Source organism: Salmo trutta, chromosome 31, assembly GCF_901001165.1.
Source record: "Salmo trutta chromosome 31, fSalTru1.1, whole genome shotgun sequence".
Lineage (NCBI taxonomy): Eukaryota > Metazoa > Chordata > Actinopteri > Salmoniformes > Salmonidae > Salmo > Salmo trutta.
Window position 1 is genome coordinate 17,099,630 of NC_042987.1, and position 144,179 is coordinate 17,243,808.

At 43.4% G+C, this 144,179-nt stretch overlaps 1 protein-coding gene across 1 annotated transcript; it reads left to right on the plus strand.

Annotated features, from left to right (window-relative positions):
• Nucleotides 1–19,548: 19,548 nt before the first annotated feature.
• Nucleotides 19,549–102,775, plus strand: LOC115169649 (cadherin-2). Its single transcript, XM_029725475.1, has 16 exons — nucleotides 19,549–19,836; nucleotides 22,147–22,258; nucleotides 65,237–65,457; nucleotides 75,088–75,267; nucleotides 78,993–79,148; nucleotides 80,293–80,437; nucleotides 80,817–80,989; nucleotides 82,994–83,131; nucleotides 83,944–84,129; nucleotides 85,906–86,159; nucleotides 86,409–86,551; nucleotides 87,480–87,713; nucleotides 89,773–90,006; nucleotides 90,352–90,491; nucleotides 94,223–94,387; nucleotides 101,216–102,775. The coding sequence occupies exons 1-16, from the start codon at nucleotides 19,780–19,782 to the stop codon at nucleotides 101,420–101,422; spliced, it is 2,745 nt and encodes a 914-aa protein (XP_029581335.1). The 5' UTR covers nucleotides 19,549–19,779; the 3' UTR covers nucleotides 101,423–102,775.
• The last annotated feature ends 41,404 nt before the right edge of the window (nucleotides 102,776–144,179 follow it).

The window sequence follows — 144,179 nt, forward strand, 5'->3', positions numbered from 1 at the left end:
TACATGTAGAGTAGCATAGTGTCCTACTGTATGTACTGTAACCCACGTTTACATGTAGAGTAGCATAGTGTCCTACTGTATGTACTGTAACCCACGTTTACATGTAGAGTAGCATAGTGTCCTACTGTATGTACTGTAACCCATGTTTACATGTAGAGTAGCATAGTGTCCTACTGTATGTACTGTAACCCATGTTAACATGTAGAGTAGCATAGTGTCCTACTGTATGTACTGTAACCCATGTTTACATGTAGAGTAGCATAGTGTCCTACTGTATGTACTGTAACCCATGTTTACATGTAGAGTAGCATAGTGTCCTACTGTATGTACTGTAACCCATGTTTACATGTAGAGTAGCATAGTGTAAAACTCACTATAGAACAAGACATATTGGATAGACATCATACCTGGACGTATTGGTGCTGGAGTTCCTCGACCCGCTCACTGTTCCCTACAAAAGGAACAGTGTACAACTGTTTCATTCGAACTCTGTGTTTGGTCAGAGTCCGAGCAATGGTAGTCAGACTGATGCTTTCCACATCGTGTAAAACCAGGATGTCCTCTACAATTCTGGTCTGAATTTCTCTCTGTTTTATTGCATTCTCAGCAATGACCAATCCTACAATGGCATGCTCTTGGTTTTCACCGAGGAGCTTTCCTCTTCCCCCAGAGGGAGGAAGATGTTGCATCCTTTAGAGGAACAGAAATACAACATATGCATTGGGACTGGTGGCCTACAGTTACTGTGGGACATAGCGACAGTAATGATAGAAAAAGCCCTTGTGAAATGCATTACTTACTTTTTGGTTTGTTGAAAAATCCGGATAATGGAAGCCACGGTTGACCGTCTGAGATTAGGCTGGACTCTTTCACCAGCCTCTCTCAGTGATAGACCATGGTATTAGGCTGGACTCTCACCAGTCTCTCTCAGTGATAGACCCTGGTTTATCACATGGTCTATGATGGTGGCTCTTATTTCATCAGTGACAACAGCTCTTACTCTCCTTTGAACACCACCATGCATTCTTACTGCTCTCCCCCTACCTCTCCTTCTCTCTTGTCCTGGTCCAGCTCCCCCCTCTGCCTGGTCCAGCTACCCCTCTCCCTGGTCCAGCTACTCCTCTCCCTGGTCCAGCTTCTCCTCTGCCTGGTCCAGCTTCTCCTCTCCCTGGTCCAGCTACTCCTCTCCCTGGTCCAGCTACTCCTCTCCCAGGTCCAGCTACTCCTCTGCCTGGTCCAGCTACTCCTCTGCCTGGTCCAGCTACTCCTCTGCCTGGTCCAGCTACTCCTCTCCCTGGTCCAGCTACTCCAGCTACTCCTCTGCCTGGTCCAGCTACTCCTCTGCCTGGTCCAGCTACTCCTCTGCCTGGTCCAGCTACTCCTCTCCCTGGTCCAGCTACTCCTCTGCCTGGTACAGCTACTCCTCTCCCTGGTCCAGCTACTCCTCTGCCTGGTCCAGCTACTCATCTGCCTGCTCCAGCTACTCCTCTGCCTGGTACAGCTACTCCTCTCCATGGTCCAACTTTTCCTTTCCCTTGTCCAGACATAATTACTTCTCTTGCTGCTCCTCTGTGTTGTTCTGTATCCGCATTGAACAAAATCAATCCAAAGAGTCCCCTTTTAACTGTGTATGTCCAGGTAATTGAAAGAACTTCAACACCTGGTTATGTCTCCAATTGAGATTGGAATCAGCTGTGGTTGGTCTATTTTACACAACTTACAGTAAATCAACTATTTCTCAATGTTTCAATAATCTGTTAATTCAAAGACGCTTATCATCTGTTTCAATATAGCTTTTGAGCTGCTGTTGTTGCAGAAGTAGAGGTGTTATACTATATTTAAGGTTCTGAACATTAGGTCTTAATTTCTGGCATGCTGTGTGCAAGCATTTGTAAATAAGACAAGAAAGATACATAGTTTTGGTATTGGGTAAGCTTGTTTGTAAAGAAAATGTAAGCATTTTAGAAACGTGTTAATAGATAGCGTTGTAATGTCATGTGTGTAGGTGGCAGGGAAGTCAGGCGCATGAGAATCCAACTTGGTATAAATGGAGTAGTTTAACAGCGTTTAACAAAACTCCAAAACCAAAGTACATAATAAATAAAAGTGGGTACAAGAACCCGTCGCGCACCAATCCATAATACACGAGCATACAAACAGCACAATCACTGACAAGGACAGGAGGGGAAAAAGAGGGTTAAATACACAACATGTAATGAATAGGATTGGAACCAAGTGCGTAGGAAGACAAGACAAAACCAATGGAAAATGAAAAATGGATCAATGATGGCTAGAAGACCGGTGACGTCGACTGCCGAGCACCGCCCGAACAAGGAGAGGCATCGACTTCGGCAGAAGTCGTGACATGCGTATTCTGTGAAAACAACATGAATTGTGTTAATGGTCTGGTCCACAACAGACGGATGTTGTGCTAATTGTGTTGAGAGTTTTGAAAATGTGACTACAGATTGGACAAAAGGATGTTAGCGACTGTAAAAAAAAAACTGTAATACAAATGGCCTTGAGTGTTTTCACATTCTAAATCCTTTCCTCTTCTTTCTTTCCTTTCACGAACCACAAATGGACACACATACCTATCCCTCTCTTTATACTAAAAATAGTAGCCATAGGGAGGGGAGACAGCAGGAACAGATGCTCAGTGTTATGTTCTCACATGACTCAGTGAGAAGGCAGGCAGAGCCACCCCGACAACCTGCTGAAAAGACTCCTCTTTGCCTGAGGAGGCTGTCTCTCTCATTTGACTGTCTAACTGGCCAATGATCCCTCACATCACCTCACACCAAGCTTACATTGAGCACCGCCATACCTTTTGTATCATAACTGAAATAATCTGTTCAAAGTTGTGGTACGAGTTGAATGTGAATGATTAGCATATGTGGTTTGTCTAAACAGTGAAGTGAAGCAGGATATCCATGATGGGGTTATGGCTCTATGAACACCCCCTACAGTTGTGTAAAACAGATCCATGTAGAAAGTGAACATCCCCCTTTCTCTAGCCAAAGCCTCCCGCTGACACAGCAGCTGTGTGTGTGTGTGTGTGTGTGTGTGTGTGTGTGTGTGTGTGTGTGTGTGTGTGTGTGTGTGTGTGTGTGTCGTGCCAACGCAGGTGGTTAGAGGGGGGCTGCTATGCCTGTGAGCAGAACAACAAATCCGGTGCAGTGTACACCTGAGGAGCTGTCATTGTCATCATCAGCCATTTATAATGCATGAGAGAGAGAGAGAGAGAGAGAGAGAGAGAGAGAGAGAGAGAGAGAGAGAGAGAGAGAGAGAGAGAGAGAGAGAGAGAGAGAGACAGAGAGAGACAGAGAGAGAGACAGAGAGAGACAGAGAGACAGAGAGACAGAGAGAGAGAGAGACAGGGAGAGAGAGAGAGAGAGTGACAGAGACAGAGAGAGAGAGAGAGGGGGGGGGGCGATTTGGGGACAGAGATAGTATCAAAGTTCTAGGTGTGAATCTCCTTCAGATTATTACCCAGCTCGCTCTCAGCCCTGAAGTCACACTTGTCACGACCAGAAATCTCTCCTTCCACTCTACCCTCATACTCTCTCCCTCCCTCTTCACGCCCTGTCTGGCCCAGCGGGTGTGTGTCCGGACACCTCCTCCAGAGAGCTCAAGGTGACACACATTTTAGTCAGGCTGCTTATGACTGGTTGTGTCCTTATCCCCGGTCCTCACACAACCAGACAACCTGGCCTCACGTCCTCCACCTACACCGCCAAAGCTCTAAACAAGAGCCCCTGAACAGAAGGTAAGCTATAGTACAAACACCAACACCACCTACCAACCCCTGGAGCCCTTTGTGGTTCTCTCAGAGAGAGACAGTAATCTCCATACTGTGTTGTGTGTTATGTGTGGGGCTACTGGGAGCTAGCAAGAGCGGCAGGCAGGTTGACGAGGTTCCAGCTCTCTGACACAATCATTCATGGCTCATTGTATATGGTGTGTTTGGGGAGCAGAGCAGAGCAGAGAGAGTGCTGTTAGACGGCAGGGTTGGTATTTTTCTGCAGGGTCAGCAGAGGCTGGTGCCAAGCCAGCGTCACAGCGGATAAATCAATGAAACCCAATTAGACTCAGAGAAAAGCCAAGGTGAGAGGGAAATTGAACGGCACTAAAAAGTACAGAGTTAGACTAAAAGTGATCCTCAACCCCTCTCCATCAGTGGCAACTTTGTGAAAACGCAGAGATTAAATCAAAGTTTTTGGGGTTCACTAACACTAACACTATAAAACTATCCACAACAGAGAGCTAGCGAGGTGTTGTCAATGACCGGTAAATTGAGATAGAGCGCTATAAAAAGCCCAATGCAGCTTGTGATGTTTGAGAAGTACACTGAAACTTTCATAGAGTTCCTAGAGACAGTGTGGCTTGTGTTTTGTGTCACGTGTGGGTGTAATGGCACAGTGCAGTGAGTCTGTTGTATATGCATGCGGGAGGTATATGTTTGCAGTGTATTTGCATCATAATGGTGTGTAAAGTATCATACCTCCATGCATTTTCATGTTTTACCTCTGAGAAATCAAGGCATACACACTGAAAAGGTGGTTTAGAAAGATACATAAAACAAACACTCATTAAGAAATTAGCTAACAGAGGGATGCTGAGACTCAGATTTTAACTTTGCAATCATTGGCTTTTCTTCGACGTACATTTGAAAGTGATCAACCTCAGTCTCAGCATCGCTCTGTTACAGTGGAATTGCCCAGAGAGTACATGTGGTGCTGTGTTCACACTGAGTCCAAGAGTAAAGCAATATGATGCAATATGTTTAATGATCACCTCGTGAGCTGGCCAAATGAGGAAACCTTTGCTCCAAGCAACCTGCCACTAACATCTGCTGTGTTGGAAGCATATGCCTTTCTTCTTTATGCCAGAGTTACATCTGAAACCAGGCTGCCTCCACCTTACATTATAAACCATGTCCAAATAGACACACACACTCATGCACACAAACCCACACACTCATGCACACAAACCCACACACTCATGCACACAAACCCCCCCACACACACACACACACACACACACACACACACACACACACACACACACACACACACACACACACGCACACCAACACACAAACACACACCATGATCGTTACGAACCAAATGTGATAGTTATCCGAAGATAAGATCATAACACTACTGTAGTTGATATCCATCCTCTTTTGTGTTTGAAATGTTCAATCTTGTTGTGAGTAATGAGAGTCTGTTATACTAATTGGAGAGAGTGAAGACAAGCCAATATAGGTGTTTCTGTGAAAAGGTAATGCCTGTCCCCGGGTACACTTCAAACAAGAGCACCGCAAAGAGCAACAATTCGCTATACACACAAAGTATGATACGCAGATAATGTTCTCAGCGTACCCATAATTCAAGTGGAAAATATGGATGTGTTCTGAATTAATGAAAGAAAAACAGCATCTTAAGCATATGTGATCACCTGCTGAGTATTCATGAAGCGTTGGAAATTGTTTGAAGGTGTTATGCAGCAAATTGCAATTTCAAAGTATCTTAAAACGTAAAAAGCAACAACCCTGACATGCCATGGAAATGCCAGAATTGACTGGATATGGGGTAGATTGGCTGTTACCTAACTCCCTCATTAAGAATGGAAATATAGTATGATCAAATCAACTGAAGGTTGTGATGTAATGGAACCATTCTAATCAATAACCATGGTTTACATCCAATCTATCAATACCTTCTGGAATTTCACGTGAACTATCTATCCGTTCATCTCAACAATTGTTTGGTGTATTGGGAATGTGAGAGCTTTAATGGTTTTCATTAGCCATACTTAGAAATTCTAGTCTCAAGCTATGTCCTTTGAAAACAGGAGAAACAGGGGAAAACAAAGCCCTTTTTTAGTTTAATTTCTCATTTCTAATCCCATTACTTATGTGATTAAACTCCAGACCGTGTCTCATCAGTCCCAAAGTGTCTCCAGTCGAAAACCCTAAGCTCTGTCTCAGAGGAAGCACAGTGAGACAGATGCAGCTGGGTGGACATCTTGGATCCGCCCAGCACCCTGACTATGGTATAAATCCATCGCGGGGCTTTGTTGCTCAGACAGGCTTATGGTACCATCCTAAATCAGAGAGTCCAGACTTGCAAGGGATGACAGTCTGTCTCTTCCCAGATCAATAGCAATGAGAGGGAATGGATTTCAACCCTCAAGATTCGAGAACTGCTCAGGTTCCAGCAAGAGAGTGAGAGAGGTCCACAAGCATCATGCATATTTGAATGGCAAATGGAATATTGCACCCCTTTAAGTGATGATGATGGCTTGATCAATGTTGTTTATGCCCAATGAGACCTGTTGCAGAGAGCATCAGCGGGACTTGCAGACCATGCATCACTTTGAGAGGGGTGGCATTCCTATTGTATGCAAATAGTTTGGGAGAGGAGGTGGATATTTTATTTAGGTCCTCAAGGACTTTTCTGTGTGTGTGTGTGTGTGTGTGTGTGTGTGTGTGTGTGTGTGTGTGTGTGTGTGTGTGTGTGTGTGTGTGTGTGTGTGAGTGTGTGTGTGTGTGTTTGTCTGCGTGTGTCTGTGTGTGTGTGTGTGTGTGTGTGTGTGTGTGTGTGTGTGTGTGTGTGTGTGTGTGTGTGCGAGCATGCGCGTGCGTGTGTTTGTGCATGTGTTTGTTGTGCATGCGCGAGTGTATGTACAAATATAATTCAGTCAGAATCCCCTTCATAGGCATCATGCTGAAAGGAATAGTATATGAAAGAAGAAAAACTAATGCTCCAATAGCATTAAGACGGTTTCATTGAGTTTACTTGGCTCTTCTATTTGACCTGCTGTGTGCTGGGAGATCATACTCTGTAAAAATACATTCTTGTCTCACTCTGAGAACTCACAGCAAAATAGCAGAGGCATTTCAATTTTTTTTCATTTTGTGTTGGAGAAAGAAATAGAAAATTGTTCAAACGCTTTTCACTGCTTATGTCCTCTACTGTAGTGTAGAGCACAGTGTCACTATATTCTGTCCTCGTGGACACTTTCAGACAGAAAAGTACAAATTGAATTCCTCCCGGATAGATTGTTCATACTGAAATGTCTCCCACTGATAGAATTAGTTCAGCAGCCCTTAAAGATAAATCCTACCTTCAAACACCAAAGTGTCAATAAATGAATGGATGACTGGATGAACAGATGAATGGATTAATTAATGAATGAGCAAAGAAACAAACAAATCAATGTATGAACACCAAGCTACCGGTAAAGTGAAAACTAAAACATTAAACAGTCAACGCTTGGCTGGATTGACCTGAAGAAATGATGGTGATGGAATGAATGTATGAATGAGCAAACAAACAAGTCAACAAACACGTTTCCTGCCACATAAGCCACCATTTAAATCAATAGCCATGGCTTTCATCTCTTAAGGACAGACACTGCTCTCCCTTGGTCTCTCCTGACTGGTCCTCCCTAATCAGCCAATCAATCGCTATTCCACCCAAGTGCCACACCAGCACATAGTAGCAAGATTTGGCCCCACACTCACTCACTCACACACACACACACACACACACACACACACACACACACACACACACACACACACACACACACACACACACACACACACACACACACCAGAGCAACATCTTGACATTGTTTGTGGACAAGGCAATGGCACTGCTCTTCTGTGCTGTGATGTGCTGAACTACGATGAACACTTGCTGCTGAAGTTAGATATGATGTACAGCGGGGGAAAATATGGCCCTAAAATACTTTGTGATTTTAAAGGCAATTATTGGTTTATCTCAGGCCACACTGTAGACCATCAAAATGAGCCACAAATCCATCGTAATCGGGTGTAATCCTTCAAATATACTGCTCAAAAAATAAAGGGAACACTTAAACAACACAATGTAACTCCAAGTCAATCACACTTCCGTGAAATCAAACTGTCCACTTAGGAAGCAACACTGATTGACAATACATTTCACATGCTGTTGTGCAAATGGAATAGACAGCAGGTGGAAATTATAGGCAATTAGCAAGACACCCCCAATAAAGGAGTGGTTCTGCAGGTGGTAACCACAGACCACTTCTCAGTTCCTTTGCTTCCTGGCTGATGTTTTGGTCACTTTTGAATGCTGGCGGTGCTTTCACTCTAGTGGTAGCATGAGACGGAGTCTACAACCCACACAAGTGGCTCAGGTAGTGCAGCTCATCCAGGATGGCACATCAATGCGAGCTGTGGCAAGAAGGTTTGCTGTGTCTGTCAGCGTAGTGTCCAGAGCATGGAGGCGCTACCAGGAGACAGGCCAGTACATCAGGAGACGTGGAGGAGGCCATAGGAGGGCAACAACCCAGCAGCAGGACCGCTACCTCCGCCTTTGTGCAAGGAGGAGCAGGAGGAGCACTGCCAGAGCCCTGCAAAATGACCTCCAGCAGGCCACAAATGTGCATGTGTCTGCTCAAACGGTCAGAAACAGACTCCATGAGGGTGGTATGAGGGCCCAACGTCCACAGGTGGGGGTTGTGCTTACAGCCCAACACCGTGCAGGACGTTTGGCATTTGCCAGAGAACACCAATATTGGCAAATTCGCCACTGGCGCCCTGTGCTCTTCACAGATGAAAGCAGGTTCACACTGAGCACATGTGACAGACGTGACAGTCTGGAGACGCCGTGGAGAACGTTCTGCTGCCTGCAACATCCTCCAGCATGACCGGTTTGGCGGTGGGTCAGTCATGGTGTGGGGTGGCATTTCTTTGGGGGGCCGCACAGCCCTCCATGTGCTCACCAGAGGTAGCCTGACTGCCATTAGGTACCGAGATGAGATCCTCAGACCCCTTGTGAGACCATATGCTGGTGCGGTTGGCCCTGGGTTCCTCCTAATGCAAGACAATGCTAGACCTCGTGTGGCTGGAGTGTGTCAGCAGTTCCTGCAAAAGGAAGGCATTGATGCTATGGACTGGCCCGCCCGTTCCCCAGACCTGAATGCAATTGAGCACATCTGGGACATCATGTCTCGCTCCATCCACCAACGCCACGTTGCACCACAGACTGTCCAGGAGTTGGCGGATGCTTTAGTCCAGGTCTGGGAGGAGATCCCTCAGGAGACCATCCGCCACCTCATCAGGAGCATGCCCAGGCGCTGTAGGGAGGTCATACAGGCACGTGGAGGCCACACACACTACTGAGCCTCATTTTGACTTGTTTTAAGGACATTACATCAAAGTTGGATCAGCCTGTAGTGTGGTTTTCCACTTTAATTTTGAGTGTGACTCCAAATCCAGACCTCCATGGGTTGATAAATTGGATTTCCATTGATTATTTTTGTGTGATTTTGTTGTCAGCACATTCAACTATGTAAAGAAAAAAGTATTTAATAAGATTATTTCATTTATTCAGATCTAGGATGTGTTATTTTAGTGTTCCCTTTATTTTTTTGAGCAGTGTATATTGGCGACTGAAACATGGGGTGACCAGTAGAGGCTCCTCAGACAAGGAAGGAGAGGACCATCCTACTCAATGAATATCAGAAACATAAAAATAGTGAAACATTGAAAAAGTTATCCTTTTTAGAAAGAACTATACTAAATATATTCACATGTCACCGAATAACTCATTAAAACACACTGTTTTGCAATGAAGGTCTACAGTAGCATCAACAGCACCCTCTAGGGTAGAACTATGGTATAGCCACTTTTTTCCATCCTCCTCTGGGTACATTGACTTCAACACAAAACCCTTGAGGCTCATGGTTCTCACTGCATTCCATAGACGTACACAGTAATTATGATGACTTCCGGAAGACGTCCTCCAACCTATCAGAGCTCTTACAGTATGAACCGACATGTTCAATCAAAGGATCCAATCAAAGGATCAGAGAATGAACCTAGTACTGAAAGCATAAGCTACAGCTAGCTAGCACTGCAGTACATCAAATGTGGTGAGTAGTTGACTCAAAAGAAAGAAAGACAATAGTTAAACAGTTTGGAACAAACAATTAAGGAGAAGCAGCAGAAAGAGCGAGAGAGAGAGCTAGCTATATTTTGTTATATATTCTTTCTTTACCTTTCACTTATTTAGCTAGCTAATGCATTCAATTTTGCCTACTCAACAACCTGACTCAAACAGAGAGGAGTTATCACGATCGTCGTAATAATTGGACCAAGGCGAAGCGTGAGTAGTATTGCACATCTTTATTATAATGTGAAACTTAGCAAAATACAAAAACAATAAATGAACAAACGAAACGTGAAGACAGTGATGTGCAAATAGGCACCTACACAAAAACAAGGTCCCACAAACACAGGTGGGAAAAATAACTACTTAAATATGATACCCAATTAGAGACAACATAGAAATAATAGCCTAGAACCCCACATAGTAATAAACTAGAAGAAATAATAATGATAAACTAGAATACCCCCAGTCACGCCCTGACCTACTTCACCATAGAGAAACAATGGCTCTCTATGGTCAGGGCGTGACAGTACCCCCCCCCCCCCCCCCAAAGGTGCGGACTCCGGCCGCAAAACCTGAAACCAAATAGGGAGGGTAGGGGGGGTGATTAGTGTCGGTGGTGGCTCAGGTGCGGGACGAAGAACCCGCTCAGCTCGCGGATCCACCATCTTTGGTGGTGGCTCTGGTGCAGGCTGAAGATACCGCTCATCCTGCGGATCCAGCCATGGACCCAGGCTGAACACTATGCCTGGACTGGATCTCGATGCCGAGGAAGGCTCCTGCCATGGAGCGGGACTGGACATCGGCCCTGGCCCGGACATTGGTGCAGAGGAAGACTCCTGCCATGGAGCTGGACTGGACACCGTGCCTGGACATCGGCGCAGAGGGAGGCTCCTGCCCTGGAGCAGGACTGGACACCTTGCCTGGAAGTTCCGGACCGTTGACCCCCACTGACGGTTCCGGCCCATTGACCTTCTCTGGAGGTTCCGGACCGTGGACCATCTCTGGAGGTTCCGGACTGTGGACCGTCTCTGGAGGTTCCGGACTGTGGACCGTCGTTGGAGGTTCCGGACTGTGGACCGTCGTTGGAGGTTCCGGACTGTGAAACGTCGCCGGAAGCTCTGGACTGAGAACTGTCGCCGGAAGCTCTGGACTGGGAACCGTCGCTGGAAGCTCTGGACTGGGAACCGTCGCCGGAAGCTCTGGACTGGGAAGGCGCACTGGAGGCCTGGTGCGTGGAGCTGGCACAGGACGCACTGGGCTGTGGAGGCGCACTGGAGACCTGGTGCGTAGAACCGGCATCAATTGTACCGGTTCGATGACACACTTCGCATGGTGAGTGCGAGGAGCTGGCATAATACGTACTGGGCTGTGGAGGCGCACTGGAGACCTGGTGCGTAGAACCGGCATCAATGGTACCGGTTCGATGACACACCTCACACGGGCTGATGCGTGGGACCGGCACAAGTTGCACCGGACTGGTGACACACTCCTCCAAATGCCTGCGTTGCCACATACTCTTAGCCAACTCCATTCTCCGGTATCCCTCCTCGCACTGTTCCATTGACTCCCAGGCGGGTTCTGGTACTCTCTTTGGGTCGACCAAACCACCTCTCTATCTCCTCCCAGGTTGTCACTGGCTCATTCCTCGGCTCCGCCGACCACCCCATGTGCCCCCCCCCCCCCAAAAAAAACTAATTCAGGCTGTCTTTTGGGCTGTCTTTGTGGCCGCGAATCCTGGCGTTGTCTCTGTCCTCCCTTCTCTCCCTGCGTCTGCCGCCAATGAAGGCGATCCTGTCCTGCCAGGATTTCCTCCCAAGTCCAGGATCCCTTCCCATCCAAGATCTCCTCCCAAGTCCAGGATACCTTCTCCCCCTGGACATGCTGCTTGGTCCTGTTGTGGTGGGATCTTCTGTCATGATCGTCGTAATAATTGGACCAAGGCACAGCGTGAGTAGCTTTCCACATCTTTATTATAATGTGAAACTTAGCAAAATTCAAAAACAATAAATTAACAAACGAAACGTGAATACAGTGATGTGCAAATAGGCACTTACACAAAAACAAGATCTCACAAACACAGGTGGGAAAAATAATTTGTTAAATATGACCCCCAATTAGAGACAACGATTACCAGCTGCCTCTAATTGGGAATCATACAAATCACCAACATAGAAATAATAGCCTAGAACCCCACATAGAAATAATAAACTAGAATACCCCCCAGTCACGCCCTGACCTACTTCACCATAGAGAAACAATGGCTCTCTATGGTCAGGGCGTGACAGGAGTGCTATTTATGTTAGCTAGCTGGCTTAAGCTATCCAACACTGTGACTCTTCCAAGTCAAGGTAAGATTTCAGGTTTATTAATTTATTTCCACCAGGCCGCCGGTGTAACTGCTAAACTGCTTGCTGTACACTGTTCTGTTTTTTGACAATAACGGTAATATGATGACAACAATGTAGGCTGTGTAGCAGTTAGCAGTTATGGTATGAAGGTTTGGCTTGAGGAGGTTTTTGCTCCTGGTCACAGACAGCTGTTGTGTTGTGCACTGAAGTCCACAAGCAAAGGGAAAAAGCGAGAGGAGGAGAGCCCGTGGATGCGGGAAAGAATTATACAATGAGCAAAGTGATGACGCTGTGTCGCTGCTATGAAATTGACCTGTGTGTGCGGGTGATCAGGGGTGTTTTCATTCCTCCGATTCTGTTGCAAAACGTTTCTGAAACTGAAGCAAATGGAACGAAGGGACCTACCTGAATAAGTCCAATAGAAACTCTTGTTTTAGTTGCAAAACTGAATATTTTGCAACTGTTTGGGCTAATGATTAATCCCCAGATCAGCTAGATGCAGGCAAGAGTATGCAATACAGTATTGAATGTGTCACTGTCTGTCACCTTGATTACTCCAATTTGTATCTCGACCTACGTTATACATTAACATTTGTAGTCTAGGTTGTAGCAACCTCACAACCTCACAATTTTTCCTCCCTAATCTTAAACGCCACCGACTGCCACTGTATGCTTTAGGACAGAGATTGGGTACAGTGATAGTGGTGAAAACATTTGAAAACCACAAAATCCCACCAGTAAGACAGAACAGACAGACTATACAGCACAACTCTATTTGGCACTATTGTTCAAATGGCATAAAAGATTGAAAGAGCCGATTTGGCAGCAGAAACAAATAATCACAGTGTTACTGTGGTCCTAAGAGGGCTCTATTGAATGCATAACAATGAAGCTTGATTGGAATTGATAGCTGCTTTGAATGCTTCCATGTTCCTCTCAGCTGACTCATTTGTTATAGGGCGACCTTTGACACGTCAGGGAATGCCATTGGCTAACGAGCTATTTAGCCAAAGTTAGAGAGGGGTCAAATAATGTGTGCTTTCTATCAAAAGGACTGGCATTCTGTTGAAGAGATGGGCTATCGGAACACCATTAATGCAAAAGCGCTTTTACTGCAGTGGGCTAAATCAGGGTCACACAGTGTGTCTTGGTAGTCTTAAACAAATCTACTTTGAAACAAAAGTATTCGGTTATGAGCTTAAAAAAAGAAGACACCTGTACCATGTGAGATATAGAGTTGAAATGTATTCAATTTTGAGTTTGCATCTCAGTATTACACATAATATACATCCCAAAAGGCTGAAATATAACACAACCATTTGACATAGAAACACCAGATTTTCTACAAGTTTTTAGAAATAATGTTTATTAATTATGAAATTATGAAAAATATGAATAACATTCCACCCATGAGGCCACTAGAGAGTGATTTGGTCATTTGACTGCAGGAAAGGGGTGTTATGATAGCTATCCATTCAAAGCAGTTGTCTGTTTTTACTAGTCTCGTCCACTTTACCGTAGCAATTAGCCTGGGGAAGAGGTTCGTTAATTACCTAAGGAGGCACTCATTCATGACACATTATAATTTATATTCAATAAAATGTCAACCCTCACCGACAGAAACATCATAGAACAAACACACATGGGAAAACTACATACTACTCCTACGTACAGTTCCTAGTCTCTGTATCAACAAACATATAGTCAGCATGAAAAAATGCAGAGGTGTGTAAGTGTTATAAAGGTGCTGCTGACCTCTGCCATTTTCTCTCCCTCGGAACGATCAAGGCCACCGTGGAGAAATGGGCCTGGAGTCAAGGGCTTCCCCCCAGGCCACCAGCCCCCACCAGCCTTCCCGGCCCCAAGTCACCAGCCTCCAGACACCTGCGCTTACAGGAGTCAACAGCAGTGTCAGCAGCATGGGCCACATGCATCATACAGCAACCTTACAGCTGGCCTAAAATAAGTGCTATTTCTCTTTACCCAGACAGCTCTACATAACACAGGTCTAAGAACAATAGATACCCACATTCTCTAGACTCCATCTAAAGGATACAACTCACCTCCTCTTCTGGCCCTACCTACTCTACACACCCAAGTCTCTGCATGTATGATATTGAGAGAGCAGATTCTAATTCTGAATCAGAACAGCATATTGATAATAATATTCCACTTTAGGCTGCATGCAGTTTTATATTATTTATTAGTATTAAATGTATTTTCATAAAAGGCAACCCACAGTAGAGATATGCTGCATACACAGTTCACATAGGCACAAAGTGGCTTTATGAAATCTGAAATGTGATATAGCTTGATTGAATGCTCTGAGTCATAATTGGATTCCTCCTTTCCTCCCCCCCTCACCTCCCCTCACCCCTCTCCTCCTCATCTCCCCCCTGACAGAAGATAACTGCGGCAGCCTTAATCAAAGAGATGGAACATTTTGATCCCACTCTCGATTAGATTAGATTACATAAACTGAAGCAATTTGTACAAAATGCAAGGCGAATGATCAACAGGTCATTCAACTTGATCTCTAACCCAGTTTAGGCAGTTACACAGTAAACAATGTGAGACATTCCACTGTTCCATTTGCTTCCGTTGGAAAATCCTTTAGTTGAAATTTCTAATCAATTTTACATTTAAGTTTCTCCAATACTGTGGTAGTACATTGAATTGAGTTAAAATATGTATGTTGCAATTGTTTAATTCCATGTAAGTAAAAAGAGTAAGATAACTAATGTAAAATATACTGTGTCTGTAAAATGTATATAAGTTCAGAACATTTGTGAAACAGCACAGTTGAAAAAGACATGGCAAGTATAAATCAAAACGGAATGGTCTTCAGAGATAGAGGGATTGAGGATAGCTGAAGGATGGGACTAAAAACAAACAAAATATAACTATTGTAAAATGTACTGTGTCCGTAAATTGTATATACAGTTGAAGTCTGAAGTTTACATACACGTTAGGTTGGAGTCATTCAAACTAGTTTTTCAACTACTCCACAGATGTCTTGTTAATAAAGTATTGTTTTGGCAAGTCGGGTAGGACATCTACTTTGTGCATGAAACAAGTAATTTTTCTAACATTATTTCACTTATAATTCACTGTATCACAATTCCAGTGGGTCAGAAGTTTACATACACTAAGTTGACTGTGCCTTTAAACAGCTTGGACAATTCTGATAGCTTCTAAAAGCTTCTGATAGGCTAATTGACATAATTTGAGTCAATTGGAGGTGTACCTGTGGATGTATTTCAAGGCCTACCTTCAAACTCAGTGCCTCTTTGCTTGACATCATGGGAAAATCAAAAGAAATCAGCCAAGACCTCAGAAAAAAATTGGAGACCTCCGCAAGTCTGGTTCATCCTTGGGAGCATTTTCCATACGCCTGAAGGTCCCACGTTCATCTGTACAAACAATAGTACATAAGTATAAACACCATGGGACCACGCAGCCGTAATACCAGGAAGGAGTCGCGTTCTCCCAGAGATAAACGTACTTTGGTGAGACAAGTGCAAATCAATCCCAGAACAACAGCAAAGGACCGTGTGAAAATGCTGGAGGAAACAGGTACAAAAGTATCTACATCCACAGTAAAACGAGTCCTGTATCGACATAACCTGAAAGGCCGCTCAGCAAGGAAGAAGCCACTGCTCCAAAACTGCCATAAAAAAGCCTGACTACGGTTTGCAACTGCACATGGGGACAAAGATTTTACTTTTTGGAGAAATGTCCTGTGGTCTGATGAAACAAAAATAGAACTGTTTGGCAATAATGACCACTGTTACGTTTGGAGGATAAAAGGGGAGGCTTGCAAGCCGAAGAACACAATCCCAACCGTGAAGCACGGGGGTGGCAGCATCATGTTGTGGGGGTGCTTTGCTGCAGGAGGGACTGGTGCACGTCACAAAATAGATGGCATCATGAGGAAAGGAAAATTATGTGGATATATTGAAGCAACATCTCAAGACATCAGTCAGGAAGTTAAAACTTGGTCGCAAATGGGTCTTCCAAATGGACAATGACCCCAAGCATACTTCCAAAATGGCTTAAGGACAACAAAGTCAAGGTATTGGAGTGGCCATCACAAAGCCCTGACTTCAATCCTATAGAATGTTTGTGGGCAGAACTGAAAAGGCGTGTGCAAGCAAGGAGGCCTACAAACCTGAGTTAGTTACACCAGTTCTGTCAGGAGGAATGGGCCAAAATTAACCCAACTTATTGTGGGAAGCTAGTGGAAGGCTACCAGAAAAGTTTGACCCAAGTTAAACAATTTAAAGGCAATGCTACCAAATACTAATTGAGTGTATGTAAACTTCTGATGTTATAGCTTCGTTCTGAAGGTAGGTAAGGAGTCAAGTGCAGGAGAGCAGAGATGTCAATGTAGCGTTTCTGTTAATAGGCAAGTCCAAAAAAATGGTACAGGCACAATCACCAACAAAAGAAACGCCCAAGACAATGAGAACTCATGGAAGGAGAATAAACCAATGCTCCTTACTATAATAAACACACGTGAATAAACTGAGGAAAGCCTCCACAAGCAACATGAAGATAATCCCGCACAAACCTAAGCGGGGAAACAGGGGTAAATATACACACAGGAATAAAGCAAATGAAAACCAGGTGTGCTTGAACCAAAGACAAAACAAACGGAAAAAGAAAAATGGATTGGTGATGGCTAGTAGACTGGCGACGCCGACCGCCGAGCACCGCCCGAACAAGGAGATGAACCACCTTCGATGGAAGTCGTGACATCTGAACCACTGGGAATGTGATGAAAGAAATAAAAGCTGAAATAAATAATTCTCTCTACTCTTATTCTGACATTGCACATGCTTAAAATAAAGTGGTGATCCTAACTGACCTAAAACAGGGAATTTTTACTAGGATTAAATGTCAGGAATTGTGAAAAACTGAGTTTAAATGTATTTGGCTAAGGTATATGTAAACTTCCGACTTCAACTGTAGTATGTATAAGCTTGAATTAGAAGCCTAAGGGGCTGTTGTCTATCAGTTTACTCTAATTAGGGGAAGTGTGGTAGGGTTAGGGGATAATAATAAAGGAAAATAAATACTTTTTAAATAGATATGGGGGACTGGAAATGATGCAGACAATTAAATTCATGGAAATCACAATCTATCTGTAATATTAATGCTGATCTACCCCCCACGCCCCAAAAAAGTAGAAAATAAAAAAGGTAACAATAAATAATAAAAAACATACCTACAAAAATGTTTCCCCCCCATAAGGTGCAGGGTAGAGTACTGGGATGTAGCCGGATAGCAATATTGACTAGGGTTCAGGGCAGGGTACTGGGCAGAGACTGGCTAGTGGTGACTGTTTAACAGTCTGATGGCCTGGAGATAGAAGCTGTTTATCAGTCTCTTGGTCCCAGCTTTGATGCACCTGTACTGTCTCCTCCTTCTAGATGGTAGTGAGGTGAGCAGGCCATGGCTCGGGTGACTGAGGTACTTGATGATCTTCTTGGCCTTCCTGTGACACCGGGTGCTGTAGATGTACTGAAGGGCAGGCAATGTGCCCCCGATTATGTAGATGACCCCTCCACCCTCTGGAGAGCTCTGCAGTTGCGAACTGTGACATTTCCGTACCAGGTGGTGATACAGCCTGACAGGATGCTCTCAATGGTGCATCTGTAGAAGTGTGTGAGGGTTTTAGGGGCCAAGCTGAACTTTTTCAGCCTCCTGAGGTTGAAAAGGCACCTATTCTAGGTCGGTTGAACAAAATAACTTGAGTTCCTGTACGTTATCATAGTCACACCATTAGTAGTTAATTATATACCTTCTTCTTCCCGGAGACTTCTTTATTCCTGTCTTCGCGATGTACTGAGAACCCAGCTGGTTGTATGGACTGGGGGACAGCGCATCCGGAGAGAGCCATTATTCCATGAAACAGAGTATGTTACTGTCCCTGATGTCTCTCTGGAAGGAGATCCTCGCCCTGAGCTCGTCTACTTTATTGTCCAGGGATGGAACATTAGCGAGTAATATATCCATCTGCAATAAATGCGGCCCCAGGATATGCGGTTTCCAATTTGCACAAAGTTCATTGTACTTCCTTGAGAGCCATCTGGGGTTCGGCTTGCAGGGGAATATACACGGCAGTGAAGATAAATGTGGTCAGTGAGGTACTCCAGATTGGGAGAACAAAGGACTTGAGTTCCTGTACGTTACCACAATCACACCATGAGTTGTTAGTCATGAAACAAACCCCTCTGCTTTCTTTTTTCCAGAAAGTTCTTCCTGTCTGCTCGATGGACGGAGAACCCTGTGGGCTCAATTGACGGGGACAATATATCCAGAGAAAGCCATGATTCTGTAAAACAGAGTATCCCTGATGATTCTCTGGAAGGAGATCCTCACCCTGAGCTTGTCTACTTTATTGTCCAGGGACTGAACGTTAGTGAGCAATATACTCAGAAATGGTGGATGGTATGCGCGCCGCCTGAGTCTAACTAGGGCCCCACTTATTCTTCCTCTTCTCCAGCGTTGGCATGTTGGTGCAGCCACTGGGATGAATAGAGCTCCCTTAGGGAAGTTCAAACAAAGGATCCAGATCAGGGAAGTAGAATTTCTGGTAAGTGACTGCCATTCTAATGTCCTACAGTTATTTTTGGCTGTTGGTAATAATACTAGAAAGTTGCAAGTTGGCTAAGAGCTAGAAACAGGGTGACTGTGTCTGTCAGCGCCATCTTAAAATGTTTTGCTTGGGAAATAGAATGATGGTGCCGGACCTTTAAAGGGCCAATCAGCGGTTGAAACAATCAGGTAAAAAGCTTAGGAATGGGGCTTGAGAAATTTAACCATAATCAAACTAATAGACATGGATACAAGCACTGACCATCAATGATATCAAAATTATATTTTTAATCATCTTTTGAGCTGATATAGTGTTTGTTTACAATAACATTGTTTACATACAATGGAGTAAACCAAGCTTTTGGGGGAGTTATAATGGGGTACAACAGTTAAACCAAGCTCATGAGGTATTTTAAAGTTATATTCTTCATGAATCAATGGGTACCTATCATTCATTAGAAGTATTTAAAAAAAAGCAATCGCAGAGATTCTATTTTTGTTTTCAGAAAGGAGTAGTATTGAGTGGAAGGAGCGAGTCTCAAGGAGCCTAAATGTGTTTAGTGAAATTGGCGAATTGACCAGTAGGGAGAGACAATGAGAGATCCTGTCCTAGCACAGCGACAGCGTCTTTTCTGTTCTGTTGGAGGGACTGCATGCATGGGAGGGAGTAGCAGCCTCAGTACCAGGCGGTGATCTCAGATCGGAGCACGGAGTGGATAGGGGAGGCTGCTAGGCTACATGCTGCTGCCGCTGCCACCTTTGTTGTAAGCAGGGAACGTTTGATTTCACCACTACATCCATACTGCAGCAGACATAGCCTACGGATATTTATCACGGATTGCAAGGGGAAATACATTACAACCGGCATACCCATGTACTTATACGAGGGCAGAGGACTGCTTCTCCTCACGCTCTTTGCCGCTTTGCAGGTAATGTGTCTGCGGAACGGTTTTGTTGAGTTGAACAGGACAGTTCTAGGACTAGTGCTTGTTTTCAGTGACGATGCTTCTGCTGTGATCTGTCGGGTAACGTGCCCGCTTGTCCATTATGGCTCGCCTCTCCACTATGGAAAAAGGCTACATGGGCATGTTTTGCATGGTTGCTAGATATAATGCATCCAGTATTGGGAACTTGCATATGTGACGCGTCAACAAATAATGACAAAATGTAGTAGATTTATATTGCATGAAGATCAACCATGGGTTATTGTAGCCCGAAACCGCTAGGGTCTATTTGAAGGATTGGATGATTTTCCATTTAAAAAGCTACCCTTCTTCAAAATATGTTTTTGTGTTGGCTACAAAGTATCAAGAGTAAATTCATTAAAATAAATCTAACCCACATAATCTATTAAACGTAGTATTATCTATTAGAGTATTCCGTCCATATGGTGATCAAACAATACAATGTTTCTTCTTAAGTATATATATTTTTAACTTGCTGAGATGATGATAGCCTATACATGCATGTTTGTTGGATACATTTGTAACCTGTTCACGAGAAAACATTATATTGTTACAAAGTTAAGGTCTAATGATGCAGGCCAGCTACTTGAATAATTTCCCCGGACCGCGGGGGTTACAAAAACGTAGCATTATTTATTCCTAACGGACACGGAATGAGCCTCGAGGCAATGGCCCATTCCGTCTTGTAAATAGGCTATCAGTGCAAACAACAGCTACATACACCGGTGCACTTATCGTATCTGGAGTTTCACTAGGTTAGTAGAATCCACAAACTCTGCCAGGGACAATGCTGAGTTAATGTTTGATTTCCGACCCACAAATCGCCTTCAAGTCAGCTGCTTATTGTGCCTAGGCAGAATTTAAAGTATCAACGTAGCCTAACCCGGTTTTCTAGGCTATTTATCATATTTTATAGCTAATTCTGCATATTCTGGTTTATTCGCAATGATTTGTTTTAATTACTAATTTAGTCCTAACTTACTTATTTGAGTTATAACATTATAATTAAATAACTTTTTATTTTAATGGCCAAAATAGTAAAATGATTAAGCTCTAATATGAGAAACAGTCTAATAATATATACAGGCCTATTTATTTTTTTCCCCAAAACGAGATATCATACTTTTAGAAGGGCTAGTGTGTGAACAATGCTGTTATATGCATCGTGGTGTGCTCTGCCTGATAATGTAGTGAGAGAAAAGCAGCCCTACACCTCCCCCTCCTGCCCCAGCATATTCCAGTCAAATTCCGCTGATTAATGGCAAGTGGCACTGATACACACAATGCTTTTTTCCCCTGCTGAACTCTTCTCCTTTCACATTCTTTTCAGGTCCGGTCTTTCTAAAGAAATAGGATTAAGTGTATTTGGGAAGATGGGGTCGACTGGTTTCCACCCAATATGTATGATCGGATTTGAACATGCTTGTACACAATCAGGGAATCTATTTAAACTCAACTCTGAATAGCTTAGGCCTACTTATTATTTTTTGGCGATGTTTATTTTAAATGTTTTATAAATGTGATTTCTGTTATGTGATATTAATACATAATGCGTTATTTTGTTATAGACTAGGCCCACTCACACTTGATGAGATAAGTGTCAAACTCTATATCTAAAACCTAATTTGTGTTCAATTGAATTTGTGTCAATGAATGTTTGTTTCTTTTTGGAAAGAAGATTGGAGATAAATAATTTCGCAGGTGATCATTTATTATTCTAACAATGGCAGAAATATAATGTATCCAAAACATCATGACTGTTTTTAAATCAGAGATAGAGCGAGGCAGGGGGAGGAGAAAATGGAAGAGATGATGATGATGATCTAGTGCTATGTTGGAGTAGACACAGGCATTCACACACAGATACGTTCACCCATACTGTTTAGTAGGAGTGTTAGGAGTTGTAGCCTAGTTTCACCGTTCCTGATTTTTAAAGCATATTGTTAAACCAGAGCAGAGTATGATAAGGGGGCCAACCATCATTCAACCATTGCCTGGGCTTGGGCCTGAGCCTGGGCCTCCCTCTCTCTCCTCACAGAGACAAATGGGGCCTGTTCTTACCTAGCCATGCTCCTTGGCTAATACTTAACCCTTTTGGCCTCATTATCCTAATTGCAGTCCCCGCTATAAAAACAACAGATGCTTTGTAGAACTGTGGTGGGGGGTTAGGAACGTGACCAAGACTTTTCGGGGGGTAGTCATTTTGGAGGGGGTGGGGGGGATTGTGACTCTGACTAATTCTCTCCCCTCCCACCCCCGTTCCTATCCCTGCAGATCGCAACTGAGGGCAGAGGCACCCTTCCTCTGTGCCGGCCGGGGTTCTCTGAAGATGTGTATGTCGCCGTGGTGCCAGAGAGTACAGAGAAGGGACAGCCCCTTTTCAATGGTAAGCTCTGGATTGGATAGATTCTTTCTATGTCGCTCTTTGCTGGCTGTTTGTAGTATGTTTGTTCACATGTGCTTCAGTGTTTCTATGTGTGCGTGTGTGCGCCTGCCCATGTCTATATATAGATATTGCTGCACTGTCGGAACTAGAAGCACAAGCCTTTCGCTACACTCGTAATAACATCTGCTAACCATGTGTATGAGACAGATAAAATTTGATTTGATTTACGGTTGTTTCGCTCAACACGTGTATGATGGTGTGGGGGTGACAACATATTTCAACAATTAGCGTTGCTGTTATGTGGGCCCAGAACCCCATGTTGTTTGACTTGTAAGCCAATTAAATCTCAGTCTGGATCAATTTAGCCCTGCTTCTAGTCATTTGCTTACACAGGCCTTTTTTGAAGAACAGAGCACAATTCAACAACAAAAAATAATCTCACTGCAGTGTTGCTGAAATTCCAATGCATTAACACTGGGGCAATCTGTTCCTGTGATGTGACTCGACTTTATTTGCCTTTAAAAATAGTTTTTTAAAGGCAATTGAAAGAATTAGAAAAATGTTCAACCATTTGGAAATTAGATTACTTTATACAGTCCCCTTTATGAAAAATGCATATTTATTTATTTTAATTTTACTTTTATTTAACTAGGCAAGCCAGTTAAGAACAAATTCTTATTTACAATGACGGCCTAGGAACAGTTGGTTAACTGCCTTGTTCAGGTGCAGAACGACAGATTTTTACCTTGTCGGCTCGGGGATTCGATCTTGCAACCCCTCGGTTACTAGTCCAACGCTCTAACCACTATATACTTGCGTAATTCACAGAAAGTTTCATTCTGAATAGGAAATGAAAAATCAAATTTCTTCGTTTTGAAATGGAACCATGGTAGTTGTAATTCTAAAAGTGGAAACATTGGATGCACTTTGCAAAGCACAGTCATGTAATGGACATGTTTCTTGTGCCTCAGCACATCTTCTATGTCTTGTTTGTATGTTTCTGTATTTTTTTTCAATTTTCTTTTACACATATGCTAACCCAAGTGGCATGCGGATCAATGGTCAAAGCTTTTATATGATGTGTGCTATTTGCTGCTTTAGGCAATAATTATTATGCGAGTAAATAAGTATGTGGTCATTATTTCTGCCATGTTACCCTTAAACATAACTTTAAGAAAATGTATAAACCTTGCAAGTACATGGTAGAAACATACATTAAAGGAAATAAGTGGTCAGTGGCCATGCTGTTTAAAACCCCAAACCCACTCAATGGCTGCCATTTCCTTTTAACACAGCTTTAGTATCAGTGTTGTGTTTTGTACATCAACTGCTCTGTTGGAAATCCAACATGGAATAGCATGGCTTGCTGGATCTAACCAGTCTTTTATCTGTTTCATTTGTATCTGTTTCATATAACTTCTAAAACATATCATTCAGAAAAACAAGGAAAATATATGTCATGTTTATTTTTTTCAATCATTATAATGCAATGGAAACTGTTATTACAATGTATAATTGAAAATATGACCAATGAATGTGTTATTTGCGAGGAATCAGTCCCAAAGTGAAAATGCTGCCACACAAACAAACATCACACAATGATTATGGTGACAGCCACCAATAGCACCTCTGAACGGTGCTGAGACAGACGATAATAAAACAGGAATATACCAGCAATGTGCTATCCAAGGGCTTGGGGCCTTGAGGTCATCTGAACCAGAAAACAGCTCCAGTGGCGTTGGATTTCACAGTGTGTGCCTAGAAGTCACAGTCAGACGAGGTTGTGAGTCAGAAAGATGGAGGGGGGGCGAGTAGGAATGAGAGAGAAGAGAAAGATAAAAAAAAGAGAGAGGGAAAAGGAGAGAGAAGGGGAAGGGAGAAAGAGACAGAAGAGAGAGAGTAAAAGAGGGGTGGATAGAAAAGAAAGAAATAGGTTTTACACAGCCCAACCTCCAGTTTGATCCTCCAAGTGATAGTTTTGCCTCTCAGTTTGTTTGTGGATGGGCCGTGACCAGAGGTAATCAGGTTCCCATTTGTCAGCCACCCTTCATCCCTTCCCTCACCTTCTCTCCTCTCCTCTCTATTTACCCTCCCTCACCTCCTCTCCTCTCCTCTTTCTTAGCCCTCCTCCCAGGCCTTCAACCTCTATGGAGAGAGAGATTCCCTGACAGGGAGAGAGACACAGCACTTCTGTGTCATTGTAATGTGCTAGCCTGGAGCTGGGGCTGCATGGGGCTCAGTAGCTCAGTGGTGTGGGATGATGCTAATGAATGCGCCAGTCGCTAATGAAAGTCTCCTGTGGCATGTTTTGAAAGACAAAGCTTCCATGGTGTGGAGGGAGTGTTAAGCCCCCCTCATGTTTTCTAACTCCACTTTCACCATGCTGCTTGTGAATATTGTTTTTACCAGGAAGCTGGGAAACAGAGGATTTTCAAGAAGCTCCTAGCCACATGAGGTGTAGTGTGGAGCCTAATGCCATGACACCTTTCTATTTTTGTCTTTCTGTGAGAATGCCTGCCTCCTGTGCATTTCATTACGTTTCTTAATTGCAACCCTTAGGCCCTAAATAATGAATGAATGGAGACAGTGAATCTTGTAGCAGTCATTCTCCTCAACCATACCTCAGTGTTAATGCTCATTGTAATAGAAAATCCTTCCTTGTTATGTCAGAAATAATCTAGCAGCCTCATTGTAATATGCATGGACCTATCCTCATTTAGAAAAGCTATTAGGGAGCGTAGATATACTAAGCTCTCTCTAGAGCTGGGACAGTTTCTTTCCTCCCAAGTTTGGCAAGAGGATAGTTGTGAGTATGACTGTCAACCTATCAGTATACAGTATTAGGTAAGAGTAATACGATCACTTTGTTCTTGCTGCAGTTGACCCCGTGGAGAGTGGAGACAGTAGGAGAAGGGGTAGGGTGTAAGACGTTTCATTCAACCTCGCTGTCTCTGAAGGTGATTCATTTGAGTAATTGATTACCAGAATACACACCCTGAGAAGATCACAGCGAACAGCAGCATTCACATGCAAATGTAATGGAATAAATGACAAAGTAAAAAGATTCTCGGCCCAAAACACATTCAGTTCTGCTTGGGTATTCTCTATAATGGCAATTCCTCCACAATACGCAGGTAATTGTTGAATTGTGAAGACGTAATGATTTGTTAGGTGATGCAGATCAGAGATTAACTATTGGTTGGCCCTAGCGAACGCTCCATCAGTTTTCAATAGAATCGTTCAGGTGTATCTGGACAGCATTGGTTAGCAGAGCAGCAGAGGGGAAAGCGAGGGTGGACAATTATTTATCTGAGGTCTCCTCTCTCCTCTCTATCCGATGATGTGGAAAGCAAGGATTTGAGCTTTTTGTTTGTGAACGTAAAGCTGCGTCAGGCTTAGGAGGTTTCCCACTGTCGGCCCCAAGGGGCCTCTCATGACCTTGTCTAAAGCAGGGAACTATTTGTTTATGACTCATACTGAGTCACTCAGTGGAGAGAAAAGAACAAACATGGCCTATATATCAATTCCCCTCACTATACTCATCACTAGTCACCACCACAGCTAAGCTAACACTGTGTCACCACCAGGGAGTGTTCCTATAGAAAGGACGGTTTAACATTCGTGTCATGTTCGTTTCCTGTTCGATGGAAATTACTTATCTTTTGAAATCAGAAGGTAAAATGGCCATTATGGCTGGCGACGGTAGTATGGCCTGGGTCTTGGAGCTGCTGCATAATGGAATACTAGCTATAGAGAGCTGACATGTACACTGAGTGTATAAAACATTAGGAACACCTTCCAAATATTACGTTGCAACCCATTTTGCCCTCAGAACAGCCTCAATTCGTTGGGGAATGGACTCTACAAGGTGTCGAAAGCGTTCCACAGGGTTGCTGGCCCATGTGAAAAACCCAGCAGCGTTGCAGTTCTTGACACACTCAAACCAGTGTGTCTGGCACCTACTACCATAACCCATTCAAAGCCACTTAAATCTTTTGTCTTGCCCATTCACCCTCTGAATGGCACATATACAACACCCATGTTTCAATTGTCTTAAGGCTTCTTTGACCTGTCTCCTCCCCTTCATCTACACTGATTGAAGTGGATCAAACAGGTGACATCAATAAGGGATCATAGCTTTCACCTGGATTCAGCTGGTCAGGCTATGTCATGGAAAAAGCAGGTGTTCCTAATGTTTTGTACACTCAGTGTATTGTCCTGCTTTTCAGATGAGGATGCTTTTTAAGCAGGAATGTAAAGTGAGTCAGTCACACCAGCATTATTCAGCAGAGGCTTTCCTCTCCACAACTGGGTTAATGAAAAAGCCCAAAAGCTTAATTGAACTTAAAACACTCTCCTCTCGCTTGCAGCCACCCTGCCTCCCCAACCCCATCACCTATGTTACCCTATTTTCAAATTAATACATTTTTACACCCCCCCCAAGCCATTTAGTTTCAGATGTTTTTTCCAATTAAGTGTGCTGGGCCGATGAAAATGCTTATAGTCTACTACTTCAACTTCTGTTCAAGTGCTTTTAACGCCAGTAGGTCGATCGTGTCCACTGAGCCGTCTGTATCTGGGTTCAAACCCCGAGCCAGCCTGGGAAGACACAGTTGGCCAATTTCATGATGTGGTTTGAACAAGCAGTACCAACATTAGCTGTGTGAGGGAGAGAGAGACTCACTTTGGATCTACAACCTCAACTCTCTTTCTTTCTGTCTAATGAAATGTAAACTGGATGGAAAGACCTCATGGGCATAAGAAATAACATCACTTTTCATTACTTTGTCTTTTAGTATAATTACCTTTCCCTGGTCTGTTTGATTAAGGCAAACATCTTAAACTAACAAAGAACCAGTCCCTTTTGACAGAAAGAAAACATTCAGAAAAATAAATGATACAACTTCTTTTGTGGCTTTTGGCGTTTTTTTAAGGGTGGAGAGTGCGTTTGCGTGGTGTTGTTTTGTTTTTCTGGTTCTCTGCACTCTTTCAAGGTTCCTGATGGCCCCTGGTATAGGGTACATTTGGGGCAGCTCTCAGAAGTGTTTGAGAGACCGTGTGTTTGGTCAGACGTGACCCTGGTCGATCCCGTCCTGTAAATTGGGGCCGGTGCTCAGCAACCGACTCAACCTCTTACGGCTCCAGGAGGGAGGGGGGTGGGGGGGGGCATGGTATTCTAGCGATCTCACACTGAAAGGAGAGCAGTGAATGGAGGTCATGACCCTCACAGTGGCGGCCCCATGTACACGACACCTCTCAGTGCATGTTGTCCTGACCTGTCTAAATGAACATCTATCACCGGGAAAAGGAGAGGCGGGGAGGCGGAGTGTTCAGACGGAGCACCATTCGGTTGGGTGGATCTCTACGGATGTTTCCACCGTACATGATAAATGGTCATGAATTAGCGTGACATTTGCAGCCTAATCAAAGGCATCTGTATTAGTTATGAGGGGCTGCTGCGGAAACACTGACGGAACATGATTCTCTTATGAAACATTAGAACAAAGATACACATTCCTTTTGTGAATAATGTGTATCTGAGGGTTAACCGGAGTCAGTGTCATCGCACGGCACATCATGGCCGTAGATAAGAGAATGTGTGTAATAGCGTAGTGCAATGAAACCTCCCCCTGAAACCTCCCCCTGGCCGCCTTGCAGCAGTTGAGGTGGTGTAGTAGACCACTGTCTGAAGCACCGATGTCTGTGACAATCCTGAATTATTCAATAGTCAAACAAGGCTTCTTTAATATTCTAATCCCCTGGTGAGACGAGATCCATAACTACAGCAGAGCCATCATCCTTCCATTCATCAGTCAGATGAGAAGAGGAGAGGAAGAGGGAATCAGCAGGAGGCATCCAACAGCTCAGCCAAGCCCTTATTTTATTTTTTTCATTACGATGATCGCTGAGTGTTACACAAGTTCCTCTTAACTCTTGTTTTTTATAGTAGGACATCAAGTGCAACCCCACGACCGCACCTCTCTCCCCATCTCATTTGATGGGGGTTCTAAATCCCAATCCCTCGCTTCCCTTGTTTTAAGTCGAAGCAGCACTTGTTCCTTCTTTCAGGGTGATCCTGTTTGCAGCACCAGTCCGTTGCTCTCTTTCTCATTCCCCCTCTTTCTCTTTTTTCCCCACCAAGCGGATCAATAGATCCAGGGTCTTTGTTTGGCATGATCAATATGTTGTAATGAAGGCTGTGCTCCAATTCCCAGCTAAAGCATTGCTGCCTGCCTACCTGCTGGGTTTTGGAGGAATCTGCTTTTTTCTTTATTGTTATGAGACCCCATACATTTTCATTGTCTGCCTGTCGGTGTTGGTTTTTCCCTGTGCCACGCTACCATGGCCTAGATAACTGCCACCTATCATGTCGGCTGATTGGATCTCAGTGGTATATGGCTTCAATACCCCTGACCTCTGATGCAATTTTGCCTACGATATAACATGGAAGTTGTGTTAGTGTTGTGTTAGTCCAGCAGTGAGAGGTGGGGGCTGAGGACACTATATACTGATCCTTTCACGTGATCCCGGGTCCATGGCGCTCCAAAGGCAGTATCATAACCATGAAACAGTAATGTTGTTAATGTATTAAAGCAAGTGCACCCATCTGCAGCTAATTTGCTCAGAGGTGGAGGAGGCTGGCGGTGCCATTTAGGGCTATGATGCTTGGTGGTATGACTGGAGAGGGCATCTTTTATTTATGGCTGACCTTTTTTCTCTCCCAGTGCCTCCTTATCGAACAGGTAGTCTGCTCAGCATCTCCGCACGTTTTGGGAGCAGACAGGGACTTGTGAAAAGCCTGAATGCAGATAAAGGGATTTTTGTGTGGAGAGTGGTTGGTGGAGGGTTGACATTGGGGTTAACTCTTTAGTCTGGCTCACGTCTCAGCGCTCCTGCTCATATCGCTCATATCAGCGGCTAGCCCTCTCTTAGAGTGTGTAACACTCTGCCTCTTGTTAGAGTGTGTAACACTGACATAGGGCAGCAGTTAAGGTGCCTCTCCATTGCGCCTGTGTGTGCATATGTGTGTGTCACAGTGAGTGTGTGTGTGTGTGGGTGTTTGTCCTTAGCATATAATTAGCCTGTTCAACCCAGATGGCCCTGAGAGCCGGTGGGGCTCCTCTCCCTCTCCACCAGTCAGAGGAGATTTCCGGAAACCACAGCTGTTGCTAAGGGCCTTGACTTGTCGGCAGTCACATGACCCACCAATCATTCAAATATCTCAGCTTACATTCAGGAGCATCCAATATGCTTTCTGTAAGGGTTAACTTCATCAGCCTAGATGGGGTTCTTTTAAGTGTCGTTTCTAACCACATTTTTCAAATAATAATTGTGTTGACTGGGTTTCCATGGGGATTGGATATGGAAACAAAGGTTTCAAACAATTGGTGCACGAGTCCGTCCTCAGTCATATGAAGGTTATGTGCTTTTATTGGTTATTTGCTTCTGAATCACACCAGGGGCCCTCCAGCCTTGAACCACTCTGGCTTGGGTTTCTGAAATTGATGTGTGTTCTTCAATCTAAAAGACTGTCAGAAGGCGAAGATTAATTTATTTTTCTAAAACAATCATTTCCTGTAAGCACTCTGTCATGAGGTGAGGTGAGACTGGGAATGGTTCTTTTCTGAATCTGGACAACCACTAATTCGGATGTGTGAGTTTTATTTGACATGAAAGACATCTGGAAAGTGCAGAACATGACCATTCCATGTAATGAGGTTGGGTATAATTAGCTGTATTGACCTCGCTTTCCACATAATATGCTTCCTTATATGTAGGCTAGTGTTATTTTTAACTAGTAAAACTCCAGACCCAGGCTTGCGCTTGGGTCTGGAGTGAACTGTTTATTTTACTAAAGGACCGACCGGCTTGTGGTTTTCACCATTTTTTTTTCTTTCTTCAGGAGGCAGGCCTCTTTAGTTTGGGCAGCAGCACAGCGAATAACTCCATATCTCTCCTGCTAGATTCTAGCTTCACAAAGAGAGCCCTGTTCACAGTGTTGGCCCAGCAGTCGATTGAGCAGTATTCAAAGAAACCTTTTTATTGTACCCTCCTCCCATTCGTTCATTCCCTCTCCCGGTGTTGTGTGCTTGTTTCTCTCATTATGCGGCTAAATAGCTGAGTGGGTGGAGGCTAGCCCTCACGTTTTCCACCACATCCCACCATTCAGGCATCACTTAAGCATAAAGGAGGAAAATAACAAATATCCCTCGTACCACAGGAGCAAACTGATATTTTTTTTTGTTCAGTTATCTTTTGTTTGCTTTAGATACATGTAAATCCTTAACTACTGTTTTGTTGGCACTGGGGTGTGGCCTTGACAGCACAAGTATCTGAACCTCTGACACTACCTATATCAAATAAAATGTATTTGTCACATGCTTTGTTAGCAACAGGTGTAGACTGACAGTGAAATGCTTACAATCACTTATCTGCGAACAAGAAGCGTCCGTAGGCAATAAAAATGGCAATGAGAAGTGCCCAGAACTATCTCGTCTTTAGGGTCATAGAGTTAAATTAATACTTGAATTAATATATTTATGAGACAACTTGACTGAACTGAGAGCATGCAGTTCTTCTATTGAAACAGGGTGTGTATTTAAAGCATTTTTCTTTTTTTCTTGTCAAATGTTAAGCTCAGCTCAGGGTTTTAAGCCCCATGCTGAGCTAGAGAGGCAACAGGAATTGACACACCATTATTTCACTGACAACAAAAGGGGAAATTTGAGGCAGGGAGACATAAATTGCCTCAGATACTATAACCATGTTCCACAAAGGCCAATATCCTGCCTGGGATGAGACCGAGACGGCAGGCAGCCTCCCTCGCTCCTCTCTCCCTCCCCCACCGCCTGTCCCAGGCCTCACCAACTATTGTGTTCCAGACAGGGCTTCTATTTCAACGTACCAGCGCTTCTTTGGACGTTACTCTTTGATAATTTGCCAGGTCCTGTCCTGTGACATCGTTCTCTGACGCGTTCTCTTCTCTTCTCCCACTCATCCCTTTCCCCTCCACCTATCCATCCCTCCTTCTACTACTCTAACACTCCCTCCCCATCCCCCTATACTTCACGTAAGCACTAAGCAGCAGTGTGATGGATGAGCCCCCATATCCTCCATAGGGTGATTGATGTGCTTTAATTGAGTAATGCATTGATCCTACTGAAGCGTTCTGTTTAGCATTATACTGCGTCAAAACCAACCCCAGGTTTTATTCCTTATGGCGACCTTGACAACCTCATGGGTGTTAGTCTTTAGCTGGGCACATAAAGCGCTGTTAAAGTTGTGCTGGTAATGTTTTTTGACGAATGCCCTGGCCCGGTGTTGTTTTGTGGAGGTTGGTGTTTTTTATATTTCCCAGAGGTCTCTCTGTTTCAACTGAAGAGGCCTCTGTGTCTGTCTGAAGTGTGCTGGAGGGAGGGAGAGAGAGAGAGGGAAGGAGAGAGAGAGAAGCAGAGGATGAGGCAGGAAATGAGTTACGATATCCACTACTCACTTATCATATCAAGCCAGGTCACCTCCGAAGGGACGGGTATTGATATGTGGTAACGAATTACGTTGATTTATATCAGTTTAATCTTGGGCATCTGGTGATTGGAAACACTGAGGCGACAGTTCCTCTTCGCTTCCCTTCGTCTGCTGTCTCCCACCAAAACTGTTTACCTCATCAGATGAGCGGATGTGTCTGTCTGTATTACTGTCCCACTCAAAGTGATATACCGTTACCGGGCCGCATTGACGCCGCCCGCCGTCGAGCTGCGGAAGTTATGAATGACCTGCGGCAAATTGTAGTTGCCATCTGAGGCGGGCGTATACGGGCTGCTGCATCACAGCGATACACTAATCAGTCAATCAATCAATCAATCAATCAATGAAATCTATTTATAATACCCTTCTTACATCAGCTGATGTCACAAAGTGCTATACAGAAACTCAGCCTAAAACCCCAAACAGCAAGCAATGCAGATGTATTTGTATTTATTAAGGGGTCTAGCAAAATTAAGGCAGTTTATACAATTTAAAAAACATACAATATATTCACAGATATATTTCACAACACACTGTGTGCCCTCAGGCCCCTACTCCACCACTACCACCTATCTACAGTACTAAATCCATGTGTGTGTGCGTGTGTGTATGTGTGTGTGTGTGTGTGTGTGTGTGTGTGTGTGTGTGTGTGTGTGTGTGTGTGTGTGTGTGTGTGTGTGTGTGTGTGTGTGTGTGCGTGTGTATACGCATGTGTCTGTGCCAATGTTTGTGTTGCTTCACAGTCCCCGCTGTTCCATAAGGTGTTTTTTAAATCAAATTTTATTTCTTGCGTCAGTTACTTGATGTGGAATAGAGTTCCATGTAGTCATGGCTCTATGTAGTACTGTGTGCCTCCCATAGTCTGTTCTGGACTTGGGGACTGTGAAGAGACCTCTGGTGGCATGTCTTGTGGGGTATGTATGGGTGTCCGAGCTGTGTGCCAGTAGTTTAGACAGACAGCTCAGTGCATTCAACATGTCAATACCTCTCATAAATAAAAGTAGTGATGAAGTCAATCTCTCCTCCACTTTCAGCCAGGATGTAGAAGCACTCCCTAGAAAGGCAGGAACCTAGGAAGAAACCTAGAAAGGAACACGCCCCTCTCCCCTTTCCCCTCCCCCGTTAGCCTGTGTTATTTCACCCTGTGTCGATATTTACTGAGGCTTTAAAAAGCGTGCAGTGTGCCGCCACATTATTTGCTGTAATACTGTGGGCTCAGCAAGATATGGGCTGGAAGGGGGTGGATGTACACTACTGGGAGCTCATAGGCCTGGGATGGTTGCTCCATGCACCATGTAGCCTATATACTGTGTGTTGGGCCTGGTCTGCAGTACAGTGTATGATTTGAGCCCTGTACATTAAATGACCCATTGAGTTGTCATTGAGAAAGGCTCAATAGACTTGATTCTCTTTTACTATGCACACAAAGCATGAGCAGTTTTTGTGGTGACCACTCAACCAGCCACCTTAGCAATGACAACAAGGAAATGTGGCGTGATTGTTTCTTGCAAACTGATCAATCAACATGAACCAACATTTTATTTCAACGAACACATGTATTATTTGTTATTCAAGCTATATGTAGGTCTATCAAGTTAGATAGGCCTAGTAAATGTATTTTACAGGGCACCAGACATTGTCTGTGTTAACTCACTTACTAACTTACTAGCATTACATTCCAGGTGAATTGATTTCCGGTAAACATTCCACCTCCCACCTCCCACTGTACCCCACTAGAAAGCAACACACTCAATCTCCTATAGAACCTGTGTCACTCCTTCACTCTCCCCACAAAGTGTTCTAAGCACTGTGACCTTTTGCCAAAGATAAGCTTCCGTCGGCTGACTTTAAGAGTTTGAAATAATAGCATCAGCCATGAATCTATGACATTGTTAACCATATGAGAGCTTTGAGCCAAGGTTATTGACCTTTCATGCCTGTCACTAGTGATAGAGGGACTTGGGCCTGGGAGGTGAATACATTGGCCTTATTAAGGACCAGGGATTGGAATCAAAGACCTAGGGGGCAACTTTATCCTCCAATTTTCCCTCTTAGTGGACATTTAAAAGTCTTTGTTGTACACTATTTGACCAATTCCCTTCTGCTAGAATAGAAAGTGATGGTGCCAGCAGTGTTTAGGCCTAGTGTGAAAGTCACACAGAATCATATGGGGCGGCAGCGTAGCCTAGTGGTTAGAGCATTGGACTAGTTACTAAAAGGTTGCAAGATTGAATCCCTGAGCTGACAATGTACAAATCTGTTGTTCTGAACAAGGCAGTTAACCCACTGTTCCTAGGCTGTCATTGAAAATAAGAATTTGTTCTTAACTGACTTCCCTAATTAAATAAAGGTTAAAACATAAACATTTTAAAATAATGCCTCGACTCAATCATAATGCATAGTGCAAGACGAGGGTTAAATGCAGGGGCTGATTGTAGGATTAACACTTGCGGTCCTGACTTACTTACCGGATCTTAATCTTGAACGGAGGTCATTATTACGGTATGTGATGAAGGATTTGCTGGGGGATTTGAAAAGCTGGTGTTTCAAGGATTTTATGCATAAGGGATTTAATGCTAGAGTTGCTGCAATGTTTTATTTTCAATCGCAATCTTTTCTCTTTCTCCCTGCTGGGTCTTTTTACTGTGTGTGATTGATTTGTTATGTTTATAGCTGGAAAACAATACAACTGAGTGGAGGGCAAGAGAGGCAGAGTTTAATGAACTATGTAAAGAATGTCGGTTGGAAGGAATGTGGGGGTCAGGGAGATGTCGGCGAGAGAGACGTGGGTTGAGGAGACTGACCACGTGTTATTAAGTATGAATGTCGTAGTGGGAGGTGAGGGAGGCATGCAGTACTGTTATTGGGTTCTTATTCCATTCTCTTCTCAATGATTCTTTATTTAATTTTTTCCCAGCTGTCTGTATCGAACCACTTCTGTGTTTGTAGTCACACGCCACCCATCTCTCATTGGGTTCAACTAAACTTTGGAATCATTTCAATGTCTAGTTTTGATTTATATTTGGTTGAGCTGTCAACTAACGTGAATTCAATGTGAAATCAACCCAAAAAATGTCCCCATGTGATTGGATTTCCCTTACGTTGATGACTTTTTGCAAATCCAATCAGTTTTCCACGTTGATTCAACATCATCACATTGAATTATTTTGTTGAAATGACGATTCAACCCGTTTTTGCTGAGTGGGTTATCTGTGAGGACACACCAAGCTTTGTTTAGTGAATCCTGGATGTACATTATTACATATACATATTAACACAGGACCGCTATCTCTCCCCATTAGAAATAAAATAAAATAAATAGATGGAAAAAATTAAATAAAATGGGTGTAGCCAGCACCATGTCTGTGTGTTTGTTATTGCAAAGTGTCCCTGGTGGGGTCCATCTGAAAGCACAATATTAATAACGCTGGAAAAGCTTATCTCTGGCTGTTAGTCTTTTGTTTAGTGATTCATAAATGTACAAATTAACCCAGGACCCTAGCTCTAGTCTGGTGTCATTCATTTGGATTAGCCTGTTGAATTCGTCAAGTTTCTAGAAAGATAGCCAAAGTATGTGGTAGAATGATGGATGCTTGAGGATGGTTTCAGTGTTTGTTTGTGTGTGTGCTCACTTCTACACGTGTTTGTAGAGTGGATTAGTTTCATACGTGGTATTTACAGACGAAACATAGCCAATCTAGAGAATATGTTAGTTTTCAGTGGGGGTATGCAGGGGAGCTCAGTTTATTTTGGGCATTCAGGGCCTCTATATCATGCAGTCCTTTCCTGGCAGGAGGTGTGGGGAAGTGGGTGCCAGTTGATGGGATAAGATAAACAAAGATAAAGTCCCCGCTCCTGGCTCTTCAAGTTCATGTATGTTGTGGATGCGGTGATTCATTTAATTGTTTGTTTTTAGAGCCGGAATGAAGAATAGTTAGGGGAAAGGGTGCACCTCTGTGTAGTCCCCAATAAAGTGGACCTTGTTGGATGAGCAGAAAAAACAAGACAACTGTTGATTGGGAGGCCATTTGAATGTGAAGGGCTTGTTTTCGCTCTACTGCGTCCCACAGAGAATGCGTTGTCTAGGAGTGCTAAGGTCACAGTGACACAAATAAGGCCATTGTGTTGGGTGAATCAGCAGTGCATTTACCAGCGCTATTCTATTCTGCTGTTGATCTCCCCCGACCACTAATGGCCATTGTTAGGGCTCTTTTATATGGTCGCTGAATGATTCTTTTGTGAATAAAGATTTGATTAATATGTTGTTGGCATTGACAACTGTTGTGTATGAGACACCATATTAGGGAGTTACTGGATAAGCGATTTGCCTTACATGTGTGTTGAATAGTACCGATATTGACGTTTATTACTTTTTTATATTCATGCACTTACTAAAAGTATGTAGAGTAGAGTTGGGATTTTAAACTGTGGATTGATTGTGTGGTTTCAAATGAAGGGTGAAGACACCAAACAGCAGAATGTGTTTGATATATTATAAAACAATGTACCATGGATTTGAATGCAGACAGGCACGCGAGCAGGCACTTTGTCATGCCTGCAGCTGTGTGTGCACACTACCTATGATTCATGAACTTGAATCATACCGACCAATGACAGCAGCAGCACAGGCTGGTACTAAAGTAGCGCTGCCTGGGAGAATAACCTGTGTGGCGTGATAACTCTACAAGAACACCTCACCACCGTGACTAGCCATGCTATCCACAAGCCCACCTGCCACACCACAGGTATCACCATAACGTCACAGCAAAACAATGTTGCCTTCTGCTTTCATAGCCAAGACAACAATAAGAGTCTGTCGTTATTCTATTGCAGCGGCAGCTCCCCCCTCTTCCTCACACCAGCCCCATCAGCGGTCCCTTCAGAGCCGGGCTAGTACAGCCGTTAAGGCTGCGTGGTGTGTGGAGTATTAGGTGCTGCCTGGCTGCTGTTGACAGCTGGAACAGAATTCCATGCCACTTGGACACAGCTGAGGCAGTGTCTAGCCTCTCCTCTCCTCGCCCAATCCCCTCCAGTCAGGGCCCTGTGATTATCCCTGGCGTTTATTTATTATTCTGCCCATCGCCGGCACAGCGCAGGACGCCTAGAAAATGTGATTGCACCACAATCGATTTGTGCCTGTTTGAAATGAGGTGGGCCAGACAGAAATACACACACTTATGTGGGAGTAAGTCCTCCCCCTTTCTCTCTCTCTCTCTCTCTCTCTCTCTCTCTCTGTCTGTCTGTCTCTCTCTCTCTCGCTCTCTCTCTCTCTCTCTCTCTCTCTCTCTCTGTCTCTGTCTCTCTCTCTCTCTCTTTCACCTCTGTGATTGTGACTACTTCCTGAGCCTGCTGTGCTGTGTGAGTGGCTGTGGCTCCTTAGTCTCTTGTTGTGCCTTGTCCGCCTGACTACTGAGGCGTCTGAGCATGTGTGTCTGTTTGGGCAGCTGTGCCCCACTGGTAAGCGCCGTTCTGTTGGGGATAAGTGGGGATAGGCATGCGCTCTGCTCTACCCGTCAGAGTTTTTCATCTGCTTGCAAAACGCGACAGCTGGACTGAGCTTTGGACAGCGCCAATGTCTCTTCTACTGCACTCCTCTACTGACTCTTTCTGATCAGAGATGGCCATCGAGAGAGAGACATCCACAGTCTTTTGGCTTTCCACAGTCTCTTTGCTTTCATCTTGTTCTGGTTGTAAGCAAACTCTACAAAGTGAGAGCATGTGTTAAGAATTAGCACCGACAAAACTGTTTTAAGAGCGGCTTAACAATTTAAAGATGTGCTGTGGCCGGCTCCTTTGGTCTCCTCCTACATTCTTGTGGTGAAAACACTGAACGGTAATACGAGGAAGGGTTTTATGTGTGGAGGAGAAGAGAAGGCCAAGATGAGCCCTCCCCTTGGGGATTAATGGAACTCTTTGTCGCTGTTCATAGGAAATATGAAAGGCTCTTTGTTAGTGGAGTGGACTCGACGGTCGCTGCAAGAAAATAACCACCCCTGTCATATCCCAAATCCCCCACAACCTCTAAATTCATTGCCTTGACTGTCTCTCATCCTTCAACCTGATTCCCCCCCCACACACACTTTAAGCCTATGTGTTTTCTGTCAAAGTCGCTCATTTATGATTCTGCTGCAGTGCACTGTGTGTGCTGGGGTAGTTTGGAGCGGCTTCGGAGACACTAAGGCTCACACTGTTAGTATTCACTGTCACTTCTATGGTTAAGGCCGTTGTCGAAGCGGAGACAGCGAGGGTGAAATAGTGGCACGCAGACCCTGATTCATGGCCTTGCCTGTGATTCCATGTTTATTATTATCTGTCTGCTCTGATCTATTTTTCTGCAGCTCAACAACTTGTGGGCCTACCTCACAGTTAAGAAGTAAGTGAATGGCTAGTTTTTTGCCCCTGCCAGCCAGTAAATAATGGTTTCTTCCCGACTGGTTGGACAGTGTTGTACAGATGTAGGATCTTAATTTGAGACAGTCTGCTAAAGCAGGAAAATAATCCTGCTGCAACAGGAAATGTGAATAATGTGGATAATAATGAATTAACATTTTTGTAGGGGTTGGTATTAATACATTTTTCTCCAAGGAAAATCAAGTCTGAAATTTCCAAGTGGAAATTACAAACTTCGTAAGTCTTTTTAAACCTCAAATACACTACACGTTTTAAATGCCCTGCATTGCAGTAAAGTTCTCCTGCAACAGGTCCTACATCTGTAATGTTTTGTTTTTTGGAGAGGCTAGACATTAAGAGATGTTAAACATACCTTCCTGGGCAAGGCCAGATAAACGATGGCCTATCTATCAGTATGGGTGGAAATGAGCATTTGGCACTTCACTGGTGTGTCTTTCATCTAGTCACACCTTGTCACATGTCACACCTGTGGTCCAGTCAGGAAGAGAAGGTGAAAGGTTGACCCGCGGTGTCAATCGAGGTGTTAGTCTGTTTGAACGACTCAGCCTAAAACAACAGTAGGATTCATACATTTTTTTTTTTAACTCCCTCTATCTTTCCTTTGCAACTGCAAGCACCCATGGTCGTCGTGAGCATAATTGTTTTACAGTGTCTGCAAGGCTGAATATATTTCCCCGTTTTTTTTGTGGTACTTTAAGCGGAGGATTAAAATGTGTCAGATGCTATTGTTTTGTTCTTCCCTGCCTGCATTGCATAGGAATCTTGGTCTGCGCTCAGTCTGTTAAGCACTTCAATACAGTACACAGATGAACTACTCCATAAGAGTTTCATTCTATCTCTACATGTCTAGCTTTTCTTTGAGACATGGAGGCTATAGGCCTTTTAGCATCCTCAACCACAGTTTATTTGGTTTGGAGGAGAGAAAGAAGGAAATGACAGCGTTCTAGGACATAAACATGTCACCTCTGACATATGGAAAAGCCGTATGTGTGAAACCACATTCACATGTTACATATGTGATGCACGCAATATCTTTACTGGTGCAAAGCAATGTACTTTAGACCTTTATGTGGCAAAGAGCCATGTCTTCTGTATCTTGAATAACCTTTGTTATACTGATTTGCAAAGCAATCCTGAAAAGCTTAGGCCGTCCACAGAACATATCACATATTTGACTAAATGTAGTTTATAAGATACAGATTTTAGGTTTCTGTTTTGAAGCAGGTTGTTGCTCACCCTCTCCCTCTGTCTGTCTAGCCTAGAGGAGTAGAACTAGTGACTCAGTGGAGGGAGACGATCTATTGGCTCCATGTTGACTTCCCCAGGCCGTCTCCAATGGATTTGACACAGGTAACACTGTGTTTGTAATGAAATGGGGAGGGGAGCTAATAAAGGAGGTGAACCCCAGCCGGAGAAAAGAACACATCAAAGGAAAAGAAGAGACAAACTCAGACGAAGAGGGACTCAAAATGTGCAAAATCTTTGGGTTGGGATTGCTTTCTGTCACCTGTTTTACTCTCCTATTTCCTCCCCCCATCCCCACCTAGTAGAGTTATAGACTGCAGGGGGAGTTCCTGGCAGAATATGAACCAGGCTTTGAAAGGCTGAAGCAAAATACACAAGGCGTACATGCATTCCATGCCATGCTAACTTCATAAATGTTTTTGAATTCAGTTGGCTCTGGCTCTGGCTCTGGCTCTGTCTGTCTGATGCATGGAATAAGGTCTTTGCTCCTATAATGAGGTTTCACAGTTTTTTCCCCGACTAATTTTTTGTTGTTGCTAGTTTAATTGTAATAGTGAGGAAGCATTCATTTGTTTAATTCACTGGACTGGGAGTTGATGTCTGGCATGGCATGGTAGGAGGGAGGCCAGTTTAATGGCCATCCTCTGGAAAGGATAAGCCTGATTAGGTCTGATGTGCCTCCTGTCTCCTATAACCTAATGTGGGAGTGATCGACGGAGCAGAGGATTCTGGGACGGGAGGCAGTGGATACAGTGGAACTATAAATCGGGACCGTGTTCCTGTTCCCTGGCCCTTGAGTTTGTAATTGGCCATTAGGCCTGGTATATATACGGTGGAGGAGGCTGGAGATGGAGGGGCCAGATGTCGTTGGTCGTCGATGTGGCTGGGTTCAACAGTGGGCCGTTAGTGAGGGGGGAGGCTGTGGCAGTAGAGAGGGGGACGTGGGCTGGACACTGTCCCTCATTAAGGGGGGGCTGGACTGGTGGGCCCCATAAAGACCCCTTTAATGATCTGACCAGGAGGAGCTCCAACAGTTTGCCCACAGTCGTAAAAACGGGCCGATATCCCCAAGATACTCCGCTGTTTGGTCATAGCTCTCGGCACCAGCTGTCCTAGCCTGTTTAAATCTAACATGTGGGCGCCGGCCCCCTCCAGTTACGGTGTATGCCATATGTACAGCAACATTGATCTGAAACTGAACTGGACAGCTCCCACTGGTCTGCTTCAAACTGTTTCTCCACGTCTCCCCCTGGATGATTGAATGGAACATATGCAAGGACAAACATTAAGGATTCCAGTATTTGGTGTAATATCATATGGCCCTGTTGGTCATATCATCGTGATTGATTTATGGCGCCATTTGGGTTTCTCACATTACCACTTTGTATGCTTTGCCCTCATTCATTCATTCCCCATTCAATGAAACCAAATATGGCCTTGCTTTTTATATTCAACTAACCTAGTCCAAGAAAATATTTCCTTTTTAAAAATAGAGATTGGATTTACACTTGATGGCCTGAAGGGGTTGAGGTGTCACAGAGCTAAGGCGTGGCAGCAGCCACAAGCACCCCTCACTCTATCTCTTGTTTATCTAGTCCTTAACTCCCCACACAGCTGTTGTGCTGGGCTGTGGGCTGGGGGTCTGTGGAATGGTGATGAGCTCCTAATGTGGATTCCAGTGAGGCAGAAAGGCAAATGTTAGTTGTCCAGGTTCCTCCTGGTATCCCGGCATCGCTGCAGCTGCCATTTCCTGCCCCCCCCCCCACACACACACACATGCACATCCACATACTGTACACACACACACACCCCGCCTTGGCGCCCACCCAGAATGCAACACAATATCCGCCAGCATCCCAGCTGCAGACACTTTAAGATATCCTCTGTTGCTAATATTCCATTCTGTTCAGCAACAGAAGCCTGCATACTTAATCATTAGGGCTTCCAGCACAATGGTCCTCTTCTTTGAGACCAAAGTCCCCAACTGGAAAAAATAACATCTGATTTGAAGATTTCGAGAACAAATCTGATTTAATGCTTGGTTTAATGTTGTATTGTCCTCCTACTGGTGTTAAGTGAACTTTGCATAAACCGAGCATCCAGATACATTTCTAATTAAAATGGTGTTTGGATAAGGTGTCCTCTCCACTCTGCTGCCTTTGGTTACGACACGCACGCACACACGCACGCACAAACACACGCACGCACGCACACATACACAAAAATCTCCCCTTGCTCTCTCTCTCTCTTTAAACACCATTGTTTCCAGTACTTTAGTAGAATGTTATGGCTCTTCTTTGGCTGTGGCTGTTTTAGAGGGTCTGTTTTGGAGGGTTTTTGGCTCTTTGCGGTGAAACTGCTCCTTGGCCAGGCAGTATAGATCACAATGGAGGGCTCTGTATCTGACAGATGAGTCACTTTTAAAGAGACATCTGAATACAGACCCATGGTTTTCCCATTGCATTGCACCGGGATGTTACTTTACAGGAAGTCTATGAACAGTGCAAAGCTTTTGCTCTTTTTACCCCCTTCTTCCTCTCTTTTGTTTTTTAAGAGGCAGTTTGTGTGTCTCAGCACTTTCGTTCCATCTATGCCTCCCTTTCTTTCCATCCCTCTCCAGCGTTTCCCCTTTATTCATTTAACAGCGGTGGGCTGCCACTGCTTAACCCTTGCTTCCATTCCCCCAAAAATATATATACAGTACCAGTCAAAATTTTGGACACACCTACTCATTCAAGGGCTTTTCTTTATTTTTACTATTTTCTACATTGTAGAAAAATTGTGAAAACATCAAAACTATAAAATCACACATCATGTACTAACCAAAAAAGTGTTAAACAAATCAAAATATATTATATATTTCAGATTCTTCAATGTAGCCACCCTTTGCCTTGATGACAGTTTTGCACACTCTTGGCATTCTCTCAACCAGCTTCATGAGGTAGTCACCTGGAATGCATTTCAGTTAACAGGTGTGCCTTGTTAAAAGTTAATTTGTCAAATTTCTTTCCATCTTAATTTGTTTTTGAGCCAATTTGTTGTCTTGTGACAAGGTAGGGGTGGTATACAGAAGATAGCCCTATTTGGTAAAATACCAAATCCATATTATGGCAAGAACAGCTAAAATAAGCATAGAGAAATGACAGTCCATCATTACTTTCAGACACGAAGGTCAGTCAATCCGGGAAAATTTCAATGTTTCTTAAAGTATTGTCGCAAAAACCATCAAGTGCTATGATGAAACTGGCTCTCATGAGGACCACCACAGGAAAGGAATACCCAGGGTTACCTCTGCTGCAGAGGAGTTCATTAGAGTTCATTAGTTACCAGCCTCAGAAATCGCAGCCCAAGAAAATGCTTCACAGAGTAACAAACACATCTCACCTTCAACTGTTCAGAGGAGACTCAGTGAATCAGGCCTTCATGGTCGAATTGCTGCAAAGAAACCACTACTAAAAGACAGCAATTAGAATAAAAGACATGCTTGGGCCAAGAATGGATATTTGACCGGTGGAAATATGTCCTTTGGTCTGATGAGTCCAAATTTGAGATTGTTGGTTCCAACCGCCTTGTCTTTGTGTGACGCAGAGTAAGTGAACGGATGATCTCCGCATGTATGGTTCCCACCGTGAAGCATGGAGGTGGAGGTGTGATGGTGTGGGGGTGCTTTGCTGGTGACACTGTTAGTGATTTATTTAGAATTCAAGGCGCTCTTAACCAGCATGGCTACAACAGCATTCTGCAACGATACGCCATCCCATCTGGTTTGCGCTTAGTGGAACTATCATTTGTTTTTCAACAGGACAATGACCCAAAACACACCTCTAGACTGTGTAAAGGCTATTTGACCAAGAAGGAGAGTGATGGAGTGCTGCATCAGATGACTTGACCTCCACAATCACCCGACCTCAACCCAATTGGGATGAGTTGGACCGCAGAGTGAACGAAAAGCAGCTAACAAGTGCTCAGCATATGTGGGAGCTCCTTCAAGACTGTTGAAAAAGCATTCCAGCTGAAGCTGGTTGAGAGAATACTAAGAGTGTGAAAAATTGTCATCAAGGCAAAGGGTGACTACTTTGAATAATCTCATATATAAAATATATTTTGTTTATTTAACACTTTTTGGGTTATTACATGATTCTATATGTGTTATTTCATAGTGACTAAACTAGATAAAAAGTATGTAGAAAAGATACTAACAATCACCAAAATAAAAACTAGACAGTCAAGGATAATCCAAAGTTTCCAAAATGTCGTGGCATGGGGCTCCCATTGATTTTGTTATAATGTTTGAGTTACTAAGATAACATAAGAACACGGCATAAGCCATGGCAAAATGTGTAGAATTGCAGGAAATTAGCTTTAAAACTGCAAAATTCTCTTATCCCCATTGCAAAATGTGTAGAATTGAATAAAATTTACTTTAAAACAGATTTTTTTTCTCTCAGCCCCATGACAAATTTGTAGAATTGCAGGAAATTGACTTGAAAACTGTAAAATATTCTTCTGCTCCATGGCAAAAACTGTAGAATTTCAGGAAATTTGCTTTAAAACAGCAGAATTTCGTCTCTGGCCCAAGAGGCGGGCAATCTATAATTTCGGTCGAAGACAGCGCCCTTGGCCACACCCACTACTCTACCCCCCCACATGCTAACTTTGACACCACTGCTGAAAATTATCCTAGCGGAAACACTGCTCTCTTTTACTTGAGAACCGATATCCAAAAGACTGCTTCAGGTTACAGTGCTGGCTCACAGATACTTTTCGAAAGGGGAACACAGTGATTTTGCAGTGGTGGGTGGGGAGCGAGGGAGAGAACACAGCCCGGTAGGAGCTACTCTCCCCTGCCAGCTATGCTGAAGGCATTCAGCTACTGCCCATTGTGAGTCGTTTCAAAGGGATTGGTTGGTGATGGGGATGACATTTGCCCTCTCACTCCCACATTATGTAAATGAGAGCACAAAGGAGAGGGATGATTCAAAAAAAATTCTACACACACACACACACACACACACACACACACACACACACACACACACACACACGTCTTTTTGGTTACGCATGTGTGTGTGTGTGTTTGTGTTTGAGATCTGCTCCATCTGTGTGTGCTTGTGTTTGTGTGTGTTATGCATTAACATTTCCGTGCCCTGAGGCACCTATTCAGCATGTTGTTTCCTGGAGAAAGACACCACCAGGCTAAACTGGTTGTCATGTAACTGAACTAGCCCACAAACCCCACCGTGCTGCCTGGTTTTGGTGGAGTAGAGAGGGTAACTAAAGATCCTCACCGGACCTCCAGGCTCTCCTCCTAAACTCTGTCATTGTCCCCAATACATAAAGGGGGGGGATATGTAACAGAATTTGGGCCAACTTGCTTTCGAGGTTCACGGACAACGGCCTTTCCCAGAGTCTCTCTTTCTTGCTCGCAGTGACCACCACCGGTTGTAGTGGTTTTAGTAGTCTCTTCTGAGAAACCTAATACTACTGAACTGCCGCCCGGCCCCCCTCCCCCCGTGAAACCACGTTTACATTCATTTATTCGATTTTCCCTTGCTGTCTCTAACCAGAGCCTAAAAAACATGTTTTCCCCTCCCTTGGTACGTATTAAATATTGGGGTTCTAGTCCTGCAGAGGAGGCTGCTGTGAGGAGCTATAGAAGGACGGGCTAATTGTAATGGCTGGAATGGAAAAAGAAGATTCAAGATTATTTTAATTTTTTTTAATTTTAGGGGTAGGTAGATAGAGAAATGTTTCGGCCTCGTCAGTTGGTCAACATATCGGTTCTGAGTGCAATGTTCACACGGACTTTCATGGAATAAATGGAGCGGTATTAAACACATTAAACATATAGAAACAACAATATTGACTCCGTTCCATTGATTCCATTCCAGCTATTACAATGAGCCCGTCCTCCTATAGCTCCTTCCACCAGCCTCCACTGTAAGTCCTGCTGGTGCTTTTTGACACATCAATAATGGAAGTTATAAGAGAAGCACAGGTGGACTTATTTGAATTTCTTTATTCACTGTTTTCTTTTGTGTTTTTCTCTCTTCCCTCTTTCCTTTTGCTTTCATGTGGTTGGCTCTGAACAGGTCAATAAGGGAATTTAAATGGATGTATACAGAGAGAAAAGCCCTTCAAAATCAATGTGACTTCAAAAAAGTTAGACTTAAATGTGTTTTTTTGTTGTTGACGATTGGTGTCTGTGTATTCCAGTTTTTAGTTCCTGGAATCTTATCACATTACACACAATTGTTTGGCAGTACAATTTCATAATATTTCTGACAAAAGACAGCAATTGTCCAATGTTCCGAATCTGTGCAAGTGTTATAGCTTGACCACTTACTTTCGCGCACAACAATCCTTTGAAGTGAGGTGAAAAATCATAGCGTTCCTATTTTATCAATTGCTCAGCATGGATTCGTACTGTAGTGTGATTTTAAAATCACAGTGCTATTGCAGTTGTCACGGGCCTCATTTCCAAAAATCACTCTGACGTCTGCTGGAAGGCAACTGTTGGGGAAATAAATATAAAATAAAACAGCTGATGGATTAATCAGTTGCTTGCTGCTGCAATCGCTGTACATGTTAGATTTTTATCCAACCTCTGTCTCCATCTGTTTTTTCAACAGAGAATAAGTCAATAACTAGGTCAATAATTCAAGATTTTCAGAGCCCATGATCTGATATGTTATTCAATTAATTTAATGGGACACTGGTTTAGTGTTTTTTTTGTTGCTCATATGTTGAGGCCCTTTTCTCATCTCCCAAAAACTCTGCATGGCTTTGGAAACAACATGATTCCAACCATCTGTTTCGAAGGGTTTAGAGGGTAGCAGTGTAACATCAACAGACCAGGCTTGGATTGTGTTCTTGTTTGACCTGCCATCACCGTGTATGTGCCATGCAAATGCTCTGTTCTAATACTGAAGCCACATTGTTGGTAGTGATGATGACTTGATGCCATTGCTTGCCGATGCCAGGTCAAGCCGTCACATGAGCAGCCAGCGCCAACCTTCACAAATGATCAATGTCATATTTTCCCGCGGAACGATTAGAGATGGTGAAGCAGACAGTGTTATGGCGTTTAGAGGGTTTTCAGGAGGCACAATGCTGACGTCATTGAATTGGTAAGACTGTAAAAGTCTCTGCTTTATGGGTTGTTTATTGCAGCTATACACCCCTATAGTGTTGAGCTGTATAATGTGAGAAATACAGTGTGGTGTGTCCGTGGCTTGCTGTGTATGGATAGTGAATTACTGCCTCTCAGGCCTTCCAGGCTTACCACTGAAGATTCTAACACACTGGGATATTAAAGTTAGTTTTCCTACCCCATTAACAACCATGGAGGGCTATGCATTTTTCAGTATCTGTCCGAGCGAGCTGTTCCTAGAAAATAGAGAAAACAGAGGGAATCATTTCCCTTTCATAACATCATGCGTTATGTTGAGGAATAGAAATGAGAACAGAAACAGAAAACACGCACACGAAAACATAATAGGATTACTTTTAGAATGCACAGCAAGAGTTATATCATCCAATTAAGACAATGATGAACTTTGACTAGTGAAATGCACGAGCTCAAGTAGTCCCCCTAAACAGAGTCAGAGGCCTGTGGACTACTATAAGACAGACAGACCTGCCCTGGAGCCCTGAGCCTGCCTCTGAAGAGGCCCTGATCAGTAATCTGGCTAACAGGACTAGCCACAGTCTAGGCTCCTGGTCGGCTGCTATTCACGTGTTCAGAAGAATAGGTTCAATCCCAGTCTCCAGAATTGCTATTCTTGTACCTGGAGGCCTGACAGGGGACTGTTGAAGAAAATGGGACGCCACCTGGCACAGTTTAATCCTCCAACTTTTTCCAACCTGGAGGCAAAGCGGCAACAGCCTTGTACCCAGTCAGTCTATGTTGTAGCTAGAGGGCCAGCCGTTGCCAAGTTTAGATTTCCCTGCCTTTAGTCTTACCCCAAGAATGAGAACAGCATACTCAGTATCAATCAGGATTTAAAGTGTCACATCCAAGGCAAGGGTATACTTGCAAGTGCAAGCGTATTTCATTCAAGTGTCTTCCCACAGAACAACAACACTAAAAGCCTATCTAGTATCACTCTTCCTTAAATGATATAAACAAATATCACTATCAACATTGTGGCAAATGAGATTAGCCATATAATATAGTCTGCATCATGTTGCGCAGTAGCATCTTTCTATCTGGGCCTGCCTCCATCTCCTGTGGTAAAAAATCAGGACAAAGCACTACCACATAAGGAACTGGCCAGTGGATTAGTCTACGACAGACCGTGTGGTTTGTTGTTTAATCACTCACGGTGTGTGAGCTGTTCAAAGGGAGAAGAAAGGGCCACTCTGTAAACACAGACAGAGGAGCTCTAATGGCAGTGGGATGTCTTCTCTTCCTGATCAAGCTCTTTTCCACGGTGCCCATGACACGCTGTGAACCCCAGTCTGTCTGTTTGCCATAGAGATAGGGACTGGTGAGGCAGGATGGAAGGATGACGAGGCTAGCCAGACCAAACATAGCACATCTCTTTCTCTTTTCACTCTCTTGCATTTCTGTCTTGTCTTCTGTCTCTATATCCTTCTGTCTCTGGTCTCCCTCCGGTCTCTCTCTCTCTCTCTCTCTCTCTCACTCTCTCACTCTCTCGCTCTCTCTCGCTTTCTGTCTCACTCACTCTCTCAGGGTCTTAAGTCTTCAAAGTGTCTCAGGTGGAGGTATCGTGCTTACCTACACTCCTGTAGCTCTATAACCCAGTTAAAGTCTGGGTAAAATGCTTCGCCATGCCTGCTCTAAAAGCATTGTCTAATTACTGAACAATTATCGTGTTCAATTATACGTAGCCCTTTACTCTAATAAGCGCCTAAATTGGAACGTAGTGGCAGTACCATAACATACTATATACATGACGTCAGAGCTTTGGCTCTTTTTTATTTTTTTTACTCCCTATTGGTAGTTACAGTCTTGTCCCATTGCTGCAACTCCCATACAGACTAGGGAGAGGCGAAGGTCGAGAGCCATGCGTCCTCCAAATCATGACCTTGCCAAGCCACATTGCTTCTTGACACACTGCTTGCTTAACCCGGAAGCCAGCCGCACCAATGTCTCGGGGGAAACATTGTACAACTGGTGACCAAAGTCAGCCACAAGGAGTCGCTAGAGCGCGATGGGACAAGGACATTCCGGCTCACCGGCCAAACCCTCCCCTAACCTGGTGACGCTAGGCCAATTGTGCACCGCCTCATGGGTCTCCCGGTCGTGGCCAGCTGCTACACAGCCTGGGTTTGGAACCCGGGTCTGTAGTGACGCCTCTAACACTGCGATGCAGTGCCTTAGACCGCTGCACCACTCGGGAGGCCCTATATGGGTTTTTTGACTGACAGACGTTCTGAACTTGAGCACTGCATGCGACAAGAAGTTGCCCACATCCCTCCCGGTAATTGGACAACTTTTTAACATTTTTTGTTGTCTGAGTGAGTAAAATGCTGTCAATTAACATGACTCGATGTATTTTGAAAAATAAGATGTTGAGGATTATAATAAATACAGCTTTGATGTCATGCAAGCAAGCCAAACCCACGTGAGTTCAAATGTACGCTTCACATCTCGAAATGATAAAACTCTTGTCATATACAGTATCAACGTTTATGATCACTATGTTTGATGTACAGTTACAGGATGACATGTCATCATACCCATGGTTGTTCTGAACCGAATGAGCCTACGTTTGTTTATTGTGAAGACATTTTGCCATGGCGCACGCACCTGAATGCACTCATCACTCCTTTCTATGCCCATAAAAATGACTATCTGTTTCCCTGAATTGCCTTGTAAAAGCCTAACACTATAATATCATATTTTATAACCTAGCTAGTCATGTTGGCAATAGAACAAGCTTTCAAATCTGACCCAGCTGACCCAGATTGCGTTTGACAATTAATCGTTTTTGGATTGCGTAAAGAAAAACTGCAATTGTGTGATGGCGAGGGTGCAGGGTTGTGTTCCAAACTTAAGAACTACAAGTGTGCTTTCTCTAGCTCCTCAACGGCACAGCTAGGAGAGCTCAAAAAAGTAATTTATAGTTGAAGACTCTTTTTTTTGTCTTAAAATTGCATTGAAATTGCTTAAGAACTCTGCACACTTTTCCTCTCACTCAAAATGTTGTTGTCTTATGTTGCACCTACCCCACATTTTCCAGGAATAGTCTTATCATGTTACTGAATGTATACAGAATATTTTCAGATTTTGTTATTAACAACTGTCAGATCGGACGGTATGCCATTGCGACTTTATTCACAACAAAAGACCCGGTCAGTACAGAAAACACAACATTGAGACAGCAGTTTTTCATCTTTAGAAACAACCTGTTTTCCATTAAGGTCATAATCAGAGAGAGAGAGGCATCAGTGATATTCTCTCTGGGGCTTATCGTGAATATTTAGTGCTTGTGCATAGCTGTGCATATACATACATCACCGCCTTGATTAGTTAGAACATGATGACTTGTTTGTAGCACCACACGGCTCCACGCGGCGTGCGGCTGTCATTGTAAACCCTTTCTCCCGGCGCAAGCGCTAACTTGCCATCAACAGCCAGGCAACAGACTGTTCCTAGGAGCCCCAGTCAGTGTAAAAGCCAGACTTGCCTGCTTGTCGTGTCTCTCCAAGTGGAGACAGATTTGTACACGGTCATGCTTGCGGTTTGGTGTTGGAGCCCGAGACAAACCAAGGACAGATGTGTTTGGAGTCATTTCCACCCCTCCATTCTCCCCAGTTCTCCCCTTCCCAGATCCCCTAATCTGGTCTTCATTGTGTCTAATAAAGCACAGCTGTAGGCCTACATATCCTGGGCTGAACCCGCTCAGTTCAGCTGATTAAACCAGGCTAAGAGGGCTCTCCATATGGAACAGAGCCAGACAGACATACATACAGCTTTACAGACATACCAATACATATGGATAGATATACAGTACCAGTCAAAAGTTTGGACACACCACCTCATCCAAAGGTTTTTCTTTATATTTTACTATTTTCTACATTGTACAATAATAGTGAAGACATCAAAACTATGAAATAACACATGGAATCAAGTAGTCACCAAAAAAGCGTTAAACAAATTTTTTGATTTAAATCAAAATATATTTACTCTTAACAAGGCACACCTGTTAATTGAAATGCATTCCAGGTGAAGCTGGTTGAGAGAATGCCAAGAGTGTGCAAAGATGTCATCAAGGCAAAGGGTGGCTACTTTGAAGAATCTCAAATCTAAAATATATTTTAATTTGTTTAACACTTTTTTTTGTTACTACATGAGACCATATGTGTTATTTCATAGTTTTGATGTCTTCACTATTATTCTACAATGTAGAACATAGTAAAAATAAAGAAAAACCTTGGAATGAGTAGGTGTGTCCAAACTTTGGACTGGTTCTGTATGTACTGCCGGTGTCACTATTAGGTCTATGACTGAGCCATACAGCCAACCAACCATACAGCCATACCCAAATATATGGAGATATACATATTTCCCATACCAGTGTTACCATATTGGTCTATTGCAGCCATACAGCCATACATACTGATATACAAATCCCCCTACAACATGACTGAGCCATCTGAACCGCTTTACATACTGAAACCAAAACCTGCAGGCTAGTCACATACAACTGTAGCCATACATTTATACCCCAATGTAGCAATGCATCTATACTCACACCATCGTAGCCATATGTAAAAGCATGGTTTTATCATATCTATCCTTGTTAGTAAAGCTATAATGTGCTCTCCTATACAATCAGGACAATCTTATACATTCACATATCTGTGGCATTTACAAATATGTATGACATTCTTATATGTATGACACATTTTATTTTCCAACAAATATCTTTGAAAGGGGATAAAATATGATCTACTTCACAGTCTGTTTGATAAGAGCCCTTTAGAAAAGGTCTTTGTGCATCCTAAATTACCAGTGTCTGGTTCTGTGTTAGGTTAAGCCATGACTCACTCTGCAACATTACAGTACGCCAATTTGTGGGTTGGAGATGCTTCTTCTGCCACGTAAAAAGGAAGTCATGCATTTGAAAGTGAGAAACAGGCCTTAATGGAAAGATGCGATGCCTTCGTCTCTCACAAATGAATGCTACATCTGCCCTTCAGAGGTTTTATGGGAGGGAGAGATGGCACCAACAAAGATCTATAACCGCCTCGTCCGGTCTGTACATGAGATAACCTCTTGTTTCATTTCCACTGACCTGCAGTGTGTTTTCCTTCCTCTTGTATATTTACATTTGAGTCATTTAGCAGACGCTCTTATCCAGAGTGACTTACAGGAGCAATTAGGGTTAAGTGCCTTGCTCAAGGGCACATCAACAGATTTTTCACCTAGTCGGCTCAGGGATTCCAACCAGCGACCTTTCGGTTACTGTCCCAACGCACTTAACCGTTAGGCTAACAGGGGCTACTGTTATAGATTACCATACATACTGTACATCACGGTCTGCACACAACACCGTGTACAGGATATCTCATATAGCTTCCTGTATATTGTATATGCGGGATTTATTTGTTTATTTACTTTAACAGCGAGGAGACCGACCATCAGTGCTATTACAGAAGTCCGTGCCATCCATTTGAAAGTGTGATTCAACCAGCCTGCAGATACAGACATTATTGCTTGCACAGATGGATGATCCCACTACCCACTACCCCCCATACTCCATCCCCTCCAGTCTCACTTCCCCCACTCCCCCGCCTCCCCCCTCTCAATTTCATTACACTCAGTTGGTTGATCTCTTTTGGGCCACTAAGTTTATGCGGTGGATGAAGGGGGGTGGGGGAGTGGAATCTACTATCTAGCAGGTTGAAGTAGGTTAGTAGTGAGATGAGATGCCATGTCTGTTATGGTGTGTTATGTATCCAAGTTATTGTAGCTTGATATCTTTAGGAAACCCACACAGCAGCACAAAGGGCTCAGTGGAGTTGACAGACACATTGAGAAGGTGTTTGGATATTCATACAGATGCATGCTTTGCTTTCCTCCCTGCTCTGCTCTCCTCTGCTTTCTTCAACTTGAGCAGGCGCATAACAAGCTGTCATGTTTCTGAAAAGCCTGTATAGGTGTTGAATTTCAGCGATTTTTGAGAGGAACATTGTGCACATCCTTTAATCTTCCCTGTGTGTATTTTTCCTTATTTTTCTTTAGCGGCACACTAATTGTGTTTCAAGCGGCATTTGACACGTATTGATTCAAATGTGTGGTGGCTGGCGAATGCACACCCAGCCTACCCTCTGTATTGGCAGCTGCACTAATACACCCAGCCTACCCTCTGTATTGGCAGCTGCACTAATACACCCAGCCTACCCTCTGTATTGGCAGCTGCACTAATACACCCAGCCTACCCTCTGTATTGGCAGCTGCACTAATACACCCAGCCTACCCTCTGTATTGGCAGCTGCACTAATACACCCAGCCTACCCTCTGTATTGGCAGCTGCACTAATACACCCAGCCTACCCTCTGTATTGGCAGCTGCACTAACACACCCAGCCTACCCTCTGTATTGGCAGCTGCACTAACACACCCAGCCTACCCTCTGTATTGGCAGCTGCACTAATACACCCAGCCTACCCTCTGTATTGGCAGCTGCACTAACACACCCAGCCTACCCTCTGTATTGGCAGCTGCACTAATCCTCCTGCCTTTTTCTTTGAAAAACCCTCAGCCTCTTTCTGTCTTTTGCCAGTGCCATTGTTTTGAGGAAGTTTTTTCCCCCCTCCTCTAAGCAGGTTTTCGTTTTTCTGGCAAGCCCCTCAGAAGACTAAGGTTTATTTTTTCACTGTTTTAAAAACAAACAAAAATAAAAAAATTTGTCCTGTGCAGTGCCTCGTTGTTTGTGGTACAGGGTTCAACGGGTCGGTGGTGTTAATGGGGGTGGGAAGCTAGGTGGAGTGAGGGAGATACTGTCTGTTTCATTTTTTGATAACGAGAAATGCTCTGGCCATCATATAGTGGTGCAAAAACTGTCTCTTTGGAAATATATGGAAATGTAAAATACAAGTCGGCTGTGTCAATATTGCATTTTTATTGATAGTGTATTTTAATTACATTCCAAGCAGCAGTCGGATATTCTTTTGGATGGGATTCAATGTTCATCTCCTGTCCCTCGTATGGTTTTATGTTGGAGAACAACTTGGATGTACATCTGTGTTATACTGATTAGACCTTTACATTTGCTGTTAACAGCAATGTTAGACAACTTAATTTACGTTCCACCAAGTATGCATTTATTTCAGGTTTCAGTTAAGACCCAAGTGCAGACTGTGTAGAAGTAACAATGTTTATTGTACCAACAGGAGCAGACAAGCGACAGGTCAAGGCAGGCAGGGGTCGATAATCCAGAGCAGTGGGGCCAAGGTACAGGATGTCAGGCAGGGTCAGGGCAGGCAGGGGTCAATAATCCAGAGGTGGGGCAAAAGTACAGGATGGCAGGCAGGCTCAGGGTCAGGCAGAGTGGTCAGGCAGGCGGGCTCGGAGTCCGGACAGGCAGGGGTCAAAACCAGGAGGGCGAGACACAAAACGCTGGTAGGCTTGTACAAACAAGACGAACTGGCACAGACAGACAGAAAGCACAGGTAAAAATACCCAGGGGATAAGTGGGAAAGATGGGAGACACCTGGAGGGGGGTGGAGACAAGCGCAAGGACAGGTGAAACCGATCAGGGCGTGACAGTTTATCTGAGTGTGTTTTCCTCAGCCTTAGTAAATCAATCAAGAGAGTGGAGCATACTATGAAGACTATTAGTTATCTTATTCTGGTCTTCTCCAGACCCACTGGGCACAGACGTCAATTCAACGTCTATTCCATGTTTGTTCAACGTAATTTCATTTAATTTCACTGTGCAGCACACAACTGTTCTTTATGCGTTGTGACATAATTGAGACTGTTCTGATGTCCTGTTCATTGCTGTATTTTTCTTCGTTTTCTTTCTTGAGCACATTGTTAAAGGTAGCCTAAATGCACTTGCCTGGCTACAAATCCACATCGCTCTGGCCAAACGCCACGCCTACTTACGTTTCTTCTCCAAGAGGAGTCTGGATTTGATTTCCTCCCCAACAACTTCTCCAATGTGAACACATTTAAACCATTTTGATTAGTCCCAGAAACCGATGGGTAAAGCAGCATTTTGGATAAAGTCATTTGGTTTTATACTCTGGTTAGAGACCATCCATTCGCAGATGACTTGTTTTGTACAACCCCCCCTAACTTCGACATCAGCAGAAACGACTTCTACGATGGCAGTCCCAGACTGAATGTATGTAGCGATAAGTAGAGCAGTGGAAATTAAATTCAGTATGTCGTCGGGCAATAATTACACCACTCTAAAGTCATTAAGCATGTTCTTTTTATTTTCTCTTACTATGGACAACTTAGGTTTAGGTGGAATCTCATTTATGACATAGAACAGAACCCAACATAGCACTGATTGGATTTATAATATTGCCTACAGGATCATAATTTGATCACTCTCTTGCATGAGAACTTGTCTGCAGTGGAGGAAATGTACATCTTGTAGTGTATTTGAGGTTTAAAAAGGCTTCTGAAGGTTCCACTTAAACATTTCAGATTGGATTTCCCTCCCCCCAACCCCTACAAAAATGTCCATTAATTATAATCCATATGATCATTCACATTTCCTGTTGCTGTAGGATCATTTTCCTGCTGTAGTAAACTCTCAAATTAAGATCCTACATCTGTAGTCTATTTGATAAATCCAAGTGTTTTTTGGGGTTATATCCAAGGGACAGACTGCCTTGACGTCTGAACACTTGTCTGCAAATGACTAGTTGAACAGATAGTGGGTACTAGTGCATGTAATTGGGAATATTCATTGTGTTCTGTCCGAGCGCCTTGATCCTCATGCTACTGTATAGGCTAACAGGGAGAGGCAGTCTGTCTGTGTCGTTACTCAACACCGAGGTCCGACTAGGGGGCTGAGATGTGCTTTTGTATATAATGAGATACTATTACAGGATTATAAGACACTTATAATAAGAATTAACACTTGTAGACAGTGCAATTCACAGGCCCACGGATTCATCTGGCTGTGTTAGGCCTGTGGTGTGTAGATATGCGCGGGCGTGTCATGTGTGTGATTCCAGGGCCACCAAACGTGTGGTCCCTCTGTCATGCGTGACGCTTATTATTTGTGGTGGATGGAGCTGGCTGGCTGGCTCCGAGACTGCGTTGTTTAATGAACTGTATGTCGAGCACAAGCGCAGGAGGTTGGACAATTTGTCGGAATTTAATCACGCCCAAATGTACAGGAGTCTTAATTTTATCCGAATTGATAACGTACAAATGGCTCCCTCTCTCTCTCTCTCTCTCTCTCTCTCTCTCTCTCTCTCTGGCTCTCTCATGGAGCTCCTGGGAAATCTCTTTTGTCTTCTTACTCTTTACTTTCGAATCGGAAGGCCTCAGTCCCTAACTAATTAAAGTTATATTGCTCTCTATGATTTGGGATCTTTATCCTGCTTTGAGCTAGCTTTTTCTCCCATTGATTTAGAACTTAGTCATGTAAATAAATAGAGGTATTCATTATTTGGTCATCACAAGCTCTCAATCACTTTATGATGACTATTCAAATGATGTAGCATTTTTCTAGTCAAGAGCTTTTCTCTCTTGTTAGCTTTGCTAAACCTCTGAAGTAGTTGGGTCTATTTTATATTCACCACTCTGTTTTATAAGTGGTGTAAATCCCACTCCAAACCACCACAGAAATTATGGCAAGTCCAGTTTGATTTAATTCAACACTCTAAAAGCCTTCAAACATAAATGACTTGACAAACAGTTAATTGCCCCCTTCCCATCCTTAACGATTTCATTGTCAAGTGAAGCTCAGTAGCTCACCCATGTCAAGCAGCTGAGAGGTGTAGTGCCTGAAACTTGGCAGAGGCGTGGCAACACTTGGGCATGGGTTTTTGGCTGGAACGAGTAAAAAGGCACATTGTTTTACATTTTTCATGCTCACTGAATGGACATTCTGAAATGCTGCTCAACGCCAGTCTGTCCGTTTCCACACCCCAACAGAATATCTCCCAACAAGCTGCTGTGCTGAGAGGTCATTTGAATTGGGTGGTGATGCAAATCGTGTGTGTTTGAGCTTGCAGATGCCTCAGCCGAACCCTAATGCTACGTTATACTTCTGCCACGGCAGTGTTAGCTATGCTTTCTGACAGCAGCTATACCATTGTCTTTCTACATGTCTCTCAGGGGGTTATTTGTGACAATGTTACCCCTCAATCAGAAGATCTGAACCTTTGAGTGTGTTCAACCTATTGATCAGTGTTGGTATCAGCCACATGCCACTCTGTTGATAGTGAATCAAAACAATTGAATTGAGCTTTGTGTGTGTCATTTTAGCTGAGGCTAGCCAGCCAGCCTGGTCCTGCTGTGAGGAACAACCCGACGACAGCCCCCTTTCCGTTGCGCTGGAGGGATAATTAAAACATAGTCTCCATGAACATGCCCACAGTGGAGACCTACCAACTCACTCTATCATTGGGTTTTTCTCTCTGACACAGAGTTTTTTCTTTATAACAAAGGCATTCTGACAGAAATGATCAAGGGGGTAAAATGAATGGCTTTGAAGCCCTCAGTTTCAGATCAAAAGCCCCGGCTAATGCCCCATTACAGGTTGCACTCAGGCACTTTAATGGTCAGCCCTCTCGTGATCCAGCCATGTAGCCAACAGAAATATGTTCCCTCTCTCTGACTGGCTCCATTTCTAGCCCTTGACCCAGCCTTCCTCACCGGGGTTCAAAATGATTGGCTGATGATGACAAGGTTGATGGCTGCCCTTCTTCTTTCAAGGTTTTCTTTATTCTCTGAATTTCGTCCAAATGGAAATGTGAGAGCACCATGTTCTGAGTGGATGATGCAGTTATAGTACTGGTACATTAAAGTAAGGTCTTATACAGGTATTTGACATGTTTGACCTGCTTTTACCATGTTGCTCAAACTGAGTGGAGTCAGTAATTGCCCTTCTACCGTGCCAGAGAGGTTTTCAAGAGGTGGTTTCAGTTATTTCAGTACAGCATTAAGAGTAAAAACATTTCACTTCCTTACATGTTTTTGAAAATTGGATGTCACTGGTGCAGTGTGTCTGTGACTATGAGAGATACAGTTGGCTCTATTTTTGCTTGTGTGAGTCTGTATGTTTGTTTTGAAAAGTTTTGTGATATAATATCATCATATTATGTTGACAGTGAATCTTAACAAGTTCATATCACATGCATTAATTTGGGCAAAACTGTATTTATATTGTATATGATGGCACAGTATTTCTTGCATTGTTCCCACCCTATCAGAAGTTCTGTAATGACACTTCAACAGTACTGCAGCCCATTTGAAATGGATGCAGAAAGCTGTGTAACATTGGGCAAATGTGTTTTCCCCCACTGTACGGTCAGTGGGAAATGGCCTCTGTTATACACGATGCTGCAGTAAGGTGCAATGAATGTCGACATGGAAAGTGGCTTATTATTCACAATCAGATTTTGAAAAGGCGTCTTAGGAGCGGACCCTCTGGCATCTAACTGCACATAGATATCTTTTCACTGCCCTCCCAGCCTAACTTCCTCCCTCATGGAAGGTGGACGGTGGCGATTGGGCAGAGTGAGCGATGTTCAGCAGTTAAAATTGAACAAGGGAAGCGCAATTAAAATTGAATGACCTTTATGAGAGGGGGAGGGCAAGGTTAAAGGACATCTATTATAGACACAAAGTTCAATGGTTTTATTTCTAATAACGTTGATTTAACGTTGTCCAGAGGTGTCTGGGCATTGTCGGCCCAGCCAGCTACAGTCAGATGCCAACGGGAGGTGGAGAGGTTGCAACAGTTTTATATGGACACACACAATGACCCTTCCGTTCGCCTCGTCAAGGTTTTACAGTTAAAACGACAGTTTTAATTCTTCAAAGAAATAGGTTTTCATTATCTCCCTTTGATCCCAGAGAAAGTGAAGGAGGCGTAAAATATGCTCGAGGTTATGTGCTGCTGCTGGTGATCTCCTTCAAAGGAGTGGGTATTTTTCCTTCAACACATGATCTGACCGTTTCACGTGGTCAGAAGAAACTCAGGACACTACTAAGCAGAGTGAAAGACAGTGTTAAGAAGTGTTAGCTCCCTAGCAGTTCAAATATCATGTTTTCATATTGATCTGAGACTCTCCATTCACCTGCATGTATTACCATGGAGTTAGCTACGAGCTAGCCATGCTAAAGTCTTTATAAAGAGCTGTAGAGAGCTATTTGACACCCTGTTAATAATGTGGTCAGTTTAATACCCTCCTTAAGCCTGAAACGCTGTATCAAGCGGCTGTCCTGATCGCTCTGCTCGCAGAACCCAAATCCCAGTAGCTATGTTGCTGATAAGTAAAGAAGGATGTAGCTTAGCCATTATCAGCTCTTGGCTCCGATGACACAGTAATCCAGCTAGACGCTAGGCTAGGCTCCTGTGACACCAAAAACACACTAGAATCATCTCATTTACCCAACAAAGACTGTTGAACATCTGAATATGTGATATCTCTTTTCACACTAACCCGTTTACTTTCAAAACATTCTCCCTCTAGCAGCAGCTAACAGGCAGCATTTCATTCAGTGACTAAAATATCTTCAAAAGCTCTTCACCCTTCGTAATAAGAGGTCCTCATATGATGATAAACCTAACAAGGAGATGACTATGGCTAATTCCTACATTCTAGCTGTAGAACGTAGCAATTAGAACACAACAGCGAACGTCCTTCTGATTCCGTACAGAAAAACAACCCCAGTCAATGAGAATGAAATGAGAATGAAGGCCCTTATTTGACGATGACAACCCAATGGAGATAGCTAAGGCTAATGTTCCAGGTTCGACCAAACAACACAGGGCCTTTGTACTTTAATGGGCTCGATCCAGAGAAGCTATCTGCATCTCCCTCTCTGTGAAGGAAATGGAGGTGACTGTTGGGCACTGGTGGGGAGTCGATCTGCTTACCTTGTTATTGTCCTCCCAATGCATTGACTGTCAGACAAGTCCGCTGGCCCCCGGGAGAGCCAATGGTCATGTGCTGACGTGAGAGAAATGCTAAGTGTAAAGAGAAAGGAGAACAGGAGAGAATCTCATTTATGGAACAAGACTGTTTTATTCCCTCAGTGCAAGGGGTCCGTTTAGCATATCCAGAGAGCCCATAGGACAGTTTATCTGAGATTGAAAAGGACCTGCATAGGATATGGCTGCTAGCTGCTATGATGATGCTGCTTGTGCTGGTTGTGTCTCCGAGTGTGTTTGTGCCAGTGTCGGCGTGCATGTTAAAGAAATGTGGTATCAATGCAATTTGGTAGTGTGTTTTCATCCTTTAACTGAAGCCTCAGTTTCAGGAGGGGGCTACGTCTTCTGCAATAACACAGAATTGTCGTGGGAGTTGGTCACCATAAGAAAGTAAGGCTGCTGCCTATAGCGTAGCCCGTGTGACTTTGATAGCCTTTTCCTTTTTTCACAAGTTTATTTTGCAGAAAGACATTAGTGGGGCAAGTTGACATTTCTCCATGTTTCTTTCTTGCGAATCCTGTACATATTTTAGGCAGAGCCTTTAACACATGGCTCTCTGTGGCATTTGAAGTTCTCTGCATTAGTAATACCGCTTCATGCAAGGCCCCAGTCTGGCAAAGCCCAGCCTTGTCATTCCAACATCCAGACATCAACTGTAAACTGTTTACTTTCCCTCAAGAGTTCCCTGCTACTCATTGCAAGGACATTGCTGTTCGAGCCTCATGTCCGCAGAATGAATGGGTTTAAGATTCTTAAGATGGTAAAAAAGGTTTGACATAAAAAGCCAAAGGCTAACCAGCTAAAATGGCATATTACCCTTGAGGATATAGAACATGTGTTCAGAGGAAAAGCTTAAACACCACCTAAATGGGAACGAAGTACACAGGCATGCATAAGTATGGGTAGTATCAAGCTATGATACTTCAAAAGCATCAGTATGGTGTTACTTTCACTTTTTATATAATAATTGGACAATTATAGGACAAAATATTGTGAAGGGTGCAATAGCTGAAAGTCCTAATTTCATGCTAAATGTTTCAGAAAATAATTTTTGTTGTGGTCTCAAACTTGAGGTAAAATTGCCGTTTATTCATTTAGCCACTATTTCATTTTCCAATAGAGTGTCTTTCGTAGCACTTTGATTTTAATTGAGGCACCGGCATGTGACCTAGCCAAGTTTCAGATTAGCCACCATCTTGTAAACAACATCTTCTTGCATTGACATTCCGCTGAGCACAGCTCATTTAGAGCCTATGTGATATATGGCATTGTCTCATCTCCAATGCAGCCATCTAGGCTCAGCGTTAGAGCATGAACTCGATTTGGTGATCTGTGTTCATGAAAATGCATTTGTATCAGTGGCGTCCTGGCATTTGCCCGCTGGTATTGTCTCTGGAGCATTCGCCGGAGTCTGCATTTCTGCCAGGCGACTGATGAAACACCTATGCTGAGTATTTTACGCCTGTCAGTGACATCACCAGCTGGAGATGAATGATGGTAATATCAGGACAAACTACATGACGTGGTGCTCAGTCTTGCCATATTACAGCACATTACAGGGACCAGCTTTTTGCTAACTTAGTACCACTATATTGGATTGGCAGACAGGCATAAAAAGGTATAGACTATGGAACATTTTATGTACTGTCTCGACGTTAGGCTACGACAGACGACCTCTTTATGTGTTTCCATTGTGAGGTAGGCTGCATGAGAATGAGATACTGTATTTTAGGTCTTAAAAAAAATGATGTCCCGTGTGACAGTTCTCTAGAAAGCTGCAAATTAAGCAAATATGTATCTCTTTCTCTCTCTCCTCTCTCTCTGTCTCTCTCCTCTCTCTATCTCTGTCTCTCTCCTCTCTCTTTCTGTCTCTCTCTCTCTCTCTCTCTCCCCCCTCTATCTGCTCTCTGTAGTTGTGCTTGTCTGTTAGCGACACCACGTGATGGAGACAGACAAAAGAGTGGCACTTTGGGGAGGTTAGCTGTTTTATTTTTTTGTGTTACTAGTCAGCTGCGGAGGTTTCTATAAGCCTGTGAATGGGTTTGTTGAGTCGGAGATAATTTTGTGCCCCGGCAAGGGGCATTAGTTGGACTGGCCTTTCTGCTGACTGGCCTGTTTTCTTCCCCCCTAACAGCAGCAGTATATACCCCTCTCTCTGCTGCATCGGCGTTTCTGTCCAAACCAAAGACCTTTATTTCCCTGGCCCTGTGGCCATGACGACATGTCTAATAGGGCGTGGTGGTAGTGGTGGTGTCAGCGAGGATCTCTTTTAGTTTCGTTATACCTCGGGGAGACGATAAATCTAGATATAGATAAACTGGAAGATCCAGGGTTAGTAAATGCTGCTCTTGTCTTCTATAGGCTATGGGAGTTTCGGGCTGATAAATGAATAGACACACGGTGGACATCCCCATTCATTATTATTGGAATTTGTGCTGCCTGCTGAGAATTTGCACAGCGATTGCCATGGCGCCTGGCTGCTGAAGGGCCTCCCAGAGGTGTTCACATGGCCAAATCTCAGACTGAGCTAGAGAACTGGAGCTCAGCATTCCAACAACAGGCCTCAGTGCCACAAAGGCTCACAGGGAAACCACTGCAATCAAATACAGGCTAACCCAGGGTTTCCAAAACTCGGTCCTCGGGGCCCCAAGGGTCCCAACATTTTTTTTGTTGCCTTAGTAATACACAGCTTATTCAAATAAGCAACTAATCATCAAGCTTTAGGGAGAAAAAATAAATGTGCACCCCTTGGGGTCCCCAGGACCGCTAATCCATGGTATTGCACACACCCAGACACACACTGTACATCCTCAAACACACAGGGAGCATCATTGTAGCCTTGTTTGTAATTAAATTGGGAGCGACCAACCAGGCTCAGCTCAGCAGCTAGCCAGGACTAGCCCCATAAATGATCTATTAAGATGAAGCAATATTAACACTAATCAGGTTCTTATCATCTCTTTGATCCTATAGGCCACAACAAACAGTGTTTCGGCCAGCCAATCAATAAACCTCATTAGCAATAGAGCGTGTGAATTAGATTGTCTCACCTCTCCCTTTAATGATACAGTCTCATCCACCCAGTAGACCTTTGAGAAGCTGTCATTGTGAGCTGAGCCGTTCTGACACTTCTCTCTGTATTCTGCCTATGTGTCTGAGCATCAGCCGGACTACTGCTGTTGAGTTGATTGCCTGAAGGCTTTGAATTTACAGACGGGTGGCTGAAAGGAAACACCTTCAGCTAACCAAGGTCACTTACCGCTCTGAAGTCTGCTTTTCCAGGTTCAAAGACAAAAAATGACTAATTGGATGAGGTTGCTTGAAAAAAATCTCTGTGCAGTGTGCAGATGGTCAATATATAGGCCTGTGGTGCGTTTGGTTCCAGTATAGATTCTCCTCCTGTTGTATCTTGTATATCTTCATTACATAGAGTGTTTACTCTTTGCTTTTTTCCCCCACAATGCCGAGCCACTCTCTGAGACACCTTTGTGTGCTTTTCATCAATATTTAGATGAATGGCAATTCCTCAGGAGCAGCAGACCAGTGTACCATGCTGTGGCTTTGTTGGCAGATGTGATGCTTTATCTGTCTAGCACAATGTAATGGGTTGCATCCAGGGCCCTTTCAACTGTTTCTCCCAACAGGGCTCAGTCCTTGTATAGTATTTATTAATTATAACCTTCTTTATTTTCTCTCTTTTCTTGACTTATCTGTAGGTCTCTCTCTCCTCTCCTCTGTTTTCAGGTTTTTGAAGATGATGTGAACATTATGTCCTTTTTTAAAAAATGCCTGTATTTCTGTGTGCTTTTGGTGAGGACATGGGGGTTAATTCGGTAAGGTACACTCCACTGGATACCTTTGTGTCCACTGTGAAAATCAACAGTCTGACTAAGCAAATGTTTTTCCCCCTCTCTTTATGCTTTGCCCAATTTTCAGAATTTCACAATACTTTGTCATTGGTAAAATTGCTCTATCTCCTGCTGTGGTGGTTTAGCCATTGTGCTTTATGTTCCGGAATAGAAAGGAATTGGTACATTTTGTGTATTATGTTGAGTGCCGGAAGCAAGCGAACACAATAGGCTTTCTCTTTAGTTCAACTAGCACAACAGTGGTAATTCTCTATGTCACAGAAAGGTTATTAGTAGGTAGTGAATTGTATTTCGGCGTGTGTATGTGTGTGTGCCTACTGTATGTGTGTGTGTGTGTGTGTTTGTGCGAGTGTGCAAAATAAAAATAGTAGCTCCTATTTTAGCTTTTTTTCACCAACATCCTTGCTCAGCACCCAGTCAATAGGGCCTGGGGTTAAACCTTAGCTCCTGTTCAGAGCCAGGGCACAGCCTCCCTCCCTCCACATATAATGCGCTACCTCACACTGCTGTGCCTTCAATATAGAGACCCTCTGAAGTCACAGCTCTCTATAGCGCTCTCTGTCCTTAAGGTAACACAAGAATGGGAGATTAGATACCCTTCTTCAAGGCTTTTTTTTAAGTCATTCCACATCTGGTTTAATAATTCAAAATGGCATCGGCGCAGCCTCCACAGAAGTGATATCTTTACGTCTGATCTCTTTAGCTTGAAGGAGTTTCAGTATTATCTGTATACTGGGTTCTGTTCTCTATCACCGCTACAGAAAACAGAGCTGTCAGGGAAATCTTTACACACAGGAGGCACTGAACAAGCATTGGAATATTGAAGTGTTTGTGTATGTGTGCATGTGCGTGTGCATAGATTTTTGTGTACCTGAGTCTGTGTGTGTGTTTGTGTGTTTGTGTGTGTGTGTGTGTGTGTGTGTGTGTGTGTGTGTGTGTGTGTGTGTGTGTGTGTGTGTGTGTGTGTGTGTGTGTGTGCAGGTGGGGTGTTTGAGATGCACTGTCACTCACTTGTAACATGAACCGATGTCAGACCACTGCCACTGAAGCGCTCTGGGACTGTGTACTAGAGCTCCCAGGAGCCATGTGTGTGTGTGTGTCACTGCAGCTGTGTGTGTACGTGTGCATCTGTACTCACTTATGAAATAAACATCACACACTTCTCACTCCCTGAGAGTTGGGATCGCTAGCCGACCACGGCGAAGCATCCGCGTTTGTCATTGGGGAGAAAGCTACTGTGCAACGACTTGAGCTAAAATCAATTATTATTATTTTATTTATTGAAGCTGATGCTTCTATTTACCCAGACCCAACATTTAATTTAGCCACAGTCTAATTAGCACATCAGTTTTAAAATGCTATGTTTTGGTATTTTAGCTTTCTTTCTTTTTTTCTCCTTTTTCTTCTGTTAATATTAAAACAAACAATCTACTTGCAGTGAATCATTACATTCAGTCATCGAACAGACTCCCATTTTAGCTTTCTTAGTTGTATTCAGCAAGTGCCCTTCAGGGGTGCACATCTCCCCTTTTGCTTTCTTTCCTTTTCTCTCTTTTCTCTCTCTTTCTTCTCTCGCTCTCTCTACCGCACCTGTTTAGAACAATACCTTTGTGGCGCAGCTTGACATAAATTATGTATGAGTTTTAGGAGGAATTGGAGAACCTTTGTGGACTATACCACACAGTCTGGGAGTGGTGTGGGAGTAGTCTGGATGTCCGTCTGTTTGTTTGAGTGTCTATTCGCTGTCTTTCTGTCTCTCACTCCCAGGTTGCCTCAGCTTCAATCTCATGTTCTGTTTCCCCTTTCCTTCTCTTACAGTGAAGTTTGTGAACTGCGGCCAAGGTGGACTGGTGCGGTTCGAGTGCAGTAACCCGTCCGACTTCCGGATAGAGGCTGATGGTGTCGTCTACGCCCTCAGGCCTTTGACCTTGTCCACCCTCCCCACAGTGCCCCTAGTTATCGTAGCCAGGGACGAGACCAATCAGCAGCAATGGCAGACCCAAGTGAGACTGACGCCCCCTGTAGGCCAGAGCCAGCAGGTATGTCCAACACCTCCACATGCATCCTCCCTCCTACCCCCTCTCTCTCTAATAGTTGTTGTTTATTTGTGACTTCGGGTAGCATTGTGGAACGTGGAATGTTCCAATTCGGATTTCGCCGTTGCATCCAATTCCGCTTATTAGCCTCGCCGGAGCATAAACAGATGATTTGTTCCCTAAATTGTAGTAGATGTTCCGTGATACTGAATGGATGCTCGCTATTTAAAACTTAATGTTTTGGTACAGTCCATACGTAGCTTGTTTTTGGTCGCAGGTTCAGGAATGGCTGAAGAATTGCAACATTTACCTGGAGTTAACTCTGCAGATAGCACTGCTGGGTGATCTGAAAAGTCATAGTCAATTGATCAATAATATAATAATGCTCTTAGCAAAAATGTTTATCTTTAATTTACAATCTGTAGAAATCAAGAGAATAGAAAGGTTCAGAACTTTTGTGAAACATCACAGCACAGTTGAAAAATATATGGCAATTAGAAATCAAAACTGGATGGTCTTCAGAGATAGATGGGAGGGGTTGAGGGTAGCTGAAGAATGGGACTAAAAACAAATAAAAGATAACTGATGTAAAATATACTGTGTCCGTAAAATGTATATAGTGTGTATAAGCTGTAAAGAGAAGCCTAAGTGTTGCTAAGTGTTGTTGTCCATTAGTTTACTCCAATTAGGGTAGGGGTAGTAGGGTTAGGGGACAATAATAAAATAATATATATATATATATATATATATATATCTTGGCAGTTTATTCGAAAAGTATTCAGACCCATTCCCTTTTCCACATTTTGTTACGTTACAGCCTTATTCTAAAATGTATTAAATTACAAAAACTGAAATATCTTATTTATAGTGCTTTGCAAAAGTATTCACCCCCTTGGCGTTTTTCCTATTTTGTTGCATTACAACCTGTAATTTAACTTGATTTTTATTTTTATTTCATGTAATGGACATACACAAAATAGTCTAAATTGGTGAAGTGAAATGAAAAAAATAACTTGTTTTAAAAAATGTGACAAATTAAAAAACGGTTAAGTGATGCGTGCATATGTATTCACCCTCTTCGTTATGAAGCCCCTAAATAAGATCTGGTGCAACCAATTACCTTCAGAAGTCACATTAGTTAAATAAAGTCCACCTGTGTGCAACCTAAGTGTCACATGATCTCAGTAAAAATACACCTGTCTGAAAGGTCCCAGAGACTGCAACACCACTAAGCAAGGGGCACCAGCAAGTAAGCGGCACCATGAAGACCAAGGAGCTCTCCAAACAGGTCAGGGACAAAGTTGTGGAGATGTACAGATCAGGGTTGGGTTATAAAAAAATATCCGAAACTTTGAACATCCCACGGAGCACCATTAAATCCATTATTAAAACATGGAAAGAAAATGGCACCACAACAAACCTGCTAAGAGAGGGCCTCCCACCAAAACTCATTAACCAGGCAAGGAGGGCATTAATCACAGAGGCAACAAAAAGACCAAACATAACCCTGAAGGAGCTGCAAAGCTCCACAGTGGAGATCGGAGTGTCTGTCCATAGGACCACTTTAAGCCGTACACTACACAGAGCTGGGCTTTACGGAAGAGTGGCCAGAAAAAAAGCCATTGCTTAAAGAAAAAAATAAGCAAACATGTTTGGTGTTCGCCAAAAGGCATGTGGGAGATTCCCCAAACATATGGAAGAAGGTACTCTGGTCAGATGAGACTAAAATTGAGCTTTTTGGCCATCAAGGAAAACGCTATGTCTGGCGCAAACCCAACACCTCTCATCACCCCGAGAACAACAGCCACACAGTGAAGCATGGTGGTGGTAGCATCATGCTGTGGAGATGTTTTTCATCGTCAGGGACTGGGAAACTGGTCAGAATTGAAGGAGTGATGTATGGTGCTAAATACAGGGAAATTCTTGAGGCAAACCTGTTTCAGTCTTCCAGAGATTTGAGACTGGGATGGAGGTTCACCTTCCAGTAGGACAATGACCCTAAGCATACTGCTAAAGCAACACCCGAGTGGTTTAAGGGGAATGATTTAAATGTCTTGGAATGGCCTAGTCAAAGCCCAGACCTCAATCCAATTGAGAATCTGTGGTATGACTTAAATGTTGCTGTACACAAGCAGAACCCATCCAACTTGAAGGAGCTGGAGCAGTTTTGCCTTGAAGTCTGGGCAAAAATCCCAGTGGCTAGATGTGCCAAGCTTATAGAGACATACCCCAAGAGACTTGCAGCTGTAATTGCTGCAAAAGGTGGCATTACAAAGTATTGACTTTGTGGGGGAGAATAGTTATGCATGCTCAAATTTTTTTGTCTTATTTCTTGTTTGTTTCACAAACAAATATATTTTGCATCTTCAAAGTGGTAGGCATGTTGTGTAAATCAAATGAAACAAACCTCCAAAAAAATCTATTTTAATTCCAGGTTGTAAGGCAACAAAACAGGAAAAATGCCAAGGGGGGTGAATACTTTCGCAATCCACTGTACATATGTATTCAGACCCTTTGCTATGACCCTCGAAATTGAGCTCAGGTGCATCATGTTTCCATTGATCATCCTTGAGATTTTTCTACAACTTGCTTGGAGTCCACCTGTGGTAAATTCAATTGATTGGACATGATTTGCAAAGGCACAAACCTGTCTATATAAGGTCCCACAGTTGACAGTGCATCTCAGCGCAAAAACCAAGGCATGAATTTGAAGGAATTGTCCATAGAGCCCCGAGACAGGATTGTGTCAAATCACAGATCTGTGGAAGGGTACCAAAAAAATGTCTGCAGCGTTGAAGGTCAACAAGAGCACAGTGCCTCCATCATTATTAAATGGAAGAAGTTTGGAACCACCAAAACTTCCAAGAGCTGGCTGCCCAGCCAAACTGAACAATCAGGGGAGAAGGGCCTTGGTCAGGCAGGTGACCAAGAACCCGATGGTCACTGACAGAGCTCCAGAGTTCCTATGTGGAGATGGGAGAACCTTCCACAAGGACTACCATCTCTGCAGCATTCAACCAATTAGGCCTTTATGGTAGAGTGGCCAGCCAGAAGCCCCTCCTCAGTAAAAGGCACATGATAGCCCGCTTGGAGTTTTCCAAAGGCACCTAAAGAAGTCTTAGAACATGACAAACAAGATTCTCTGGTCTGATGAAACCTAGATTGAACTCTTTGCCTGAATGTCAAGCATCATGTCTGGAGGAAACCTGGAACCATCCCTACGGTGGTGGTGGCAGAATCATGCTGTGGGGATGTTTTTCAACGGCAGGGACTGGGAGTCGAGTCAGGATCGAGGGAAAGATGAACGGAGCAAAGTACAGACAGATCCTTGATGAAAACATGCTCCAGAGTGCTCTGGACTTCAGACTGGATGAAGGTTCACCTTCCAACAGGACAAACACCCTAAGCACACAGCCAAGACAACGCAGGAGTTACTTCAGGACAAGTCTCTGAATGTCCTTGAGTGGCCCAGCCAGAACCCGGACTGGAACCCGATCGAACATCTATGGAGAGACCTGAAAATAGCTGTGCAGCAGCGCTAACGTAACAAAATGTGGAAAAAGTGAAGGGGTGTGAATACTTTCTGATGGCACTGTATATATATTTAAAATAATGTACACTACCGTTCAAAAGTTTTGGGTCGCATAGAAATGTCCTTGTTTTTGAAAGAAAAGCAATCAAATTGCATCAAATTGATCAGAAATACTGTGTAGACATTGATAATGTTATAAATGACAAAATGTAGCTGGAAAGGGCAGATTTTTTATGGAATATCTGCATAGGTGTACAGAGGCCCATTATCAGCAACCATCACTCCTGTGTTCCAATGACACGTTGTGTTAGCTAATCCAAGTTTATAATTTTATAAGGCTAATTGATCATTAGAAAACCCTTTTGCAACTATGTTAGTACAGCTGAAAACTGGTGTACTGATTAAAGAAGCAATAAAACCGGCCTTCTTTAGACTAGTTGAGTATCTGGAGCATCAGCTTTTGTGGGTTCAATTACAGGCTCAAAATGGCCAGAAACAAATAACTTTCTTCTGAAACTCGTCAATCTATACTTGTTCTGAGAAATGAAGGCTATTCCATGCAAGAAATTGCCAAGAAACTGAAGATCCGGTACAACGCTGTGTACTACTCCCATCACAGAACAGCGCAAACTGGCTCTATCCAGAATAGAAAGAGGAGTGGGAGGCCCCGGTGCACAACTGAGCAAGAGGACAAGTACATTGGTGTCTAGTTTGAGAAACAGACACCTCACAGGTCCTCAACTGGCAGCTTCATTAAATAGTACCCGCAAAACACCAGTTTCACCGTCAACAGACTCCGGAATGCTGGCCTTCATGCAGAGTTGCAAAGAAAAAGCCATATCTCGGACTGGCCAATAAAAATAAAAGATTAAGATGGGCAAAAGAACACAGACACTGAACAGAGGAACTCTGCCTAGAAGGCCAGAATCCCGGAGTCGCCTCTTCACTGTTGACGTTGAGACTGGTGTTTTATGGGTACCTTTAAGTGTTCATTTAATGGGGAGCACAAACATATACTCAGCCTGATCAGTGGGTAGCAGCGCTGCACACAACTGATGCAGAATAGCTCCTCATAAAGACTGATTTCAATCAGCCTTTTTGTGGCGGGTTATGGCGGTATGCTCATCATCCAACCAGAGGGGATCCCTAGTGGTGATTCAAACAACAGACAACATCTGTCTCTAGGCTTTAAAGAGCCGCCGTTCAGTCAGTGTTCCGCTGGGCTTGACAGACATCGCTAAATCTTGACCATGTGCTCATTAGTCAACATTGTGATTGGCTGTAGATGAGAGTGGCAATGTGATGTGGTGATGTAATGAAGTGTGTCACAGAGAGAGAGAGAACAGGGAAATGAGGAGAAAGGAGACTCAAACGGCTGTGTTTGTATTTCTCTCCTCATACTCAGTACTCGATTATGTGTTCCTGTTCAATTGAATGGCCATAATCTGTGACAGTCTTTCTTTCTCACTCGGTGGAATGGTGTTAATTGGCAAGACAGCACAGACTCACATTTAAGCTCTTTGGGAGGCTTTCTTTCTCTCACTCTTGCTCTCTCTCTCTCTCTCTCTTTCAGCCTTTTCTCTGTAGCTCTTTCTCAGCCCTTTCTCTCTCTTTCAACCCAATTTGCACCGGTGTGAGTGAGCTGTTTTAGGTTGAATTATTGAAGTCAGCACTGTCTGATCTTACGTTGTGGACTTTCATTGTTAATGAATGCCTCTAAGTACAGTACAATGAGCCTCTTTGTTCAACAAAGACACCGTCTGAAAATACATTGTCTCTTCCTCCAGTCATATACAGGACAAATTAGTTACCCAAGCAGTACATTTCAAAAGCACCTCTCCGCAACCACCGCATAAAAGGCAAGTGCCTTCTTTTATAAACCTCCAGATTGAAACTGTTGAGAGTTATGTCTAGTTAGTGTGAGTGCAGCAGTGGAGGTTTGAAATTCTACAGGGGATGATTTAGCGATAGTTTTGAAAACAGCATCGTTAGCTGCTGACACTCATTTACCATTGTGACTCCTGCAGGTATGTGATTCTAATGACATCATTAGTCACCCGTGTCGGTCATTTAAAGTGAATTGCACACATGTTCAGGGCAGATAAACAAGGGGCTTGGTCACAGTCGTTTTAAATATAAATAAGCAGACTCAAATGGGTAAGCACGTGCTTTTTAGGAGGGTAGGCCTAGTCTAGACTCTGATTGACAATTGATGTCAATGTCAGTGCTGTTTGTCAATGTGATTGACTGAACTGTATTGACAGTGGTGGCTTTGGACTTGATGACATGGTAGTAATCAAATCTTTGATTGACTTCAGAGCCCTCCACTATATATCTCACCAGTTTATTGGGCCGTGTGTGGTTATCTGGTTATCAGCAATGGCTGTCATGAATCATCATCATGCGATTCTTAATCACATCAGCAATTAGATGCTATATTAGCGAACGCTGCGAACGCATCGGCCCTGGGGGAATGTTTTAACGCTAGAACCGCTGGGCCTTGACGAACCCCCTTCAAGCTAACTAGCTGTAATTCTGACTGAAACATTCTAACAGTGTAATTAATACACTTCATACATATTATCACAAAAATAATTATTTGGTTGTGTTCATGAAGGTGTTAGGTAACATTAAAATAATAGTTTTTCTCTCCCATTTCAAATAAGAAAATAGCATTTTCATTAGTTTATGTTATTCTAGGCTGGAGTGCCTTTGTTACAACTATGGAACAGAAACCATTTGTTACTCGTTTCAGGAAACTAGGCGTATGTCGCGCGTCACTACTTCACAGGAGCGCCATTTGAATGTAAACGTATTTATTTTTCTCAAAATAAATTATTGAACATGTGAACGTTCATGTGCCTTAATAACAAACTTATATGCCATCTGTAAATAGAAATACAATTGTTAAATTACGAGCCTAGTTTGTTTAGCCAAGAAAAATGACAGCAACCTTCCCGCTAGCCATGATTGGTTGAGATAATGAGTGGACATGCCGAGAGATGAGTTCAGATTGGTCTGCCATGTAGCGCCTTCTGTCTATAATATGAGCTGGTCAGTATGTGTGCGTAATCCTTTCTAATGCTGCTTTTTTGAAATATATCAGGTAGTAGAACTGCATAAGTTTTGCTCCCCACTTTCTGGAGGACCGAGTTTTGAAAATCAGTGGAATTAAAGTATAATAATTAAGGAGATTGAGAAAATTCTCCCGTTTGATTGAAATATGCAGACAGAGTCGAAAAGGGAACACATAGAAGGCTGTTGTATATTACATCTTCAAACTAAGGGCAACCATGGCATTTGTGACAGAGAGGGAGAAGTGTCCATCCATATATACGGCTAAGAGAGTCTAGCTAGCTACATGTAGGCCGCCATTGTAAATAAGATTTTGTTCTTAACTGACTTGCCTACTTAAATAAAGGTTAAATGAAAAAAATAACTAAATAAACAATTATTTTCAGATATTACACATTTATAATTTTGTCATGAAGTCGTTTTCATTTAAAGTTAAAGTGTACTCTTAGCTAGCTAGCTAATGTAAGCTAGCTGGCTAGCTAGCTAACGTTACGTGTATGATCTGTGTAGTAATATTATTTGTAATCTCAGAGCCATTTGCATTGCTAGTTATAGCCGAATGTTGGGGCGGCATGTAGCCTAGTGGTTAGTGCGTTGGGCCAGTAACCGAAAGGTTGGTGGATTGAATCCCCAAGCTGACATGGTAAAAATCTGTCATTCTGCCATTGAACAAGGCAGTTAACCCACTGTTCCCCAGTAGGCCATCATTGTAAAAAATGAACATGTTTTTAACTGGCCTGCCTAGTTAAATAAAGGTAAAAAACATTTTATTTTAAATGTTAGCCAGCTAACATTGAACCTGGTTGGTTAGTTACCTGCAGATTCATGCAAGGTAGTAACGTTGGGATTATGGTTCATTGTTTAGCTGAGGTTCAGAATCAGAAGAATAATAGAGATGTCATGATTAATTTCTTCCCCACCATTTTGAGATTATAATTATAATATACCAATAGACTAGAATGGCCCACCCTGTTATTCATTCAGAATTGGTTATTATGCATTATCTGCTTCCCCTCGCTCTGCAACTCACCCATGCTCCCACTTTCTACCCCATCATACTTTATTTAATGTAGTTTAGGTATAGTTTAGGTTCAGTTTTAGAAGCAATTATCGGGGTGATTATCAACTGGCCTCTGCACCTTCCATGTCGGATGAATGAGCAGCGCAGGCCCTACAGTTGGGAGAAGGAGGGGAAAATGGGAAAAACATTCAAATAATGACATGCCCTCCTAAAAACGGCTATGACTCCAGTTCTGTTTGTGTTATTACGATTCTAACAACGGCAGTGGGTTAAATAGACTTATTTAGGAAGGGCCAAGGACGGATGGGGGCATGACTTTAAAAATCCTGCCCCCATCAGAGTAATAAAATGAATAAAGTCATGAGCAGTCAAAATGACTGCTTTACTGGTTCTAGTGTTAATCAATGAAGAAGTAACAATTGGCTCGTTAACATCAAAGTGACCTCCCCTGCCAAGACCATCAACATCAACAAAAGAGTCAGGCTAAAAACCAAGACCCACCCTAGACCTTAGAGAGAGTGATTTTGTACTTGTCTATAGCAACACAAATACACATACACACACAGTCAGAGGATGGAGGTAGACTCCAACAAGGTGCAGAGAGACATGCAGTACACTCCAGAGATAGATAGATGTGTGTTGGGGCTAAGGCTTCTAAGCAAACCCTCCACACCATTCATCATTCCAGACGCCAGGTCACAAATAATTACCGCTCTCACTTTCTCCTCCAGTTTAATAGGGTAATAGATATTTCTGAAGCATGTTCCCTGCTATCTGTCCGCTTGCCTCTCTGCATTTCAAATGTGTGAAAGCAGCATAATCGGATTTCAAACATGATTAGTGGAGACGCTTCAACAGCTCCGTAGATCGTCAGGGAGGGGTGGCATGCGTGCCGAGGCGGCGTAAGATGGGGCGCGTTTTGTAAGGCAAAACAGTCATTAATTTTGCTGTTTGCACAGAGAACTTTCTGCTAGTTTCAGTACTTGGGATACTGTGTAACGAATTGGCGATCAGTAATTACAGACGGAAGAGAGAGTAAATAAGGGACTTTCTGAGGCATGACTGTTCTGCAGCAGGGAAATTGCATCTGTCATTCACTGACTTTGACTACCTAAGTTTGCCGGCGTCTTGTTTTCATTTCACCATGGAGCGTTCAAGGTTATTGTGACTTTTCTGGCGCTGCTTCAGTCTCTCTCCCAACAGTCTCTCTCTGTGGAACAGCATAGGCAATTGGAGCCATCTGGGTATTTAGAGTCTGGCTTGCAGGTACCATCCTCCTTTGTTTCCAATCACATTCATTACAGCCATGGGAGGATGGCACATCAATTTTAAAAGCCTTTCTGTGTGTGTGTGTGTGTGTGTGTGTGTGTGTGTGTGTGTGTGTGTGTGTGTGTGTGTGTGTGTGTGTGTGTGTGTGTGTGTGTGTGTGTGTGTGTGTGTGTGTGTGTGTGTGTGTGTGTGTGTGTGTGTGTGTGTGTGTGCGTGCATGCTTTTATCAGGACATGAGAGGAGGTCTGTGATTTAAAGCTAACTGAGGGCTGCAGTACTATCCCCGACAAAGCACCTCAAACACTACTCTCATTCCCAGCCATGTTTCTCACTGAAAGCCTGGAAGAGAGGCTGTTCAAACACATCATCACATATATGGAGTATATTTTAACCTTTACCGGATTCTCAAAGACAAAATGGATCCTAAAATATAACGTGACCACAACAAGAAAAGAAAAAAAACACAAGCTCCCACATTTGGTCATCTAGTGGGTATAATTTAATGATATTAGGAAAACAGTTTTAGTTCAGGCAGGAATTTATATTCTCTTGAATTCTTTCCATCACATCATTGGTAGTTAAAGACAATTGGTCTTTTGGCTACTGTATAAACAGTCTACCTCAAGTCATTCGTTTCTAGATGTGTCCGCTTATGTTGTTTTCAATGTCTATCTGAAGTTTCCATTGTTTTTTAGATATGTCAAGTTAGTAACCTGATGTTATTTCTCTCCTTCAGGCCCAGGACATCCAAGCTCCCCCAGCTCTGTCCCAGGGTCTCCAGGAGATATGGTTCCCATCGCGGCAGACAGACAGCAGCTCCATCGGCCAGCTCAAACGCATGAAGAGAGACTGGGTCATCCCCCCAATCAACGTTCCCGAGAACTCCAGAGGAGAGTTCCCCCAGGACCTGGTCCGGGTAAGATGTCGCACACACACACACACACACACACACACACAATCTCAAAGGAAACGGTCTTACTCTGATGTGAGCTTCATGGTTCTATGAAGCAGCAGCAGATTTTGGACCGACCATTACCATTCTACCACCATTACCACAACACTCAATCCACCGCCATATTTACTACATGTCCCGAAAGGTCAAGTGCCTGTGCTATTGTATCTGATTTCCCTCTCCCAGTCAGGCAGGTCGTCAATATGAATGTAACCTGGTATGATGTAGCGTTATAGAACAGAGTGAATTTTACAAAGAGCCGTCCATTGGCCTGTTTCCCTGTTGAGATACTATCTTCACTTTATCATGGGCTCAAGGACACTCCCAGCCCATCCATTTACCTTCTACACACACACACACACACACACACACACACACACACACACACACACACACACACACACACACACACACACACACACACACACACACACACACACACACACACACACACACACTCCATAGCAGTGGGTGGGTGGATGTGAATGAAGGACTGTCAATCTTTCTCACGTCAGTTAAGAAGTAGATCCTTTCTCAATGTAAGCTTTCTGGTTCCTGACTGAGTGCTAAGTCCAATATACGATGTCTGTATGTATTATATTTAATCCAAGGGCATTAGGGGTGGGGATTTTGCTGAGTTTAATGGATGACATAAGGGTGTGGCACCAGGCACCATGCAGACACACTATGGATACCCAGGCTTATGGGTAGGGATAGATAGACCAATGAAGACACGGAGGCTCAAATATATCACACTCACATAGCCTTGCAAAAGTATTCAGACCCCTTGGATTTCTTCACCTTTTATTGTGTTACAAAGTGGGATTCAAATGTATTTACTTCTCATTTTTTGTCAACAATGTGCACAAAATATTCTGTAATGTCAAAGTGGAAGAAAAATTCTAACATTTTTTTAAAGATGAATAGAAATTGAATAACTAAAACATAGTTGTTGCATAGTATTCATCTCCCTGAGTCAATACATGTTAGAAACACATTTGGCATCGATTATAGATGTGAGTCTACTTGGGTAAGTGTATAAGAGCTTTGCACACCTGGATTGTGCAATATTTGCCCTTTTTTATTTTAAAAGTATTCAAGCTCTGTCAAAATGTTGAGGATTATGGCTAGACAGCAGTTTTTAAGTATTCCCATCAATTTTTTTTAAAGCAGATTTAAGTCAAAACTGTAACTTGGCCACTCAGGAACATGCACTTCCTTCTTGGCAAGCAACTCCAGCTTACATATGCCCTGGTTATTGACATGGTGAAAGGTGAATTCCTCCATCAGACTCCCTCCCTTTGCCTGTGCTTAGCTCTATCCCATTTCTTTTTATCCTGGAAAACTCTCCAGTATTTGCCGATGCCAAGCACACCTATAACATGATGCAGCCACCACCATGCATGAAAATAAGGAGGCAGTTACTCAGTGATATGTTGTATTGGATTTGCCTCAAACATAAGGCTTTACATTTAGGACAAAAAGTATATTCCTTTGCTGTGTTTTTGTGTTATATTTGTATTATTTTGTGTTATTCTGTCATTTAGGTCATTATTGTGAAGTCACTACAATGTTGTTGATCCATCCTCAGTTTTCTACCATCACAGACATTGAACTGTTTCAATATCACCAATGGCCTCATGATAACATCCCTGAGCAGTTTCATTCCTGTCCTGCAGCTCAGTTCAGAAAGATGACTGTATCCTTAATGTGTCTGGGTGGTTTAATATATAATCCACAGCATAATTATTAACTTGATCATGCTTAAAGAGATATACAATGTCTGATTTGATATTGTTACCCATCTCCTAATCACTGTCTTTCTTTAAGAGGTTTTTGAAAAGCTCCCTGGTCTTTGTTGTTGAATCTGTGCTTGAAATTCAATACTTAACTGAGGGACCTTACAGTTGTCTGTATGGGGACAGAGGTAGACTTAGTCATTAAAAAATAATATTGTGATATTGTCAGAATTATACAATACGATATATAATATTCATATATGTAACTAGTCATAGTAACCATCACTAGTAGACACACACACACGCAAGGGAGGAAGATCTGTTTGTACCACTCACCAACGGGACTCCAGGGCAGGGCCACACACACACCGATACATACCCCCGCCACAACATTATTCTTTTTAAGTAGAATTCTGAACATTACATACACCTTAGCCAAATACATTTAAACTCAGTTTTTCACAATTCCTGACATTTAATCCAAGAAAGAATTCCCTGTCTTAGGTCAGTTAGGATCACCACTTTATTTTAAGAGTGTGAAATGTCAGAATAATAGTAGAGAGAATGATTTCTTTCAGCTTTTATTTATTTCATCACATTCCCAGTGGGTCAGAAGTTTACATACACTCAATTAGTATTTGGTAGCATTGCCTTTAAATTGTTTCAGGTAGCCTTCCACAAGCTTCCCACAATACGTTGGGTGAATTTTGGCCCATTCCTCCTGACAGAGCTGGTGTAACTGAGTCAGGTTTCTAGGCCTCCTTGCTCGCACACACTTTTTCAGTTCTGCCCACAAATTTTCTATAGGACTGAGGTCAGGGCTTTGTGATGGCCACTCAAATACCTTGACTTTGTGGTCCATTTTGCCACAACTTTGGAAGTATGCTTGGGGTCATTGTCCATTTGGAAGTCCCATTTGCGACCAAGCTTTACTTTCCTGACTGATGTCTTGAGATGTTGCTTCAATATATCCACATCATTTTCCTGCCTCATGATGCCATCTATTTTGTGAGTGCACCAGTCCCTCCTGCAGGGAGGACCCCCAAAACATGATTCTGCCACCTCCGTGCTTCATGGTTGGGATGGTGTTCTTTGGCTTGCAAGCCTCCCCCTTTTTCCTCCAAACATAACGATGGTCATTATGGCCAAACAGTTCTATTTTTGTTTCATCAGACCAGAGGACATTTCTCCAAAAAGTATGATCTTTGTCCCCATGTGCAGTTGCAAACTGTAGTCTGGCTTTTGGAGCAGTGGCTTCTTCCTTTCTGAGCGGCCTTTCAGGTTATGTCGGTATATGACTCGTTTTACTGTGGATATAGATACTTTTGTACCCGTTTCCTCCAGCATCTTCACAAGGTCCTTTGCTGTTGTTCTGGGATTGATTTGCACTTTTCGGACCAAAGTACATTCAACTGTAGGAGACAAAATGCATCTCCTTCCTGAGTGGTATGACGGCTGCGTGGTCCCATGGTGTTTATACTTGTGTACTATTGTTTGTACAGATGAACATGGTACCTTCAGGTGTTTGGAAATTGCTAGAAAGGATGAACCAGACTCGTGGAGGTCTACAATTTATTCTACAATTTAAAAAGTCTTGGCTAATTTCTTTTGATTTTCCCATGATGTCCATCAAAGTTTGAAGGTTGGCCTTGAAATACATCCACAGGTACATGTCCAATTGACTCAAATTATGTCAATTATCCTATCAGAAGCTTCTAAAGCCATGACATAATTTTCTGGAATTTTCCAAGCTGTTTAAAGGCACAGTCAACTTAGTGTATGTAAACTTCTGACCCACTGGAATTGTGATACAGTGAATTATAAGTGATTGAAAACGAGTTTTAATGACTCCAACCTAAGTGTATGTAAACCTCCGACTTCAACTGTATATATACCCACAATTGAGTATTGATCGTCATTTAACCAACCTACTTTTGTGTTCTGAAACAGATCCGGTCGGACAATGACAAGAACCGATCCCTGAGGTACAGTGTGACTGGACCCGGCGCTGACCAGCCGCCCACCGGCATCTTCATCATCCACCCCATCTCCGGAGAGCTGTCCGTCATGAAACCCCTGGACAGAGAACACATATCCAACTTCCACGTTAGTCTCTCTCACACACACACACACACACACACACACACACACACACACACACACACGCGCGCGCGCGCGCGCACACACACGCACACACACGCATGGGCCTACGTGATAGAGAGGAGTTGACTAGGACCACTCACACTGACAAAGTCAAGATCCACTTTGGTTCAAGACATTGTTATTTTCTAGCCAAATAAACGTATGGTGGAGTAATAGTGTGTCCTATTAATCTCAAGCCTTCCTTGGCCCAGCATGACCTGTAGTGATGTGCGTTTGACTGTATTGACTTTTCTCCATGATGGAGAAAGAACCTTGGCCTTGCAACCGGTGCAGTGAATAAGAGCAACAAAGCAGATATTCCAAACGTTTACAGTAAAGGTACCAAGCATTAAGCCCTCTTTATCGAGATGTAAAGTATGTGTCCTCTTTGGCTTATACATACAGTCTGTACATTCCAGGAGGCTGGCTGGCATGTGCTCAAGGTCCCTTGGTAGTCCAAACACTCCTTAATAGTGTACACTAGAGAGGGGTGGGGGGTTTGGGAGGCATTCCGGAACTGACTTATCCGTCTGAGAATTTGAAAGAGTCAATGAATTTGTAAAAAAAAAAGCTGCTGTTTTACAAGTAATGTTAACCTCTAGCGATATCATGACCCACTCATAACTATTAATTAAATGTCAGTGGTCATTGTTTGGGAGTTGTGATATGTCTAGCAACCAATTCTATGGATTTGATTCAGGGTGAGACATGTATTAGACTGTGGGCAGACAGTAAAAGCAGTAAATGACATGTTTGTAATGAAAGATATAATGGAGAGGGCATCGCTGGAAGCGCTGCACTGTGAAGAAACAAACATTAACAGTATTGAAAGGCACATTTCTGGGCTCATTATTTTTATCTGAGAGAAATGGAAATAGCTAAGGGAGAGAGCCATCACAATGCCAAAGTTTTGCTTAGGCAAAGTGGAGTGTGTTTGCTGTATGTTTATCTTGTGGGTCCTACATTGCTATGAATTTTGTATATTTTCTGTTTTCTGGTTATGTGTATGCCTGGATGAATAAGTGTGTGCGTGCATGTGTGAGTATGTATATATGTGTGTACACCACAACCAGCTGAGTGCTGATATCTCCCTGGTGTCTCCCTACAGCTGAGAGCTCATGCTGTGGATCTGAACGGTAACCAGGTAGAGAGCCCCATTGACATTGTGATCAATGTGATTGACATGAACGACAACCGGCCAGAGTTCATTCATCAGATCTGGAACGGCTCCGTCCCTGAGGGCTCCAAACCAGGTAGGAGCCCAGACTAACCTTCCAGCCTCTGGCCCACTGTGCCACTAGACTATTACTACATCAAACGGCATTGATGAATCACAGGGGGTAATCATTTTGTTAATTTGGCTGTGGTTCGATATGAATAAGGTCTCTGCCAATAGCAAGTATTCTCTTGTGGAAGTGCTCTGTCAACATTTCAGACGAAGCCAAAGCTTTTCTTTGGGCTATGTTTCGACTGTGCTCCATGTTAGTCAACGGATCCTCGTAGTATGGAAGTAACGCTATTGTAATGACTGTCTTAGGTAGATCAAATGCAGTACTGAAATAAAACAAGGTTATACCTTTTTAAAAGTTAAATCCCCTATTTGCATCTTCTGTCTCTCTTGTCATTCCTCAGGGACCTTTGTTATGACGGTAACGTCTGTTGACAAAGACGACCCCAAAACAGCCAATGGGATGCTGCGCTACAAGATCGGATCCCAGAATCCCGAGAGCCCGACATCCAACATGTTCACCATTAACAACAAGACAGGAGACATCATTACCGTCGCAGCTGGCCTGGACAGAGAGGTATGCAATACAACAGTTTGTGTGCGCGTGCATGCGTGCTCGCGTGCTCGCTTATTAAACCCCATTGCAGTAGCTTTGAAGTTACAGTCCAATCATCACATTCATTCGTATGTGCTCCTCCTTCGCTGCTCAGCATTCCTCTAACTCGTATACATCAAGATATCTTTTCCTTTGTTTACCTAAATGAGTTTGCAGACGAACAGTTTTGAGATGTTTTTGCTGCTGATAATCTTTAGTGTGTCTCAAAACTAATGAAGTTAGCTAAGTATGCCCCATTACCATTTTGCCAACGAAGACCAGAAATTGACTCATCACCCTCTTCGGAATTATTTACTCTAACATGGAGGCAATATGCATCATTGAGCAGCTAAATGTTTTTCTCCCCGTTGCTGTTAATGGTAACACTCCTATTTAATTGCATGGCCATGGACTTGCTTTTACTGGAAGGAAGGAAAGGAAAAATAACGGAATAAATATAAAAAGTCAAAGGGAAAAAACAAAGCCAATTGCTGCAATTCTAGCCAGGGCAATCTGGATAGTTGGCCCACTCAATCAAGTTTGCCCCAGGGCTGCTGTTATATATACGGCATTTGCCACCATGAAAGTAATTTGCCCGATTCTCATTACCTAGCAACTGGTCCGTCGCCTGAGTAGCTTTTAATGTGAAGGTTGTCATTTGTTACAGTGGGATTACCCATCGTGCACCATAATGCTACACAGAGTGGAAGTGTTGCACTCCCACAGCAAGCTGACTTTTAGAGTTCCTTTCTCTCTCCACAGGGAATTGATGTAGACTTGATCATTGTGAGAATAACTAGGATTCCTCGTTGGGGTTTATGTAAGACCCAATTTCTACTGTACACAAGGCTCAAGGCTTTACCTTTATTTAACTATTTACAATGACGGCCAACCAAAATGCAAAAGGCCTCCTGCGTGTTGTATGTGGAGGAGGAGGGCTGCAGTAGGTATCTCAGATAGGGGGGAGTGAGACCTAAGAGGGTTTTATAAATAAGCATCAGCCAGTGGGTCTTGCGACGGATATACAGAGATGACCTGTTTACAGAAAAGTATAAAGTGCAGTGATATGTCCTTTAAGGAGCATTGGTGGCAAATCTGATGGCCGAATGGTAAAGAACATCTAGCCACTCGAGAGCACCCTTACCTGCCAATCTATAAATTATGTCTACGTAATCTAGCATGGGTTGGATGGTTAGTTTGGCAGCTGGGGTGAAAGAGGAGCGATTCCAATAAAGGAACCCAAGTCTAGATTTAACCTTAGCTTGCAGCTTTGATATGTCCTGAGAGAAGGACAGTGTACTGTCTAGCCATACTCCAACGTATTGTATGAGCTCAAGCTCTAAACCCTTAGAGGTAGTAATCACACTGGTGGGTAGAGGAGCATTATTCTTACCAAACCACAACATCTGTTTAGGAGGTGTTCAGAACAAGATTAAGGCCATAGGAAGCTTGTTGGACACTAAGAAAGTTTTGTTGTAGGGTATAAGACTGTGTCATATGCATATAAATGGATGAGAGAGTGTCCTACTGCCTGAGCTATGTTGTTGATGTAAATCGAGAAGAGCGTGGGGCCTAGGATCAAGCTTTGGGGTACTCCCTTGGTGACAGGCAGTGGCCGAGACAGCAGATGTTCTGACTTTATACACTGCACTCTTTGAGAGAGGTAGTTAGCGAACCTGGCCAAAGACACCCTCAGAGACACCAATACTCCTTAGCCGGCCCACAATAATGGAATGTTCTACCATATCAAAAGGTTTGGCTAAGTCCTATAAGGTTGCAGTGACACATCCATAACATGAGCGGAAATCAGATTGCATACCAGAGAGAATACTATAGACATCAAGAAAGCCAGTCAGTTGATTATTGTTTTTCCAACACTTTTGATAAACAGGGCAAAATAGAAATTGGCCTATAACAGTGTTGTCCATGATATAGAGAGTGGATTATTTTTCAACATGTCTGTTTTTCTTCTTTTTTTTCATGCAGAAAGTTCCTCAGTACACGTTGATCATCCAGGCCACAGACATGGAGGGCAACCCCATGTACGGCCTGTCCAACACTGCCACGGCCGTTATCAGGGTGACTGACATCAACGACAACCCACCAGAGTTCACCGCCGAGATGGTAAGAAAGAACATAGCTTCACATCTATGCATTACACTACACTGTGTGATTCACTCTGTTCCCAGTCATAGCACTGTAAAGAACCAGGCAGAGCCTGTTGTGTCTCAACCGATGACGGGCACAACAACAAAAACTCAGATGATGTAAAATAGGGTCTAAGCTACAACATATGCAAAATAAATAAATACATCGCAGTTTACGTGTTTTTAGATCATTTACGTTAAATTTACATCATTTTTATTCCCAATTCTTTGTCCCGAGAAATGATAAAATAGTTATACTACCCTGTGTATACGTTTTTAAAATGATATCAAACTCAACCGTTTATCTTTTCCAGTGATGAAGGACTGGATGTCTCATGATAGGGTGGGATATGCAAACCGGTTCAATCTATTGCCTAAATGTTTTGGCATTCAGTTCCAAAAAGTAACTTTCTGACCACTTCTACTATGGGCAAATATGTATAGAAAGGTTTGTTCAAATCAAAAGGGGTGCATCCAAAAAGTGATGGAAATAAATTGGACAACCCACATGTAAGTACTGAGACTGTGAGTACATCAGGCAGGCAGAGAGAGCAGAGACAGGTGCTTGATGTATTTGTTACCGATACATTGGCCCTTGTGTAATGTAATGGTATTGTTTTGCTATCAGGCCGAGCTGGTGATGATAACATGATAAATTGCTGTGGACATTTATTTACTTGAAATTGGGTGTTGGGTGTGTAGAGCTGGAGCACGGAGCCTGTGTTTTTCCCTGGCGCAGCAGTATGTGTAACTGCTCTCTGTCCCATCCTCCATCTTTTATTCATTTAGTTCTTTGGAGAGGTGCCTGAGAACCGGGTGAATGTCATCGTGGCCAACCTGACGGTGACGGACAAAGACCAGCCCAACACACTAGCGTGGAAGGCCGTCTACAAGATCACTGGAGGTGACCCCACCGGCAGGTTCTCCGTGCCAACCGACCCCACCACTAACGAGGGCCTGGTAACCGTCGTCAAGGTGAGACAGACTGCAACACCCTCAGACTTAATCCATTACCCAAATCCCCTTCCTTCCACTCCCGTATCTCCCAGGGGAGCCACTTATTTTAATAGCTAATTGTATTTTATTATTATTTATTTTTTTACCTTTATTTAACTAGGCAAGTCAGTTAAGAACAAATTCTTATTTACAATGACGACCTACCAAAAGGCCTCCTGCGGGGACAGGGGCTGGGATTAAAAATAAAATAAAAATATAGGACAAAACACGACAAGAGAGACACCACAACACTACATAGAGAGAGACCTAAGACAACAACATAGCATAGCAGCAACACATGAAAACACAGCATGGTAGCAACACAACATCAAATCAAATCAAATGTATTTATATAGCCCTTATTACATCAGCTGATATCTCAAAGTGCTGTACAGAAACCCAGCCTAAAACCCCAAACAGCAAGCAATGCAGGTGTAGAAGCACGGTGGCTAGGAAAAACTACCTAGAAAGGCCAAAACCTAGGAAGAAACCTAGAGAGGAACCAGGCTATGAGGGGTGGCCAGTCCTCTTCTGGCTGTGCCGGGTGGAGATTATAACAGCACATGGCCTAGATGTTCAAATGTTCATAAATGACCAGCATGGTCAAATAATAATAATCATAGTAGTTGTCGAGTGTGCAACAAGTCAGTAACACAAGAGTAAGTGTCAGTTGGCTTTTCATAGCCAATCTTTGAGAGTATCTCTACCGCTCCTGCTGTCTCTAGAGTTGAAAACAGCAGGTCTGGGACAGGTAGCACGTCCAGTGAATAGGTCAGGGTTCCAGCAGGTCTGGGACAGCAGGTCTGGGACAGGTAGCACGTCCGGTGAACAGGTCAGGGTTCCATAGCTGCAGGCAGAACAGTTGGAACTGGAGCAGCAGCACGGCCAGGTGAACTGGGGACAGCAAGGTGTCATCAAGCCATGTAGTCCTGAGGCATGGTCCTAGGGCTCAGGTCCTCCGAGAGAGAGAAAGAAAGAAAGAGAGAAAGAGAGAATTAGAGAGAGCATATTTAAATTCACACAGGACACCGGAAAAGACAAGAGAAATACTCCAGATGTGACAGACTGACCCTAGCCCCCCAACACATAAACTACTGCAGCATAAATACTGGAGGCTGAGACAGGAGGGGTCAGGAGACACTGTGACAACAACATGGTAGCAACACAACATGGTAGCAGCACAACATGGTAGCAGCACAAAACATGGTACAAACATTATTGGGCACAGACAACAGCACAAAGGGCAAGAAGGTAGAGGTAACAATACATCACGCAAAGCAGCCACAACTGTCAGTAAGAGTGTCCATGATTGAGTCTTTGTATGAAGAGATTGAGATAAAACTGTCCAGTTTGAGTGTTTGTTGCAGCTCGTTCCAGTCGCAGCTGCAGAGAACTGAAAAGAGGAGCGACCCAGGGATGTGTGTGCTTTGGCGACCTTTAACAGACTGTGATTGGCTAAGACTCAGCTCTTTAAAAAAAGTTTATTACGCTCTTCTGTCTTTGTATGCTGAGTGTTGTCTTTAGTTGAGAGAACAGAGGTGCATACCATGTGTTTAATTCAATTCCACCGCGTGTGTGTAAAGTCAGAGAGTAATAATTTCTCAGCAGTAGTAGTACAACTAACTACAGTAGCCCCTAGCTGACTTCTTCTGGGATCTTTGCCTCATAGCATTAGAAGAAGAAGAGTACTTTATCGATCCCTTCCCTTACTGTCCATGGAGCATACTTACGTACTTTTGCGTTTCCTCCCTCCAGCCAATCGATTACGAGATCAGCAGAACGTACATGTTGACGGTGGTAGCGGTGAACGAGGTGTCTCTCGCCCGGGGCATCTACTCCCCTCGCCAGTCCACCGCCACGGTCTCCATCAGGGTCATTGACGTCAACGAGAGCCCCTACTTCGACCCCAACCCCAAACTCATCAAACTGGAGGAGGGAATGTTAGCAGAATCCTCACTGACCACCTTCACAGCACAAGACCCTGATAGATTCATGCAGCAAAGCATTAGGTAATAATGATACTAAATAGCTGTATTCATACAGAGCTTCTCATGCAGTTTCTTCAATCACTGACTGTCAATAAAAACACTCCCATTCTCAGTGAGATATGTATCTTTCTTTTGTTGAACATTCACCACCTTTAGCCTTGAATGTATGAGTCTGCATAAAATCAAATCGTGATAAAAAAACCTAGCTTGTAAGGTTTGAATGAACGTCTTTACGTCTCTTCTTTAAATCTTCGTCCTCTGTGTTCTCAGATACACCAGGCTCTCAGACCCAGCCAACTGGTTGAGAATCGATGCTAACACCGGGCGCATCACAACCATCGCCGTCTTGGACCGCGAGTCGCCCTACGTGAAGGACAACATGTACAGCGCCACCTTCTTGGCCTCTGACAGTGGTACTTAGCCTAGACACCAGGCGCTAATATCTGCTTCCAGCTGTATAGCCAAGGGAATATTGTTTTTAGCAGGCAAAAATCTCACACACAGCTGCCTTTTTCAAGATTAAAATTGTGCCAGACACCAATGTAGCAACCGCCACCCTGTTGAAAGTTAATGTTTCAGAGCGAGCACAGACCTAGCAGCCACACTGAGGACGTGTTCACCTCTCTCCTCTCTCCTTCCCTGACTGGATTTACCTCTGTTCAGGTTTAGCCTGTTCCACAGAGCACAGCATAGGCCAATAGGCTTAGAAACTCTCTCAATAAAGAGGTTTCTCAGCATTAATAGGTCAAGATTAGATGAGTGGCTCATTTGTGCGTGGCCTGAATGGCAAAAAAGCCTCTTAGCCCCATGAATACTAGAGGGGCTGAGGCTCTGGGTCTCCCGGGCTAAGGCAGCGACAGTGTGCTCTTCTCTGTCTGTCTGCTTTAGTATTCTCACCCTGTGGCCTCCCCCTTCATCAGGAATACACACACACACACACACACACACACACACACACACACACACACACACACACACACACACGCACAGCCCCTCTGCTCCTCCCTCCTCTCCCCAAACGTTGCGATATATCCCCTACCCTCGCCCGTGGAGAGAGAGGAGCGCCGCTCCTCAGATCAGTATGCAGTCTGGAGGGGTCCTGTCCCTGCAGACTAGCTGCTGCTGCTCCTCTCTGCCTTACTTTTACACCAAGAACCAGGTTCAGGATAAGGACGTTGTGTATTACCAAACATGCATCGAGACATCATGCATTAAGATCCCTTCAATGGTATACTTCCCCTTATCGTTGTTATGTATTATGTAAAATCTATATTCTAAGATGTTTGTGAGTGTGACATTGTGTGTGCATCCTTCCCTGTCTGTGTGTGTTGTCCCGTCCAGGCGTCCCACCAGCGAGCGGTACAGGCACCCTGCAGATCTCCCTGCTGGACATCAACGACAACGCGCCCCACGTCTACCCTCAGGAGACTGAGATGTGCAAGAAACCCGAGCCTAACGGCATCAACATCACAGCGCTGGACGGAGACCTCAACCCCAACGCCGGACCATTCGCGTTCGAGCTGGCCAACAGGCCCGCAGACGTCAGAAGAAACTGGACCATCACACGGCTCAGTGGTAAGACACAACAACAACAACAACAACAATAACAAACAATCAAACAAACAAAAACACTGCAGATCAGGGCTATTCAATATATCGGGGCCTCTAGGTCGGCAATACTGCTGGTTTTCATTCTTCCAATGTAATCAGAGACTGATGTAGGCCTGGGTCACCAGGTGACCATTCTGGCCAATAGCTGACATTCATCAATCAACTGCCAGTGAGAATGGAGAACCACCAGTAGTCCTGGTCATTTGGATGGTGATAAATAACACTATAGGTTTGGCACTGGCTTAGAGGGAGTACAGTATGAGCATCATGTCCATGAGGTTTCTGGCTCTCCATAGGGCCAAGAGCAGTGACCGACACTCTTAGAAAAAGGTCCTATCTAGAACCTAAAAGGGTTCTTTCCACAGAGTACCTGGAACCAAAAAGCGTTATCCTATGGGAACAGCCGAAGAACCATTTTGGAACCCTTTTTTTCTACGAGCGTATAACAATAGACAATGCTCTCAGTGTGCGTGCCTCACTATGTTAAGACACTATATTATAAAAGAGATAAGTAACAGGCCTTTGCTCTATCAAGCAGCTCACTAATTGATTATGCTAATTATACAAACAAAATATTGGAGGAATTACTCATTTGTTGTGCGTTGATAGCGAATAGATGTGAGTGTAGACCGCAGTAAATGAATAACTATCTTAATAGGATAACAGCCATATGGATTATAGAATCTGGGGGGGGTTTAGCCTAAGCTGCATTATCAAAAAGGTCTTCAGTGGGTTTATAAGCTCAAAATCTAAATCCTGACCATATTTTGGATTAGATATGCTAACACAATTTCCAGGTATTGGAATTCATGCTGTTCAAAAGTATGTGGACACTCCTTCAAATTCGTGGATTCGGCTATTTCCGCAACACACCCATTACTGACAGGTGTATAAAATCGAGCACACAGCCATGCAATCTCTATAGACAAACATTGGCAGTAGAATGGCCCGTACTGAGGAGCTCAGTGACTTTCAACGTGGCACCATCATAGAATGCCACTTTTCCAACAAGTCAGTTTGTCAAATTCCTGCATTGCTACAGCTACCCCTGTCAACTGTAAGTGCTTTTATTGTGAAGTGGAAACGTCTAAGAGCAACACAGGCTCAGCTGCGAAGTGGTAGGCTACACTAGATCACAGAACGGGACCTCCAAGTGATGAAGCGTGTAGCGCGTAAAAATCGTCTGTCCTTGGTTGCAACGCTCACTAAAAACTTCCAAACTGCCACTGTAAGCAACGTCAGCACAAGAACTGTTCCTTCGGAGCTTCATGAAATCTGTTGTCATGGCTGAGCCGCCACACATAAGCCTAAGATAATCATGCAGAATGACAAGCGTTGGCTGGAGTGGTATAATGCTCACCACCATTGGACTCTGGAACAGTGGAAACACGTTCTGTGTAGTAATGAATCCTGCTTCACCATCTGGCAGTCCGACAGACAAATCTAGGTTTGGCGGATGCCAAGAGAACGCTACCTGCCCGAATGCATAGTGCCAACTGTAAAGTTTGGTGGAGGAGGAATAATGGTCTGGGGTTGTTCATGGTTTGGGCTAGGCACCTTAGTTCCAGTGAAGGGAAATCTTAACGCTACAGCATACAATGACATTCTAGACGATTCTGTGGTTCCAACTTTGTGGCAACAGTTTGGGGAAGGCCCTTTCCTGTTTCAGCATGATAATGCATCCGTGCACAAAGCGAGGTCCGCAGCAATGTTCCAACATCAATTAGAAAGCCTTCCCAGAAGAGTGGAGGCTGTTATAGCAGCATATGGACTAACTCCATATTAATGCCCATGATTTTGGAACTAAATGTTCGACATGCAGGTGTCCACATACTATTGGCCAGGTAGTGTATTTATTTTCCCAGTAGTTACACTCTGGAACATTTTAAGTAGAGTGTTGTTTTGTTTTATTTAGGGATTAGTAAATGAGTTGCATATTTATCTTTCTTCTTTCACTTTCCCTTCCTTTATGTCTCTTTCCCTCCTCCCTCTCCCCCCTCTCTCCCTCTCCCCCGTCTCCCAGGTGATTATGCCCAGTTGAGCCTGAAGATCGGCTTCCTGGAAAGCGGCATCTACGAGATCCCCATCATCATCACTGACTCTGGCAACCTGCCCATGTCCAACACATCCTACCTGCGGGTCAAGGTGTGCCAGTGTGACCACAACGGGGACTGCACCGACCAGCAACACATCATCGCCGCAGGGCTGGGCACGGGCGCCATCATCGCCATCCTGCTCTGCATCATCATCCTCCTCAGTGAGTGCAACCCTTCCCTCTCTCATGCTCGCGCGTGCACACACTCTCACAGTCACACACACAAACACACACACACCAGTGTCCCCACCACCCCACCCGCCACACACAGACAAGATCAAATGCCATCCCTTGCCATCCCCAAACACTGCCACAGGAATTATGGAGGGAGCTAAACATCATGCCCAAGAGACACCAGTAGATTATTTCAGGATTACCCAAAAGATAGCCCTGATCAGGCTCGAGGCAAGCTCTAAATTCTGGATTGGATTACATGTGTATGCAAAATATGTCAGTTATTATGTTTTGTAATATGGGATCACCCTCCCTCCCTCCCTCCTTCTGTAGTTCTGGTGCTGTTGTTTGTGGTATGGATGAAGCGTCGTGATAAGGAGCGTCAGGCCAAGCAGCTTCTCATTGACCCGGAGGACGACGTCAGAGACAACATCCTGAAGTACGATGAGGAGGGAGGTGGAGAGGAGGACCAGGTGGAGTAACACACATTCACATACACACAGACACACACACACACACAAGACATCCTCAGATATCCTGTACACAGAAAACCGCACTTGTTATAATGAACTTCAGTTAATACAAGGGAATCATTTTGTCTGTTAATATCTTCCACAAATGGAGTGTGTTCATGCCACGGGCCCATTCTGTGAGGGACTCCACACATTGGCCTAGGTAGTGTAGACTAGAGATGAGTGTGGGGTGGTAGCAGTTTTCAGTCCTAAATTGGCTTCTGAGGCTAGTAATTGCAGGGATAATGTAATTTGGAGACATACATCTGCTACTGTGTAATAATTAAGCTCCATCTAAAGGTAATGATATGACTGGGAAGCCATTACACATCTGCCAGTGATTGGGCAGGAGGGAGACACACACACACACACACACACACACACACACACACACACACACACACACACACACACATGCACAGTGATTTCTGAAGACACTGTGATATAACGCTCCTCAAAGACTGTAGAAGCGGGGGGGTAACTGAATTCAGATTTATCTAAAGAAAACAAGCTTCCATTTTGAGGTGAGTGGAGGAGGAGGGCTGGACGTCAGAAGGAAATGGTCTTGTCTTTGGAATCTGGAAGTCAGTCAGTCGGTGGTGTGTGTTGGGTAAAAAATGAACCAGACTGTCCCATTGATGTGGACTATATAATGCCTCACCTCTGTTCTCCCTATCTCTCCCGCTGTGGAGGAAATTGAAGTGTCAGACCATTGGCCACTCTGTGCTCTCTGAGTATTTTATTTTAGTTTCTGACTGCCATTGCCTGGGATTTTATTAGTCCGTGGGGCACTCATTCTACCAAGAGGAGACAGCTGATCAGCCCCTTTCTCACTGGCTGTGTGGGAAGTGAAGAATAATGTGGTGTGGAAAGAATATCCAATTCCAGAAACTTCTGTGTAAGTTAAAGTTTTGTAACTTGATAGAGAAACTCCATTGTAATGAGTGTTTTCTAGCCCTGCCTGTTCATCAATGCAGTCGCAAACTGAAGCACGTCTTTGCCAAGTTTTTCAAAGGGCCACAGAAGAAAACTGTATATGATATCATTTTCCAAATACAGATGGAAATGCTTATTTTTCGAGGTCACACAAACAAAATAGCTTAAAGATGCTTCCTTTCATTCAGCCCAGTTATTAAATTACCACCAGACTATTTCGTCTTGACAGAACAAACCTGTTTACGCAACCACAACAGGTGTCCTAATTCCTCATTCAGTTGTGAAAAGAAAAAAAGAGTGGAAAAAAACAACCTCTTGTTAAAGTCTCACTCTAGGAAGGAGGGCGCAGAGTCAGTCAATAGGCGCAGACCGGGGCCATCGTCAGTCAATCTTTTGCTTCAAGCAGAATATTAAATAGATATTTGAAGTGAAAATATGGCCTAACAAATTCCTCCCCTTACGTGAGGAGTTTGTGTATCCGATATTGTTTACTGTCCAGCTTCACCCGTTGTAGGATCAAGTGGAGGCCTTTGGTTTGGAATGTCCAGCCACAATGTGGGTGATTCAATGTGTTGTCCGGGCGTGGCAGGGGAAATTATATGTCAGTGTGTTGGTGCTTGGAGCTGTAATGTGTGAAGAATGGTGCCCTTGAGTGCTTAGCGTGTCGTCATTATCCAGTTCTGGCTACGTGACTGTAATGATATGCTGCAGTTCTCTGTCACTAAGCTCTGACCTCTGGGATGACCCTGTGGTAGGTCCTAGAAGGGTCACAGGGTGGTGGGCTGGGAGGAGGGAGGTGGGCTGGAGGGGACACATGGCATCCTGCTCTGGGATGTATGATGACCATTGTCCCCTTCCAGACAGACCCTTTCAGTCAACCGGAGGGGACATGGGGATTGTATTTTTACACGCACTGTCAATCTGTCTGTTTAGATTATCCATTTGTTGATTTCCAGATTAACATGATACATGTGTAGGCCTATGTTCCACAAGGAATACAAAGGCCTAAGTAAGTTAGATGTGTTTATATGAACACCGTCATTTTTTAGGAGTAGGGAGTGTCTGGACTGGAGTGTCTGGACTGGAGTGTCTGGACTGGAGTGTCTGGACTGGAGTGTCGACATGTAGTTGTGTCTGTGTTTGTGTTTCGATTCATATGTTTGTATTTTAGTCATCTACACTATGTATTTATTTGTACATCTTTAGACATGCATACTAACTCAGGATTTGTGTGTCCGCGAGTGTGTGTGAACTTAGTTATATGCATAGTTATATGTGCAAGCGAGCAGGGACAATATTGAAGGGGGATATTAGAGATGGATGGATTACTGAAAATCTGCTAAAGAGGGACAATCCATCATTCACGCTTATTAAGCACACAACTATTCTCCCATGGCATTCCCTCCATCATATCCTCTCTGATAGCATATCAGTCCACCTCCTCACTGCTGTCTTCTCATCCACATCACAATGCACCACGGCTCTCCAAATCTCTTTCTCTCTCATTCTCCTTGTTCTCTCTGTTTCTCTCTCTCTCTCTCCATTTCTTCCTCTCTCTCTCAATTTCTCTCTGCAGCTCTGTCCACTCCTTCTCTCTCCTCCTGTGACACTGCACAAACCAAACGGCGAGCCAGTCAGGTTGCCTTGGCAATGTTAATAGGATTAGTAATGGCTTATGCATATCCGCCATTCCGTGTCTGGGGCCTGATTAGAGCAGAACAGTTTCCTGCACACTCTTCCAGAAGAACACTGCTCTATTGCAAGTGGGTTGAAGACTGATGCTCGGTTCCTTAGCCTTGACCCCGAAGCTGGATATTGTTAAATGCAGCTAACTGTCCAAGTGGTAATACTTCAACCAACAGTCTAAAGTCCACCCATTGATAGGATTTGTAGCTCTGATGATACAGGGTAGCAACGGTAACAACAATATACATTTATGTAGACACTGCCACCCCACTCATATATATATTTTTATTTCAGTGTGTCCCAGTCTCGGGTAGATCATGTAGCCTATGTGTGTGTATTGGTCTAGGTAGAGAGATCTGCCCATGTGTGTATCAGTCTAGGTAGGGAATTCTGTCCATGTGTGATTAGTCTAGGTGGACCTTATTCTGTTCTGGCCATGTGTGTATTGATCTAGGTAGGAAGTTCTGCCCGTGTGTGTATTGGTCTAGGTAGGGAGTTCTGCCCGTGTGTGTATTGGTCTAGGTAGGGAGTTCTGCCCGTGTGTGTATTGGTCTAGGTAGGGAGTTCTGCCCGTGTGTGTATTGGTCTAGGTAGGGAGTTCTGCCCGTGTGTGTATTGGTCTAGGTAGGGAGTTCTACCCATGACTCCCGAATGGCGCAGTGATCTAAGGCACTGCTTCTCAGTGCTAGAGGTGTCACTGCAGACCCTGGTTTGATTCCAGGCTGTATCACAACTGGTTGTGATTGGGAGTTCCATAGGGCGGTGCACAATTGTTCCAGCATCGTCCAGATTAGGGTTAGACCGTCATTGTAAATATGAATTTATTCTTAACTGACTTAAATAAAGGTTAAATACTTGTTTATGTGCGTATTGGCATAGGTAGGGAGTTCTGGCCATATGTGTATTGGTCTAGATAGGGAGCTCTGCCCATGTGTGTATGGATCAGGGTCTAGGTCTTGGTGGGGGGTTATGTCCATGCCGAGCTCCTCTCCCCAGCTCTGTGTGGATCTCCACTTGTCTCTGGCTTCTTGCTGACTCCCATCTGTCCCTCCTCTCCCCTTCCCCTCCAGGATTATGACCTGAGCCAGCTTCAGCAGCCCGACACGATAGAGCCGGACACCATCAAGCCCGTGGGGATCCGGCGTATGGACGAGAGGCCGCTGCACCCCGAGCCCCAGTACCCCATAAGGTCAGCAGCCCCGCACCCCGGGGACATCGGAGACTTCATCAACGAGGTAAACAAATAAACAATAAACAAACACACTAATCTTCTCACCGTTAAACATCTGCATCTAGAATAATGCCACAGGAGAGGGCTTCGCCCGGCCCCGCTGTCAAAGTCCATTTTCAATGTCATTCTCTAAATCAGGAATATTTAGACAATGATTTCATAAATACTAAAGGTCATGGTTAGGGGTAGAGGTATAAATATTTAATTTAATGAAGGGAATACTACAAAATAAAGGAAAGCAGTTGAAGTAGGTGATGCAGGCTTCACATTTGAAGGTTTATTTAGCTAATCTCTCTCCCTGTACTCATGCAAGTATTGATTGAAACAGAACAGAAGCAAACTGACATAAAAGGTTAATGGGAAATTCATTTTGTGAATTAATTTTCCCTTTTTCATTTACAACTGCCTGTATAGTGTTTCCTTAGGGACAGATTGAAATTTACTGGGGGGGGGGGGGTCCAAAATAGGGGAGGGTTGTCAAACTTTTTTTTTTGCTTTTGTGTGTTTTTTTATTGGGCACAGGGGAGGGTAGTGAGTTTTTTCCCTGATTTACATTCGCTGTTCTGCTTGTATTTTCCCTATGAGTAATGGCTTTACTTACTTTTGATATTACCCTAATAAAGTTTAGAAATGTTTGTGAAGGTTTGGTATGGTGTGGCTATTATTAAGCTTTAGCTACTGCAGGTCTATGATATGAAGGCAGTGAGCCCTGGCGCTCCAACTGACTCCGACAGTTGAACAAGAGGTGAGGAAGACTGTTTCAGGCCTACCAAAGTTACTCCTATAATCTAACAATATAATGCTTATCTTTATACAAAATATTATGATAGAACATTTTAAAATTATATATATATATATATATATATATATATACACTACCGGTCAAAAGTTTTAGAACACCTACTCATTCAAGGGTTTTTCTTTATTTTCACTATTTTCTACATTGTAGGATAATATTAAAGACATCAAAACTATGAAATAACACATATGGAATTATGTAGTAACCAACAAAGTATTAAAATAATCAAAATATATTTTAGATTTTTCAAAGTAGCCACCCTTTGCCTTGATGACAGCTTTGCACACTCTTGGCATTATCTCAACTAGCTTCACTTGGAATGCTTTTCCAACAGTCTTGAAGGAGTTCCCACATATGCTGAGCACTTGTTGGCTTCTTTTCCTTTACTCTGCGGTCCAACTCATCCCAAACCATCTCAATTGGTTTGAGGTCGGGTGATTGTGGAGGCCAGGTCATCTGTTGCAGCACTCAATCACTCTCCTTAATGGTCAAATAGCCCTTACACAGCCTGGAAGTGTGTTGGGTTATTGTCATGTTGAAAAACAAATGATAGTCCCACTAAGTACAAACCAGATGAGATGGCGTATCGCTGCAGAATGTTGTGGTAGCCATGCTGGTTCAGTGTGCCTTGAATTCTAAATAAATAACAGACGGTGTTTATTTATTCCGCTGGCTGTACTAGGTTGAATCTGAATGCATATGGATGTCCATAAAATTCCTCAAATATCCCTGTCATGTTGTCCAGCACCAAATTCTCCAAAAGGAAACTCTGAAATGCCATATTGTTTTTATGGGGATATTCAAATATTTGCATGAAAATCTGTCACCAATTGGATGGAAAACCTAGCTATATACACCCTAAAGACTCAAGTGCGCAAATCCAGTGAATGTAATTCTAAATGTATTTATGCAAATAAAAAGGGACCACAATGGAAATAATTCCCCAACTTTATTGTGCAATCCTGGTCAATTTAAGTCTTTGAATATACAGTTGAAGTCGGAAGTTTACATACACCTTAGCCAAATACATTTAAACTCAGTTTTTCACAATTCCTGACATTTAATCCTAGTAAAAAATCCCTGTCTTTTAGGATCACCACTTTATTTTAAGAATGTGAAATGTCAGAATAATAGTAGAGAGAATGATTTCTTTCAGCTTTTATTTATTTCATCACATTCCCAGTGGGTCAGAAGTTTACATACACTCAATTAGTATTTGGTAGCATTGCCTTTAAATTGTTTAACTTGGGTCAAACATTTCAGGTAGCCTTCCACATGCTTCCCACAATACGTTGGGTGAATTTTGGCCCATTCCTCCTGACAGAGCGGGTGTAACTGAGTCAGGTTTGTAGACCTTGCTCGCACACACTTTTTCAAGTCTGTCCACAAATTTTCTATGGGATTGAGGTCAGGGCGTTGTGATGGTCACTCAAATACCTTGTCTTTAATGTCCTTAAGCCATTTTGTCACAACTTTGAAACTATGCTTGGGGTCATTGTCCATTTGGAAGACCCATTTGTGACAAAGCTTTAACTTCCTGACTGATGTCTTGATGTTGCTTCAATATATCCACATAATTTTCCTGCCTCATGATGCCATCTATTTTGTGAAGTGCACCAGTCCCTCCTGCAGCAAAGCACCCCCACAACATGATGTTTCCACCAACGTGCTTCACGGTTGGGATAGTGTTCTTTGGCTTGCAAGCCTCCCCCTTTTTCCTCCAAACATATCAATGGTCATTATGGCGAAACAGTTCTATTTTTGTATCATCAGACCTGATGACATTTCTCCAAGAAGTACGATCTTTGTCCCCATGTGCATTTGCAAACCGTAGTCTGGCTTTTTTATGGCGGTTTTGGAGCAGTGGCTTCTTCCTTGCTGAGTGGTTTTTCAGGTTATGTCGATAAAGGACTCGTTATACTGTGGATATAGATACTTTTGTACCTGTTTCCTCCAGCATCTTCACAGGTCCTTTGCTGTTGTTCTGGGATTGATTTGCACTTTTGTTTGATTGATTTAGTATTTCCGGGGTTTTGGTTTATGGTCTAGGTTTATGTATGTCTATGTGGAATCTAGTGAGTGTATGTCTATGGGTGATTAATTGGGGTTGGGACTCTCAATTGAAGGCAGGTGTTTTCTCTTTGCCTTTGATTGAGAGTCCCATATATTGGGGTGTGTTTGTGATTCGTGGGTGATTGTTCTGTGCTTAGCCTTGTGCCTAGTCAGACTGTTTTGTTGTTCGATCGTTCGTGTTTTTGTTATTTTTGTATGTTCATTTTGAATATAAATAAACGTCAAGATGAGCCTGCACGTACCTGCTGCGTTTTGGTCCTCCTTCACCGACGACAACCGTGACAATTATAAGTGAAATAATCTGTATGTAAACAATTGTTGGGAAAATGACTTGTGTCATACACAAAGTAGATGTCCTAACCGACTTGCCAAAACGATAGTTTGTTAACAAGAAATTTGTGGAGTGGTTGAAAAACTAGTTTTAATGACTCCAACCTAAGTGTATGTAAACTTCCGACTTCAACTGTATGTATTTTTTTCACTGACAAATAAAATCAATCAACCAATCCAAACTGTGATGAATGGAAAAAGACATTGTTACATAACACAAAAAAGTTTCATGACATTCAGAGATTGTCAAGCCTTCGATACTCGGTAAGCCTACAAGGTAGGAAGGGATGTATTTTCTGTTTGTCAAGATTGACGTTGTCTATTTATTGTGGTGTTGACAATGCAAACCATTATATTGAAGTGTCCGATGTCGGTATGCTTTGTCTATTGGTTGTGTGGTGCATTGGCACAGAAACCTTTTGGTGGAAAATTTGTTGCATATATTTTATATAATTATAAATACGGCATCAAAATGTTCAAAATCAGACATCGCCCTAGCTGATCAATGTCTGCAGCCGGCTCTGATCGTGGTATAATGAAACAGGCAGGGAGATTGAGCTTGTCTATGATGGTCGGCGAACCCTCAACCTTCTGGCCCATAGCCCTGCGTGGCATCGACTGTGCCTCAAAAACATGTTTAAGTCTATATCCACGTTTATAAACACAGGGTCGCTACAGTTATTGTTTTTTGTAGTCGTAAACATCATTTTGAGTTAATTCTATGAGGGGGGAGGGTGTTCAGTTTATTTTACAGTAAAAGGGGACGGTCATGTGAACATATTTGTTACATTGTGGAGGGGGGTGCATTTTATTTTATGACACCTTGAGTTGGACCAGCCACTCCCCCCAAGTAAATTTTGATCCGTCCCTTATGGAAATTGTCCACGAATAGGAGATAATCGCTTTTTTGGTTCTCTGACAAAAATACAGTATTTATAATGTGTCCAATTTAAGTGAACTAAATCCACACATGTAATTATAATATTATTCACTTGGAGATAATTGTGTTTCTCTTAGCTGTGCAGCAGAGTCGGATGGGGTAATAGTTTTAGACGTCTCTCTGTAGAGATCTAGTGGGATGAGACAGAGAACAGCACATTGCCTTTTCCATAGAGGTGCCCTGTTCTGTTCCTTCATGGCCTCGCTTGCCTCAGGGAACCATTGACTCCAGCGTTGAAGGGTGGATGTAAAATGAAAAGAACGGTCATGTATTTTTCACCAGCTCCAACAGACAAGAATTTCACTGTATCCAAAATGGAGTTCTCCCTTTCTCTCTCTCCCCCAGTTTTTAGATTAGAACTCCCCTACACGCACTATTTCTCTCCCTCTCCTCCTCCCTCGCTCTCTCAGAAAATTCCTGAAAACACTTAATGCTCTTGTCAGCTCAATTTATATTGAGTGAGTTTGAGTGTTTTGTCCACTGCAATACTTATTGGAGCAGAGACAGGTCTGCTGTTTTATGTATTATTTCTGTACAAGGACAGCAGGATGTTGTGGGCCAGAGCATCCTGACCCAGACATCCACATTACAGGCAGTACATGTCAGCCTGTTTCCCATCACATTCACATGCACACGCACACTCATACGCACACACACACAGACACACACACAAACACACACAGGTGGTCCTCATAGATTATATCTACTGCCCCCTGCTGGCAGCTGGTTTATGTTTTGTCATCATTGTGGTAGGAATCTGACCTGGTTGCTCTGGGAGAAGGGGTGGTGGGGGGTGGGGCTGGGGAGATGTGTCTGGGCTCAAAGTCTGGAGTGCGCACACAACCCCATGCCCACAGAGCCTTTGGCAGTTCATTCAAAAATGGGGAGGTAAGCATAGGTCTCAAATCCGCCCAAGAATTTAGCCTCTCAGAGTGGCCAAACAATAGCCTATTATCCAGCTTTCAGTCTGTTCCCACTCCGGGAGGTAATGTTTGGGAAATCAGCCTCACCTTACATAACCTTTTGTTGGCCACAGGTGCTGGACAAAAAGTTAACATAAATGATTCAAATAAAGTGTTATTGAGGGAAACGTTTTTCAAGTCAACATTTCCACACTTTGTTACACTCTGAACCCCCATATTCACAGTGACAATACTACAGTTGGTTTCTAATCAGGGGAAATAAACAGAGAAACTTACCCCGCAAATCTCTGAATAGGATGTTATTAAATTCAATACGAGACCTGTTTTGTGAGCAGTGGACCAGAGGGTGAAGTCAGGGGAGGACATGGCAGTACAATGTTTTCTTAAGATGGACGATAGTCTCTCTCACACAGTGGATGACTCAGTTTTAATGTAATTAGGAGGGTGAAGCTCTGTGATTGGCTAACCTTGTCACACTCCCAGTGGAGTGGTGGTTGTGTCGGATGGGGCTCTATCCATCAGAGCAGTGATGGCTGTAATTGTAATGAACAATCCATCTGTCATATTTCCCACCAAATTATCAGCGCCACAGCCCTGAGCAAACATTTAACAAAGGCTAAGAAGTGGAAAATAATCACTAAGCATCTGGGCACTTTGTTTCAATCTATCCTTTTTTGAGAGAGAGAGAGAGAGAACTACAAAATGGAGTTCAAATAAATATCTGACATGTTTCCAATGAGCCTAGAGGCTCGTTTGTTTCTTCGTGTTGTGCTCTGTTTCTTTTAATTCAGTTATTATTTGTTAGATGTTCTCACTCGCAATGAGAAGATGTTGAATTCGGAACTGGGCCCAATGCACTTCATGGCCAAAGCACATCTCCTGTGCTAGATTAGCAATCCATCAAGTCTCTAGAGTACCGTTAAGGAATGGGCTTGGAAATCAATAGCAATCCATAAGGACCTCTCACACTGCTACAAGAGCTTCTGGGAATGTTAAGCACAATCTTCAAAATGGAAACCCCCACCATTGCACCCCACACTCTGAAACACACACACTAATGGAACATATATATATACACACACACACACACACACACACACACACACACACACACACACACACACACACACACACACACACACAAAGACAATTGTGCTCAGCACTTCCCCAGGGCTCATTCCTAGTTTTGGGGAGCAATACTTGAACACACGAAATGGAGTGGGCATGTAGTACTGTACCAGGGTCCAGAGTGTTGTGGTGATAGCTGGCACATTGTCAGTGCCACTACAGCAATCTCCTCCTCTCAGCCCTCCAAGCCCCTCAGGCAGTGCCCGTGGACATTGGAGTGATGGAGGTTTGAGGAGGGGGAGGGCCAGGCTAAGTCATCAGTGAGCTGAGGCATTTGGTCAGGCGGTCATGCTAAATCTCAGCTTTTGATAAAGTCCTGCATAATCCTGCATGCCAAAAATATCAGGGAGAATCAAAGCCAAAACGCTTCGCTGCAGATGGACACTCAGTGGGAAATTAGAGCCGGTCTTAATCCATGAAAAGGACCTGATTTCCAAAACATGTAGAAGGGAGGAAAACATTAGGAAAATGCTAGCCTGTTGATATTAGCCTATTTAGGTGGCAGTATGGGATAAGAACATGTCTGTGAATGTGAATGGTGTCTGGTAGCTATTGTCAGACAGGGTTTGGTCATGGTGGACTGGCTGGCCTTAATCTCCTCACTCATCTGTGTTTTTTTATTTCCTCCCGTCCATCCAGGGACTTAAGGCAGCAGACAACGACCCCACAGCCCCGCCCTACGACTCCCTGCTGGTGTTCGACTATGAAGGCAGTGGCTCCACAGCCGGCTCCCTAAGCTCTCTCAACTCCTCCAGCAGCGGAGGGGACCAGGACTACGATTACCTCAACGATTGGGGCCCTCGCTTCAGAAAACTCGCGGACATGTACGGAGGGAGCGACGACTAGGACACAGGATGTGCAAGACCTAAAAAAACAAGATGACAAAGAATGGTGAACCCAGGAAAAGAGAAAATATATTTTGTTTTCCTCTCAATGGATGTGGACAGCTTCTGATTACCGATATTCCCCTGAAAGAGTGGTGACAGGAACAATGACAGAAAAGTTCAAAAAAAGTAAACATAATTCAGAAATATTTTCAAAAAACAACCAATCTAGGCTTATTGTTGTAGTCTACGCATACATATGCTTGTTGAAGGCTTAGGCATACGCTGAAGTGCAGTCCAGTTTTGGAGAAGGGGAGGGAACATTGGTGAACTGTCACTGTTTGGATCGTTGATATTGAGCGCGCTCAATTACACTTGAATTTCACAGTACAGAAGCACTGGGATATAATGTGCCTTTTTGTACATTTTTCGGATCTGAATGATTAGTTTTATGTTCAAGGCTTTAATGGTACTGACTTTTGGAGTGATTTCAAAACATAAGAAAGTATGTTAAACTATGGTATGCTTCTACATGCTTTTTTTGGTTACACAATACAGCTGTTTGTTGAACAATGATTATTTAAGTGAATTACAAAGATGAATAACTTAGATGATGAAGGATCCTTTATTAGCTTGGATGGGGAGAATCAACTGAGAACAGCACTGTACAGTACTCTAGAAATGTAGAATGTTTTCACTAAAAAATTAAACTTATTCAGCTGGTTGCAAATAAAGGGAGTCGTAAGTAATACTTTTGTAGCAGAATATGTTTGTTTTCCTTTATTTCTGAAGTGGTGTAGTATTTTATAAAAACAACAACTGTTTATTTTGTTCTAATCCATGTACACTTCATTTGCCTTAGTCATCATCTGGTACGTTCAACTTTTACTTCACGGTAAAGAAAATGTGTGTACATATATTTTTTTCTTCTTCTGTAGTCTATGAAGAAGTGCAAAAAGTTCTGAACTTGTAAATGTATAATTTGGACTACAAATTAATGTTTTTGCATGTTTTTATCTTTTCACGACAACAACAATTATGAAAAAAGTTATTTCCAAAATGTATTTACAAAGCAAAAAAAATTAAAACCGTGTGACATTAAATGTGTAGAAGTTAAGTCTTTTGTATAAAATGAAGAAAAACAGCAAAAAATAATAATAAAAAAGTTGCAATCTTGTCAGCACAACTGTTTGAATTTGTACCAAAAAGGGGGTGGGTGGGATGTTGTGGCACCATTGGCACTAATTACTGAATCAGCTTTAAGACTGGAAAAGGTTTTTGTCTGAAGCTTTGTGGATAATCGTATGTACTGGAAAACAAATTATACATCTCTGACCCACCAACCATCCAAATAAAATGCCAATTTTGGAGCTAACGACTGTCTCTTTATTTATTTGTTTATTCCTCCAACTAAGCATTGTTTCTCAGTTCTAATTGGATTATGAATTACATAAACTATTGTACAAGACAAAAACATTTTGATTGTACATTTTTTTTACCAAGAGGAGGAATATATATTTCATGCTTAATTTCATTTCAATTTGTTGTAAATGTTTGTTTGCAGTAAATACGAGTAGCCGTGCATGAGTGTGCTTGAGTGAACTTGAGTTTTCTGTTTGAAATATAGATATTTCAAAATCTAGAATAGCCAATGTGCACTCAGTGGCCAGATTATTAGTTACTCCCATCTAGTACCGGGTCGGACCCCCCTTTGCCTCCAAAAACAGCCCAAATTCTTTGGGGCATGGATTTTACAAGGTGTCGGAAACGTTGCACAGGGATATTGGTCCAAGCTGATGCGATTATTGACCTATGCTGCAGATTGACAGGCAAAACATTCATGCTGCGACCACAGCCCATTCCATCTCATTCCAAAGATGTTCTATTAGGTTTGGTCAGCAACAATGATCAGATATGCTGTGGCGTTCAATCGTTGCTCAATTGGTATTAAGAGACCTAATGTGAGCCAGGAAAACATTTCCCAGCCTGTACTGTTGACATCAGGCAGGATTGGTCTCATGCGGCTTACGCTAAATCTTGGCTCTGCCATCAGAATGACACAACAGGAACTGGGATTCGTCGGACCAGGCAATGTTTTTCCACTCCTCAATTGTTCGATGTTGGTGATCGCGTGCCCACTGGAGCCGCTTCTTCTTGTTTTTAGCTGATAGGAGTGGAACCCGGTGTGGTCGTCTGCTGCAAGAGCCCATCTATGACAAGGATCGACGAGTTGTGTGTTCCGAGATGTCGTTCTGCACACTACTGTTGCAGTGCGTCGTTATTTGTCTGTTCGTGGCCCGCCTGTTAGCTTGCACGATTGTTGCCATTCTCCTTTGACCTCTCTTATCATTAAGCTGTCTTCGCCCACAGGGCTGCCGCTGGCTGGATGTTTTTTGTTTGTCACACCATTCTCGGTAAACCCTAGACACTGTTATGTGTGAAATTCCCAGGAGGGCAATACTGAGATACTGGATCCGGCTCGCTTTACACCGACGATCAAACCATGCTCAATGTCGCTTAGGTCACTCGTTTTCCCCATTCTAATGTTCAATCGAACAGTAACTGAATGCCTCGATGCCTGTCTGCCTGCTTTATATAGCAAGCTACGTGACTCACTGTCTGTAGGAGCGTTCCATTTTCGTGGACGGGCTGGTGTACCTAATTAACTAGCCCCTGAGTGTATATTTAAATACGTATACAGTATATACTGTAGGTGCAATAGTCAGAGGGCATAAAACAGATATTCAGTATATTTCTTCTTATGTCTTTGGAGCTTTTTCAAGGTCATCAAGGCCATATCGATCAGCTACTCCCAGCTGTTTTCTGCCTGGTTCTGGAATTCACAGCAGTCCAGGGAGGATCAAGCTCTCTGACTTAGTGTTAGGAAGGACACTCAGCCGAGCAGGGCTCTCTCTCCCCTCAGGGGATGTGCATGTATGCTGGTCTCCAGGGACTGTGGGAAATGGGGTGAGAAAAAAAGAGATGGAGAGACAGAAGATTGTCATACTAACTACTGTTCTGAAATGTCAGTCAATCATCTAGCCTTCCTCTCAATACTACCCTTGCCCTCTCGCCTTCGCTTTGCTCCACTGGGAATTGTAGTTCAGGGAGTGGATTATGCTCAGCCAAACCCGAGGTGGACTGGACATGCCTCATTACTTCAGCGTAATTAGACAGTAGCTGGTTTGGAAGTCTTGCTATGGAATACAATGAAATAATATCATAATTGGTGGTCTTTTGAACCTTAGTTGGCTTTTGTTTTTCAGCAGAGGTAATTATTCCGTCTTTTAACTGGTAATTAACTGCTCTGTGTTTGCTTATTGCATGTCTTATATCAGATATACTGTATTTCTTTTACAACTTTATTGTTCCTCTATGACACAGATTGTTTAATGCCACTAGCTAACTCCACATGATCCTACTCAGTTTATTATTAGTTATTATCAGTTATTTCTAAACTGCATGGTGCACATATCACATATCCAGTAATGTACGTATACTCCCACATTTCCTTGGATTAAGTTCCCACTGGGTGCCAACTGGTTAAATCAATGTTTTTCTAAGTATTGTGAAGTGGATTCTACATGTAAAATACATTGGATTTGAAAAAGTAATTTATGTAAACTGCTGTGTTGAGGGTAAAATATTTACCACACGATTATGTCATCATGGTAACCAAATTTCCACATAGACAAACCTTGTAAAAAATATGTTGACTTTGTACATTTAGATCTTCAACATTATATCCACTATCAGAAGAAGAAAACAATTGTCTGGGCAGCACCTCCTAGTGGAGAATTGATTTATCTACAGCTACCCTTTGTTCTCCCATCCAGGGTTTTAACCAAGCCCAGCTTTGATATTTGTCACTGACCGTTACCAATGTTCTATAGTGAAAATGATTGTTGAGGAATCTCCACTTAAAGGGATTTTGGCAATGAGGCCTATATTTACTTCCCCAGAGTCAGATGAACTCATGGACCCATTTGTCTCTGTGTCCAGTAGCGTAAGCATAGACTTCCAGGTCAGTTAGCAATTGCGCTAAACACTGGTTAGTAACTTCCTTCAAACTCCAAGCAGAGACATGAACATGTTATCCACGAGTTCATCTGACTCTGGGGAATTAAGTAAAGAGCCTCATTGCCAAAATCTCGAAGTATGCCTTTAATAGATTCACTGTTGCTATCGAAGTCATTCCAAAGGGTAGGTTGAACAGAGCAAATGAAATGTGACCATAATCTATCTGTCATATATCATCAATGATACTATTTAGGACTACATAATCATCAACAACTATCTTAGATTCAACCCAGGATGCAACAAAAAAGAGACAATACATAGGCCTACTGTTTCAAGCTCTGGTTGATTTCAAAATGTAATGATATTTACTGATATTGAATTGTGTTTGGTTGTCAAGCCAACCAAATATCAAGGTTTGAAGGAGATGTATCTCCTGCTTAGACTCATCTGTGCCACTGACTTAGTCTGGCTTTAATTCCAGTTTGTTTTCAAATGAATCATTTATATTTTGGATCAAGTCTCCAGCTCAACCGAAAATCGAAGTAAAAAAAGATAGGACTAAATCAAATCAAACTTTACTTGAAGTGGATTTAAAGTTTGATTTGATTTCATTTAGTCCTACTTATATTTTTGGTTGAGATGGAGACTTGAATACAACATATTAATTATTAATTTGTAGACAAACTGGAATTAAAGTCAGACAGTGGCACAGATGGAAGGAAAAATCCAATAAGAAGATAAAGCTCCTTCAGATGTTGATATTTGGTTACGTTGACAACTAAACACCATTGAGTATCACTTTTGAAATACAATAAATAACCTATGAAGTTGTCGACAAGTTAACAAATAATATGTTGGATTCACGTAAAAAAAAAAGTTAAAGAATGGCAGTTGCCTTAAAAAGAGTAACATGGCTACATTTTGAGGTCACTGTTAGTATAAATTGATATTATGTAATCATATAACGTGTGCATGTTCAAGATAGCATACATAGGTCATCGCAGGTCTGCAGAGATCTGCACAGAATCTCAAACGGCATTGATCACTTGCATGTACTCCATGTACTTTTAATGTAATCTCAATTGCAATCCAGGTAATTTGGTTCTGCTATTAGATGAAGGACAGTGATAAGTAACACATTAATCTGTTGTATAAATAAATAAAATATCTGACATTGTATTCCCATTTGACCTTTACTGTACTTTTAAATGGTTGAAATCACAGTGATAGACATTAGTGTGACAACTAAATCAAAAACCAGACAATGTTTTGTCATTGGAATTTGGTTGGGCTTTTAGATGGTTGAAAGCATTTTTATAACACATTGGGAATTCAACTAGCTTTTGGCTGTCTTTTTGAGTGGGTGAATATAGGTTGTATTCTCATTGATCAAAGTCTCAACCGAATACTACCCAATTATCCACATTGAAATGATGTGGTGTGACCAGGGGGTTATTTTCTATTCCCTAGGAAGTAGGAGTAAAGTTCTTAGCTAGAGCTGAGTCAGATTTGGTTCACCATACAGTAGGTCACTTCCTTTCACATTGAGGTTTTCAGTCAGGTTGGAGTTTTCATGTGGTTCCTTTTTTTGTGTTAACATTCAGATTTAACCTCTAATTTATGCCAGCTCAGAGCTCCTTTCTCCACCGCTGTGCTAAGAATGGTCTGGCCCCTGCAGGAACGGATGTGGTTGATGGTGACTCACTGGGCTAATGAAAAGAGTTTTCTAATGCCCGGGGCTTTATCAAACAATGGAGGCTGATGCCAAAAGCAGACTGACACACTTTGGCTAGCTCTAGTCGCTGTTGATATGATATAAGCTTTCTGCTTAAAATCAGCTTCTCTGAGATGATAGTTCACATCCTCCTCTCATGCCATTAGTGAATGTACATAGTGTCATGTTCTGTTCCATATGTTCCAGTATAGGTACATGGTACAACCCCCACCCAAACGTGCTTTAGACAGTTTCCCCCTTTCACCTTTTAACAGCTGTGCTGTAAATGTACCAGTACAGGAAACCGTTGAGGATGTCTTCTCCATCGCTCCTCTCATTTACAGGCACACCTCCTCTTACGCCCATCGTCTTGATGTACAGATCGTGTTCATTGTTTAACCCCCACGGTAGGGAGGGAGGGAATAATTTATATTCTGATGCTGCACTTCAAGTTCATAACACGGATTATCCCCAGAGGAATGCAGGGCAATCTCAACCAGAGAAACCGAGACATGTGAAGGCTGCTCCTTCACTGCTTCCACAGGCACTCCCTCCAACATACTGTAGTATACTGGTACAGCCATTGGAGCATTACAACTGGGCCACGCCTTGTAGTCAAGCTAAATCCAATTGACCATGCAACAAACAGGATATTACTCTGGTTATTTTGTATGTGATGATATTGAGTGAGTAGCCTGGTTACACCTTGTGCTAACATGTGGGTTTTGTGATTTGATCAATATGATCCAATCACTATCTGATTGAGGCTTGTCGCGTCTACACATGGTACTAAAATGTGTCTCTTATCCATCCACTGAGCCCACATTGTGACCAGATTTCATGGTGCCTCCCTGTATGCAGATGTTTTTACAGATATTCTTTCAAAATAATATTTATCTATTTATTTTAAGAAAAGTAATGTTGCCACTTAAGTCAATGGGGCTACCTGTCAATGATGTTAGAGTCACTGTGTTGTCTTTGCATATTAGATACAATATCTACATTGTTACATGTCAAGGGATTTATGTATAAGTTAAGTTATTTGGGACAAGCACTTGCTCCAAATACACAGGGAAATACTGCATGCACTCATTCCCCGTACTCTCCAAAGACCATCATAGAGATAGGGAGAGACAGAGAGAGAGCTACCCTGGCTCTAGCTTTGGCTCTTTGTCTGTCTGGATGGCTGAACAAGTGTTGCTGCCATAGTCACAGTGTTGTGGGTCCCAGCCTCAGCATGGGGAATCAGATGCAAACCAGCTGCTAAACTATGCAGCCTGTGACCTTTCGTGGACCCGGGAAGATGGATGCTTCCAGAACTATTGACATAAAATCCAGGCCCCACAAGCAGAGAGCAAATTTCTTACACATCCCACGCCCTGCTGACGCCATAAAATGAATAAGCAAGTGTGTTATAGTTGTTCAGAGCTAACGTGGAGGGTTAGATACATGTATATTCTTTCATTTGTCTCTGTATCTACCCATTCGTTTATGAGGTGTCAATCCCATAGCCATAGATTTTTAATTGTTAATACTGTATGAGTCGTCAGAAGACTGGTAGCTGTGTGAAAACAGCTGAGGATGCTAGCCTAATGGAATAATAGAGAGAGAATACAAATAAGAAGATAGACAAACGCTTTAATTTGTGTGTACCTATTGGTTTGCTACTGTGCTAATATGAGTCATACTGTAGGACCAATAGCTGTGGGTGCTAACCCCACGGAGTATTGTAATTATCCACAGAGAGAGACAGAGACCTGTTCCATTAAAGTCAAAGACTATAGAACAGTGATCTAACAAACAACAGCCATCCTTGATCTACAATCTACAGCCTCGATTGTTTCCACACAGATAAGTACAGAACAGCAACAGAATGGCCTGCCCTCTCTTCTGTTCCAACAGAGCTGTTCCGCCTCTCTCTCTGTGCCTGCTATGTTGTTGATTTATCAGCTCTCATTTATCAGGTCCCATCCCCAGCATTATTATTATTCAGCGCACAACCGTGTCACCGTGCTTGCGGAAGGGGGTGCACTGAGATGAAAATGATGAACGATATTTCTTTCATAAGATGCATATCAGCCTGAGCATGTGATTTTCGGCTTGTGTGTAGCTATTTGAACATTCATTCAATGTCACTTTCTGCCAAGACCGGCTAGGAGTATTTCTCATCCCTGCTGTGGGTATTTTCGCATGAACGGTCGACATGTTTCAAATAGGACATGTAATCATAGGACACAGACATACACACATAAATGCATGCATGGAGGCTTACACACAGACAGTGGATCAGGTCTTTTTATGAACCTCGCTTAAAGTTCTTCTTTTTTCAGGAAAATATAAAAAAACAGGCTTTCGTCCTGTTTGTGGCCTAAAAAGGACAAGATGGCCAAGTAACAGTAACAGTATTGAATGAACAATCATGTAAAATAGGAACATTATGACCCAACTGTTTGTTTGTTTTCCTATGCAATCATGGGAATGTTGTATCTACAGTATGTTCTGCACTACATGGTTGAGAAATATGCAGTGTGGATTTATATGTGCAATGAAACAGTTAATAAACACTTGACATTCCATCAACATTGCATCATTAAGGTTTTATTTCCTTCTGGCTACATCCATACAATGGCTGAAGAAAAATCTCTCTCTGTCTCGATGAGAAAAGTATTTTTCAAAGTGTTCATTATAGTCTTGTCCTGTCAAGTGTGTGACTGTGTTGGGAGGCTAATACATTTGCTACAGGCTAGACGGCCATGGATCAATGTGCTGCTTATTATACAATGGGACTCTTGTATTATTGTCTCTAGCTATGGAGAGAAAAGAGGCCACTGGCTAGGCTTCCTGTCTGTTGGATCTATTGTAGCCAGCCATTCATATGGATCGCTGTGTGGTAGAGTGACAAGCTGACAGCCACACAGGAGCATAACTCAGCACCACATTCCAATGCCATTCAACCATGGTCATGCTATGAATGTGTAGTATCATAGAAAATAGACATTGCGGTGCGTATTGAAGCAACATATCAAACCGGGTTATGGGTGTAATACTAGATTACTACTTTGATTTGTGGGTGTTCATTACAAGTTGTGTTTCATACTTTTCTTTCAATACATATATGTTATAGTTGTAGGATAAATGCTTTAGTTGAATGGTCAAACTCCGCTCCAAAGTGTAAACTGAATTGACATCAAACGCTGTATATAATAGAACAGGCAATTAGTGAGGCTGTGCCAAGATGGACAGACAGTGACCTGACTCAATAAACCGCTAAAACTTGCATTTCATGCTGATCTGATGTTGCCCCGGTGATCATGAGGTGTAAAAACAGATTTCCACGGTGGCTGGATGATGTTAAATTAGTTTTCACTCTCGGCGGACTAATCTTTCTCTAGGCCATAGTTTTTAATTCCTCAATTCTAAGTGCAGATCAGCTTCAAATGCAGTGTGGCTCTTTGCAAGTGTCGACAACTCTCTCTGCAGCTGGAACTTTGCAAGCCATGTCCTTTTGAAGTTGAAAGTTAAATGAATTAAAAATGTGACACATTTAAGGGGGCATTTCAGTAGGGGGGTGCACCGGAGCTTGTTGCCACGCTAACTTGGACACCTTGGTTCATTTGCATTATTTCTTAATAAATAAATTAAACTCCCTCATTACGTCGAGATCACAACTTATCTCGTGATCACTACATAACAAAAGTTGTTTTGTCGTGATCACAAGATAATTTTGTGGTGATCACGACATAATAGAAGTTGTTTTGTCGCGATCACAAGATAATTTTGTCGTGATCACGACATAATAGAAGTTGTTTTGTCGCGATCACAAGATAATATTGCCGTGATCACGACATAATCAAAAGTACCACGCGTCATCCATTCATTTGTTCAGATTAACCGTGTATGATAACCACCTCAAGGAGCCCTGTGGCTGCCGCTGCATTGATTGCAATGCCTTAATGGGGCATTTAAGCCTTGAACGCTGCCTGACAAGCGGCCCTGTCTCTCAGGCTGCGTACCGGCCCCAAGACCACAGCCAATCGCATGCAAGGAACAATGCAACTTGGCTAGTCTTGTGAGCTAACTAGTTAGCTAGATCGCCTTGTTAGCTAGCTAGCTTGTTATCTGTGCTCGTTGTTAGCTTCCATAACTGATATGTGTATAATTATAAGGGGCACTTTATGTTTTGTGGATAATATTTACATTTACAGTATGAGATCTCCATTCCTGACAGGCTGATCAGATTCATTTTCAGCCTCAGAGGCTGATAAGTCAGGATGATGCCTTGTAGATCTTAGATTCTTCAAAGTAGCCATCCTTTGCATTGATGACAGCTTTGCACACTCTTGACATTCTCTCAACCAGTTTCATGAGGTAGTCACTTGGAATGCATTTCAATTAACAGATGCGCCTTGTTAAAAGTTAATTTGTGAAATGTCTCATTCTTCATGCGTTTGAGCCAATCAGTTGTGTTGTGACAAGGTAGGGGTGGTATACAGAAGATTGCCCTATTTGGTAAAAGACCAAGTCCATATTATAGCAAGAACAGCTCAAATGTTTTTATTTTATTTTTATTTAGCCTTTATTTAACTAGGCAAGTCAGTCAAGAACAAATTCTTATTTTCAATGACGGCCGACCAAAAGGCAAAAGGCCTCAGGCGGGGGCGGGGGCGGGGGCTGGGATTAAAAATACAAAAATAAATAAAATATAAATAAAGGACGAAACACACATCACGACAAGAGAAACAACACAACACTACATAAAGAGAGACCTAAGATAACAACATAGCAAGGCAGCAACACATGACAACACAGCATGGTAACAACACAACATGGTAGCAGCACAAAAAATGGTACAAACATTATTGGGCAATCCGTTCACCTACTCTGCGTCTCACAAAGACACGGCGGTTGGAAACAAAAAAAATAAGCAAATGAAACGACAGTCCATCATTACTTTAAGACATGAAGGTCAATCCGGAAAGTGAAGATGGAAGATAATATGGAACATTTCAAGAACTTTGAAAGGTTCTTCATGTGCAGTCACAAAAATCATCAAGCACTATGATGAAACTGGCTCTCATGAGGACCACCACAGGAAAGGAAGACCCAGAGTTTCCTCTGCTGCAGAGGATAAGTTCATTAGAGTTAACTGCACCTCAGATTGCACATCAAATACACTGTGTGCACAATTATTAGGCAAGTCAGTATTTTGACCATATCATCATTATTATGCATATTTCCCAACTCCAAGCTATATAAACTGGAATGCTTATTGGATTTAAGCATATCAGGTGATATTTGTGTAATGAGGGAGGGTGTGGCCTAAGGAGATCAACACCCTATATCAAGGTGTGTATAATTATTAGGCAGCTTCTTTTCCTCAGGCAAAATAGGCCAAAAAAGAGATTTAACTGACTCTGAAAAGTCAAAAATTGTAAAAAGTATTTCAGAGGAATGCAGCACTCTTGAAATTGCTAAGATATTGGGGCGTGATCACAGAACCATCAAACGTTTTGTTGCAAATAGTCAACAGGGTCGCAAGAACCATGTTGAGAAAAAAAAGACGCAAATTAACTGCCAAAGATTTGAGAAGAATCAAACGTGAAGCTACCAGGAACCCATTATCCTCCAGTGCTGTCATATTCCAGAACTGCAACCTACCTGGAGTGCCCAGAAGTACAAGGTGTTCAGTGCTCAGAGACATGGCCAAGGTAAGGAAGGCTGAAACCCGACCACCACTGAACAAGACACATAAGTTGAAACGTCAAGACTGGGCCAAGAAATATCTGAAGACAGATTTTTCAAAGGTTTTAGGCACGGAGATCCACTTCAACTCAGACGCCAGCAAGGTGGAGGTGGGGTACTGGTATGGGGTGGTATTGTTATAGATGAGCTAGTTGGACCTTTTCGGGTTGAAGATGGACTCAAACTCAACTCCCAAACCTACTGCCAGTTTTTAGAAGGCACTTTCTTCAAGCAGTGGTACAGGAAAAAGTCTGCATCTTTCAAGAAGACCATGATTTTTATGCAGGACAATGCTCCATCGCATGCATCGAAGTACTCCACTGCGTGGCTAGCCAGTAAAGGCCTTAAAGATGAAAGAATAATGACATGGCCTCCTTCCTCACCTGACCTAAACCCTATTGAGAACTTGTGGTCCCTTCTTAAATGGACGATTTACGGTGAAGGAAAACAGTACACCTCTCTGACCAGTGTCTGGGAGGCTGTGGTTGCTGCTGCACAAAAAGTTGATCGTCAACAGATCAAGAAACTGACAGACTCCATGGATGGAAGGCTTATGACTGTTATTGAAAAGAAGGGTGGCTATATTGGTCACAGATTCTTTTTTTAAATGTCAGAAATATTTATTTATAGATTTTGAGTTGTTTGTTTATTATTCTCACTTTAACTGATGAAAATAAACAAGTGAGATGGGGAACTTTTCGTTTTTCATTTAGTTGCATAATAATTCTGCACACTAATAGTTGCCCAATAATTGTGCACACATAGATATTCTCCAAGGAAAGCCAAAACCCCACTTTTACTTTCTTAAATATTCAGGTTTGAGGTTTATTAACATTTTGGATTGACCGAGAGCGCTGTAGTTGTTCAATAATAAAATTAATCCTCAAACATACAACTTGCTGTCATAAGCGTCGTAAGGGACAGACCAAGGCGTAGCGGGTATAGTGCTCATCTTCCTTCTTTATTAGAGAGAACACTCAAACAAAATAAACAAACGACCAAACAGTTCCGTAAGGCACACAGGCTATACAGAAAACAACCACCCACAAACCCAAAGTAAAAAAGGTCTGCCTAAGTATGGCTTCCAATCAGAGACAACGAAAGACACCCGCCTCTGATCGGAAACCATACTCGGCCACACATAGAAAACGAACATAGAAAATGAAAACTAGAACAAATCCCCTCTAAATAAACCAACTCCAAAACACACAAAAACAACACCCCCCTGCCACGCCCTGACCATAATACAATGACAAATGACCCCTTTACTGGTCAGGTCGTGACACTTGCCTAATAATTGTGCACACAGTGTAAATGCTTCACAGAGTTCAAGTAACAGACACATCTCAACATCAACTGTTCAGAGGAAACAGCGTGAATCAGGCCTTCATGGTCGAATTGCTGCAAAGAACCCCCTACTAACGGACAACAATAATAAGAAGAGACTTGCTTGGGCCAAGAAACACGAGCAATGGACATTAGACCGGTAGAAATCTCATCTTTGGTCGGATGAGTCCAAATTTGAGATTTTTGGTTCCAACCGTGTCTTTGTGATATGCAGAGTAGGTGAACAGATTTTCTCTGCATGTGTGGTTCCCACCGTGAAGCATGGAGGAGGAGGTGTGATGGTGTGGGGGTGCTTTGCTGGTGACACTGTCAGTGATTTATTTGGAATCCAAGGCACGCATAACCAGCATGGCTACCACAGCATTCTGCAGCGATGCGCCATCCCATCTGGTTTGTGCTTAGTGGGACAATCATTTGTTTTTCAACAGGACAATGACCCAACACACCTCCAGGCTGTGTAAGATCTATTTGACCAAGAATGAGAGTGATGGAGTGCTGCATCAGATGACGAGATGGTTTGGGATGAGTTGGACTGCAGAGTGAAGGAAAAGCAGCCAACAAGTGCACAGCATATGTGGGAACTCCTTCAAGACTGCTGGAAAAGCATTCCACATAAAGTCGGTTGAGAGAATGCCAAGAGTGTGCAAAGGTTTCATCAAGGCAAAGGGTGGCTACTTTGAAGAATCTAAAATCTAAAATATCTTTTGATTTGTTTAACACTTTTTTGTTACTACATGATTCCATGTGTTTATTTCATAGTTTTGATGTCTTCACTATTATTCTACAATGTAGAAACTAATAAAAATAATGGAAAATCTTTGAATGAGTAGGTGTGTCCAAACATTTGACCGGTGCTGCATGATGTGTATGTTTATAATTGCATGATGTTTCCCATACTGTATTTTGGCTCCCGAGGTGTTTTAAAGGCCTCAATAAAAACACGTCAATAACGAGGCAACCCTGTGACTGAGACATCAATCGCACGCGATGCCAAGGGATCAATAATATATTTGATATTACACGCCGCAGCTTGAGATCAATTACTGACCATTAGCGACTTAATCAGGACACATAGCACTATCATTAATACACAGTGCTGTTGATGATGGAACCAACAAAATACACAGCTTTAAAAATACACATTTACCCCAAGATCAATAGTAGATATATCTAAACATATATGATGTAAACTGACATATGATATGAAGTTTTACTGACTTGTATTAATTACAAGCAAATCCTAAAAAGACAACATAATCAATATATAGGCCCTATTCTGCAAATATCCATTCACATTATAGAATTCCCCATTTAATGGGTGGTGATGGCTTTGAGGTGGATGTATAGCCTACAACTATCAATTTCTGTGTAAGTAGAAATTTGATCGAGGATAAAGCAGGACTGGGGGCCACACTGGAGCCCACACGAGCCCACACTGGAGCCCACACTGGAGCCTACACTGGAGCCTACACTGGAGCCCACAGGTTGTAGAGCCACATAACAGCCATGGTGGGGGTGGTGGTGACGATGATGGCTCAGTCTTGTTAACCATGATGTTCCTTGATATTAATTCAACACCACAATTGGCACGATGTCTAATTGTAGCCTAACTAATCTCACTTTATGAGAGACACGAACCCCTATCTCTCCTATCTTTATATTTCTCACTCTCCCTTCATCTCTCTCTCCCATTCGGTTTCTTTTATCTACTTCTTGACACTTGATTAGTTTTTTTTATATAGTTGTGGGTTTGGGTGCAAATGATGAACCGTGTTCCTGTTTCTTCGGCTTCTCATTCTACACTGGCTCATTATAGTGATGCTGGTGTCATTTTCAGACAGTTACGTCAGTCATTCAGCCAGTCATTTGACTACTCAGTCACAGAGCAGCTACATGTCACACCACGTCAGACATTTTGTGTCAGAAGTGTGGGTGGAAGGTGAGGCCCATATCAAATCAAATTCAATACATTGGCCACTGGTGTCAAATGAGACATTGTAAGTCCTGTAGCCAGGGGTGCCACTTTGGTTTTAGAAGTGGGGGGGGGACATAACCTGGCGGGGGGTCTGGGGGTTCAACCCCAGAATATGCCATCTCTATGCAGAACAAAAAGTAAGCAAAAATGCCCAGTCATCAAGCTAGGTAAGATATTACATATGTTTAAGTGATTAATAACATTGAACTACACTCTAAAAAGTAAAGGTTTCTGGAGTATCCTTTAGGGGTTCTTCAAATTGAAATTGTGGGGGAACCCCTATAAGTTAATCAAAGAACCCCTTTTAAGACACCCTTTTAATGGTTCTTCAAAGATCCTTTTGGGGTAAATATTTTAACTACCCCCCTATTATTAATAAGATGCATAACAATATCTTAGTTGTCAGTGTTTATGATTTTAGTGGCAAAGCAAGCCCAAAGTATAATGGGTATATCCTCTGGCATGTGGATGTTAGTGTTGATGTTCTCAGTAGCTGTAGCCAGAATGATTTAGCAGATTTCACAGTGCATGGTTTCATGTTATATTCACAGGTGTAGGGAGGGTGAAGTCTGAATCTAAAAAATAGTAAATATACAGATGATTAACAAAACATGCACACGACTGTCAAATATCTAGGTGATGCGGAGTCAGGCAAGGAGGAGTCAGGCGCAGGACACAGAGATGAGTAATAACCGTAACTTTACTCAAAAACGATATTCCACAAAGGAGACAAATAATCCAGTTCCCATAAACGAGACAACTTGACATGAACAAACACACACAAATCCAAGGGGGAAACCAGAGGGTTAAATAGGGGACAATAATTATGGAATGGAAACCAGGTGTGTACAACGAAGACAAAAACAAATGGAAAATGAAACGTGGATCGGTGGCGACTAGAAAACCGGTGACGTCGACCGCCAAACGAACAAGGAGAGAGACCAACTTCGGCGGAAGTTGTGACAGTACCCCCCCTTGATGTGCGGCTCCAGCAGCGCGCCGACACCGGCCTCGGGGACGACACGGAGGACGAGGCGCAGGACGATTCGGGTGGAGACGGTGAAACTCCCGCAGTAACGAAGGGTCCAGAATGTCCTCCACCGGCACCCAGCATATCTCCTCCGGACCCCTCCCACTCCACGAGGTACTGAAGGCCCTTCGCCCGACGCCTTGAGTCCATGATAGTTTGAACAGCATACGCCGGGGCCCCCTCGATGTCCAGAGTGCGCGGAGGAACCTCCCGCACCTCAGATTCCTGGAGCGGACCAGCCACCACTGGCCTGAGGGACACATGGAATGAGGGGTTAATACGGTAATCAGGGGGGAGCTGTAATCTATAACAAACCTCGTTCAGTCTCCTCAGGACTTAAATGGCCCCACAAACCGCGGACACAGCTTCCGGCAAGGCAGGCAGAGGGGCAGGTTTTGGGTCGAGAGCCAGACCCGGTCCCCCGGCGCGAACACCTCACTGCGGTGGCGGTTGGCGCGCGCCTTCTGCCACCTGATGGCCCGTTGCAGGTGCACATGGGCAGTGTCGCATGTCTCCTCCGAGCGCCGAAACCATTCATCCACTGCAGGTGCCTCGATCTGGCTCTGATGCCATGGTGCCAGAACCGGCTGATAACCTAGTACACATCGGAAAGGAGATAGGTTAGTGGAGGAGTGAGTTCTGGGCCATATCTGCCCAGGGGATGAAAGCCGCCCACTCCCCCGGCCGGTCCTGGCAATAGGACCACAGAAACCTACACACATCCTGGTTAACTCTCCACCTGCCCGTTACTCTCAGGGTGAAAACCAGAGGTGAGGCTGACCGAGACCCCCAGACGTTCCATAAACGCCTTCCAAACCCTGGACGTGAACTGGGGACCCTGATCAGAAACTATATCCTCAGGCATCCTGTAGTGCCGGAAGACGTGGATGAACAGGGCCCCCGCAGTCTGTAGGGCCGTAGGGAGACGGCAGGACTTAGAAAACCAATCCACAATGACCTGGATCATGGTGTTTCCTTGTGACGGAGGAAGATCCGTCAAGAAATCCACCGATAGGTGTGACCACGGCCGTTGTGGAACGGGTAGGGGTTGTAATTTCCCTCGGGGCAGGTGTCTAGGTGCCTTGCACTGGGCGCACACTGAGCAGGAGGAAACATAAACCCTCACGTCCTTAGCCAGGGTAGACCACCAGTACTTCCCACTAAGAGCGCACTGTCCGACCGATGCCAGGATGACCAGAGGAGGGTGACGTGTGAGCCCAACAGATCCATCGGTCGTGGACAGCAGATGGAACGTACAGACGTCCAACTGGACACTGGGTGGGAGTGGGCTCTGTACGTAACGCCTGCTCGATGTCCGCGACCACCTCCCACACCACCGGTGCATCTGCCTTAGCGTTCTGGGAACCTGTTCTGTAGGATAGGGTGACAACAAAACGGGTGAAAAACATGGCCCACCTTGCCTGGCGAGGGTTCATTCTCCTCGCCGCCCGGATGTACTCCAGATTGCGGTGGTCAGCCCAAATGAGGAAAGGGTGTTTAGCCCCCTCAAGCCAATGCCTCCACGCCTTCAGAGCCTTGACAGCCAACAGCTCCCGGTCCACCATATCATAGTTACGCTCCGCTGAGCTTCTTCAAAAAGAAAGCACAGGTGTGGAGTTTTGGGGGCGTACCCGAGCGCTGAGACAGCACAGCTCCTATCCCAGCCTCGGACTCGTCCACCTCCACTAGAAATGCCAAGGAGGGATCAGGATGAGCCAGCACGGGAGCCGAGGTAAACAGAGCTGGAGTACATCCGGGCGGCGAGGAGAATGAACTTTAACCAATGAACAACTCTTGAAAAAATACAAAAGACTTTTGTCTTTATTAAGATATGCCCTATATAATATTTCAGAGCCGCCTGCACGCCCAACCCCCACCAGTCTAGTCAATAACTCAACTCTTGTAATGAACACGAGCGGAGACAGAGAGCTGGTTTCAAGCGCAGGGCGCAGAATGTGTTTCTTGCAAAAGACCACAGGAGGAGGTAGGTAGCTGGGTCCAGGGGCAGGCAGAAGGTCATACACAGGTGGTCCAAAAGGGCAACAATACAGGCAAGGAAAAGGCTCGTAACGTAGTCCGGGAGATCAGGCAATATGTAGATAACAGGAAATCCAATAGGCTAAAGTACAGGCAGGAAATAGGCAAAAAGGCATTGTTAGTGAGGCAGGCAAAAACTATCATACACGGGAGGAGTAACTCACGTGAACCCAGCGCTCTGCAAGACGTGTCACAAAACAAACAATACCTCACATTGATGGGGTGCAAAGAACTGAACTAAATAGTGTGTGATAATGACATACAGGTGTGTGAACATGTGATTAGAATTCAGGTGATTGTGATCTGGAGAGTAAGGTGCGTTCAGGAGATCTAGGTGTTTGAGAGTATGAGCTGGAAAGTGGGCTGGAAAGTGAGCTGCGTTCAGGGGATCTACGTGTTTGAGGGTGTGAGTTTGAAGCAGACGGTACAACTCTCTCCAAAAACAAGTTCCTTCCCAGTTCCCATCCTAAAAAATGTTTGGTTCCAAAGGGAAAGGTTTAGAAACAAAAAAACACATACACTTCAAATATACATTAACACACAGAAACAGCAAATCCTCAATATAATTAATCTCATGGGCCTAATAGTACTGTAGAGCTCTTTGTAATGTATAGCTCTTTGCACACAATATTGCTGGGCCGCCCTATCCTGTCCCTATGGGTCTACCACCCTACAGCACCCCAACCCAGCACAGCTTTAGGATCTTGATGAAACATTCATTATTGGTTTTGGGTGTGTTAGGTCAAGGCCAGAGTGACAACCCACAGGACGGCAGACCCCCAGGGCCACGACTGAGCAGCCCAGTAGCTAGGGATTGCCTAAATAGGTATCTCCCCTGACGTGGGCATGTTTTCAATACAGACTCCTTTAGAAGTACTGTATTCCATACAGTATAAGGCATCCAGACTTTATTAAAGTTGCCCAGACTACCTTAATTTGGTAATAAATCAAAGCTAGTGATACATGACTTGACATTGTGGGAGGATAACCAACCTTCCAATTAATGGCAATGCATTTCTTAGCCGCTATAAATGTTTTGCACTGCACTGAAAAAACGTCACAATATCAATCTTCAATTATTTGATCGATGGTTTCATCATTTAATTCAGGTCTAGTGTGACTGAGGCAAAAATAATAGCTAACATTTGCCATCTTTTGGCCAGCTCTCTCTCTAAGTGTACATCAAAAAAGCTCACTAAGTTCATTTACTTCTGTTGAAATGGGATAAAACAAAGGCTAGAAAACATGTCCATAGAAACAACAGCTGTTAGATAGTAATAATAGTCACCTCATATCGCTATCCGACAGATAGCTAGAGGCTAGTGCTGACCTGACTGTAGTAAAACTCATTTTTCAACCACTCCACAAATATCTTGTTAACAAATTATAGTTTTGGCAAGTCAGTTAGGACATCTACTTTGTGCATGACACAAGTAATTTTTCCAATAATTGTTTACAGACAGATTATTTCACTTATAATTCACTATATAACAATTTCAGTGGGTCAGAAGTTTCCATACAATAAGTTGACTGTGCCTTTAAACAGCTTGGAAACTTCCAGAAAATGATGTCATGGCTTTAGAAGCTTCTGATAGGCTAATTTACATAATTTGAGTCAATTGGACGTGTACCTGTGGATGTATTTAAAGGCCTACCTTAAAGCTTAGTGCCTCTTTGTCTGGTTCATCCTTGGGAGCAATTTCCAATGCCTGAAGGTACCACGTTCATCTGTACAAACAATAGTACGCAAGTATAAACACCATGGGGCCACGCAGCCATCATACCGCTCAGGAAGGAGACGCATTCTGTCTCCTAGAGCTGAACGTACTTCGAAGCAAAAAGTGCAAATCAATCCCAGAACAACAGCAAAGGACCTTGTGAAGAGGCTGGAGGAAACAGGTACAAAAGTATCTATATGCACAGTAAAACGAGTCCTATATCGACATGAACCTGAAAGGCCACTCAGCAAGGAGAAGCCACAGCTCCAAAACCGCCATAAAAAAGCCTGACTACGGTTTGCAACTGCACATGGGGACAAAGATCGTACTTTTTAGGGAAATGTCCTCTGGTCTGATGAAACAAAATAGAACTGTTAGCCATAATGACCATGGTTATGTTTAGTGGAAAAAGGGGGAGGCTTGCAAGCCGAAGAACACCATCCCAACCGTGAAGCAAGGGGGTAGCAGCATCATGTTGTGGGGAGCTTTGCTGCAAGAGGGACTGGTGCACTTCACAAAATAGATGGAATCATGAGGTAGGACAATTATGTGGAAATATTGAAGCAACATTTCAAGACACCAGCCAGGAAGTTAAAGCTTGGTTGCAAATGGGTCTTCCAAATGGACAATGACCCCAAGCATACTTCCAAAGTTGTGGCAAAATGGCTTAAGGACAACAAAGTCAAGGTATTGGAGTGGCCATCACAAAGCCCTGACTTCAATCCTATAGAACATTTGGGGGAAGAACTGAAAAAGCGTGTGCGAGCAAGGAGGCCCACAAACCTGACTCTGTCAGGAGGAATGGGACAAAATTCACCCAACTTATTGTGGGAAGCTTGTGGAAGGCTACCTGAAACGTTTGACCCAAGTTAAACAATTTAAAGGCAATGCTACCAAATACTAATTGAGTGTATGTAAACTTGTGACCCACTGGGAATGTGATGAAAGATATAAAATCTGAAATAAATCATTATCGCTACTATTATTCTGACATTTCACATTCTTAAAATAAAGTGGTGATCCTAACTGACCTAAGACAGGGATTTTTTACTAGGATTAAATGTCAGGAATTGTGAAAAACTGAGTTTAAATGTATTTGGCTAAGGTTTATGTAAACTTCCGACTTCAACTGTATGTTTTTATTTATTTTATTTTATTTCACCTTTATTTAACCAGGTAGGCAAGTTGAGAACAAGTTATCATTTACAATTGCGACCTGGCCAAGATAAAGCAAAGTAGTTCGACACATACAACAACACAGACTTACACATGGAGTAAAACAAACATAGAGTCAATAATACAGTAGAAAAATAAGTCTATATACAATGTGAGCAAATGAGGTGAGGTAAGGGAGGTAAAGGCAAAAAAGGCCATGGTGGCAAAGTAAATACAATATAGCAAATTAAACACTGGAATGGTAGATTTGTAGTGGAAGAAAGTGCAAAGTAGAAATAGAAATAATGGGGTGCAAAGGAGCTAAATAAATAAATAAATACAGTAGGGGAAGAGGTAGGTGTTTGGGCTAAATTATAGATGCTCTATGTACAGGTGCAGTGATCTGTGAGCTGCTCTGACAGCTGGTGCTTAAAGCTAGTGAGGGAGATAAGTGTTTCCAGTTTCAGAGATTTTTGTAGTTCGTTCCAGTCATTGGCAGCAGAGAACTGGAAGGAGAGACGGCCAAAGGAGGAATTCGCTTTGGGGGTGACCAGAGAGATATACCTGCTGGAGCTACAGGTGGATGCTGCTATGGTGACCAGTGAGCTGAGATAAGGGGGGACTTTACCTAGCAGGGTCTTGTAGATGACCTGGAGCCAGTGGGTTTGGCGACGAGTATGAAGCGAGGGCCAACCAACGAGAGCGTACAGGTCGCAGTGGTGGGTAGTATATGGGGCTTTGGTGACAAAACGGATGGCACTGTGATAGACTGCATCCAGTTTATTGAGTCGGGTATTGGAGGCTATTTTGTAAATGACATCGCCGAAGTCGAGGATCGGTAGGATGGTCAGTTTTACGAGGGTATGTTTGGCAGCATGAGTGAAGGATGCTTTGTTGCGAAATAGGAAGCCAATTCTAGAAAATACCTGGTTTGCATTAGCACAGTATACATAACAACAATTCTAGCTCCAAGACATTGGCAATTTTAACAACCAAAAATGTGATTGTGCTGATTGGAGATGCTTAATGTGAGTCTGGAAGGAGAGCTTACAGTCTAACCAGTTGTCCACATATTCTAAGTCAGAACCGTCCAGAGTAGTGATGCTGGATGGGCGGGCAGGTGCGGGCAGCGATCGGTTGAAGAGCATGCATTTAGTTTTACTTGTATTTAAGAGCAGTTGGAGGCCATGGAAGGAGAGTTGTATGGCATTGAAGCTCGTCTGGAGGGTTGTTAACACAGTGTCCCAGATATTGGTCTTTAGCAGTTTGGGTCAAGAGTGTCCCCTCCTTTGAAGAGGGGGCAGCTGCTTTCCAATCTTTTGGAATCTCAGACGACACGAAAGAGGTTGAACAGGCTATTAATAGGGGTTGCTACAATTTCGGCAGATAATTTTAGAAAGAAAGGGTCCAGATTGTCTAGCCCTGCTGATTTGTAGGGGTCCAGATTTTGCAGCTCTTTCAGAACATCAGCTGACTGGATTTGGGAGAAGGAGAAATGGGGAAGGCTTGGGCGAGTAGCTGTGGGGGGTGCAGTGCTGTTGACCGCGGTAGGGGTAGCCAGGTGGAAAACATGGCCAGCCGTAGAAAAATGCTTATTGAAATTCTCAATTATAGTGGATTTATTGGATGTGACAGAGTTTCCTATCCTCAGTGCAGTGGGCAGCTGGGAGGAGGTGTTCTTATTCTCCATGGACTTTACAGTGTCCCAGAACTTTTTTGAGTTTGTGTTGTAGGAAGCAAATTTCTGCTTGAAAAAGCTAGCCTTGGCTTTTCTAACTGCCTGTGTATATTGGTTTCTAACTTCCCTGAAAAGTTGCATATCACGGGGGCTGTTCGATGCTAATGCAGAACGCCAGAGGATGTTTTTGTGTTGGTTAACTTCTATGGGCTAGGTGGGACGTTTGCGTCCCACCCTAGTCAACAGCCAGTGGAATCGCGTGGCGCGAAATACAAATACCTCAAAAATGCTATAACAATTTCTCAAACATATGAATATTTTACACCATTGTAAAGACAAGACTCTCGTTAATCTAACCACATTGTCTGATTTCAAAAAGGCTTTACAGCGAAAGCAAAACATTAGATTATGTCAGGAGAGTACCCTGCCAAAAATAATCACACAGCCATTTTCAAAGCAAGCATATGTGTCACAAAAACCAAAACCACAGCTAAATGCAGCACTAACCTTTGATGATCTTCATCAGATTACACTCCTAGGACATTATGTTATACAATACATGCATGTTTTGTTCAGTCAAGTTCATATTTATATAAAAAAAAACAGCTTTTTACATTAGCATGTGATGTTCAGAACTAGCACACCCACCGAAAACTTCCGGTGAATTTACTAAATTACTCATGATAAACGTTGACAAAATACATAACAATTATTTTAAGAATTACAGATTCAGAACTCCTTTATGCAAACGCTATGTCAGATTTTAAAATAGCTTTTAGGCAAAAGCACATTTTGCAATATTCTGAGTACATAGCTCGGCCATCACAGGCTAGCTAATTTGACACCCACCAAGTTTGGGGCTCACTAAACTCAGAATTACTATTAGAAAATTGAATTACCTTTGCTGTTCTTCGTCAGAATGCACTCCCAGGACTTCTACTTCAACAATAAATGTTGTTTTTGTTCCAAATAATCCATTGTTATGTCCAAATACCTCCGTTTTGTTCATTCGTTCAGGTCACTATCCTAAGGGTTACACGCGAGCGCATTTCGTGACAAAAAAATTCAAAATATTACATTACCGTACTTTGAAGCATGTCAAACGCTGTTTAAAATACATTTTTATGCTATTTTCCTCGTAAAATAGCACTAATATTCCAACCGGGCAACGTTGTATTCATTCAAAGGCTGAAAGAAAAAAACTTGAGAAGTCTCGTGAATGCGCATCTCAGTCTCACTGTCCCTAGGCTGACCACTTACAAACTCTGCTGCTGTACTTTGCCCAGAGACAGCAGATAACCCATTCCACTTTCTGGCGGCTTTAGAGAGCCAATGGAAGCCTTAGAAAGTGTCACGTTACAGCACAGATGCTGTATTTTTTAACAAATTGTCAGACAGGGCACATCCTGTATGGAATCTTCTCAGGTTTTGGCCTGCCAGTTCTGTTATACTCACAGGCACCATTCAAACAGTTTTAGAAACTTTAGAATGTTTTCTATCCAAATCTTCTAATTATATGCATATTCTAGTTTCTGGGCAAGAGTAGTAACCAGTTTAAATCTGGTATGTTTTTTATCCGGCCGTGAAAATACTGCCCCCTAGCCCCAACAGGTTAAGGGCAGTCAGGTCTGGAGAGAACCAAGGGCTCTATCTGTTCCTGGTTCTAAATTTCTTGAATGGGGCATGCTTATTTAAGATGGTAAGGAAGGCATTTTTTTTAAATAACCAGGCATCCTCTACTGACGGGATGAGGTCAATATCCTTCCAGGATACCCGGGCCAGGTCGATTAGAAAGGCTTGCTCGCTGAAATGTTTCAGGGAGCGTTTGACAGTGATGAGTGGAGGTCGTTTGACCACTGACCCGTTACGGATGCAAGCAATGCGGCAGTGATCGCTGAGATCTTGGTTGAAAACAGCAGCGGTGTATTTAGAGGGCAAGTTGGTTAGGATGATATCTTTGAGGGTGCCCATGTTTACGGCTTTGGGGTGGTACCTGGTAAGTTCATTGATAATTTGTGTGAGATTGAGGGCATCAAGCTTAGATTGTAGGATGGCTGGGGTGTTAAGCATGTCCCAGTTTAGGTCACCTAGCAGCACGAGCTCTGAAGATAGATGGGGGGCAATCAGTTCACATATGGTGTCTAGAGCACAGCTGGGGGCAGAGGGTGGTCTATAGCAGGGGGCAATGGTGAGAGACTTGTTTGTAGAGAGATGGATTTTTAAAAGTAGAAGTTCAAATTGTTTGGGTACAGACCTGGATAATAGGACAGAACTCTGCAGGCTATCTCTGCAGTAGATTGCAACACCACCCCCTTTGGCCAGTGAATAAAACAAACTTGAGGAGAAGGCTTCAAATGTTAACATGCATGAAACCAAGGCTATTATGGTTACAGAAGTTATCAAAAGAGAGCGCCTGGGGAATAGGAGTTGAGCTAGGCACTGCAGGGCCTGGATTCACCTCTACATCACCAGAGGAACAGAGGAGGCGTAGGATAAGGGTACGGCTAAAAGCTATGAGAATTGGTCATCTATGACGTCCAGAATAGAGAGTAAAAGGAACAGGTTTCTGGGGGCGATAAAATAGCTTCAAGGTATAATGTACAGACAAAGGTATCGTTGGATGTGAATACAATGGAGGTATACCTAGGCATTGAGTGATGATGAGAGAGATATTGTCTCTAGAAACATAATTGAAACCAGAAGATGTCATAGCATGTGTGGGTGGTGGAACTGAAGGGTTGGATAAGGTATAATGAGCAGGGCTAGAGGCTCTACAGTGAAATAAGCCAATAAACACTAACCAGAACAGCAATGGACAAGGCATATTGACATTAAGGAGAGGCATGCTTAGCCGAGTGATCATAGGGGTCCCGTGAGATTCAGACAGCTAGCCGGGCCATAGGTAGCAAGCTGGCAGAAGATGGAGGGAGGTCTGTTTTTAGCCACCTCGTGCGTTTCCGTCTGTAGATTAGTGGGGTTCTGTGTGGTAGCGGGGACCAGACCAATTGGCAAAATAGTTATAGTTATAGTGGCCCAAGAAAATTGTCAGATAGCAGCCGATAAGACAGCTAACGATTAGCGGGCCGCAGATGGGCGTTCAGGTTACGTCGTAACGGAGGGGCCAGTTGGATAACTCCTTCGGGCAGATAACGTCGGTAGTCCAGTCGTGAAGGCCCGATGGGGCTCCACATCGGCAGTAAAACAGGTCCGGATAGGTTATTGTAGCCCAGGAGTGGCTGATGGAACTCTTCAGCTGGCTAGCTCCGGAATAATTGATGTTAGCTCCGGGACCGATGTTAGCCAATAGTCACTCGGGTAGCAGCTAGCTAGCTGCAAGATCCAGGTGTAAATGTCCAGAGCCTGCAGTAGAAATCCGGGGATATGGAGAGAAAATAGGTCCGGTATGCTCCGGTCTGAGTCGCGCTGTACAAAACTGGCGATAGCTTTTCGAGCTGAGGGATAGCTGATGACCGCCAACTGTGGCTAGCTGAACTCCAACGTTAGCTATTGAACTGGCCAACCTCTGGCTAACCGCTGGCTAGCTTCTGTTGTGGAGTTCATATTTCAGATTTTAGGTAAATAATACTTTTCTTTTTTTAATTGGTGAGGCGGGTTTGCAGGAGAGTGTTTTGAGGTTGAGTTTTTAGAAAAAAAAAAATATAAAAAGATATAATAATAATTAAAACAAAGTGGATAGCAGAGAACATGTCTACCATTTACCATAACTTCTAGGACAGACCAGAACCTTAGATATGCAGTTTTAGAAACTATTCTTCATCCTGTTCGCATTACATGCCAACGCAGGAATTTTGATAGCACACAGGACTGCAGGCCAGAAGGTTATGGGTTCGAAGACCACCATGGACAGTATGGTTGGAAAGATCTTTATGATAAAAGATAGCATGAATCTATCATCGTATTGTGGACCAAAGCGCTGATATAGATCACTTTATATGATTGGATGCGTTATATTTTCTACAAAATCTTAAGCTAACAAGGGGTAGGTCTGTGCTTTTTGCCATTTTCTTTAATAAAAGGTAGGCCTATGGCATACTCTCTTACTCCCCCAGAATTTGAGTGTTGGATTTAACTTAACATCCCTTCACTGACAAGGATGTCGGCTATTTAAAGAGTGCATGGTGGGTGGAGGAGTTGACTGACACATCTATGGATATTGCAGCCTATAGCGTAATTTCATCTGTCAAACAGGTAGGCCTACCTCTTATTCCTTAAATAGGAAGAAATAAGCTCCAACACAAAGGCCTCTTGTTGTTAATAGTCTAATTAAAATGAAGACGGTTGAAATGAATTATGCCCACTCGAATTTGTATAGCCTAATAAGCAACTAATTCTTAAACACTGAGAAATATTGACATTTCATCAATTACAAATTCCATAACCCTCCCCTGCACTAGATGTAAAAAAAATACTAACCCCTCCCCTCCCCCTTGACTGAAATGTAGAAAGCATGACCCTCCCCCATTTTCCTCCAGGTAACCATTCTGTACATTTCTATTCATCCCTAAAGTTCAAAGAAAATAACACATTGACTGGATAATAGTGGAGATACTTTAAATATGAACAAGGAGTACTGAGAATTGAGAGATCTGAGTCAATTTCTCTTTTCTTGGAAAAGGCTCTGTCGTTTATGCAAGAGTAACTTGGTTTACTGTACCCAGAGGCAGGTGGAAGGAACATATGTTTATTGTCGTTGGTATGACGGGAGAGGAATAAACACAGTAATAATCAAAGATAATTTTGTAGGCAAATCGAGATATAAAATAAATACTTTGTATACACCATTATCAATCAATCTGTCTTTTTCAGATGATCATTAGATCCTACCAAACAAATACAACGTCAATAAGGGTGTATGTGTTGTGGTGTAACTATATTGGCTGTTAGTCTTAATATTGCCAGCAGACTGGGTAGAGAGAGAGACTACTGTGTGAGCAGAATGAATATACCACTGAATGATGAGCAGTAAGTTGGATACAAGACGAGTGTTGAATAACAGGGTGGATCCTAGGACATTTATCATCATTGGCGTCCATGTTTACACATTATGTGAATTATTATTATTATACATACTGAATGTATAAGTATCTGTCAGATACTTATACTGCCTTCTTAAATTATATCAATGGGGAATCATTATATAGTCATAAAACAGTTGCATAAAGGATAATGTTTTGATTTGACTTGGCGTCATTGTCTCTCTATCCATTACAATCTAAAACAGAGTGTTTCATTATTTGGCAGGATGAGTAGTTGGCTCATAAACACTTGACTTGGTCCAGTCTCAGTGGACTCATCAACCATACCAACGCAGAGAAGCGGGGGCTTCTGGCATCGCTAAGCATCAGGCAACAACAGCGAGATATACTACAATAAACACCCCTCTTTGTGGTCTAGTTGGCATTGTCACTGGCCAGGAATTGTGGGGCTCCAGAGAGATTCAGATTCAGATTCATTATCCCACAAGGGAGAAATTAACTTGGACATGTTCTTAAAAAGACAGTACATAAAACATGAAAACACAGAAACTGCACAATATAATTCATTCAAAGTGCTAAAGCTACACATTTAAAATGAAAGTGTAATATGCTGTATACTCGAGGGACCAACAGACTATCTATTATACAGCATAATGGCTGTTGGAATAAAAGAGTCCCCATATCTATCTGTTTTAATTTAATTTTGAAGAAGCCTCTTTCCCCTTGTCCAGCTGCTGCTGTGACAGAATTTTGAGTGAAGGGGATGAGTACTGTCCTGTAAAATGCTTTCAAGTTTTAGGAAGACGAGTTTGTGTACAGGTTGGTGACTGATTCTTGATCTATACCAATTATCCTTCCCGTTGTCTTAATCAAGCGCTGAAGCTTGACTTGGTCTTGCACTAGCATTTTCCAAACACGCATATCAGACCAAAGTACAGCACACTCTGCAGGACAGATTTATAGAACATTTGTAAGATATGGCGGTCGACATTCAAATGGTTCAGTTTGCGTAAAAAAAACATTCTCTGTTGCAATTTCTTTATTTTTGCAAAAGCACAGTCATTGAATTTCAGTTTATTGTCTATTTCGATTCCCCGGTAATTATATGTGGTCACTCTATCGACTGATTCCCCATTGATTTTCGTATGGCGTAGTGGAGTATTGTTTCTTCTGAAATCAATTTCTATCTCTTCTGTTTTCTTAACGTTTATTTCAAGAAAGTTATCTGCACACCAATGGATGAATTTTGCTGTCAAAAACTTGAAGAGAGGCTTGGTCTGGGTGGAGGAAACCCACAACAGTGGTGTCATCTGCATATTTAAAAATCTGTGAGATGAGTCAGAGGCCTGACAATCGTTTATGTACAGTGTGTACAGTATCCGTTAGAGTATGCAACCTTGAGGGGCTCCCTTATTCACCGTTCTAGATGTAGAGATGGTGGAGTTGAACGTCACTTGTTGAGTATTCAACAAGGAAACTATTAATCCACTCGGTCAGTATTCACCAGCTTATCCACCAGTAGGTGGGGTTGGATGGTGTTAAACACGCTACTGAAGTCAATGAATACAATTTTATAAATGTTGGTAGATATTGTTCAGCATGACCAGTAACGCATCATAAACACCTTGGAGGCATGATAGGCCAATTGGTTTGAGTCTAATAGGGATGAGAGACTAGAGATAATTTGTTCTTGAATCATTTTTTCTAAACGTTTCATATGTACAAATGTCAGGGCTACATGGCATAAATCATTATTTTCTTTAGACCTGTTGTTTTGACTGTGTATTGGGAACCAACCACCAACCAGTGGGAGTGACAGCCTATATGATTCAGTGGATTAGCCGATGGTTGTAGGGAGCAGTAACTCTGTTTGGAGACTCCGTTTGGAGACTCTGTTGGTAACTCCGTTGGGAGAGGGTCTGAGTGAACTGGAGTTGCTCACCATTCAGCTTAACAGGGTTGTGTGTGAGGGAGAAATCTGAAGGCAGGGGAGAGATGCTATGTGATTTAATTGGCTCGGATTAGGCATTCTGTGCATAGCCGCTTGCAGTAATTCAGGCCATATCGCAAAGCACTGGGCAATTGGCCATCCCGATGTCCCCGGCAGGCATATTAGTGGGACACACGTACCTGCATGGCAATGCTGCAAAGGAAATGTCTCCACATACATAGGTCCCACTGGTTTAGAGACATCAAACATTTAAACTGTAAACAATGGTCAGTCAAAAGGCAGCCTCGCTGGATATTCAATGGGAAACATGTAATTACCGAAGCAGGGAGCTCAAAGCAGGGGTTTATCTCTAATGTTTTGTGTTTTGTCAACTTTATTGTGATGGTGATTGATCATTTCCAGACATGTGCAATTAAATCATAATAATGAACATCCTGTGTGGTACCCCTTTATTATGGCAGAATGACACTACACTTGCCATATGAGGTTATGATACATAGGCCTAAAAGTGTAAAATATATGGCATCTGCTACATTGGAGTACATACAGTGCACTCAGAAAGTATTCAGACCCCTTGACTTTTTCCACATTTTGTTAAGTTACAGCCTTATTCTAAAATTGATTTAAAAAAATCCTCATCAATCTACACACAATACCCCATAATGGCAAAGCTAAAACAGGTTTACATTTTTTTGCTAATTAATAAAAAATGTAAAACAGAAATACCTTATTTACATAATTATTCAGAGCCTTTGCTATGAGACTCGAAATTGATCTCGAAATCCTGTTTCCATTGATCATCCATGAGATGTTTGTACAACTTGATTGGAGTCCACCTGTGATAAATTCAACTAATTGGACATGATTTGGAAAGGCACACACCTGTCTATAAAAGGTCCCACAGTTGACACAGGATTGTGTCGAGGCACAGATCTGGGGAAGGGTACCAAACAATTTCTGCAACATTGAAGGTCCCCAAGAACACAGTGGCCTCCATCATTCTTAAATGGAAGAAGTTTAGAACCACCAAGACTCTTCCTAGAGCTTGCTGCCTGGCCAAACTGAGCAATCGGGGGAGAAGGGCCTTAGTCAGGGAGGTGACCAAGAACCCGATGGTCACTCTGACAGAGCTCTAGAGTTCCTCTGTGGAGATGGGAGAACCTTCCAGAAGGACAACCATCTCTGCAGCACTCCACCAATCAGGCGTTTATTGTAGAGTGGCCAGACGGAAGCCACTCCTCAGTAAAAGGAACGACAGTCTGCTTGGAGTTTGCCAAAAGGCACCTAAAGACTCTCAGACCATGAGAAACAAGAGTCTCTGGTCTAATGATACCAAGATTGAACTCTTTGGCCTGAATGCCAAGAGTCACGTCTGGAGGAATCCTTGCACCATCCCTATGGTGAAGCATGGTGGTGGCAGCATTATGCTGTGGGGATGTTTTTCAGAGGCATGGACTGGGAGATTAGTCAGGATCTAGGGAAAGATGAACGGAGCAAAGTACAGCGAGATCCTTGATGCAAACCTGTTCCGACCATAAGCACACAGCCAAGACAACGCAGGAGTGTCTTCGAGACAAGTCTCTGAATGTCCTTAAGTGGCCCAGCTAGAGCCAAGAATTGAAACATCTCTGGAGAGACCTGAAAAAAGCTGTGCAGAGACGCTCTCCATCCAACCTGGCATAGCTTGAGAGGATCTGCAGAGAAGAATGGGAGAAACTCCCCAAATACAGGTGTAGCAAGCTTGTAGTATCATACCCAAGATACCTCGAGGCTGTAATCGCTGCCAAAGGTGCTTCAACAAAGTACTGAGTAAAGCGTCTGCATAGTTATGTAAATGTGATATTTCAGTTTTTTTATATTATAAATCCGCAAAATAGTAAAACAAAAAAGTTTTTTAAGGGGTATTGCATGTAGAAAACAATTATATCCACTTTATAATAAGGTTGTAATGTAACAAAATATGGAAAAAGTCAAGGGGTCTGAATACTTTCCAAATGCACTGCATGTGCAGTGCACTCCCTAGCGACGTTAGGTCCATGTCTTCAACATGTTGCTGTAGGTTTAATACATGCTGTAAAACACCAGGTTTCCAAGATAATCATACAGGAACCAATTACTAGCCTATAATGACTAGGAGGTCTTCCTAGGTCCAGCACATCCCCGGTAACAAAATAAACTGTATTTATGATATGAATTTACTGCCAGGAAGATCATCTCTGCTTTATAGAGGCATTAATATTGCAGGTCTCTGGGCTGCTGCTAAAGCTCCAGCTGTTAGACAACAAGAAACAATGAGATCCATTCCAATCCAGCCAGATGGCACCCTATTCTCTATATAGTGCACTACTTTTGACCAGAGCCCGATGTTCCATTTCGTATGCACCCCTGGTGCAGGCAGAGGCAGGGATGACCATCCCTCACAGACCTGTGTGGGTATGTATATATTATTCATATGGATATTATCGCTGGGCTGCAGTGGGTGGAATATGGACATAGATTAATGTCAATATCTTGACAAGCGAAATGTCTTTAGTTAAAATGGTTGGCCAATTTGTGCTCCTGTTCTATCTGACTGAAACAATTTCAGATAGGAAAAGACAAAAAGTGGAGGTGATTAGTTCAGGCCCATTGGACTCTGGGCTTGGAAACAAATGAGTAATGCTCTCCACACCCTCCTGTCCCACCCACGAAGTGGTACGAGCGATTACAGCGCTATTAGCCGAGCACAAGGGAGGTTCAGTGTTGGCCTGAACCAGATTTATGGTGACGGGGGCCCACGCACTACTGACTGACCCTCTTCAAGCTGCCCCTTTGTGAGCTTGCACCATATTTACACTTAATGGACGAGCACAATGCTGCTCAATGGCCATGTGATGATGTATCTGGGGCATTGCGGGAAAGCACTTCTGTAGAGACAAACCAAATAGTTCAGAGGCCTGGCCTGATACCCCAGCTCAAGCACTGGAGGGGTGTGGGAGGGGTAGAGAGAAGCTATGCCAGGACATTGCTCCCGGAAAATTGGGGTTAATAATTGGAGCCGGGTACAGTTGCCACGCATTCCTGAGCGGCCCTTTAATTTAACATGAAAAGATTGAAGGGAAGTGATTTGCTTTTAATCGGAGCGCGGGACTGACCCAGACGTGTTCAGAGCATATCCGCTGCACCCACCCTTTCATACACAGTATATATGCACGCACACACAGACACATTGTCATAGAGATTGTCGCATTTCAACAAAGACAATAGATTAAATGGACTACTGTAGCCTACTGTAGATTAATAACCACAATGGCAGTAGCGTTGTTGAACTGAGTAGCCTGTAATGACAGTAGTGTTGTGGCTCAGGGCACCACTAGAGGGGATTCAGAGTGGTTACGTAATGACTTTGAGCTCGGAATCATAGAATCAAATCAATTAGAGATGAAAAGGGTGATGTGTCAGCTGATGTGATTTGTATTTTTTTTTTTTTTTACAGCTTTGACATTCTCAAGCACATTGGAAACCCTTGCGGCTTTGTTAACGGCCTCCATTTCATTACTGCCCCTCTCCTCCGTATCTCTCTATATCTATATCTGTCCCTCTCTTTCTCTCTCTCCCTCATTCTCCCTCTCATCCCTATTAAAAACCATTACGCCTAAAACAGAGCTGATTTCCTGAACTTTGCCTTCACTCAGAATCTAATGACAGTACTTGGCTAGTGTGGGTGTCAGAGATCTCCCCCATCTCTCTCTCTCTCTCTCTCTCTCTCTCTCTCTGTCTCTCTCTCTCTCTCTCTCTCTCTCTCTCTCCCTCCCTCCTCCACATACCCTCCCTCCTCCACATAGATGTGTTTCTAGCTCCCACCATTAGCAGTGGCGGGGCGGGGAATAAGACATGTAATGTTGTAATTACGTAAGTAGACAGATTGGCCCCATGAATATGATACAGAAGGGATAGTTGTTAACTTGTCATGGAGATTACAGTGGTGCAACGGGGGCTATCCCCTAACGTTCTGACAGATGGATTCATTTTACTACTGTACTTGACCTCTGTGAAAGGTTGCAACATGTTTGTTGGTGTGTTTTTCAGATGAGATAATTGCATGCAAGCAGTCTACCATAGCTGTTATTTTTTGACACTGTAGCTTATGCTAAAAACTTTTTTTTTTACTTTCACATATACAACATTATATGCATAACTATACAAGTTGCCAACCTTGGATTTGTTAAGTAGATGACATGTATTTATCAAAGCCACGTGTGGTCATCAGTCAATATGACCATTAATGTGCAAGTAGACGTACCACAACAGTATCAGACCATGGCATGTCATTCTGGACCTCCACACAAGTCTTGACAAACATCATTAGTGAAATAAATAAAGTACCTAAATTACCAAAAATAATTGGATAGCTAGTACATTTCAACACCACCAACAATACCAAATAAACATTTTGTTTCAAAACTTTTCCTGTCTGTCCCCTCCCCTCCAACACGCACAGTGTACTATTCACTCTGCACCTTTGATCATCATGTTCAGTTTGTTTATTCATGCCCATCTCTCCTAATTTCTCCAGCCATCCCACAGTATCCTAATGAACTCTGATGCCACTGTGCACAGACTGGCACCCATCCCGCTTCTGCCGGGAAGCTGACAATGGCTCCAATAATCCCTGTTCTGAATCCACTATTTGGTTCAGGACATAGACTCGTACAACCATGTGATGTTTTTGTTTGCCTTTATACTTCTGATAATGAACAACACTGGTTCTGTGATGATGACTGAGGTCACAGATTCTGACCATTTGGAAATGATTCCAAATGAGTGGATTCCTCTTCAATTGAAAATAAGTTTACATGCAACCAAGTTAAAAATCCTGAATAAATATACATCCATAAAGTATAAATATATTAGCACAATAATAACATTATTTCTGTTTACAGTTTTCATTGTTAGGGAGATTGGGCAAATCAAGTAGCAGTGGCAATTTGTTCCTCTGAAGAATCCCCTACATTTTCAGTCGATGGCACCGCATCAAATAAACAGCTTCCTATCGCGTTAATTGCTGTTTGTCCTCGTATAGCTCTGCAGCCGGTGCAGCCGCTGCCAGGAACGCTCTCTGACCTTCCATACCGCCAGTTCACGGTCATCTGGGACTCGAAGTTGGGACTCACGCTATCAGGACAGGAGCTCAAACTGAGGTTAGGAACATCAGTTAGGAACGTCAGTTGGGGGAAGAATGATTGACAGGGGTCACATTTCATCCCCAGCTAATCTCAAGCCTCTCTAGTCAAGAGGAAATTATAATAGAGAACAAGGTCCTTCAAAGTACATTAGCTCCATAAATCGACTCCGATGCTTCACATTTTAATATGTTGATACAATGGCAACCCTCACACCAAAACATCCTGTTTCGTCCTATCAGGTAAATCTCCCTATTAGCTGTGTGCTTGAGCATGATGAGGCTGTCTATCACAGATTCCTCTTCTCATTGCTGTTGGAGTAGAACTGATCTGAGAGCAGATAATACACTTCAAAGGAATGCACTTATTGACAGCGGTTGTCAAGCAATCTGTTTATCATACAGCACAGGACCCCTGTACATGTAACCAACAGATCTGAACACTATGTAGTGTAGGTTATAGCTGTTTTATATCTGTACAATCACTTACGGCTTGAAACTGTGCATTGAGCTGGACCATGTTTGATGCTGTGGTTAAAGTGATTTATGGACCTTGAACTGTTCACCAATTTCTGCGGTGAATGACATGAGGATAGTGACATGAATATAAGAATTGTTACACTTGGTTCTATATACTGGAACATTTCCTAGTAGAGGAAAATGGCACATTCCCTTTCTACATGAAATGGCTCCTTCATTCTCTCAAGGCTCTTTTCATTCTTTGTTAGAATATGGAACTGCTAAGAGGTTATTTATGTTTCTATGTCTCTTTAACACAAAGGAACAAGGATTCAATGTTGACAATAAAAGCCAACTTTTCAGTGGGTGTGTCTGCACGTACTTGTGTACGTGTGTGTGTGTGTGGGTGGGTGTGGGTGGGTGTGCATCTGCACATGTCTGTGTGCATGCCCGTGTGGAAAGTCTGTCACTTAACATATGGTTGCCTGCCCATTCTCACTTTCACAGTTTGGTAGGTGCCAGCCAGGACAGTCTGTCTGGCAGTTTGACATTCAAAATAGCCTGTACGCATTTCCATTGTTTCCCATTTTCAGCCCACAAACAAAAATAATGGACAAAATATGACAAGGGGGACATTGTGGAAGATTGCTCTGATATCATTTGTCCATCATCTTTTGAGTCCATTTTCTCGTGGCAAGCAGCTTAGATTGCACATAGGGATGAGCTGTGCTGTCATATGTGCTGTGCTGCGAGACTACTTCATTCAGCCCTTCATCTATCTATGTCTATCTGTTTGACAGCAGTGTACTGCAGTGTAGTGCTGACCTGATGCTTCTCTCTCTACTCTGCCACAGCATAAAGTACCAGCAGAAATAAACAGCAATTCTCTTCTAGTTGACTGGGACCTGGCTGAAATTAAACAGCTAATGTTTAATAGAAGTCAATGGGACTTGTGCCCTGAAGGGATGAAGAGAAACTCTTACCTCAAAGTTTTTCTCCTGTCAGAACGGTTGCATTTCTTTGATTGATTCTTTGATTGATTCCACACATACGTGTGTGTGTGTGTGTTGCCTGCAAGTGTACCTTGTAAAAAGTGGGACGGCACTGCTGTTCATCTGAAGTACTTTTTCTGATTGGTATGATCCAAAACTACGCTTTAGATCGTTCAACCGATTCTATAAAATGTGTCTGAAATCAAATAACAAACTTGAAAGATCAATGTGTTTTTTTTAATTTAATGCAAGCTTCTAAATTGCTTTCAACACCTCATGGGCATTCGCAGCCCAGTATCTGCCTCAAAACCTCATCCTGTCACTTACACAGATATCCTTTAATATTCAGTGCTGGCAGTGAACATATAATCCCCCCCAAAATAGAAGACAATACCTGAAGTGCCATTCACTCTCACAGGTGGCCAAAAATAACAAACTGAAAACCACAACCCCAATATGCCACACCTCCAACTCTTCTGATAGACTGCTGCCGCTACATTGCACCCACCGCTATGCAATGCGAAAGCCAACATGATATTATATGAAAACTTCATTCTGTCACATTTTTGCAAAAAGGATAACGTTACAATATATTATGTTTTTGTCAATACATTGCATTCAATGGGGAACAATTGTGTGACTGGGTTGATGTTTTTGTCAATGCATTGCATTCAATGGGAAAAGATGATTGTCAGATGGTTAACATTTCTGACAATACATTGCAATCTATGGGAAAATATAAGCGTCACATGGTTGACTTTTTTGTCAATGCATTGAATGCAATGGGAAAAGATGAGTTGACGTCACATGGTTGAATGGTTGACACCCTTCCATTGGCGGCTGAATCACATCACATGTGCGCTTACTGCACTACAGAAAACCCAATAACCGAACAACAGTGCAGGGCATGCTCACTGAATTAAAGGAAAACTACACTCAAAAATCTACGTTTCTTAGATTTTTTCCAGACCTCAAAAGTCATCCCCTGATGTTGTTAAAGCATTGTTGTGGACACAGAAATCTTTTTTGTTTTTCTATTAGAAATGTGTGACAAAATGGGGTAAAGCAGAAAAAATGGGGGTAATCCGAAACCTGGAAGAACAAAACCAAGAAAATGGAATTTGGAAAAAGTAAGTAGGCAAAAAATGTAAACGGATTTTAAATGGCCATACCAAGGTTTAGTGTGTGTCATCCTGCAGCACAGCATTTTGGGGGAAGTCGAGGTCAGGTCCAATATTGACTATGCACCCAAAAGCGAAAAAAGTTGGGCCATCCTAGAAATGTTTTAATCAAATATAATATAATATATAACATTTAGCAGAATTTCTTTTCCTAAGCGACTTATAAGTGAATACATTTTTACGTATGGGTGGTCCCGGGAATCTAACCCAACATCCTTGCAATGCTCTACCAAGATGCATGCCAGCGTTATAAATGCTTTGTGAAGCCTCAATTTAATATGATTTATAATTTAATATGATTTATAAAGGGTGGCATATGCGTATGCCACCCTTTATAAAGCACAGGTTTATGTCATATTTGACATAGTGGGATATGTCACATTTGGCATTAGTGGTTGTCACACAGTCATGCCACCTTTATAAACCCTTTATAAAGCATGCCATACAGTTATAGATGATTTGTAACACATTTATGTAGTGTTTATGAAGTCTTTATGAAGGCTTTATGAAGCCTTTATAAGCTGCAAGTCATTTAAAGTGGGACCCAAAATTGTAACCAGTTAATGTGAAAATCTCATGTAAAGAAAGTGTTTGGAGTCATTAGGTCATGTTATGGAACCAACTTAATATATTGATTAACAGGAAATGTATCTAACTGCTTGAAACCCAATTGAAGAAATTGTTATAGGTAATTCCAAAGTGAAAAATCTAGGAACATTAGGAACACGTGCTCTTTCCATGACACAGACTGATCAGGTGAATCCAGGTGAAAGCTATGATCCCTAATTGATATCACTTGTTAAATCCACTTCAAATCAGTGTAGATGAAGGAGAGGAGACAGGTTAAAGAAGGATTTATAAGTCTTGAGACAATTGAGACATGGACTGTGCATGTGTGCCATTCAGATGGTGAATGGGCAAGACAAAATATTGCCATTGGAACAGGGCATGGTAGTACGTGCCAGACACACTGGGTTGAGTGTGTCAAGAACTGTAGTGCTGCTGGATTTTTCATGCTAAACAGTTTCCCAAGTGTATCAAGAATGGTCCACCACACAAAGGATATCCAGCCAACTTTATAAGTGGGCTCTCGAGTGGCGCAGCGGTCTAAGGCACTGCATCTCAGTGCTAGAGGCCTCACTACAGACACCCTGGTTTGAATCCAGGCAGTATCACAACTGTCTGTGATTGGGAGTCCCATAGGGTAGCGCACAATTGGCCCAGCTTCGTCCGGGTTTGGCTGGTGTAGGCCGTCATTGTAAACCGCTGCTGGAGGTTCTGGAATGCGGACCATTGCTGAAGACTCTGGACTGCGGACCGTCGCTGAAGACTCTGGACTGCGGACCGTCGCTGAAGACTCTGGACTGCGGACCGTCGCTGAAGACTCTGGACTGCGGACCGTCGCTGAAGACTCTGGACTGCGGGCCGTCGCAGGAGGTTCCGGACTGCGGGCCGTCGCAGGAGGTTCCGGACTGCGGGCCGTCTCAGGAGGTTCCGGACTGCGGGTCGTCTCAGGAGGTTCCGGACTGCGGGCCGTCGCAGGAGTTCCGGACTGCGGGTCGTCGCAGGAGTTCCGGACTGCGGGCCTTCGCAGGAGTTCCGGACTGCGGACCGTCGCAGGAGTTCCGGACTGCGAGCCGTCGCAGGAGGTTCCGGACTGCGGGCCATCTCAGGAGGTTCCGGACTGCGGCCCGTCTCAGGAGGTTCCGGACTGCGGACCGTAGCTGCAGGCTCCATGCCATGGATCATCACTGCAGGCTCCGCACCATGGATCACCACTGGAGGCTTTGTGCCATGGATCATCCCTACAGGCTCCGGGCCATGGATCATCCCTACAGGCTTCTTGCCATGGATTATCCCTACAGGCTCCGGGCCATGGATCATCCCTACAGGCTTCGTGCCATGGATCATCACTGGAGGCTTCGGACCATGGATCATCACTGGAGGCTTCTTATGTGGAGCCGGAACAGGTCTCACCGGACAGGGGGACGTCGCCGGAAGCTCTGGACTGGGAACTGTCACTGGTAGTTCTGGACTGGGAAGACACACTGGAGGCCTGATGCGTGGGGCTGGCACAGGTGGCGCCAGACTGGTAACACGCACCTCAGGGCAAGTGCCAATCTCAGGGCAAGTGCCAATCTCCCCGTGTGCCCCTCTCCCCAAAACATTTTTTGGGGGCTGCCTCTCGTGCTTCCCTTGTTGCCGTGCTCTCGCTGCCTCCACCTGTTCCCATGGGAGGCACTTTTCTCCTGCCCCTAAATCCTCCAAAGCCCTGGATATACTCCTCCTTATCTCCTCAATAGTCCACTGGTCCATACCATGCTGCTTGGTCCTTTGGTGGTGGGAGATTCTGTCACGTTTGTCGTAGGAAGGAGCGGACCAAAGTGCAGCGTGTGTGTCGTTCAACATTTTATTTTCACTGTGAAACTTTGCAATACATACACAATAAACTGAACAAACAAAACAACAAACCGTGACTGTCACGCGCTGGCTCGAGAAAACAACAGGAGAGGTAGAGTCAGGCGCAGGAGACAGAGAGTTCTCGACCACACTTCTTTATTAAAAACAACTGGATGTGGTCGCCAAAAGTATAGGGGCGCAGCCCTTAAATGATTCTGCGGTGGTGTACAAACAATGAAAATGAACGAAACCTTCAGAACAAAACCTTCAGACAACTAAAGGCCCTGTCCGCGGACCACTGCAACCGCACCGGGCCCCCCTTCAACAGTGAGGTAATGGGAGCCGCCACCTGCCTAAAGCCCCGGATAAACCTCCGGTAGTAATTGGCAAATCCCAAAAACCGCTGCACTTCCTTCACCGTGGTGGGAGTCGGCCAATTACGCACGGCTGATACGCGGTCACATTCCATCACTACCCCTGATGAGGAAATGCGATACCCCAAGAAAGAGACGGCTGGTTTGGAAAACTCACATTTCTCAGCCTTGACGTATAGGTCATGCTCCACCAGTCGCCCAAGCACTTTACGCACCAGAGACACATGCTCGGCGCGTGTAGCGGAGTAGACCAGAATGTCATCGATGTACACCACTACACCCTGACCGAGCAGGTCCCGGAGAATCTCGTCCACAAAGGATTGAAAGACTGCGGGAGCATTCTTTAACCCATACGGCATGACGAGGTACTCATAATGGCCAGATGTGGTACTAAATGCAGTTTTCCACTCGTCCCCTCCTCGGATACGCACCAGATTATATGCGCTCCTGAGATCCAATTTCGTGAAGAAGCGCGCTCCGTGAAATGACTCCATCGCCGAGGCGATGAGAGGTAGTGGGTAACTGAAACCCACTGTGATGGCATTTAGACCTCTATAGTCAATGCACGGGCGCAGACCTCCCTCCTTCTTCTTCACGAAAAAGAAGCTCGAGGAGACGGGTGAGTGAGATGGCAGAATGTATCCCTGCCTCAAGGATTCAGTGACGTATGTCTCCATAGCCGCTGTCTCCTCCTGAGACAGGGGATAAACGTGACTACGAGGAAGGGCAGCGCCCACCTGGAGGTTTATCGCACAGTCTCCTCGATGATGAGGTTGTAATTGGGTCGCCTTCGTTTTACTGAAGGCAATAGCCAAATCGGCATACTCTGAGGGAATGCGCACGGTGGAGACTTGGTCTGGACTCTCCACCGTAGTCGCACCGATGGAAACTCCTATGCACCTGCCCGAGCACTCATTTGACCACCCCTTAAGAGCCCTCTGTCCCCACAAAATCTTAGGGTTGTGAGTGGCTAGCCAGGGAATCCCTAGAACCACTGGAAACGCTGGGGAATCGATGAGGAAAAGACTAATCCGCTCCTCATGACCCCCCCGCATTACCATGACCAGAGGTACAGTGACCTCCCTGACCAGCCCTGACCCTAGTGGTCGACTGTCTAGGGCGTGCACGGGGAAGGGTTGGTCCAACTGGACCAGGGGAATCCCTAACTTAGCCGCGACCCCACGGTCCATAAAACTCCCTGCTGCGCCTGAATCGACTGGCGCCTTAAACCGGGAGTGAGGGGAGAAACAAGGAAAAGACACTGACACATACATGTGACGTCCAGGGGGCTCTGGGTGAGGCTCGTGCTGACTCACCTGAGGTGTCAAAGGAGCGCTCTGCCTGCCGTCTGGACTCCTAGGGGAGTCTCCCCAGCACCGGTCCACAGTGTGCCCTCTGCGACCACATGAGGTGCAGGAGCGACCTCCCCCTCCAGTCTTCCTGGCTGCTGCCCCCCCTATCTCCATAGGCGTGGGAGCAGGAGGGCTGGAGGGTGGAATGAGCAGGGCCCGGGTCGGACGTCCGCGGCGGCCAGCAGATAGTCCAGTCGGATGGACAGATCCACCAGTTGGTCCAGTGTGTGGGTCGTGTCCCGACAGGCTAATTCCCGGCGGACGTCCTCCCTCAAACTACAACGGTAGTGATCTATAAGGGCCCTCTCATTCCACCCTGCTCCCGCGGCCAGGGTCCGGAACTCGAGAGCGAAATCCTGCGCGCTCCTCGTCTCCTGCATCAGGTGAAACAGCCACTCACCCGCCGCTCTCCCCTCCGGGGGATGATCGAATACTGCCCGAAAGCGGCGGGTGAACTCTGGGTAGTTGTCCCTGGCTGAGTCCGGACTGTCCCACATGGCGTTTGCCCATTCCAGGGCCTTACCCGTGAGACAGGAGACGAAGACGCTGACGCTCTCCTCCCCCGAGGGAGGGGGACGAACGGTCGCCAGGTATAACTCCAACTGGAGTAAGAAGCCCTTACACCCAGCGGCCGTTCCATCGTACTCCCTGGGGGGAGCGAGTTTCACCCCACTGGTACTGGGGGCTGTGGGTGCTGGGGGGGCGCAGGCTGTTGGACTGCCGCGCTCGGGGGGCCGAGAGCGCGTCGGTCTCAGCTCTCCAGGCGCGCCAACACCTGATCCATGGCGTTCCCCAGCCGGTGGAGCAGGGTAGAGTGTTGGTCCACGGTTTCCTCCATGGACATGGCTGGCGCTGAAGCTCCTGCTGACTCCATTACGTTGAGGTACGTGATTTCTGTCACGCGCTGGCTCGAGAAAACAACAGGAGAGGTAGAGTCAGGTGCAGGAGACAGAGAGTTCTTGACCACACTTCTTTATTAAAAACAACTGGATGTGGTCGCCAAAAGTATAGGGGCGCAGCCCTTAAATGATTCTGCGGTGGTGTACAAACAATGAAAATAAGCCACAAGCAGAGGGAAAAAACCCCAGTACACGTTCCTCTAGCACAAAACCCCGGACAAGCAACACAATAACGTACAAACACATACATCCTACGCTAACCTAAATAACCCCCCCTTTCTAATGACTAACCCAAAACAGGTGCGTGCCTACCTAGACCTAACCAAATGAAAGTGAAACAAAAAGGGATCGATGGCAGCTAGTAGGTCGGCGACGACGACCGCCGAGCTCCGCCCGGCCGATGAGGGGCGCCACCATCCGTCACTGTCGTGACAGTGACGCAGAGTAGAAACATACACTAACTCAGAAACAATCTCCCACAAACCCATGTAGAAAAACCCCTACTTAAGTATGATCTCCAATTTGAGACAACGAGGACCAGCTGCCTCTAATTGGAGATCATCCCAAACAAAACCCAACGTAGAAATACAAAACTAG

Coding starts and splice junctions, on each gene's coding strand:
- LOC115169649 (XM_029725475.1), top strand. CDS start 19,780: ATGTACTTATACGAGGGCAGAGGACTGCTTCTCCTCACGCTCTTTGCC. Junction 84,130..85,905: donor GCCTGGTAACCGTCGTCAAG/GTGAGACAGACT, acceptor TCCTCCCTCCAG/CCAATCGATTACGAGATCAG. Junction 87,714..89,772: donor GACCATCACACGGCTCAGTG/GTAAGACACAAC, acceptor CCCGTCTCCCAG/GTGATTATGCCCAGTTGAGC.